The sequence below is a fragment of the Labrus mixtus genome, chromosome 20, assembly GCF_963584025.1.
Source record: "Labrus mixtus chromosome 20, fLabMix1.1, whole genome shotgun sequence".
In the NCBI taxonomy this organism is placed as follows: domain Eukaryota; kingdom Metazoa; phylum Chordata; class Actinopteri; order Labriformes; family Labridae; genus Labrus; species Labrus mixtus.
In genome coordinates this window covers 3,724,831-3,869,009 of record NC_083631.1, presented here as the reverse complement: position 1 = coordinate 3,869,009, position 144,179 = coordinate 3,724,831, and the positions used below count along the sequence as shown (strand labels likewise).

The window sequence follows — 144,179 nt, the reverse complement described above, 5'->3', positions numbered from 1 at the left end:
GATGTGTTCTTTTATCAGCTCACACTGACTTGAAAAATTGTCCAGGGGGCTGGCTGGGAAAATTCCAGGTAAAGTCAACTATTTGCGGTCACACATGAAGTTTACCCAAAAATGTATAAGGCAGTTTTCAGGAGTTTTGTGCATGTGTGACAGCACCTGAAGTTTAGCTTCACAAGAAGCTAAATGTTTCTCATTTAAGCACAGGGGACTGGACTGGTCCTGATATCAACACCATATTAATAATGGTTATTTGTACTTTAATCTCTATTATTGTCATGTTAAAATGACGAGGAACAGGACCCAAGTGCTGAACTAAACAGAAATGATTTATAGAAACAAAAATGTAAACATTAGGCTTACTTTCCAAAATCCAAGAGCCCCGAGGAAACTTCATCAAAGGAACATCTAACGATGAACTGACAACAAGAGGGAATGAACACTAGTCTCAATCAAAATGGAGGGAAACCAGACAAAGGGAGGAAGTCAGACAAGACAAGAAACACTGGGGACAAAAACTACAAAATAAAATAGGAAACACTAAAGACACAGAGAACTCAAGAAAAAAACAGTAACAATACACACAGGGACATAGAGAAACAGAAGGATAAGAAATGACAAAATAAAACAGGACAAGACTAAACTAGGAAACATTAAAAAACACACAAGGGAAACAAGCGACACCAGGGAAGAATGAGACAAACTGAAACAAGAAAGGAAATCCAAAACTAATATTTATGTCTTCATATCATAATATTAATACTTTATATTCTTTTAATATATTTTTATTTGTCAAAATGTTTTTTTCTCTGATGTTGTCCTAATATTCGTTGTATTAAGGAACTCTAACTGTGTGTGGATTTTGGCCCCTGTAGACAAATAATGTAAAGTATGTTTTATGTATGGTGGTCTTCTTAAGAGCTCTGGTCATCTGGGTTTGGTAACCCTTATAAGGTTGTATCTTAATCATCTTGATCCAAACCAGTTTTACTTGGAAAAATCTTGAAAATTTGAAATGAATGAGCTGTCCTAGAAAGCTATAATATGAGTTTTACAAAATCTGCATCACTCTGATCCAGATTTGAACATTTCAAACAGTTGAGTCCTGCAGATTCCTGCCGACTGAATCACAGAGTACACAGTGACCGTAAACTGGGATTGATCACTATTCCCAACATCTGCACAGTCATACACAGACAAATAGAAACCCATCCTTCCTGGTAACATGTTATCACAAATAAAGTGTTTTTTTTAGTTTCCTAATGATTCTGAAATGTGGATACTTCTGTCTTTGACAGACATCAAACTATGTTTTTGATCGAATATAGTGCTTTCACACTTACACAAAACTCCTGAAAAAGGTTTTTTGGATGAGATGCATGTGTGGATGCAAAAAGCAAATTGTTTTTACTCTGACTTCATCCGGAGTTTCTCCTGCCAGCCTTTTAGGATTTTTCCAAAGAAAGTCCTACTGAGCTGTTATGAGAACGCAGCAGGGTCTAATCAAGAGAAAACGCCGGGAGTGAGTGAGACATTTATTACCTACAACCGTAGACTGTATGAAAGCAACCATCTCTGTGCCTATACTTAAACTGCTTTATTACACTTTCAGCTCGCCAGTCACTTCTTCTCCACTCTTTTGATGATATTGTGACTCTGTCGAACTACAAATAGCAATGAGTCCTCCTGAAATAATCTACAAGTTTTCTGTGAAAATGACTTTTCTAAATCGGTTTCATTATCTGTGCAGGGAGTGCAACTAGAGAAAAACTGGAACTTATGTAATAAATACAACATTGGGTAAAAAAACCCATTGTAACATAGTCTATTTGCAGTATATCCCGTCACAGAGTCTACACTCTTGCAAAATACCTCTGACTAGAAACACACTTGCTTCATTTACATACAAGAGGAAGTGTAGGAATGGCTCTGTGCATGAAGTACCAGATAGTGAGCGTGGCTGATTGCACAGGTGGGAAAGGATAGGATAGCTAACCAGCAGTGAATGGATCATTTAGAAACGCAGCAGCAGCAGCAGGGGGGCCAGGCAGCTGTCAACTCTTTTAGTATACCTGAACAATCATCATCAATGATGCCCACATGTGTTGTGTATGTGTGAGTTTTTGTTTTAACGTCTTCTGTATTTTGAACATTTTGACATCACAGACAGAGAGGGGAAGTTATTCAGTTTTCAGTTAATGTGATGAAAGCCCCCAAAGATATTCTGCAATGGCCACTCAGTATTTGTGTGGTTATTTAGCTGGAAATGAAAAACCTGCTGTGCATCACTATCATTCTTATGAAATTAAGTAATTATGGAAAAAAAAAAAAAGTTTGTGTTACGCTGTGAAGGTTTCCAAATCGTATGTTAGGCCATTCTATTCCGAGGAACTGGGTGTCTCTACATGATAGTATCTGTTACGCTGTAATTGTCATGAGTTACAGGTTTAGTTTTCTATTTTAATTCTTTATCTGTCAGTACTTCCTGTTATATTTGACCTCTTCCCTTCCTTGTCTCTCTGCCTCTTTGTGTGAATTGTTTCTGTCATATTCCTGAGTTCTCAGTCGACCTGAAATGTTTCCTGTTTTTATTTTGTAGTTCTTGTTGCCAGCTTTTCATTGTTGTCACCTCTGTCTTGTTTGTCACACCTGTGTCCAATCACCCCAAGGTTATAAGGCATAGTCCACAGGGTTTTTTTTCCCGTGCATTTTGGCATTTCATACACACACAAACTGTGTTTAAAGTAACTGAAAAAGCACCTTTTGGAAAATTCCTTTGAGGTAAAAGATTTTCAGAAACTCTATTTAAAGAGTCCATATTATGCCCTTTTTGGGGTTCGTATATTTAATCTATGTATCTACTTTTGTACGTTCACAATAGCTAAAGTCTGAAAAAAGTGTCTGTTTTCATGTACTGCTCCTCGTTGCTCCCTCTACACTCTGAGTCCATCAGCTACGCTCTGCTGAGCCCCCACTGTTAGACCCCACGTGGACCAAGTCTGCTCTGATTGGTCTGCCGATCCGCTCTGTCATTATTGGTCAGTTGCTCAGCACGCTTCTCGGAAATTTCAACATGAATTGCCACAACGAGCCAATGGACTTAGATCAGTGATCTCACACTGACAAGACATCACACTGACACATTTTTATTGAGGGGGGCTAGAACCGAGCGTTACATGCAGCTAATGCTACAGCTAACAGGAGGAGGTAGGAGAAGCCGCGTTTCCGCTGACTTTGAATTTTTGCACATAGATGTGCCTAAACATGCACAGGACACTTGGAAAACACACAAAAGAGCCTATAAAACCAGAAAAAGCAGAATATGGGACCTTTAAGGTGTTTATGTGTAGATGGGAAAACTGAGTTTGGGCTTGTACTGTAACACTGATCAGGTTTCTCCTCCGTTTGACGTCATTGATTGATGCTGTGACTTTTGTTTCAGGAGATTAGTGCAATGGCAGATGTAACCAAAGTAGTTGCTAACTCACTTTTTACATGCTTACACAAACAGTACATACACAGTAAGCTCTTCTACTATGTTGACAGACGGAGGCACCTAAATGGACAACTTTTGTAAATAAAATGGTCAAATGGACGATGATGTTTTTGAGAGTGTGTGTGGACTGAATTATTTTTTTAAACGGAGGAGGAAAACCTCTATTTAAAAAAAATACCAGCCAACATGATGTCCACAGCTTCTCCTTGTGTTAAAATATTCAGAACTGTGAATGTAAGACACAGAAGACACCATCACAGTATTATTCATGATGGACATATTGTTTATTTTTATGAAAACATCTTACAAGACAACACAGAAATACACCTTAAAGATATGCAAAATGTAATTAAGTAAATGTACATAAGTATTTGCATTAACATTTCATTGTTGTTATTAAAAAGAAAAAAAACCCATATAATTCAACTGTTATTATTTCTGCATTTATGTATGCATTCCATTTTAACTAATATGTGCCGTAAATCAAAAACTTGAAGTTTGGGCTAAAATGACAACATATACTTCCTCAAAATGGAGAAGTGCAAGGGTTTTTAAATTTTTATTTTTTATTTTAATTAGGCTAATAATTCATTTTTGTATTGTAAATCAATGTGAAAAAAACATGATACAAGTCTTTAAAAAGTATGCAAAGTAACCAGTAACAGGAGACGGATGGCAGGATGACTGAGTGGCTGTGTGATTGAGAAATAGTAGCAGAGAGAGTTGTGACACACTTGGCATGAATGAGAAAATGACTACCATAGAGAGAAGGCCGGGGAGGGGAGGGGAGGGGAGGGAAGTCGCTCTCTTAGTAACAATTCAAGGAATTGATTGTGGCATCTGAGAAGTGTGACTCATCCAGCTGCATATCAGGAAACCCTTCAGATGTTGCTCACTACCTGTTCGCCTTAGGCAAACATGAAGACAACTTATGCAAATCACCCCTCCCAACTTCTCTTTCTCTCACCAAACAAAAAGAAAAAAAAACCTCACTCAGACTCTCAAAACCTTACTCCATCTCTGCGTGGGCATGGTGGGTAAGGCACCACCTTCCACTGCCTAACAATCTGATACCTAACTGCAGGATGTTGACACAGAAACACAACTCTAAACCACTCGTCAGACAGTCGAATTACATTATTAATTAACAAAAAGACATTCCCACTTCCAATAACTGAGCATCATCAGCCTGAATAGTTTGATATGCCGTTTTTAAAACCAATAAATTAACTGTGAGGCTTAAAGATAATGGCAATTTAGGATGAATTAACGAGAAGTTGTTTAACTAAAGTATTAGGGGGAAAAAGATGAATGAGGAAACAGAACATGAAGCTCCAACTAAAGTATGAATCACTTATGTGGAATTTCTGTGACTCCATCCAGGATTGAATCAAATTTCAACACTCTGAAAAAGGAAGAAAACTTCCTGAAACGTGTGTGTACTCCTAATAAAACATCAGCCTTCAAAAATAGAGAGAACCACCCCTTCAGTTTCGTTCTCTTTACAGCAGTGTGTGACATCACGACCTGAGAGCTGAACCCCCGACCACCACTACTACCACCCCCTCCTCCTCCACAGCAGTGATAGGAAGTGACACCGCTGGGACCCCAGTGTGTTTCAGTTGCGGTGGTGATAACACCAGATGATTGGTTTCCTCTAAACTGCGTGTCTTTACCACAAATGTACGAGTGTCGCGTTTAGTCACATGGAGGTGAAGGCATGAATCCAGTCAGATTGAATGATTCCACTGCTTTGTTGTCGGGTGGGCAAAGGGGATATGAGTACTCACAGTTCCAGTAAGATTTACAGATTGTAAGTGTGGTGGTCTTACGTACATAAGACCTTTGATTTATTGAGAAAATACAGAACAATACTTTCTACTAATGACTACATTTCTAAATAAAGAGCAACACACACTTACTGGTATTTTTTTCATACCAAAGTACTTTTTTAGTGTTTCCTGACCATGTGGCAAATAAGGCAAGTTTCTTGATAGAGCACAATTCATACAACAAGTAATTCAAAGTGATTTACTGAGTTAAAAACAAAGAATTTAAAACATTATGAGCGTTAAAAGACATGACATGGGAAACAAATATTCAAATATAAAACATGTAAAAAATACAAGATCAAAAATAAATAAAAGAAATGTGACATTAAATTAAAGATATAACAGGAAACACAAAATATCACATTATATATCCTCAAATTGGGTAATAAATGATAAGTCATCTCTGCGCGCCTGTAACAGTGTTAGTCTGCTCTGAAGTGTCTGACTACAGAGTCTTATTTCCCGACAGACACAGATTCACCTACTGGTATTGCTTAATCATAATGGATTCTGTTTAACCGTCCACCCCAGAACGTCTTCCCAAGTTTGCTCTGTCTGTGTCGGGCACAGCTAATAATCTTTCTCTACATAAGCAATGAAGCAAAAATGAAGTTACTGCTCGCATCAAATTTAAAGCTCTGCTGCTCGGTTACAAAACCACGACATAAACGGCTCTTACTTACGTAAACTCTCTCCTCATCCAGGTCTACACTCCCTCCCGCCGACCGTGTCTGCCGATGGAAGGCGTCTGATCAAACCTTCACAACAAGGCCGTAAGTGTCTAACTACACTTTTCTCCTTTGTTGCCCCCTGGTGGTGAAACAAAGTACCAAACTCCATTCAATCTGCAGAGTCCCTTAGCACCTTTAAGAAAAAGCCAAAGACCCACCTTCGCACTTGATGACGTGGATTTTGATGATAATGATGCCTTTTGTTTGATAATGATGATGACGATGACGTTATTTAGGATGCTTGATGCTGATTAAAACTCTCAAGAACAGCTGACGATGTTGTGCTTGCCTCTGTGCACTGACTGTCAGCACCTGTGTGTCTGATCGGACTTAAAGCTGATTATTTGCACCTGACTTGACGTTGTATCCTGATCTTTAGAATATTGTTGTACTCTTTGATGTACGTCTCTTTGGATAAAAGCTTCTGCTAAGTGAATTGTATAATTGTAGAAATAATTGATATGATGCTTACAAAGATACACACCTTGAAGCACATACTGTACGTTTAAAGATGAAAAAAACATGTAGTCTTCAAAGGTGGTAAGAAATAAAGTCCTTTTTTACATTTACCTCCTATAGTATAAACAGAAATATCCATACTTTCTTCTTCTGGGATGTTTTAAAACAGGCTTGTTGTATTAACTGTGTTTTCTTCATTTTTCTTTTTGTCTTTTCCAAACATCAAGGATAATTACTTCATAAAGACAAGATGGCGTACAAATCAGTGCATATCGAACCGCATCATGCACAACAAATTCAATATGATAGAAATTATGTCAACAACATAATGAAGGCTGATTTGCATATACAAGAAAAGTCGATATGTATAATTTTCAGTATTATAGACGTACATTTTGTAGTCCTATTTTGACATGAGATGCAGTTATTCAGCACGGAAACAAACAGTACACACATGTCCTACAGAGGGCTAGTTTTTACTTTGAGTCAAAGCCTGTATTGTTTTCACTTTTCTTTCTGGTAAGTCTCTGTAATTTAACGTTAAGCAGAGTGTGTTTAAAGATTAGTAGCTTTACTCTTATTAAGTACAGAACGTGTGTAGCTGTGTGTGCTGCATCTGGTTATCCCAGAATAAGCAGATGCACTCTCTTCAGCGTGTGTGTGTGCGTGTGGTAAGGCAGGGTAGGCAGAGAACAGAAACATCAGAGACCTGAGAGATAAAGATGCAGAGAGATAAAGTCACACAGTGAGAGTGAAACACTTGAGGTTTAGCACTTCAAAGTTGCAGCCCTCATTTCTCATGCTAATCTGATGCAGGTGAGCTGCAACTCAGAGACCATCTCTCCCTGCTTCCTGGAAAAGTCTGTTGAGAAACTTACTTTTTTTTTTCTCAACACAACAGGTAACCAGAATTATAAGCTTCCCAGAAACTAAAGGCTTACAAAATCACAAAAGCACTTAACTCTGATGAAACGAAACAAGGGAGGTTTAAAGTGTTGCGTAAAAAAAAACTAAGAACCTTCTGACTAGTGCAGGATGAGAGTAATTAAAGATTTAGATTTGAATAGTTTCAAATTACCTCATCTGGTCTTCCTGGAAATAAAATGGATAGCCTCATTTGTAAGCCAAATAACACAGACCTCATTCAAATGAACATGTATTCCTGTAATTCAGATATGAAAGAAGGAAATGCCTGATACACCTGACTGAACATCACATCTAGATTCCTGTAGTCTGTTTTTCTTGTCATTCGTTTGTTTTATTATTTGAAACTTTCCCATCACAGACATGGTTTTACCTTAATTTTTATTCACATGAATACACAGGAGTATACATATTCCACAGTTACTTGTGCTGGAGCATGGTTCTTTGAAGAAAGAAGAAAAAACTTAAGAAAAATAACTTCTACCTTATTTTCCCATACGACTTCTTGTGCCTCCACATAAAGTCACATACTGGTAAGATACCACATGCCTCAATGACAGACAGAGCATCTGTTTGATACATGGACTGCAAGAAGGGGACAACTAAATGTTTTTGAATTGATGTAAGTTGAGGGTCATGCAAACTCTGATTATAGTATCTGCATGAACACATTCCATCTAAAATCACCACATCTGGGAATCTGTTTTTCACACACATTCAAAAGCACATTAGCAGACTTTCTGAAGGTCTTAACAGACTGACACTTTTGCATGTTTTTATGTCTTATATTCTAAATGGTTGTTCTGCATGTTTGCTCTACAGAGTAACTAGTTTGGAGTGTCATACATAGAACAGAGTGAAACTTCTCTAATGACGCAACCATTCCCAAAAATGATGAGAGTCGCCAAACATCTTGCAAAATCAAGGAAACTATGGAACGCAGGATGAAACATATGATAACCAAATGCGCAAAAGTTACAAATAACTCAAGCAGAGTGCTTCCACATAATATTAACAAACTGCCTGATCATTGATTTGAGGTACATGTGGGGAAGGGTCACAACTAAATCATACTGTAAGATTTTCCATTGACTCTAAAGTCACACAGCTGTGTGGGGGTCTCAGGAGGCAGCACATGACCTATAAAGAATGAATGGAAGACCAAACAACAGAGTCCGACGCAGTGGTGCCATTTTTGCCAATATGTCCAAGTACTGTATATCAGTGCAACGTGTAGTTCAACATTATTCAAGGTATCAACAGAGGAGTGGAGGAGGAACAGAATGGAGAACAGAAACAGCATCATTTTATCAAATACAATGGATCAAGCAACTCAAAGGTTACAGTGAGTATCAGTGGGAGGAAACATCTGTACAGGCATGCATGTGTGCACAGGGTGCAACAATAATTCTCCTTTTCCGTGGAACAGAACATTGGTCAGTTAGTCTTACTTCACTTTTCTCTGTTATCAAGAGGGTGCTTGTTATTACAAAGAAGTCTCTGCTGTTAACAGTTCCTTTGAAGTGCATTTGTGGGAGTTCATGCAACACGATTTCATGGTACCTGTAATAAAGTTCCAAAATAGGATAACTATGTATTTTGTGATAAGGGAACTCTCATCAACAGCTTTCTCAGTAGTAGTCCAAAAGTCCTAAAAAGAAAAATAGCTATTTGAATGTCAGTTTAAAGCTTTACAGTATGTTTCATATTTTTCAATATGAGAGAACTCGGTTGCCCTCTTGTAGCTTTTTCAGTTAAGCCAGGTCAGGTTGTGGATTTTTTTGGCATGAATTTTGATTAAACGTCTGAATCGTGAAATGTTGCCAAACTAGGTTCTGTCAAGACAGCAAGAGGAGGGCCTTTAATGGAAATCAGCTTTGCTGAAAATAAATAAAAACAAAGGGGGAATGGAAAAAGAAGAGAAAGAGACAAAAACAGAAATATCGTGTGACCTCAAGAAAAAAAATTAAAAAAAAGTCAAACTGGCTAAACACAAGCATGTGTAGAGAGCAACGTCTCGGCCTGAAAAGGGAAACAGTCTTTTCTGCCAAACCCTTTGGGGGTGTTTTGGATGCAGAATATGGATCTGTTATTCCACTCTTTACAGGAAAAGGCTGGCCGCACTGTTACTATGGCAACCAGGTAACATGGCATGCAGAACCCTCTTATTGGCTGAGTAAATAGGCTCGGGCAGCCTGACTGCAGTGTCTGACCCTGACCAGGGTAAACTGACTTGACGCCAGCCAAACCCCATGTTCACCCAACTGCCTATTGAGTCATTCAGGATTTTCAAGTCAAATAAAAAGAGATAATTTAAAGCAATACACATGTATATGTATAGAAATACAAATGAATGCATGCACACAGGCAGACAGACCTATACAACTGGCAGGCAAGAGAAGTTTGGCCCAGAGAAGAGAAAACCTCCAGCTGGAATAAATGGTTTGGATCAGTTGGCAGTAAATGAATGGTAAAATCATCAAATCATTCAGGGTTCATTTTCGAGGGCTCAAGTTTACAAGCATGTCTGCCAAAACTAAGCAAAATTAGATGAACTATTTTTGTGTTAGTCTTACGGTCAAAGGCATGAGATGTACTTTTTTAATATTGGTTCTTTCACCTCTGCACAAAACTCCAGAAAAAGTAAAATCGTCAGGGTCAGCTGCCCTTGTGGAACAAACAGCCAAAATGTTTCTACTTTACCTGGAATTTGTCCTGCTAGCCACCTAGGAATTTTTTCTGTGAAGTCAGGGTGAATGAGTACGCAACAGGGAATTTTAAGTTGGGGGGGGGGGGGGGGGGGGGGGGGGGGCATTTATACCCTTTGATTGACACACAACCATATAGGCTTTCAGTAAAGCATTGGGCACTGTAGCTTTGTCCGCCACTTCCGCATTGTTCTTATAATGATATCTGGGGCAATATGCCTGAAATTTCTAGAAATGTTCAGGGGTGCATTGTGCAAAAATGTCAAAATTGGTGGTTTCAGCACATATTTGTATATATAACATAAAGTCTGGAATCGGGGCTGGTTGCTAAAAAAGCAAGTTTGTTCATTTATTTATTCATTCATTAATATTACATTCAGAAGGAGACAAAACAAAGCATGTCTTCTCTGGGGTTGCTGCAGGCGGTGGAGAAAGTGCTGCTGTAGCACGATGAATGAGCCAGACTCCCATTTATCCCGCCTGGTGTCCACTGTGAGAAACCCAAGCTCCTCCGGTCTGAGGTAATGTCAGAGTTTGTGCAGACCGCTGCAAGAGTGGATCAGATGTCAGCAGGGAGAGACGCTTCCATTTTTAATCACCTCACCAACACACTCATTCTCACTGCCTCTCTGTGTCTCTCTTTCATGTTGATTCACAGTTTTCATTCCCTCCGCTGGAGTGGCAAATAAGTCCAGTCAGACGGTGTCCGGGGTCCATAGATCAAAATACTTTGTTTTGTGAAGATGTCAGCTTAATCGCAATGGATTGTGGTTAAAAAAAATTTGACAGCCATAAAGAAGTCTCAATATGTTATTTATCTATGCAGAATAGATTACAAATACATAATCAGAGAGAAACTTCAGAAAAGAAACCAATTATAAATCTTTCTGGTGCTAAGAATTACAGACAGTTCTTGTGTCTTTACTGACCGGAAAAACCTTCTTGACCCTCAACGGTCAGGATTAATTGAAGACAACTCATCCAAGACTGAACTGCAGCTCAGACTCGAGAAGAATAGGAACTCTTCTTTAGGGGAAGATCTGATGAAAGGCGAGGGCCCGGAAGGTTACATGTGGTGATCATTCCCATTAAATGATTAATTGGAGCAGGTTCTGGTGTGTGGCCTTTTTCTTAGTCTTTCTCTGTCTTTGGATGTTTTGTTGACCAGCAACCCAGTACTCAACTTTTGGGATGTGTGTGCTGTTTGATATTTTTGTAAGCATGACCTCACAAATTGATTTGAAAACTCTGGTGTCCTGCAAAGATCTTGGGAGAGATTGTGTATGATCAGCTTTATATGAAAACACACACCTGAAGATGAACTGTCCTCGCCATGAAGGGATACATCCATTCAGTACACAAGAGACTACACTGGTTCTATTCCATATGTTTATTAAAAATGGACGTGGTCTCAGTGATGCCAACCATTTGTATCGGAAAGGTCCAGGTCATCTCTTGCCTGGATCACCACATCTTGCTTGCAGCCTGTAGGCCTGCACTTGCTCGACTTATGCAACTAAAGACTAGTTACCTTAAGGCTGCATTTGATTACACAACACATTCAACCATTTCATTAGAATTTGGCCACTGGTTTACTTGGAATTCATCATCGGTACAATAGAAAAATGATAGGTCATGCTGCGTCTATAGCTAATCTAGAATGCAGCATTCTGCCTGGTTTACATCTTATCCAAGCTCTTCCTCACTACACTACTTCACTGCAGCCTGCTAGTGGGTTTAAGAAACTGGAATCAAACTCAAGAAACTTGTACTTGCAAACCATGCCACAAAACGGCTCAAGCACATCCTACAGGCAGAAAGAGAGCCAAACTAATTTATACCATTGCCTCTCAAATAGAATCCAAAAGAAATTCCAATCAAGTTGAATATATTTTTGCATGCTTGTGTCTTTTATTTGTTTGTTTTTATACCCTTTTGATTTCACTCCCCTTATTCATGCTCACTCACATCTCTCCAAATTGCACTATTTTCTTCCCTTGGTCATTCATGCCATCATTACGGGCGAACCTTTGCCTCCTCCTTCCCATCACCGTCTGGTCTTCAGAGTTTCATAAACTTTGTGTCTGGTCTTCATGTGGGGGAAATATTTTGCTGAGGGCAGACACCCTTGCATCACCATATCTCCCTGTAGATTTCAAGTGCAAAAGACTTTCTGCGACACATTGGTCAACACATCATCTGTTGTTAATAATATGTGTTTTACTTCACTTCATTTACTTGTTTCTGCTTTGAACTATGCTGGATATTCGTTCACTGTGAGGAGTTTGTTCACGTCTCTTTCAGACTGGTTAAAACAGATGTTAGACTCAAATGCAGGCTATGGACATAGAGCAGTAGAATGAAATAGTGTGCTTGATACATTGAGGATACCAGTCCAATAAACAGCTAAAAGTATCTAAAACATAGACTGAGGATAAGTCAGAGGGTGCAGAAATAGGTTCACAGTGAGAGAACACAGTGAGAAGTTATGCTGTAACCCCTGCTATAGAGAACAATGTCAAACTGGAAACAAACAATAAGAAACAAGAGGGCGTAATAGACAGGAAAGGAACTATAACAAGGGACAGGTGAAACAAGCAAAACAGGTGAAACTGATCAGGGCCATGCAGGCCTGAACAACAACAAAGACGGGAAACACGTGAGGTCAGGAAGTAGAGGTGTCTGAAACGAGAGGAGAGGTGAGTGTATTGAATTTAAACAGGAAACAGCTGAAACATGGAATAAAAAAAGAAAACACGACCTTATCTGCAGGCCAAGATGGAGTTATCAATCGAGTCTGCACCCTGGCTAATAAATATTAAACCCAAAACAACATTCTCTGTCTCTGGTTTAAATCACTTAAAGCGTCAATAATATTATGATGAAGTTGATTTACTTGCATGATTCTTGCAGTTTTTGAGTTTTTCTCCAAATTGTTGAATGCATAAGTCAGTCAAAATGTCTACTAAATAAATATAATGTCTTGTAATTTAGAGCAAAATACAACTGGATGGTTTTTCCCCCACAACTCGGAAAGAGAACAAAGTGTACATACCAAGAGTTGTTTTTCAGGGTGTAAAGTTACATGTTACACAAAACCTCCTCAAGGCACAGACATGAGAAGATGCTCTTTAAGGATGGGGGTCACACTCACCTGGTAGTTCATATGACAGACACAAATTCTCTTCAGGCATTGTTGATGAAACATTACGGTAAAAGTGCAGCACAGGGAACAAAGTCTGACTGCTTCACTTTGAATGGTGATCAAAGGGCGAACCTTTTCCACATTATGTGGGAGGAGAGTGCAGTGGAAATGTGTGTGTTTGAGTGTGTGTCTGTCTATGAGTGTGTGAGTGTTTGTCAGGTTATATGCGTCTTCTAGAGAACTGGCTTTTGACAGCTTACAGTGAAGTCTCAGTTACAGGGTTATAAGGTTTATGGTCATGGTTGCTTCTTGTGTAGTCCACTTCCCTCTTTATACAGCAGATTCAATAAAGTCTCAGTGGAAGGGCAATCAAATAGTTGAATGAGTTCGAGCATGGGAACTTTCCTTCACTTTCATGCTTGGGCTTCCAGTGAATCATATTTGGAGGTCATGTACGTGGTATTACTACAGAAATTAAAAATCCTCTGGAACAACCTGTATTCTCTAGTGTGCTCCTGTGAGGACTTTTTATCTGGTTAAGAAAGAGACTGTATTTAATATGGATTTCTCGATATGAGCTTTAAAAGCAAACAAGACTATAATTGAAAAGATTGATTATTCTTTTCTAATGATTTTTAATTCCTCAGACCACTGCCAGGGGGGTAGGTGTCAGACTGCAGCACTCATGAGCTGCACTCATGTCTTACTGTCCAAAGGAAGCATGATGAGATTTTGTTTGTTGCTAAAACACTACTGACATATGTCCATCCATCCATTAACCTTTACTTGAGATAACATTAGTGATGAATTGGCCCTATACAAATAATGATTGATTGATTGGTTGCTGCATGAAAGCTCCTGTTAGGAACCTTTGGTTTGTGTCATTTTGGCAACCCCCTGTGGACAAACCGGTACCTCTTATCGCTTGACTGATTCTATCCTTTACACATGTAAGTAGTGTTTTGGGGAAATTGTTGAGCTTTTTATTGTTTGCTTTTTCATTTTTTTTCATCCTCATGTAAAGCATTTTGTGACTCTGCTCTTGAAAGGTGCTATATAAATAAATGTATAATTATTATCCTGTTTGACTATCAAACATTATCACTCACTACCTAATTACTAGTTGTTAAAACAAAACCTAACCTGCTGCTTCTTCAGCGTGCAGCTAATTATGCAGTCTGACACCTACTCCCAGGCACTGGTTTACAGTATAAAAAAAAACATATAAATAAATAATAAGTCTAGTCAATTATGGTCTTGTTTGCTCCTGTGGCTCAGAAAAAGAAATCAGTATCAAATTCAGTCTATTTTTATAGTGGGCCTAAAAAAGCACCAGGTTGGGACATTAGGTTAAAGTTAAAGAAACATACCATTTATATAACTGTTTAAAAAAGCTCTGAAATATGCCTAATATGTGCTGATCTCTTCTCAATAAATTACCTTTTAGTCCAAATGACTGCATGAGAACTAAGCTCATTTTTGAGAAAATGACCTTAAAGGGAGTTTTTGGCAACCGCACCTCTGTTTATTTTAAGGTCAGATACCCTTTGCCTGCTGTTCATTACATAGCTTGTTTAATAATTAGACTGTTTCCTCTTTTCTAGTAATATGACAGGAACAGGTCTGCTGTTTGATCATTGATATCAGCAGAAAAGGATGAAATAATCAGATGATAAGACGGTCAATCATTAACTACTAGCACAAAATGGGATCTGAGGGAGTTTGAAATTGTAGCAGAAGTCATTGGCGGGATGGAAGTGAGACTCGATGAATGATTGGTAGCAATGTGTGGACAGCCTGCGGTCACCTTTTCCCATTACACTTAACTCTCAGAGGTTCATCAGAAAGGCTACAATCTGTCTTCTTCTTCCTTGACTCCCCCTTTTTGTTGTCGTGCTATTTCCCTGCAGTGCCAAGAAACATTGCAAAACAGAGGAAGAAATGGTAAAAAATTCCAGTCCAGGCTTGATGTGTTTCCTAGAAGAGAAGAGAGCAATAAGAGCAGAAAGAAAATTTAGACAGCTTGTCCTGGGGGGAAAAAAACATTGGCATCCATATTTCTTTACTCAAACACCTGGCTGAAGCGTGAAGTAAATTTATATTAAACCGGTGACCACATCACATCATCAAACCTTAATCCCAGCTCCTGTGTTGTCATTGGAAGAAAGAGGGGATGGGGAGGAAAGAAGTGGGAAGGGTACGTGGTATGTGTGTGTTTAGAGGTAAGAAGAGTTGGCAGGAACAGAAACAATGAGCTAATGCTGGCCCTTCCAATCTTGATTAGCATCTACCCCCAGGAGTATGTTTTGAGCTTCACGGTGTGGAGTTTAGGGCCCCTTTTGTTGATTTGCAGTGGGATGGACCTTGCATGGCTGGTGGAGGGCACAGGCAGAGAGGATTTAGATATTAAAGGGCACATAGCGACCATCCCACAGCTCTGTTTGCTATGGCAGCAGCCACATGTCTACAGGAATGAACACACACACACACACACACACACACACACAAACACACATCTCATCCAGAAATGGGACTCAGCAGTCTCAGATGTTACGATGTAAATGGAAACTAGTTCTATCCTTGGAAACAGTGCATGATTGTTTGTTTGTTTACGATATAAGTGTATGACTCAGAGCAGCTTTGAGAGAGACATCAGCCCACCGAGTACGGCAAAAAGACCATAATGTGGGCCTTTGTTCTGCATCCACATGAAAAGATCAAAAACGGGTCAAAAAGGCATTCCAAACACTAAACAAAGGAATTTTCCTCTGATGAGACACGGACTTGGGTGGCATCCACATGAAAGTCTCCAGTCAAACTTTTTTTGTGCTAATAGCCTCTGCAGAAGGTGTTAGGCACAAACCTAACCTTGTAGACAATAGGTGATTTTTCAAAAGCATCTGGCTTGCTATCAAAAGCAAGAGAAAATGGCTGAAAATAAAAGAAAAAATGTGGGGAGGTTTGCAATTGAGAAGAGTATTGAGCTCAGAAAAGTTCAAAAATTCAAAATTCAAAATTCTCTCCATCCATCCATCCAGCTTTCTTGCTGCACAGGCACATGCAAAACTTCTGGAAGTTGTCATTATCGAGCAGACCTCACTTGAAGATAATAAGTGTTTGCATAGATTCTACAGGAGGAAACTGCCATTTAATTGAAGCCAACAGGACATGCTGCAGGGTTTACAGTAATAGAATAGAATCTGAGGACAACATTGCCAAGACAAACACACCCTTACTGGAACAATGCCCTTTGGATTTCCTTATGACACCTGTTTGTAACCTCATTCAGATAGATGAAAACAGACAATAGCTCATTATAGATACCTTGACACTTAACAGGTTTTACGAGCAGGAAACAACTTCTTCTGTGAAATTATAACAACCCTATCAATGCTATTTTTGTTCAATCATGCTGAGTATGAGGCCTTTTACAGGGGATATTTGCAAGCACATCCAGTGTTTGACAGCATTATGACGTGTCTGATTGGATGAACTAAGAGCGTGAGCCAATGCTGACACCTAGTGGATTACGCAAAACCATCCAATAGTAATTCCATGAGAGGGACTGACCAATGTGACCGATGTTTACTTTGTGTTGTCCATCTGGATGATTAATTACTCGCACACAGTGGCATGCCGCATGCATAATGAGTGTGTAATGAAGCTTGAATTAGCTCCTTATCAAAAAGACATTATAGGGCAAATTTAACACTTTTTTAATTGGTATGTTTGTTCATAGCCTGTATTATTTCCAGACATTATTATCAACATATAGGTAAGATTATAATAAGAAAAGTGTCTACTGTGTGCAAGTAGGTGGAAAGACCTTTGGACATTAATGCAGAGGATATTCACTGTAATGTTGTAACTTTTCATTCTCTGTAAATTCCTTCAAAACTGTACAGCCTTCTTACTATAAAACAGATTTTTTTTTTTTAACATACTTTTCCTCTATTATTCACAAAGTGTGCACATTTATGTTTCCCTACCTTGTTCCGCTCTGTGTTTCTGAATGCACCATCAGACCAGGGTACATTCCTTGTACTGTACTACTTATCTTTCTTGTTTTGGTCTTCTGGTCTAACATTTTATGTTGAAAAAAATCAATTTGAATGATTGATTTTTAAATTAAAATTAAATTAATTGTCCTCAGAGGATAAACTCTGGTGACCTTTTTTTATTTTTTTAAATCCTTATTTTATCAGCAAGTCACATTCAAAGATTCATTGATTTAAATGGAATCACATTAAAGGCTTTTTAAAAAAAAATCAATTTTGTCAATTGTTTCATGAAGGGAAACATTGTTAGAAATGCAAAGCTTTCGATTTACCATCCAATCTAAGTTCCATCCATCACCAATGGTCATGAGCTTTAGGTAGTGACCAGAACAATGTGATCGTGGATACAAGCGGTCGAAATGAGTTTTTCCTAAAGGTGGCTGGGCTCAGCCTTAGCGATAAGGAGAGGAGCTCGGACATCCGGAGGGAGCTTGGAGTAGAGCTGCTGCTTCTTCGCATCGAAATGAAGCAGGTGGTTCGGGCATCTGATTAGGATGCCTCCTGGTCGCCTGCCTTTGGAGGTCTTCCTGGCACGTCCATTTGGCAGGAGAACCCAGTGTAGACCCAGAACGCGCAGAAGGGATTATATTTCCCTCCTGGCCTGGGAGTGCCTTGGAATCCCCCAGGAGGAATATACAATGTTGCTGGGGAGAATGCTTAGCCTGCTGCTACCACGACAAGACCCCATATATGAGGAAGATAATTGATGGATGAATGGATGGATTGCTTGGTGGAAAGGTACAATTTCAGAGATAATGATCACCATGACTCTGCAGCTCCAGCCCTTTTTAGCTTCTTCCAGCTGTGTTGGTTAAATGACCCACACTATCATTGCCTTTATTCAGACCCAGTGTTGTTTGAACTTTCTACAAAGCAAGCAACTGTTTTTGTTGATAAGCTCTGAACTCAGAGTTTGGTGAAATTGTATCTGAACATTTCCTTGCTAAAAATATTCCTTTAGGACCTTTTGGAGAGCAAAACAACAACAACAACAACAACAACAACAACAACAACAACAACAACAACAACAACAACAACAACAACAACAACAGGGGAGTGAATATTGGACTTATTTTGGTGGGTTGCCAGAAACTCCAAATGAATGCTAATGTTGTCCTGGGTCTGCTGTATGCATTGAGGAGGCAGATGTTTGGCTCCATGTGTTTCCTTACTTTGAAATGTCAGTGATTTTACTCTAATTTAACTTTAATTAGCAATAATCCCATGGTGATTATAGTTATTCATGTATTTATTCCCATTATAGAATGTGTGCTTTGCTTGTAACAGCTGATGGGATAAAATAAAAAATGTTTTGGGAGTACTTAGATGCAAAATTAACAAAAGACGCATTCTGTCATGCACAGAGCTACTAGATTCCCATTGGTCTTAAAATCACTACACCTGAACAATCTAGTTCTGCTGGCATTGTAAGCTTCTAAGTGTCTTCACTGCCTTGCTCACAACTCACCTTAAGTTTGCTCACAGCACCTGCTTTAATTATTCCAACTTTCATTCATAAGCCCTGAGATTTTTCCCACGTAAAAACCCTCTCTCCGAGTGTGTGTGTACATGTAAGTGTGTGTAAGCACTGTGGATCTGGTCTACATGTGATATCTTTAGAATGAGTGGGTTGCAAGCTGAGTGTAGAGCAGCACTGCTGTGCATTGTATTATAATGTTGTTGGGAACAAGATACAAGCTACCGTGGCTCACAGTTTCTGAATCTCTCACACACACACTGAATGCAATATTTCCATTAAAATTAAATGACACTTTTGGCTCTTGATTAAACAGAGGGGACTTATCAGTAGAATCAGATGTTGTCATGGCAGGTCTAAAAGAAACATCTTCTAAATGTCCTTCTAAAAGGACTCAAAGCAGCTCCTGGTCCATTTAGAAAGAAAACACTCTATATTGGCCTTGTAGGTTTAAAAAAAAAAAAAACTATAATGGCATACAGCACCAGGATCCAGGGGATGTGAAATGCTTTATTGCCTTTTGTCTCTGGAAGGCATGACGCTGATGCAGCTGCAGCCACCCTGCATGACATTTTTAGGCAGCAGGAGACATGAAGCCTCTCACTTTCTCACTATCAATTTACTCCCTGTCCTCGTTGCATTCTTTGCTGGCTTCATTTAACCTCATTAAGTCCACTTTCTCTGTGGTTGTGGGCGATTTGGCAGTGTTAGGAAGGAAGCTGCACTGTGGCGATAAGAATACATTTGGTGTGGACAGAAACAGTTTGTCATTGTTCACTGAAATAAGCCCAGCAACACAGAAGGAGACTGGAATAGAAATGGTTAATGGTGGAGGAAAATAAGACCATTTTGTGAGGTGCACTTCCTGCCCTTCTCTCAATTTTCCTTTCTCCAGGGTCCTGGTGTATTGTCCACTTAATCACCCGGAAGTGGGTTATTCTATTTGGAGAGGGAACTGTGTGATCCATCCTACTATTCATTATTTCTTCTCTCTCCTTTTTGTTCTTTATCTGCTTGTCTACGATTTTTGTTTACAGAAAACCCGAGCTAGAGCCATTCAGGTATTTGAATTATGACCACTTAAACCAAATTTCAAAGCTGTGGTAGCATATTCAAGCACCATTCAAGCACCATTCAAATAAAACTTTAAATTGCATCATCAGATATGGTAGGCTACATATTTCTAGGTTTTGTCTGAAAATGTGAGCAACATCTTATAACATCATTACACTGGGTACATATATTCAAATTATTTTTTGTTGAAGCAAACTGTCTGCTGTGAAGAAAGTACTCAAAATGTCTTGCACATAAAAGAATAAAACAATGATGAATTTCTTCATTTAAGTCCATTCAGTGATTTAATTCAGCCATTGAATTGTAAGCCTGATATTTAAATATTTATAAATGGAATCTGTGCTGCACATCTACAAAATATACAGCCTGCCTGAAGTTATGTTAATTTGTATTCATTTGGGATCTTACAGGAAAAAAACATTTTTTTGTCTTTTCATATAGTCCAAGTCTTGCCTGAGTGCTTTTCTCCACATTTCCACTCTGTATGTTGGTTACTGTGCATCCTTGCAGAAGTGTGTCGCATGATTTATGCGTTTATCCTTTTTTGAGCTATTCCTCCCATTTCATCACTCACTTACAGCCTATAATTTCAACAGAGGACACGAAAATGAGAGCTGTGGCATCTTCACTTCTCAGAATGAGCCCCATTAGTACTGGTGTTCACAGAGCAAGGTACTTGTCTAATTAATGTTTCAAGTCGTCCCCCAGCTAAGAGAAAAACACGTCTTATCCACACCTCCAGGGATTGAGTACCTGCTTGGTTTATGAGACCACTCAATCTTCAGAGAGCAGCTCCACACTCTGCTCACATGCCAGGGCCAGGATGAAGTAACGTGAGGAGGTGAAGTGATCAAGATGGATAAAGATTGAAGTAGCTGCCACTACTGAAAAAAATACTTAATGACTAGAATTTGTTGTGGAAATGAAAGCCTCAAAAGCAGTTTTCATACATGCAGTCATGACAATTTCTACAAAATTTCAGTCCGTCTTTGGAACCTTCCTGAGTTTCTTGTCCCTTCCGGCTTGATGTTTTCCATGTAGACAGAGGCGCTGCTTGTCAACAGACAAGTCAGGCAACTGCTTGGGGCCCCCGTACAAGTAGGGCAGTGGACCAAAATGTGAAAATTTTGCAATGACAGAAGGAAAGGAAGGAAGTTCTGGTTAATTTTTCAGGAGTTTTGTGCATGAGTGTATTAAGCTAAGATTTTTTTCTTAATTTTTGTTATTTTCCTTTGCATGTAAAAAAACACATGAAACATTTTTTTCCACACAATCCAAATGACAGATGATATAATATTGTATGTGGAGTTAAACAAATGTCACATTAGGATAACAGACAGATGTTGTAGCTGAATCCGCCTCTGTTTCTAAATTATATTTGTATTCTTGGGTTTTGAGCTCCTGCACTCAAAGTGTTGACAGGATGTGTTAATATGACTTCAACACCTCTAACAATATCTGGTAAACACCCAGTCAGATTCCCCGGAGGAAGACCTGTTAGAAGCTTAAGATGCAAACTCATTTGAAATAAATAAATGATTGAATTTTTTTCATTGTGCTCTTCTTGAATGTGACTGTCCATCATGGCTTTCCGCCTGCGGGTAGAACTTTCTAAGCAATGTGGGGTTCAGTAAGAAAGATAATTGCCCTTGAGGTAGTGATAAACACTCTTTTCTGCAACATTTCATTACTATGATAGACCTGCTGAGTGAAAGCATGGACATGAAAGCAATGACTGCAGGTACCAAACCCTTGTTTCATGCAGTAAATCAATACGTGAGGCTGCTTGTTTTATGTTCTACGGCTCACCCCAGAATTTTCATCAATGAGATAACTGCTTTAGAAAATAGTATCGCTTTACCTTTTCCCACAGGCTATGTTTTTTTTTTTTGTAAAATATTTGTTGTTCTGTATATGCTGAATTGTGCTTGGCCACATTATAGAAATATGAGCACATCATGGTCCAGCGTCCTCTATGAGCTCCCACACTAGGATCTGATAAATGATTTTTTACCCCCATGATGGCAACTAAATGTCTACAGCGAGTGTTGTGGAGCCGAGCACAAGCTGCACCACCTTAAAAAATGACTCACAATGTTTTTGAGTCATTGCGCAAAAAGGCTAAAAGCATAATTGGGCCCCATATCTAGGACTGATCAAAAGCTTCCTTTGCTTGGCAAAATAGGACATGGCTCATAAAACTAAAGATTGATTGATTTCATGGCTGCATGTTTTGGGATTTTCAGAAAACAGCTGCCCAGAGAGATAGTGTGCAAGAAAGTAGTTCTGATGAAAAACAGGTTGTGTCCCATTAATAAATTCCCAAACCTGAGAGCCTAGAGGTTGTCCAAGTCAAAGTAACTGCACTCAGTCAAGAACACAGGGCACCAACTAAAGAGGAATGGCACAGCACCAACCCCCCTGAATTATTATGTTCCATAAAAGTTGAATGGGATTTCAGCAGTCCTCCATATATAAAAGTAGGGGTGCAGGACTGAGTCACTGTGCGTTGGTCATTCTTTTATAGCTCTCTGTTACATCTGAGACAGGATTACTGGGCAGGAAGCTGCCTGGTAAATAGCTGAGTGGACACAATGTTTCATGGTTTGGATTTTGATTCACAGGCACGGGCATTAATCACTAAGCAATTCAGACCGGAGCACTCATTTAATGGAGGAGCATTTATCTCCAACATGAGCACTCTTTGAACAAATTTTTGCTCTACCTTTCCCCATTACATTGCTTAGCAGTGTAGTTTAAAAGCATGTTTAATGAAGGCCTAAGTCGCAGGGTCTAAAATTCCACTTATAACCCCATTAGTCAAAAGTGCATCTCTGTAACTTGGCAACATTCAGCCACGGTTTAACATTTCTTTGGTAGTTCTTTGCTTTGGTGGTTTTGTTTTCTTTGACATTTAATGCACTGCTTTAATGCCTTTGAGTGATACACGCGACAGCTGAATGGGTGCTTCAGTTCCTCGGAAGTAAAGGTTATATTTCTGTAAAATTGTCAGCAACACTGATTTCATAATGCTGCAGATCATTCAGCTGTGACTGGGAGGTCAACTCAGCCATGCTTGCCGCTCACAGTTTGATATATCTGCAGTGATATCTTTTTCAGTACTACATTCAGCCTGATAACAAACAATACAACTAAAAAGAAACAAATCTTTTGTCCTATACTCTGTGCCCAAATTAATATTCATGTGGAAAACCCTTAATGTCTGCTGGTACCAGAGGATGGTTGCTGCTTAATGAGTGCCCTGTGGAGTTTTACATCGTAAATGAACCCAGCATTGCAACTAAGCTTTAGACCAAAAAAAAAATGCTGTAGTGTGTGACATTATTTGACATGCTTTTAAATATAAAAAAAAAAAGTTTGAAGGGAGTGCTGCACTGGATCAAAAAATGTAGAGGAATCAGGTGCTCTTCAAAAACAGGGGACAGAAGTCAAATAGCTCATGAATAGTCGACTGTCCTGGTAACAAACACAGTCTGTTTTCTGGAGAGGCAGCCTAAACTGAAAGTCTGATGTAGTATAAAAATCCTTTATTCACATCCCTGTTAAATAAAGGATTTTTATATTACATCAGAGTGCCTCGGACTTTCAGTTCAGCCTTTCCAGACAGCGAGCTCTGTTTGTTACCAGGACAGTCAATTATTTATTAGCTTAACATCAAAATATGATTCTGTGATTCCATTCTATATCTCCAGCAATTTAAACACCTTTCACATCTATATGCATCCTTTTTTACATCTTTTTCTTTTTTGAAGATTTATATCAGGGCGTTTTATGCCTTTATTGTAGAGATAGGACAGTGGATAGAGACGAAAATCATGGACAGAGAGAGTGAGGAAGGACATGCAAGAAAGGAGCCACAGGTTGGATTCAAAACCTGAGCCGCCTGCTTGGAGGACAGCAGCCTCCTTACATGGGGCGCATGCACTAACCTGTAGCCTACCCTGCCCCTAATCCTTTTGTATTTCTAACATCAACATTTGCAACATATATTTCACTCCTGCTTGTTTGAGTTCCGTTGTATTCTCTTCTCCAACGTGTTTATTGTTACATTTATAGATTTCACAACACATCACAACATAAAAGGTACAAAACGATCATGAATCAACTTCCTCTTTTGTCACATATACAGTGATATATAATGAATTTTGATTTGATGCATCTTGTATAGACATCTGTGCTACAACATATTGGTCAGAGATTTCTGACGTCTTCTGAGGCTTTTTCTTTAAGTTATTCTTTACACCACTGCTTTGACTCCTGGTGTGCTTCATTTACATTCAGAGGCACAGAGGTGTCTGTTTTCACCTGAGGCAGTAGCTCTCTGTTGTGTTTTGCATACAATCCATTAAAACTGTACAAGACTGAAATACATAATCATGATGTTTTTAGACGAGCGTACTGTCTCACAACTCAGACGTTTTCAGGGCAATCTAATTACAGAGTGTTTAATTATTATTCCAAAGCGTTTCATCAATGCCTTCTTGTTACAGTGTTTATTCAGATGTTCCATTGCTGTCATCTTTTAGAATAAAAAGTTCAGTTGCTCAGTTATGAAAGCATTGTGCAGGCTCTATAAGAGGGGTACTCTGCTTGGTTGGACTCAAGAGCCACATTGCAAACAACGTCCTCTTTCTTTCCTAAATACAATTAGCATTTGAAAAGAGGTATAGTTACAGTGTATTAAGAAATGAAAGGCATCACGTACAGGCAGTGTGATAGCCATAGCTTATTATTATACAGACAGCAAATATTTGAGAGAGGGGGGAAGGAGGTCATGTACCCTATTTATATTGTGTATTTGTGTTTTGTATTGTTTATATGTATATATTAACATTTGTTTGTCTCTTGCTCGCACGTGACAGCAATAATAGACAGATTTAAAAAAGGTCAGCTATTACAATTTGTGGGGGGGGGGGGGCGTGAATACATGGGCAACGTGACCGAGTCTATGTGTGGGTAACACATTGACATGACTTGCAAAGAATAACTTCTGCTGACATTGTTTCCCTTTTAAAATAATTGTTTTTTCCAAGTAGGCCTCAACTAGTCCCATAGGAGCCCCATGTGGCTCGAGAGCCGCGGGTTGAGTATCGCTGCTCTATAAGGTGAAAAAGGGAACAACACAGACATTTTACAGCATTACAAAATGTACAATTTCCAGTGTTTCTGTTTTACTTTCAATTTGTCGGGCAATGCCTAGCTCCTAGAAATGGAAAAGCACAGACGAAATATCACACTTCTATATAGCCTTTTACTTCAGCAATTTAGGCAGAAACTCATGCACATATTCTATACTGCTGGTAAAGCCTGCAGGAACCCCCAGAGGTCACTTTTCCTATGCCTTGTTTCCAAGATTTAAGCATCTACCAATAGGACAGGGACAGGAATGAACAAACATATAAGTATTTCACGGTACACAGCAGCCAAGAGTGTTTTAACTTCTACATCGACCGAAATACCTTTAAAAGCTGTGGAATGCTATTTTCTTCTTGCAGATAATATTAACAATGCTATTAACCACAAACTATAACAGCTCTGACTGTGTGCTAGAGTCTAGTTGGTCATTTTGGTTCTCTGCTGCAGAATCAGCAATGTTTCCACTTGAATGAAATACTAGGACTTCCTGATTCAGACCATATTGAAATAAAGCTTAAGATATGGGTGTAGAAGAGGTGCAATAGTCATCCTCAAGACAAAGAGCCTCATTAACCCATCCGTCAAAAAGTAAATGATCCCATAAAACTTCACTAGACCCCTTTTCATTGCATTTGGTTCGTAGAAGAAATTGCACACATCTCTCAAAACTCAGCTCAGAGAAAATCCACTGCTTAATGAAAAATGAGAACACCAGACCAACAGGGTTGTATCTGTATGCATACATGTGCTATACATGGACAGCAAGAGTGCAGACATTGCTGAGAGGCTCTTGAAAAACACAAAAAGAAAAACAAAAAATCCAGTTTATATCTGCAGTAAACACAATGTGGATCGGTTGCCCCTTTTACCTATTTGTGCAGCCTCATTTATCATTGTGGACAAGCACAATAGAGAAAGAAGAATACCTGCTGGAAAAAAGGTAGCAACAGTCATCACGAACCAGCCGAAGAAAAAAAAACAATTCTTAAGCAGCTTTACTTTTTCAACACGTATGGTTGCAGTTATGCTGATGCAAATTGCATCTTCTTTTTTTTCATCTTAGCATGAGATCCACCTGATTTAAAATAAATAAATAAATAAAATACAATCGACATGTGGGTTTTGAGAGTCACTTGGGCATCAACGCTCAACTAATCTATAACATGGCGATGGCTACGCCTGAGTCATAGCGTCCTTTCATCTGAATTATTCTGGCAGCTAGCATGAGCAGCAGGCCGGTGGCTACTTCAAGGCTGTAGGAGAGCCAGGCAGAGGCGAAGGACCAGCCAAAGGAGACATCCACGTTAGCGAGGTTTTCTGGGGAAACGATCCGCTGGAACTCATCCATGGCCTGGTTGGAGTATTTGATGTAGATGCTGACCCCAGTAAGAGTAAAAAGACCTGATAAAGCACAAAAACAAATCAGATGTCACTATTAGCATGAAAATGGTTCCAATGGAAAGCCGTCTAAAACTTTTGAGCAACTACATCACATAACATAATCAAAAAGATGAATAATTTTAAACGGCTTTACAATACGGTCATCAAAGTAATGTTGCATGCAGAAAATCATCCCTTTTTCAAAGAGATTATCTTCCCCGTATTCATATGTGAAATGTTAATAAAGACTTAAGCCTGATAATGAGACACAATTAGAATAATCTGTAATCATTAAAGATTTAACGCACTTTATAAGAAGAAAAAAAAACATTTATGTCTAAATTATTCCATCATTTGCTTCTAGATTTAATATGATAATTTCCTCCACAGGAGAAACCAAGGAAGTTGCTTTTTTTCATCCATTTAGTTTTTTTTTTGCTCCCAAAAAGACAGATGACACATCTTGCACGGCAATTACCTCGGAGGTAGAAAAACACATCAATGTATCTCTACCTTAAATACTGTGTCGTTGCCACTACATGCACAACTCAGACTGACCTTTAGTGTGGCAGCGTGGGTGGCAGTACCATTACAAACTGGCAATTCGCCTGCAGCAATTAACCTCTGTAAATTACTGACCATTCAAAGTGATGACTGTGGACTAGTCAGGCATGTCTATCAAGCAGTGTGACTAATTTGCATGGAGGAGAGCCAGCGTAGGTAGAAAGTTAGTGAGAAGAGGTGTTACAGAAGACACAGCGGGTCCTGCAGACGGACTTGGCTCGCAAGTCTGGCTATTAATTTCACATAGAGTTTTACTACAGTAATAACTGGAGCCTGCTGGGGGAAAAATTGAAAATACCTACTCTGAATTGGACAAGGATTCATAAACACAGTTGTTGACTGGAAGGAAAGCAATACCAATTTGGCCATTTTAATGGAATGCAAGTTGCTTTTTATATCAACCTTGAGCTGCACAGTCAAAGCCAAGGAAGAAGTAAAACTGTCCACAATGGAACTGTCCATTTTCTTTACAGCTCTCATATTCACAGAGGCCTGTCCAAAGAGACACATTCATCAGAACTACATCTGCATGTTTAGAAGTGGATGTCAAGCACATACCTTAACATAAAAGTTATATTTGGAGAAACAATCTTTAAAACAAATCTTAGAAATGGATTATAAGTTAAGAAAACCATTTAGTAAGGTGGTTTTATAAGTGGTGAAGATCTGTGAATGGAGGCCATAGCGTAGAGATGGGAAAAGGACATTTAGTACCAAGCATGAAATAAGCTCTCTCTTCTGTGTGACAGGGGAGGCAGGCCCTGTCAGCAAGGATGGCAAGGTATATAATAAGACCCTCTACTGCGATGACAGATTCATGCCTTCAGCTTCAATCTAAGCCTTAATCGAGATTCAACCCCATTGCCTTTGAGTTCATGTCAATTCAAAACCATCTCTGAAGAATATGTTATTTTATATTTATATATAATAATTGTATATATTATTAAGATTGGCCGAGAGCTGAACTCACCAATGTGATGGGAAAAAAAGAACAATCTCTCTGGTACAGTTTTTCTGTTAAAAGCATGTGCCTGCATTTTCATTTTAGGAATAATATAAGGACTCCTCACTTTAAAGTCCAAACAGGCATTTCTGCTGAAAAAACACCTTCTGCCGTTCTGCCATTTTATCTTCAGTCATTATTCTGTTCAAAACAGTTATCATGTAGTTGTTATAGTTTTTAAAAATCTGACTAACACTTCTATGGAAACAATTAAAGAGTGTGAAAAATATCTCAGAGGTTATGATTTCTTTTTATGCCATCATTCAGCTTTGAGACTTTGGGCAATGTTTCTTTCAACTAAACGCTGATGCTAGCATGGCATCATGCTCACCAAAGTTAATGGAATTCATCATGAGAGAAACAAGAACGTGTGCACAAAATGTGCAAATATATCATTGTCATATATGACAATGATATATTTGTTTGTATTTTTTACTTTACTCAAAACCACATAGTGCACCATCATGATGGAGCTATATGGGAAAAGCTAAAGGGGACAACCACAAACAGTAAGAGCCATCCTGTCCTCATTATGGTACATAAATGGTAAATGGACCTGGGCTTATATCGCAAATTTTTGACTTCTGACTACTCAAAGCGCCTTTACACCACAGGTCACACCTAGTCATTCACACACTAATGGCGGAGGCTGCTATGTAAAGTGTCCATCAGTATTAACCAACCCCATTCATACACATTCACAAGCTACTGATGAAGCAGGGGCAGCAGCTTGGTGCTAAGTGTCTTGCCCAAGGACACATGGACAAGTGGCTGCAGGAGCTCGGGATCAAACCATCAATCTTCTAGTTGAGAGACGACCAACTTTACCACTGAGCCACAAAATTCAAGGAAATCCATCCTAAATCGGTTAAGTTATTAAAGGGACTGTGTCCATTCATACCTTTTATTTGTCCTTGCACCGCCCATTCTTCAAAACCAATGCAATACATTGTTTTCAGTGCTCAGGGTCCTATGAGCGAAAACCATCCAGTGTCATCTGTTTCTTTTCTCATTGCTCACAGTGCTCTCACTTGAAAACAGTTCAACTTTTAGAATACCACCCCCGCTCGTCATTGTCATTTCTAAATCACCAACTAATCAAAATCAAGAAGAGGTGAGACTTATGATATCAGCTTTGTCAACAACAATGGCAGAGGACAGATTCATCTGAGAACAGCAATGACAATAAATAGTTATTTAAAACAGACTTAACAGACATAACTAAAGGAAGCGGAGGTCAACTTGCAGCAAGTGCAAGTGAAAAGCGTTCTGAAACTGAGGTTGTGGGCACTGCTAGCAGAAGAAATCTGTGAATGGACACAGGCTCTAAAGCTACTGTGAGGATTGTAGGTTAATAAACCCTATGGACAAAAGTATGTATGGACAAAATTATATTGTGATTACTAATCAGTTTTATTTTGGCATCCTCTTGCTGCAGCAAAATAAATCCTCATAGGAAATTTAATTCTGGACCAATATAGTGGACTGACCAATCAAAAAACTGTAAATGGAGCCACACCAAAAATGTACTCCAGAGCTTAATAGTCCTGCAAATTTAAGGTATTTTCACTTATCAGATCTAACTTACAGTTTTGGAAGAAGGTGTAAGTTCATAGATCATAGATGCAAAAGATCTTTTCCATTTCATTTCTCTGAAGGTTTTTTTTTTCCCCCCATGTAAAATTCAACAGTCCAAGGACAGAGTGTGTCGCAGCTTGTTCAGGATTTAAGACTGTACAAATAAATAAAGAAATTGACTTGCTTTGATGAAAGTCAACTTTCAATAATGAGTTGGTATTTTATACAAAAGATCCTTTGAAAGATTCTGTTTGCATTTTTCAATCGATAAATCGATTCTGCAATTGTCTGCCACTCAATCATAATCAGCAATCAGTCCACATTAAGAGATCAATACTGTTAGTCAATATCCCCCTGAGTAAAAATGTTTGTTGTAGTGTTATATTCAAGACCAGGCTAACTGATACCAAGACATACCTGAGACCAGAGTGCTTTGAGACCAAGACAAGACCAAGACATTTAGGGATGGGGACCGAATCAAGACCAAGACCAAGGCAGGGCGAGACCAAGACAAGACCAAGACCATAAATATCACTGAAAAATCATTAACTTGTGTGCAAGGGGTGTGTCACTCAGTTAAACGGTAACACTGGGAAGGTTGTGGCCATAACCAGGGGATACAAATCAAACTATGAATGAATTGAAGTCATTCATTCTTTTAAAAAGAGGCGTGTTCCTTCTAATCCCAGTGATGAAGTGTAAAAATAGCCAATCAGTGGTGGTCTTGACTGGTGTTGATCTAAAATCCAGAGTCCTCCTGGTCTGAGACCGAGACAAGACTGAGTAAAAATGCTTTTGATTCCAAGACGAGACCAAGACCTTCAAAAAGTGAGACCGGTCTCGAGACCAAGTCTGATTTGGAGGGCTACACCACTAGTTTGTTGGTTGATTGTTGAAAATTATGTTCAGACTCATCAGGACGGGTCTTGAGATTATGATTTACTTTTTGCATTAACGACTGGTGAGTAGAGTAGGAAAATACAATATAATGCAAGAGACTCATTCTTATCATATTCACACCATTTTACAGCTTTGTATTGTTTGGGAAATGTATAAAAGACATGAATTTGCACATTTGTGTCCCTGTCAGAGCATCTCTCACGCTATTGCATCTGAGTGTCTTGAGTGCATTAACCAATGACATGAACAAAAACTAAAAACACGATGAATAACGATGTGAAGGTCTTGCAAAGAACATTCAAGTGTTTTTCTAATTTTACATGATTTTATATCTAATCTAATTACACGGAGCATAAAGATTATTACCTCATTCAACTCAACTTGTATGAATGGGATTTTGAACATCCACGCGAAATATGAAACATATCTGTGTTCTATACCTTCCCAAATCAACTGCAAGATATTACATTTAAACAACCAAATTGCAATGTTTTATTGACTATCAGTCTGTTCAGGAAATGTTTCAGAAAAAGGGCTACAATTTGAAGATGCTTCCTTAAGTTTGATGTGAACCAGGTGTTCAGGGGAGCAGTTGTAAGTTGAACATACAAGGTTTCTATGTAAAGTTATCAGGCACTAGAAGGCAACCATATGCATACAATGCGCCACCCACACACTTTTTTATTAAAACTGATAAGAAAACAACACGCTTCAATCAAGCCTACACCAAAGCCCACATACTGCTATTGCTATAGGCTAAAAGGAATACATACAGTACATAATTGAAGAATAAGAAAACGCAGTGTGGACTTACTACAGAAGAGAAAGTATGATGCCGCTCCAGCCAGCAAGCTTGGGCTGCAGGCCAGTGAACTGACAAGTCCAAAGATCCACCCAAACACCAGCAGGACCAGGCTGAGGGGCAACACAATGACCACCACCTTATGCAAGCCTGCGAATGAAAACACACAATGGTTATTGTGCTTAAAGATTTGAATGGATTATCCTGAGGTTTGGTTATTGTTTCTATACTACACATCAATTGGGTTTTAGATTGCTGCTGAGAAAAAACTATTTAAAAACCAGCTGAGAATTTATTTTAAATTGATTTCTGTCATCCAGGGAGCCATTGTTCTTAATTTTCACTGTCAGTAAATTCATGTGTTCAATGTTAAGACTTGCTTCTAAAACAGTCAGTGGACTATGTTTTATTGTATTTTTCACATCATCAACTCCCATGTGAGTAAATAAATAAAACCACTCACCAAGAAGGTGCCTTTCTGTCTCTGACAGGCTGGACATATTTGCTGTGAAAGTAGGAATGAATGAGCTCCTGTTCGCTCCTGAAAATGTCAAGCGAAAAGGTTACACATGACAGAAAATAAGGACAGAAATGTGGGAATGCAACTAGACAACAAATGATTTCACTTTTTTTTTTCTAGAGCTTTTTTCACCCTTAATCACACATAGTTAGTGAAACCAATTAAACACTCTGATATTGCATGTTTCCTCTTTCCTGCATGCACGACTGTTTGACACCAAGAATGTCACTTCATGTAGCACATGGTCGATATGTCATAGGTGTGAGCACTTAATAAAGAGCTTTGAACATCGTGCGGGCTCATTATTTGTCATTTAGTGCATGAGCTGTGCACCACCAGCCCCGAAAAGGCGATTTCTGGTGTCAAGCTATGCTTTCAACAGGAACATTATGTTGCAGGCACAGCTGTGTGAAATAATATCCTTTAGAATCTTTATGAAGCCTCCTTGCTCATCCGCAGCTGCAGGCATCCTTGTAGAGGAACGTTGCTATAGTTATTGATTGGAAAGGGGAATAGATCATTTTGATGGTGGATTGTTGGATGGACCCATTATCATATGTTATATATTTATGTGGTTCATTACATTCAGTGATGGAAAAGTGAAATATCTCATTGAGGACTTAATGGCTCAGAGACGCTTTTTCGTTTTTCCCCAAGTTGAATGTACTGGTTTACAGTGTCCGTGTCACACAGCTGAGATCACTGCAAACACTTTTGTAACATCTGAGTTCTTCACCACCTTCTGAGTGAAGTGACGCCAAATAAATCATTGCTATAGCCGTGAGCCACTGACAACAATCCCCGTAACGCAGCAACATCCGAGACCCACGATCGATGGACATACGGACATGTTAGGGCTCATCCCATCAACACCTAGTTTGCTACATTTATTTCCCTCTTTTGTCAACATTAGAAATGATCGATTGGCTCATATTCTTTTATCTGTCCAAGAACATTTCTGAATACAGACGCAGTCATTCTTTTAAAAACAGTCATCAGTTTGAATGCATCCACATGCGTTTTACGCACACAAGTGACAGTGATGCCAAATTAAATATCTATCCTTAAAAATGACCATAATATGAGACGTAGTGTAAAAGTTCATAAAAAAAATGAGTGATGTGTCTGGACTTCTTGCAGCTCATATATCATGTTCTCTCAGTGAAATAGTCTACAAACTCGATCTGTAAAGAATGGGCTTAGGTAGAATTCACATACCTTCAATTATTCTCCACAGTCCAGAATGTGAACTCAGGTCGTCAGGACCTGTGTGGTTGGCTGTGTTAACATCGATGATGTACCAGTAATCAGTCCCAATAGCCAAAGCGAGGAGGCTGAAGCTGAGCAAAGCTGTGAAACCAGCAGCAAGGACCACCAATCCGTACCTCATTGTATACACGCGCACACGCAGCTCCTCTTGTACCTTGTGAAGTTTTTATTGTTTTACTACTCCGCGATCTTTGCAAAATAACCAAGAGATGCGATGCGTAAAAACTCTTCAGCTGGATGCATCCCCGTAAAGAACAGGTTCCCCATGGCTAACCAGTGAAGAAATTCACGAAAACAACAACAATAACAACAGCAAAAAACAACAACAACAAAAATCCAGGAATGTTTTGCAGTTTCCTTTAAAGAGAATAGAGGAGGAGTGATGCGCCTTTCTCAGCGCTAGTTTATCCCACACTGACTGTATGGTTGGCAGCAGCAGCAGCAGCAGCGCTCCTACAGTGATCCAGATAGACAAATAGATGAGTAGCCTACCGCACCCCGCATCCGGTATAGACTCCAAAATAAAACCTATAATAGGAAACTTGTTGCAAAATGTGCTTAAAATTCAACCGATTTTGATGCAAAATAGACTACACCCGGCCACAGTTTAATCAACTGTTTCTGATTACACTCCTACTGTAACCACATTGTAGCCTAATTTAAGCAGCAGTAATGTTATTATTGGGACCGGATGTAGTTTTTAAAGTCACCGATCTTCACCAGATGTCACAGTAGCCTGACAAAAGAAAGTGGCAGCAAGGCAAACAGAAATTCCAGATTTTAAAGTTAGCCTAATGTGTGAATATCATATTCACTAAGAAATAGTAAGCCCCCCTTAACTGATTTATGAATGAATCTGTTTTTCTTATCACTTAAAAAAATCAACTCTTGCAGGATTGCAATTTTCTAATTATTTTTGCTTGTTTTTGATCTCGATGTCCTTGCTCCAGTTTATATGCCATGGTGTTTGATTTATAAGCTTACTTCAAAGATAAAGGCTATTTATTGATTTTTTTTTTAAATCCCTCTGGTCTGGTTAAACATTCTCCATTAGATATTTTGTTAAGGCTTTTTGTGTTCCCATACGTTTTGATTGTTTCAGTAGGCTTAGTAGCCTACGGATGTATAAAAAAACAATGTAATCAAAGTTTATGTTCTGGATTAAAGGAAACGGCGGAAATGGCGTCATAGTAACGTCAACATTTTAATGGGGAAAAATAAAACACCTGTAAATGATGACAGTCCCTTGGTCGGCTGTCATAAGCTTCCTGCAGGCAAATCATACTGTTCTGAACCGACGTCGACGTTAACAAACTTTAATATATTTTAGAGATTGAACCGTGGAGACATGTTTTGTGTTGAACTAGCTAACTTTAGCATCCGTCTCAATTGAAGCCGTCATTGACCAACTCAAACACCTCAACATTTGTACAAGAAAGCAGAACTACATAAATGCAACCAAACCCTTTACATTCTTTTTTTTATGCCACTCTGTAACATAACTGAAGGCACCATTTGGAAACAGCCGTACCTGGAGTTTCTGAGACTCTGCCATGTGATGGGGATATGTCCATTAGCCATGCACATTTAGACACTACATTTCCCCTCAAATTATACTGCCACATATACTCAGTTGGACTCACAGACCAAGATCATTTGAAGGCATTACTGGGAAGCATTTTGGCTGTGCAGTTTTTATGTTTGTTGTCTAGCCGGACCATTACATCTGTTGGAGGCTGTGGCATTTTCATCTTTCTGTAGCAATAAGTGTAACAGTTGTTAAACATTTTACTTTGCCGAAATAGTCTTTAAATTAAAACATGATATTAAAGTAAATAACCACAAATCGTACAGCCCTCTTTGAACAGCAGTGCCAATGAAGCAGAAAGTAAATAAACAAATTCATAATTATTTCCGAGCTTCGTCCTTAAGCTCTTTCATGAAGTTGTTCTCCAGATCTTAGTTGGAATATTCAAGTTAAATGAACATTTTCTTTCTAGTCAAAATGATACTCCCACGTACACTCGTTTTGATCTCATACAGTTTGAAGGTGCAGATTGGAATTGGTTGCTTTAGGATTTAGCCTCACATGTTAGTCAGTGAAGCCCTGTGCTGCAGTCTGAATATTTATAGGAGTTTTTTTTAACACTCAGTTTACTCTAAAGCTAAAAGCACATACCCCACTGGTTCCCTGAAGTAAACAATATTTTGATTCTTTGAGCTCAAATTCCTCTATTCCATCTATTCTTATACTCGTTTATTTAAGATTTATGTGATATTCTATCCTCTTTTCCAAACCCTGTTCTAGCTGCAGACAGATCACTAACCGAGGAGCTCTCAGTCAGCAGGAAGCAGGAGATATTAAAACCAAACAACAGTAGAAAATACTTCATGGTATGTTCCTCTTTTGTGGCTGTTTTGTAAAAAACCTTGTTTGCCAGGGTAGTAGGGCTACTCTGCAAAGTAGCTGGCAAAGTAGCCGCCAGCCCCGGCAGCATGCCAAAACGCGAGACCGGCCTGTTGGCAGCAGCCTTCTCGCCGCTATATGTATATTTTCCATAGATTCTCCATAGAGCCTGTTAGCATAGCTTCCAAGCAATATGGCGGACGTTAAATTTTGATTATGGGAGTGAGTTCCCACCCACTGATCTGTGATTGGTCTGTAGCTTCAGTGGTCTAAAATATGAAGAACTAGCGTTGTAGTTTCACCCCGCTAACCGCAACAGCTTCCAATGACGCAATATGATGATGTATTAAGCCATGCAAGCACTTCAACGTTTTTAGGGTCTCCACAGTGAACAATTCAGAATGGATGTAGCAGCAAAAAGCACTTGTTGTTGTGAGGATAATGTTCCTCTCGTTCATTATACTTTGAATTCACATGGCATGTATGTATCTTGTTTTTTTTTTGCACTCTAAACATTTTACGTCAGACGTCACAGAGAGAGAAAGGTGTCTTTGTGAAGCGTGGGATTGGAAATAAGGTTCATTTGATCAATGCAATTTTCAAAACTTGCGCAGCCTCTATGTAGTTGAATTGCCTTTCAGTTCATGGAATCACAAAGGAACATAACAACAATATACTGGGCTAGAAAAAGACTTAAAGGGATACTTCACCTGTTGAAACATGAATCTGTGTTGACATTGGGTCATATATGTAGTAGAAATGTGAAATACATTTTGAAGTTGGTGCCTTCTTGACCAAGAAAAGACAGAAAGTGTCTTTTTGGCTCATGTGGATGAAAGACACCAAATCCCAGAATGCACAGCACCGCAGGCCACTCCCACTAAGGTCCTCTATTTCAGAATCAGAATCAGAAATACTTTATTAATCCCAGAGGGAAATTTGAACGTTACAGTTTCTCCAAAATATACAGTATAGCAGTAGAAATATAGTAATAAAAACATTTACAGACATGTTTACTTCAACACATAAGACCATTTCCTCAACTGATTCAGAGATTTCTTCCAGAATTGATCTTGGAAATTCCTGGCAGAAAACAGACTCTATGTCTGTGTCCATAGGCAAACAGTGAGAGCACCGACACTACCAGTCCGCCCCAGCTCGAGCCGGCCCAGAGCCCAGCGGCGGCTAGCGGCGGCCCCGGTGGCCAGAGCTAGCGGCCCCGGTGGCTAGCGGTGGCCAGCGATGGCCCCGGCAGCATGCCAAAACGCGAGACCGGCCTGTTGGCAGCAGCCTTCTCGCCGCTATATGTATATTTTCCATAGATCCTCCATAGAGCCTGTTAGCATAGCTTCCAAGCAATATGGCGGACGTTAAGTTTTGATTCTGGGAGTGAGTTCCCACCCACTGATCTGTGATTGGTCTGTAGCTTCAGTGGTCTAAAATATGAGGAACTAGCGTTGTAGTTTCACCCCGCTACCCGCAATAGCTTCCAGTGACGCAATATGATGATATTTGCATCACTGGAAGCTCCTTTTCAGACTTAGAAATACAGAACGTTCCAGTCTCAGGGGGAAATGAGGGCTGGATGCACGACCATTCAAAAATACTACCAGTTTACTACTCATACAATGCTTAATGCAAATGGGTGAAGTATCCCTTTAATTGAACTTGTATACGACATGTAGACTTGTCAGAGAGGAACATCCCAACAGATCAACTGTGCTTTGAAATAACCTTAATTGACTACGTAGAAGACAATCAGTGTCACTACTTATTTTTAAATGTATAGTGATCCCTCTCTGACATGCAGATTCTATATTATTTTAAATACATACACACATATATGTTATCTACCCCAGTGCAATAGTGCATACATTAACACGCCTTGTATGCTAACCCTGTGCAATAGTCTATGCATTCACACGTCTGTGTATGCCAACTCAATGCAGTAGGGCCATGTGCAATCACAGCAGAAAACTTTAAAGTTACAGGCTCTAGGGAAAATGTGCAATTTACAGCAGTATTTTTATTATGTGCAATACTCCAGCACTGTGAGACTTTAATACTCCTGACACTTTACCTCCCTTAAGCACTTATGCACTTTTAACTCTGATGGTCACTTTTTACTGGTTCGTTCTGGACAAAATCAAACAGCCACTCTTTATACTGGTATATATATTTGTGTCTCTGTTAACTAATGTACAGTATATGTTGTTGTTGTCATGATTTGGTATTATTTAGTTTTGTATTTCAGTGTTTAGTGTTTCTTTATGTTCTAGTGTGTTTTGTTTCATTCTTGAGTTCTGTGTGTCTTCAGTGTTTCATGATTTGGTTTTGTAGATGTCCTCAGTGTTTCTTGTTTTGTATTCCTGCCTCTGTGTGTTTCCCTCCATTGTGATTGCCCTCATTGTCTTCACCTGTGTTATTAGTCTCACCTGTGTCTGATTACCCCGTGTCTATGTTTCTTCCCTCCTGTGTCAGTTCATTATCGTATGGCAGTTTACTCGTGGCACCTTATTTTCTCCTGATTGGATTTCTGGAGTGAGTTTTTATTTGCCTTTTTGTTTAATTAAGTATTTTTATTAATTCTGCATCTGGGTCCACCTCTTAGTTTTCTCGATCCGTAACAGAATGAACTGACCATACCATGGACCCAGCAGGATTATTTTCTTTGGAATATAAGCGGCCCTGCTGACTCCTGCTCCCTCGTCAGAGGTCCTGCACACTCCTGTGTCCTTGTTGAACGTCCTGCAGACTCTTGCGCCCTCGTTGGAGGACCTGCTGAGTCTGCCTATTTCTGTGACTCCGCAGACTCCTGAGCTCTTGTCGGAGGTTCTATCGACTCCGCCCACTACTGTGTCTTTGCGGGAGGCCCGGCCTATCACTGGTCCCGAGTCGTCTGATCTGCCTCCCGGCCGCCCACCCGAACTGATCTCAATGTTTGGTCGGCCTCCAGGCCGTCTGCCTGAAAGTCCGGATAAATATTTTTTTTAATTCTGCATCTGGGTCCACCTCTTAGTTTTCTCGATCCGTAACAGTTGTTTTTTCATTACTTGTTGTATTGGTTTTGCTTGTCATTGTTGTTTTATATAATTTTGTTTACCTGTTCACCACAAACCTGCCAAGGGACTACAGATGGAAATTAGCCTATGGCTATAATCTGTCATATTTACATCTTTATGTTCATTAATGTGCACTGTCCCTATTTTAAATAGATAAATATATCTTGAAGCATCCATCCTGATTGGTCAGTGGACCATCTCAAGTCATCAAAACGTTTAACATGTTTTCTTATCGTGCACATTATCGTCCAATCTTTTGAACAGTTTTGAGAGAGACACTTTTTTCTTGAAAAGAGTGTGCTTTTGATTTTTCTTTCTATTAACAGCAGTCGATTCATGATCAAAGAGAGTATGTCAGCTCCTCAGCATCAGAGACTTTCTAAGCTTAGAAGCAACCCATGGCACTAGTTTAAAGTATATTATGAATGTAGCCATTACATTTCCATGAAAATAATGTAGGCTTGTTGCTTCCCTTCACCAGAGATCATTTTCTCTCCTTAGAAATAATCGGATCCTGTCTTAAGTGGAAGGTTGAAATGGAATTCTTTGATGTGTCCGAGTTGTTGAAGCTCAGGTAGGTCTTATTATTAACCTTTGAAATGCTATGAGTATTTTTACCCATTACATTAGGCAGCAATCAAACGCTCACAGTTTTTCATCTTACTGGAGGCTTTAGAAATATGTTCAAGTCTACTGTGACATTTTTTTAGATGCTTCACTTAAAGGTTGCATATTAAACTAATTTTAAACAAGTTTAAATACGTCTCAGAAATCCCCAAAACATTTCAGAAGTTTCTTGTTCTAAATCCACTCTGATCCTGTATCTGATCATGCCTATATACCCCTCTATTTCAGCCCTGCTCAGAACAGGCTGTTTCTGCCTCTATATCTTTACATGCAAATGAGCTGTCTGACCACGCCCCTTTGGTCACGTTGGGCTTTCTTACACCTTGCCCTATTGTTTACGTGAGGAGGCAGAATCTCCAAACGGCCTGTTTGAGCACATTTTCTAATAGGTGGCGCAGTCAGAAGACGGAGAGGATGGACTTTTCTCATAATGGGGTGGGGGGGGGGGGTGACATTAGTGTTTGAAAAAAGTGTTCGTGAAATGTTTTTTTTGTAATATATGACCTTTAGGTGTTTAAATACTTTGCCTTTCTTTAGATAAAAAAAGAAATAGACAACCATATGTATTTAGTGTCGCAAGACACAAAATACAAGATGAATTTCAACATCTGTCCAAGAAAGACAGAAGGGCATTACGCATAAGGGCTCCCATAGTTTCCTGTATGATAATCTGGATAAGACAAAAGACATTTAAACTTCAGTGAGTGACACAAGAGATAGGCAGGACTGTGTGCTGTCTTCAGAGATGTTAATAAATGTTGGGATTATATAAGTAAATATTTTTTTCAATATCTCATGCAAAATTTCAAAGCTATAACATATGCTTTTAACAACTATAAACAATCTCATAAGTTTCCAGCTCCTCAAACCAGCACGGCACCGGTTAGTGATTATATTATCACTAAATAAAGGCAGGGTCATGAAGTTTTACGGTAGGTGGGTAATCAGAGTACCTTAATGTAATGTCAGACAATTCAAAAAAGATTTAAAGACATGCAGAAAGATTCAGACTATTCTGCCCCTAGAATGAAGTAACATACGTGGGTTTGCAGTTTACCTGTGGTCTATCAAAACAAGTCCAAATAGTTTAGAGCTTTTGACATTTTTGTGCCACAACTCTTTTATCCACATCATCTATCATCACAAAGAAGATGCCACATATGACCTTTATAATTATACGGTTGAACTTTTGGACACATTGTTTTAAAATCGTCTTGATAGTCTTAACAGTTCATTTTGTACTGTTTTTCCAGTCATTGTACAATATTGGCTTTATGCACTAAGCAAAACTCAGGACACATCATGCTCCGATGCACTTTGTAGACAGCCAAATCAATTCTGTTTTTGCAGATGAATTAGAAGAATGCAGGAGAAACGGTTCCAGCCATGTTGTTTTCAAACTGTTGGAAAAAGTGTGAACCAACTGTGCCTGAGAAGGAAAGAAAATGAGCTGTTGTAAAAATTAAACACCTCCTTGTAGATGAAACAGAGTTTGCTATTTATGCTGTTTCAGTTTCCTATCTTTACACATGAAAACAATGGTTCAAGTTTTGACCTTTTGCTATACTGTCTCTAGGTGTTAAAAGTCTCTGTTTGTGGAACATCTGTGCAGAGCCTTATGACCAGCTGACTGAAAGGGCATCCCTTCTTTTTCTTCATTCTGTAGCTAATTAAGGATGGGAGAGATAAGTTCATTGGCGTTGGGGTTTTTGTACCGATCATTGCTTTTTTGGTGGTAATTACAGGTGGGAATTGGTTGTTATCAGCATTGATTGTCTTTTGTGTTGCTGTGGTCTCTAAGTATTGTATACTCTAACCACATTCAGTGTTTAAACCATTTTCAATATTGTGTCCCAACTCAGAAAAAGGCTAGTAAGGGTGTTGAGATTGTAGGAATGCATAGAAAGTCTTCTTCACTCTGTCTCTGAGATGTTTCTGAATGATTTAATTAATTTGATGATGTACACTCAAGCCAATAATCAATGCCATTACAGGTGAAATTAATAATCCTGAATATATCTTTACTACGGCACCTGTAAATTGGCGGGCTATGTTCGGCAGCAAGTGAACATTTTCTTGTTGATGTTGATGCTTTGGAAGCAGGGACAATGGGCTAGGGTAAGGATGTGAATGACTTCTGTAAGGGGGAAATTGTGATGGCAAGTGGACTGGTTTCCGAGCATCTTCAACTCTGCAGCTTTTCTGGGGTGTACCCAATCTATAGTAGTCAGTACCTACCAAAAGTGGTCCAAGGAAGGAAAACTGGTGAACCTGGGGCAGTGTCATGGGAGACCAAGGCTCATGATGCGTAAAGGAGTGAAGGCTGGTCCGTGTTGTCTGAACAAACAGAAGAGCTTGGAGATCCAACTGATGAAAAATAATGCCGGTTGTAATAGAAATGTGTTGGAACACAGTTCATCACAGTTTGTTACGCATAGGGCTGTGTGGCCACAGACTGGTCAGGGTTCCCGTGCTGACTCCTGTTTATCGTCTCTACAGTGGGCATGGGGGCATCAAAACTGGACAATGATGCAACAGATGAAAGGTGGCCTTTGAGACCATGACTACTAGTTAAAGTCTGACTTGACCTCCAAATTTCCCCTTTTGGGATGTACTAGACAACCAAGTCTGATCCATGGAGGCCCCACCTCACACCTCACAGCATTAGGCAGGTTGTCATAATGTTATAGCTGATCTGGGTTTATAGTTGTCAAATTTATTCGAATCTCTGTCAGACAGGGCCTTTCTTTTTGGAGTGTGCCTGTTCTCTCCGTGCCTGTGTGGGCTTCCTCCAGGTATTCCGACTTCCTCCCACAGTCCAAAAACATGCTCGTTAGGTTCATTGGTAACTAGTTCTAGTTTCTATTTGTCCACCTTGTGTCCTTGTGAGTGATTGGCGACCAGTCCAGGGTGTATGTACCTCGCCTCTTGCCCAGTGACAGCTGGGATTGTGCTGGGATAATGTTAATGGCTTCACCTGTCACCCTAGGGCAGCAGTGACAATTGTATAATATATATATATATATATATATATATATATCAATACTATCTCTGATGGTCTCGTTTGCTTTTGTAGGTCACATAGAAACAACAGAATTAGTTTTGGTCTGTTTTATAACCAGTTAAAATCTTCTCACATGAGCTTTAATAGGAGGATACTAAAGTTAAATACAACTACCTTCAAATTGTATTAAGGTGTTGAGTAAATATACTAAGTGGATTACAACCACTGGTAATCTCTTTGTTCTAGATATCAAGGACATGCCCAACATCTAAGACTACAGACTTTTGTTGCCATGAAGGTAGCTGCATCAAATCCAAAACTGTGTAAAGTGATGTCATTTGTGCGATATGAAACTGGAATAAAAAGTCTGGGGGTGATGGATTAGGAAAGAAGTGAGTTTATCTCACCTTTGTTGCTGGCCGTACGTCAATCAAACTTTATTTGTATAGCACTTTACATACAATAAATGTATCACAAAGTGCTTTACATCAACATAAATCAAACAGCAACAAAATGACTCCCTCCCCCACCCCTATCCCACAATCCAAAAACTAAGGTAAAATAACTAGATAAGAACAGGTACTGAGGAAACGCTATCATTCAATCTAAATGAGGAAACACAGGAGGTTAAACATTTTATAAAAACTAGATGAAATGAGATTCAGTTAAAAGCTCTACTAAAAAGGTAGGTCTTGAATTTGCCTTTAAAAATGTTTACATTGTGTTCTGCCCTCAGGTACATCTCTGCATGAGGCTATAGCTGCTGTTAATAGGCTGGCTGTTATAGCATAATAAAGCAGAAACTCACCAACAACTGAGGTGGTGAGCTGAAATGTGGGTAATGACGGTGCAAGGTGTAGACAAGGAAGACAAATGCATGGAATTAAAAATACAGTAATGCTGGTTCTATTGAATCAAACTTGGATGATTTAATGCCAGTTTGAGTCCCGCAAAGCTGCTGTGTAGGAGAGCAATGCTAAGTCAGCCTTTCTATATTGTATGTTTTTGTTGTGTGTGTTTTACTGGAAAGGTTGTGGCTGATTCAAGGAGTTGGCTGAACTAAATTTAAATTGGAGTGTCCAGGCAATAAAAACAAGCACTTTTCTATAATCCAAACGAAATCAGAATTGGATTTATCTCTAATGTTGTACTTTTCCAGTGCATTTTTGACATTTGTCTGAAAACCTAGAAAAAACAACTTAGTATGTCTTGTTTTGTCCAGAACAGCTCTGGCTACCAGCAGCCTTGCAGTACAGCTCACTGAGAACCAGAACAATGCCAGTAATTCGTATTGATCCGTAGCTGTCCATTCTTAGCAGAACTCCCCAGCTACACAGCTAGAAGAAGAGGGTGAGGTCAGAGAGGTTGGTTTCATTTAAAATAAAACATTTTTTTTAAGCTTCATAGTCCAACTTCTTTTCTACTGAAATTTTGCACACCCTGTGCCCTATGATAGACATCGCCATGGTTAATATGCCTCGCCAACAACACAGTCAATGTCAGGCTAGGCAAATTAATCTGTTAACATCTCCACTTCGGTGAGTAGTGTGTAATTATCTGGGCTAGTGAGCAAGGGATTTGTGGGCTGTGATTCTCAAAGAAAACCTTTGCCAGAGTGATTGCAAAATTCAACATGAAAAAAATTGGTTCAGAAGAGGCTCGTGAGGAGTTGAGTGTCTGCATGTGTGTGCCTGTGGGTTATCAAGAGAAATGGGTGAAATTCTGTAAAAGAAAAGACTCCGTACATTGTTGTTGCACAGTTAGAGGCACTATAAAAACATGTTTGAGAAGGGGGTGGAACTTAAAGACCTCCTGTACTGTGAAAATGTCTTGTTTACTTACTTACTTACATTTTGTGACATCTGTCACTTCTGGTTATTATAACTCAGTGTTGTTGTTCTTGAAGGCCTGAACAGGTGTCAGGAGGTTAGCTGCTGTGTGCCAGATTACTTCCAGGTGTTTGTATTTGTCATCCTTGCAGGAGGATATGCTTCTTTCACAGCCGTTGTCACTAAGAATTAGTGTAACAAACACTGAATTTAAAAAGGTACACAGTGCCACCCAGTGTTGCAAAGGGGGACATATTTGAAGTTACACCAACACTGTTTAGAGTCAGCTGCTTTTTATTTGTAGATGAACGCTGATAAGGTGAGACTTTGTTCTGGTCGGTAAAATAAAATTCACCAGCCAAATAGCATTTGGGAAAAAATCTTAAAATCAATTAAATTAATACATATCTAACCTTGACTATTGGCCATATAATCAGGACTATTTTTTTTCTTAGAAATTGTGTTTCACTCAAGCATCTATCTGCTACATATAAGTTAAATTTGTAAGTAATGATTGATGTTACATCAGATGTTATTATGCCCCCCTTTAAGCCAACATGATCAATAATGGGCACCTGCTACTCCTAGATTGAATGCAGCTATACCAGTTATTAACAGAACTGCCTTTCCTACTCTGTTGAAAATTGTACAGTGTGACATCTTATTACATTAGGGCTGTTTTTTCACTCAGGAGGAAAATAACATGTAATAATAATGATGATAATAATAACGTCCTAGTAATAATGGCGTCAGCTGCTTATGTCTCAAGGTCCTTATTGAGTGAATTACTGTCACCCTTTAGACCAGTACAAGCCATTTCCAGGAAACAGGATAAAGGTTTAACAAAACAATGCGTTTATCCACTACCATTGTGCAAATACAGCACATTGAGACAAACACCTCGTGTCTCTAATTCTCCAGTCAGGTGCCATTAAACCAGGAGGGTGCAGCAAGATGACGTACGAGTGCCAGTCAAAGCTCAAGCAGTTAAGAATGTGATGGGAATATGCCAGTTATATTTGTTTCAGGGGACCAAGGTTCCTCTGCTGTATGGCAAAGTGTGGCATTTGTTTAGCAATATCCAAGACATTATATGTATGAGATAAAATATAGGGTAAGGGAAACGTATAGGAGTGTTGACTTAACTTCTGCAATGGATAATTGCGATTTTTCCAAGGACTGATGACAATCTGAAATATACTTGGCAACACAGTAACTAACATGTTAACAGATGGATTTAAAGCAATTTATTCACAACAATGCCTTGTAACTATTTGACCTCTGCGTTCAGAAATTGCCCATTCAAATTAACAAATACATCCATAATTTGATTCTGTAATTAATTTTTAAATGGAAAATGTGCTTCATGTACATCATATGTTCTTTAGTTAGTCTTTCTTCATTGCTCTTTGTTGCATCGTAGTTTAACATGGTTCCTGTAGTTTCTTAAAAAGTCTCTTTTTTTTAAATTAAGGTCTGAAAAATATCTGTATTTTTCCGATATAGATTATTCTTAAATCAGAGATGGAATGTCTTCACTGTCTAGTCATCCTTTTTTTTAAATTTCAGCAAGTCTGGTTTTTGCATTTCAGGCATGTGAATAATCCTTTGTCAAATTTCTAAGGTTATCTCCGGTGCATTATGAAATTGGCCTTAATGACAGGTTCATGGAAATGTACCTACTGTGTGGTTGGTTAAACAATAGTAGCCTGGGCTGTAGAAAAAAACACAGGACATACGTTTTTTGCAAACCATTTAAAGGAGCATTGGTATGCAAATAACTTTGCATCTCTACAGATCTTTTAATCCCAAATTTGTTTTATATTTTCATAGCTTTGCACAAAGTGTTAGTGCCAGAAAAAAAAGTTATTGTCAAGTCTTTATTGTCATCAACATGTTCAAAAATTTTACAAGAAAACATAGATAGTATAACAACTTACATCCTATATATATATATATTAATATATAACAAATCCTAAATTATGACTGGAGGCTGTCTACAGTGCCGGTACGGGATGCATGAGTGACCAAGGAGTTCAGGCCTTTCTAAAATGTTTCTCCACTATTGCAATTAGCATATATCACAAAATCATTGGATTTGACATTACATGAACTATTGCGGACTTAAATTCTTCACAGGAAAAAACTGACAAAAATCTAGAGGATAAACTGTATACAGGTTCAGCTTGTGCCCTCATTGATTTTAATAAGAGATTGAATCAAAATACAAAAAAATGTCCCACCTCAACAGAGCTGAGCTGGCTAGAGGTATACTAGAGGCTACTGAGCACACAAGCAGTGTTCCTATTTCTTCATAGGATACAACAGGTGTTAAGTCCTAACAACTTTTCTTATTCCACTTTTACGTATAAGTAATCTTAGCAATAAAAAAAGGAAATGTGTTTTTTTTAATTACCGTATTTATATTTTCTAATCTTACCACCCAACTCTGAACATGAGAACAGGGCATTAAGGGATACAGAGTGCAGTATGGTTTAAGGCCCCTAGGCAGAACACCAGAGAAGCACTTTAAGAACACGTTTATACCTGGTACATTAAAGAATGATGTGTACTTCATCAACACTTTAATGTCCTCCCCCCTCTGGTTTCATTGCTTGTCCCTGTAATGGGTATATTACATTTCTACTGGTATTCTTTTTTTCCTTTACATGTCTTATCTCTGTAATGATAAATGCAGTACATTTTTTTTAAGTATCTCAGTGTTTGGAGTGATGCTAAATTAAGTCCTCTGTGGATATACCGTACATTGATCAGCAGTGCAGAGTTACGGGTTTGTTCCAGTCTACTTCATTTGCTTCATTAAGTGCATTCATGGACGCTGTAAATGGTTCATAAAGAGAAATGAAAACACCATTGGCACTAGCCATTAGCTGTCTTTGAAGACATCGGTGCATTACCTTTGTAATTTGGGTCCCATTAATGACTGTTCTTAAAGAACCTGATATGTATTAAATGGTTAAAAACGGTAAACAAAAATAGTTGGATTCTTGACTGTGGTTACAGAAGCAAGATTAAGATGATCAATCAGCTTAACTAAAAGCAAATTAAAGTATCTCACGCCACACTGACCTTTTATTGTCTATGTTCTGTTTTCATTGATTTTATAGTAGGAGCGTGTGAATGTTGTTTTGACAGAAACATTTGCAAAGGCTGTTTCAGCTTTGGGATATTTTGTCTGTTTACCCAGTGGGATTTAGTAGCAAAAGAAGGACTTAACATTCCTTTTCTTACCATTCATTGCCAAGCTTTTTGAACAGACCACACGGAGAATGTGTCCAAGGCAGCAACTCTCATTTAAAATTTCTCTATGATCAGGGACTTATCAGTATGGTAGCTCTCAAAGATATTTGGTTGTCATTAACTTATTTTGATCACAATAAAAATCCACTGTCTCATTCTGTATTTGTGAAATTACAGGATTTCACACAATATGGTTGATGTTGGCAATGTAATTGGAAAGACAAACATTCAACACTTAAAAAATCAACACATCTTCCTAATGCGTTCAGCACTTTCCAATTTGAAATAAAACTAAATGTGTTATTGGGCACTGGGTAGCTAGTATAAAAGCAGGCAGGAAAAATGTAACTTGGTTAGTTCACTTCATTTGAGTTGATAGCAGCAGGTCCTGCACCCCATCTTCTGGCTTGCTCTTTGAGGACCCTGGCTGAAAGTGATCAGTACTCCCAAAGACAAGATCTATCAACAGTTGTTGCATCCCCCATGAGTGTACCTCCCTTATCTCCTCGAAGGTACTTGCCATTAGAGCCCTTAATAGCGACGCATCCATGTTCCAGGAACTCAAGGAAAAAGTCCTCAGGCTTCTCTCCATCTGAGCACACGAGGCCACTGCTAGAGACGTACCAGAACATGCCATTCACACCTGCAAATGGATAACAGTGGATCATATTTTAGATATTTGTTTAAAGAAATCACCTTTGCTTCAGTAGATGCCAAATAAATAAACTCAAACAGGATATATAAATTGTTTGGCAGAAGTTGGACGCAACACTGACTTTTTACATAGTAGGCGCCGTCACTGAAGATCAATGAGAAAATGTCATAGACTGATCGATTTGCATCCAGAGTGTTGGAGCTCTTGTGGTGACACACAAAGCCATTCTCTCCGTGAAGGATCAGCATAGGACGATTGATGAGTTTCATCAGGAATAATTCCCCATCACCTGCAATTAAGGACAAATACTGATTATGATATGTGCATTGGACGTGTACCTGTGGGGGTATCTTCCAACCTTTCAATGTTGCCTGAATGCACTTACCAACTGCATCGCTGACCGCTGAGAGCTGCCCATTCTTCTTTGTGCAAACATACTTTCCATTACTTGCTGTGAGGGCCACTCTCTTTCCTCGCCACTCAATGTCAAACATTGTGTTGACCTCTCTGGGAAAAGACGTGCCAATTCAGGTAAGAATTATGTGCCAACATGGAAGAAAGTTTGTCTTTTAGAACCGGGAAAGCTACTCACACTTCTGTTGCAGTGGACTGGATCTCTCCGTGAGACACAAGAGTCCAGTAGGATCCACCATTTGTCCTGAACATAGGCTTTTTTGTGTCCTTGTGAATCTCCATCTGAAAGGTCTCCATGTCTGTCTCGACATCCTGATTGGCTGAAATACTCACTCCTGAATACAAGAGAAGAAAAGATTTGATTATTGTGCTGCTGTTGGGTAGAAATTGTGGCTTATGATGTTGCATCCTCTTGAAAGCCATTTGCCTCCTCTTGAATGTCATTTCCTCTCTCAGGAACTGCCAAAATGACTTGTGAGAGTAATACTAATCCCAAATTTTAATTGCATCATGCCCTTTCTGTAGTTGCAACACATAATGCAGTATGCTACCTACAATGACTTATCCAGGATGTATTTTCCTAATACAAGAGGAAGTTGTTGTGAGGTTTCATAGTATCTTATGTGTATATTCACAAAAAGGTCAAGGTGCTATGAACATAATAATCACAATTATTACACCTAAAACATTACGATGTCCATCAATAATTAAATGTATTTGCTGAGTTATTTGGGTGATTGATCGGTTTGAATCAAGCTTTACTGGGTTTTATAATTTCATTCTATAGCAACTTGAAATCAAACGCATTTTAAGATTGCCACATTTTCTAACTCTTTTATTTAACTCTTCATCTCTCAAAATGAATTGATTGTTGTTTGGTGGTTTCTACTATGAAAACATGAAGTCTGTTATACATTTAGAGCGAACTTGGGTTGAGTGTTTGGTTCCCAAAAAATGATTTGGAGTCACGTAAATACTGAATACGCTTTTTTGTTGTCTACCAGCTTTAGATTTTCACATGCCTTGCATTTTGAAGCTTTTTTTTTTTTTTAACAATGTTCATGCACTCAAGTCATGATCTTTTTTACATATAATTGTAGAAGTAAAGGTAAATTTAATTCAGAATAGTTCTGAAATGTTGCCTTCATTTTGTCTGAGTATCTTTCCAGTTATTAAGTTGGTGCCCTCTTCTCTAAACCTGATTGCCTTAGTTTCAGCCAATCCAAAGTCACACTTAATCCACATGCATTTTGTCTTGAGAGTTTGTGTAAGGTGGTGGAGAATACACAGACACAGCTGAACTGTGTCTGCTGTTGTTCAAATTAGATGCCACAAAAATATCCTCCAACCTTTCTCTTAAGCCTGTTACAACCCTAATCCCCAACAGCCACCACTCCACCCTTCCTGTTCATTCGCTTGCTGTAATTCCCTGAGTGGTGAAATGCAAATCTGCACTGCAGGGCCCACTAAGCAGCTTTCAATACCTTGTTCCTTGAAAAACGTGTAACTGCCACAAGGAAGAGTAAAACAATTGAAAATGGAATCCTTTCCATACGTTTTTAGGATATAATGTAAAGTTGTTAAAATATTGCCCTGATAGTGACCTTTATTTATTTAAAATTGTATTAATGCATAAACTTGAGTGCAATCGTAAGTGATTTTGAGAACCTGATTTCTCAGCTTTCTTAAGCTTTAAAAAATGTGTTAAAATCATCCTAATCTTATCCCTCTGTTTTACAACTGTGTTTGAAAAATGATATAGAGAAAATAAGATCCCATGCAGACTAAAAAGAATCCTTGTAACTGATCCATCTAGTAGGGCATTGCTCTATTTTCTTGCTGTCAACCTAATGCGACATTGGTAGAAATCATGTGAAAAGCTAGATTACATTCAACAACAAGTAGCTGTCAGGCCTAAAGTACTCTGATGGGTATGGACACCAAATGGGCACAGGTCTGCAAAGGAGTCATTTGCACTCCACTTAATCTTCAATGGACACACAGTGGAAATGACAAAGCCCATTACCATAATTACCCACAGTGTGTCTGTCAACCATTATGGATCCTACAGCCAGAAAAGGCAGTATCCTCTGCCAGCTGATAAATGTTATCATCTTTAATGATAAGATAAATATAATAATGTAATGAATGTAGGCTATGTCTTGAAGGTATAAGACATAAGCTAAACTAGCTGCCCTGACAAATACATTTTACCAATCAGCAAGGCCATCCTGGTTCTAATATTGTTTATATTTGCAAATATATAGTGAAATCAGCCTCGAAAAGGTCTGAGAATAGTAAAACTCCCACCTGCTTACACTTTGCTTTTGCAAAACATAGAGGGAGACATTTTCTTGTCAGCATGGAACCCCTGGATGTTATCCTAGCTGCACTTAGTTTACATGTTCATTATATAATTTTCATGCCCATTTGTTACCATGACTACTCTTGTACCTTGAGTACCTTTTGATTGGACGTTAAACCATGCATTTAAAAAACAATCAAATATCTTCATTCAGAGAGGCTACAGTATGATTTTCAGATATTCTGTAAATTCTGTTTCAATGTTCCTCAAAACTAAATACTACATTGTGATCATCATAACAAAACATAATTTTAAAAAAGGTAGTTTGCATCAAACTATTGCTTGATATAATTTAATTAATGAGTGATGTAATTAAACGTAGATTTTTTTTCTCTTAGGACTGCATTCAAGTCTTAATTACCTTGCTTGACCGAGACAAATCTTTTATTGGCAGCTTGAAAAACAACTTGGGGATGACTCTCCTCCAGATCAAAAAGCTCGTCTTTTCCAGGCTTGGAGCATCGGCCAGATCGCAGAGTTCCAGTAGGACCCAAAGGGCTCAGATATTTCCCATCACAGTCCTTAAAGGCCAGCTTTCCAGACTTCAGCTCCAGTGTGAAGCTAGTTGTATTGGTGTTCTCTTTCACCAGTTTGCCATCATTTCTGAGGAAACGACTATCACAGGTCTTCAGGCTGTACTTGCCATCCAGGTATACCAAGGTTACCAGGGAGTCCACTCCCCAGGGAATGTTGCTGTCCACTGAGATCTCTCCATCTGAAGCAGATAAATGGGCATAGCGCTTACGTGCCACACTGAGCAGGCTGGCCTGAGGATGCAAGGCCAAATGGACAGCCCATAACTCTTGTTCCCCAATAGCTTGGGCAAAGCAGGACAGATAGTCAGCAGAGCCTCCAAAGTAACGCAGGTAAGGCTCTGATTGCAAAGCCCAGCGACCATCAGACTGGGGCACAATAAGGAAACGGCAGTCAGGGTCAGGCTTCTCTGCCCCACAGGTCATCTTCCCATCTTTGTCAGAGGCCAGATATCGTCCCAGGTGGCTTCGGAGGAACACTACCTGTCCATCTTGCTCGTCCTGCTCTAAGGTCCAGATCTGTTTCTTCTTCATGCTGATGCCTGAGGCGTTCACCTTGAAGCCAAAGGCCTCAGCTGTGAGGTATCGGTTCTCATAGTTGATGAGACCAAACTGTAGCTTGAGGGCCTTGTTAATTCCGTTTGTGGGCATGCTTGAACAGGCCACTCTTAAGGATTACAAACAAGGGAAAGGGTAATGAGGGAATGCACGCTTAAAGCTGAAAAGCAAAAATGAAATGCTTGATTTTTTTCCCCTGTTCCGTTTCCCACCTTGTAAAGTAGCTCCACTTATCTCCTTTGGTAGATTGCTCTGTGTTCCTTCCTTCACCTGTCACTTTCTCTCCTTCCCCAGAGGGCTTGCACAGGCACTTGCTCTCTCTGTTCCTTAATGAGTAAGGATTAAAATCAGCAGGACACAGCACCTCATCCAACAAGCCGCTGACGTCACATACCAGTGCACCAACTGCAAACCTCCCCTCCTCCCTTTCCCTCTCCAGTACACGCTCAGTTCATTCTGTATCTCTTCCATATCTTCCCCTTTCCTTCATCTCTTTCTTTCCCTATACACTCTTGTCTTTCCTCCGTATAACACGCAGTGACACACTCATTTGTCAACCTGATACCCTATTGGTTGTCACTCCTTTATTTGTATGAAAACTCTTGTGGACACGCCATCCAGCCCAAGGATTATCCTAGCTTTGATCTGCTGGCGAGCCACAGCCTAATTGGAAAATGTCCAGACGTTAAAGGTGCTTTTGGTTGCACCCTGCTGCTTCTCCTTCTTTTGTGACACTTTTCAAACTGACATTGTCTAACATTGAGTTTTCATGGGTAAACACAAGCACATTTTGAGCAACATTTCATATTCCTGAATAAGTATTCTACTTGTTAAACAGCTGATATAAAGATTAAAATAGTTTTCACAAAGAACCTTTCCTAAATGGATTTGTCCAGAAGAATAGACTTAACACCCTAAAGCAGTACAAAGGTTTCTTTCTCAAAGTTTTTACCTCAGTTTGTCACATGCAGTTTCAGAGGAGCTATATAGCAATGTTGTGAGAGCTTCAAGTCTACAAACAAATTCAGTTTGTGATAGCTGTGATCTTAGCCAAGAAAACATTTGAATAGCATACATTTGCATGCAATAGCATCGCCCATTTGCCTTTGCTCAATTTTCACCTGTGTTGCTTCTTTACCTTACTTACTTCAATCTGCATCTTTGTTATTCTGTCAGTAAACTAAGAATAGAGGACGCGACTCCATGCCCCATGACCTTTGTTACAGTGCACACCAAGATCAACCCTTTTTAAGAGCATTATCTTCAACTAAGGTTCCTTGGGAAGTTTAGGGTAGTACCAAGGAAGATACATCATATATTACAAAACCTCAAAATTGTGAATTGAAACTGTAGGACAAGGCAAAACCGTAGGGTATTGTGTCTGCTTGATAGTCTTTAAAGACAAGTGCTTTAATTAATTAGCTTTGACAGTTAAGAGCGATTAACATAGTGATTCCAGACCACCACAGGGGGTTAACGCTGTAATGTTAATCTAAGGACAAAGGTTGGTTGATGTCCCAGAGCTAAAAACGAAGCCACTTGTGGAGCACAAACATTAGTAGAAAGTTGATGTTTTTACTATAACTATAGTAGGACAGTTTATTTTTATATGTGTTGTGTTCTAAATGTGTTTAATCATTGGTTTACATTGTGTGGGACTCAGATATCTGAAAGAAAGCAGCAGAACATCTTCTCTGTTTTTTTAAGGCTATTCTAAGTGGTTGTCTGGTCAAATAACATAATAGTGTGTTTAATAATTACCTGAAGTTAACATTGGAGGGGGGGTGGGGCATATAATACCAAGGTTCTTAGGATTATCCTTATGATATCTTAAGCATGAAAAACAATCTCCTGTATTCTTGTAAATTAGTATGCACCAGTTATTAAGGCTACAGTTTGAAATGGACTAAAAAGCAGACTCGGAGACAGAAAATAGAAGATTATGGTGGTTTTTATCAGCTTTTTAGGAGAAGTAGTGTTGGGGATGGTTGCCAAATGGCGGACCATGCTGGCTGGAGAGGGGAAATGCTGGCTTGCAGTTTGTGGCTGATGTAGGCTAAAGGAGTGTGTGGGAAGTACTGGACATGGTCATTTTACGGTGCTATTTTGTACTGGGGACAATAGTAAATGAGGTAGCATAAGGAAAGAACAAGAATAATTAGACTACACTGAGTGGCTAAGTGAATGACTGCCACTGAAACAGGCCCAACAATCCGGCAATGATCGGATGAAGAACTGCATTGTGATGAGATTAGCGGACACTGGTTTGGAGATGAATCAGGAGCCAGTTTAGGGAAAACCACGCCCAAATAACACAAACACACACGCACATACAAGGAAGGAACAAAGGAAATCTGTAGTCACAGCTGTGGTGACACCAATTCATGACGAAAATATCTATAATACCACAAAATGTATTAATTTTACTAAAAACCAAAAAGTGTTTCCAATTTAAATACAGATCATAGCAATCGTACTATTAGCACATAGTAGTTCAATGTAACAGAAGAACACGAAACACAAATCAGATGACAGAGAAATGTTAACTGCATGACTCACTTCGACTATGCTGCCTTCTATAGTAGTTCAGGAGAAACCCTAAAGAAAATAATTGTGAATTACCTGACAAATAAATACAGTTAGGTAACTACTGTTTCATCACTGTTTGTTGTCAGACTGAACACGATAAACACATTTCGCTGTTGTAGACAGAACTCGCAAGTCTCAAAAAGAGCCTAAACCATTTGGACTAAACACCTTTTCTAATCCAGGATTTCACCACCATCATTCATTTCTTCCAACTATTCATTTCTCCCCAAGCCTGGAAAACACTTTTTTTAGTTTGCTAAGCTGTTTCTATGACCATTGGAATCCTGTCTGTAATACATTAACCCTTTTCTGTCTCGCTTCTTTTTCTGAATTTTGAGCTGTAATTTATCAATACATATTGCCTACTTCTTGCAATGTGATGCTACATGTGGCCAGTCCTCTATCGCGCTTACCCATGAAGGCTGTTCAGTTTATCATAGGTTGTCTCTCAACCGTAGTGTTGAATATTGCTCTGTTATTTTTGTCCTTAACTCAGAGAGAGAGAGAAAATTAAAAAATACAGCCAGACGCTTATCTATACAACTCATGTATCACTGAAGTGTATTAACTACACTGCAGTCTGCAGTGCTTGTTAAAAGTGACACAATGGCAGCTAATGGGAAATAATCATCCAAAGGTTGAAAGTGTAAAGGGAAAAGTGCACACCATTTTTTTTTTAATGTTCACAAATGATTTTTAGTGATAAGTCTGTTGTATACTCGATATTGGCAGGGACGTGTCTCTTCTGCCCCTGCCAAATTCTACACCCTTGTGTCATTCTCGCTTTCTATGACTGATGGCTTTTCACTTCATCTTCAGTGTGGTTTTAGGGAAAAGCTATAAATACTTTGGATTTGCCGATAACAGGGAATTTACTAGCACAGGCTGAGTGGTACTCAAAAAATGTGTTGTGCATATGAAATGTTGTCACAATTCCACTTTATATTTGTTCTCCCCATTCATTGAATTCACACAGCTGGCACACCTCTGACCTCGCGCTCTAGCTATAGTGCTGTTTTGAAAGGATAATTTCACACGGTAGTTCATTTTGGCTGGTCTTTTATGGCTATAAATGCCCTTTCTGTATAGCACACAGTGCAGAAGAGTCTGTTGCTATGAAGAACAGACCGTTGTTAGGGAAACACATCTGATCAGAGACTGAGAAGGATTACTCTCATATCAGACCCAGAAGAGTAAAAAAGCTACAAGACGGAGATCAAGTGCCTTTTTGATTAGTTTAGTCTTCTTCAAGCTGTCACATTTCACCACCAATAGGAATGCTAAGTTTAGATGTTACGACGACTAAGAGGACTATGTTTAAGAATCCTCCAGAGTTTACGTTGGCATTGTAGCAATTCCAGTTGTAGAGTATTCAGGACTTTATTTTTAGAGGAAGAAAGGAATTTCTTCCAAAATGAACCACTCTTTTGGCTCTAAACCGTCTCCTTGAAGAGCAACTTCTGCATGTTATAATATAGTTCAAATTTAGCACTATTTTACCTATTGGTATTTGTGCACATGTAGAATTAAAGTTTAATAATCGTTTTTTTTTTGTTTTTCGTTGCAGGATTTCAAGTCATGTTTGGTACCTTAAATTAAAATATTCAAATCTAAGCTACAAGTGACTACATTCTAACAATAATTACTGCAGTATTATTCTACAAGCAAAATTATACAATCAAAGAAGCTTGGTATCTACACATTAACCCAAACATGTTATTCTCATAGTCAATGAACATTCTTCATGTGTGTTCACCTTGTGATCACTGGATGGCAGCATTGCCATGAAGCAGTGCACAATAATTGGTAACTGACAAAAGGAAGCATTATACTTAATAGTGGTCTAAATAAATGTCCTATAATGTGATTTTTTTTGGGATGTTTAATTGAATTGCACCTTAAGAAAATACATGTCATGGTAGTTGGGAAGAACATAAAACAAGCCTTTAATCTATACAACTATGACATAGTGTGATTAAGTTTATTATGTAATAAGAGGACATTTTAGCATACCTTTTTAGGGGAGCATGCACCACATTTAATTGTCAATGTTGATTTATTAGTTATACAAAATAGATATTTTCCATTTTATTACAACAGTTGAGTTGAATAATCAACAGTTGGGCAACTTGTCAGGGCTTAGGAACCCAATAAAGTCACACCATTTGACTAATCTTTGTTGAGGCATGGAGCCTGCAAACAAATTTTGCCTGAACTTTGGAAGATATGACCGTTTGCCAGACCTGCAGAGGTCAACAAAGGACACCAATGAGTTTCACAATGGAAGTCTATGGTTCAAAGGATTTGAGCCTGATGTGGAAAGGAATGTAAGGAGATCTTGGCATCTACTGCAGAATCTGTTATTCTATCTAAAATCGGTCTGTTGTGTTCCCAACCTTTGTGGCCCACCAATTCTTATTTTCATTTGAGAAGCCCTTTTTTCCCATTATGATCATTTTGGAAACAGTTAACCAGTTAGATCACAATCCACACTGTTGTCCATTGGTACAGATACATTAAGGCCACTTTTGTGAATAACATTAGTATTTGGGTGCCAAATATAACGTCCATTCATCTATTTTGGGACATGGCCCAGCTCTCTATGACGGTTTCAGACGTGCATGTGCACCAGTAGCTCTGTGGTTGGTATAATTGGTTCATGTCCAGTAGATGGCAGAGTTGACTATAAAATACAACTCTATGCTCTCTTACAAATTTGGATTTGTGTGTTCACTGGGTTATGCTGTAACTATTTTTTCTCAACCTTCCTAATAGAAATAGGTTGCTTGGCTGGTTGAACACAAAGCAAAGCTGAATTATTTTGTGATACAGTGCAGCAAATTGATTTCCAAGGTTGAAGAGAAGAGGATTTTTTTATTTTCTCTCCCTGGATAGTATAAAGGCTGCATGCTGGTGCAGCGGTTAGTGCTGTGGCCTCACAGCAAGATGGTTGTTGGTTTGAATCCCTGTCATCCATGTACTTCAGCTTCCTCCCAGAATCCAAATAGATGCTTGTTGGGTTAATTGGAGACTGTATAATTGCCCATAGGTGTGCATGTGAGTGGGCCTGGTTGTTTTTCACAGTATATGTTGACCCTGTGATTGTCTGGTGACCAGTCCAGAGTGTACCCTGCCTTGCTAAATGACAGCTGGAACAGACTCCAGCCCTCTTCCACCATCGCATTTCAGTGCATGCTATGGTTTAAAAACCATGGACAATAGGAATGTTGACCAAGAAACAAAAAGATGTGGCATAGTAAAACACATTTGTTCCAGATGTCAGGGTTCCAAGTATGATAATACAGATGCAAATTGCAAGGTGCATCATAGCAATAAACCATATGGCTCTGTATCAATTCCTGCTAGTTCTCTCAAACAAAACAGAAAAGAACCAAGAGGTTCTTGTTAAGAATGAAGTACTGTCAAAGCAGCCAAAGCAGCAGTCTCTCTCTCTCTCTCTCTCTCTCTCTCAAGAGCGCTCAAGGTGCCAGGTCCCCCAGCAGTCTAAGCCTATAGCAGCATGACTAGTAGCTGGTCCATACCTGAGTCAGCCCTAACTATAAGCTTTTTCCCAAAAAGGAAAGTTTTAGGCCTATACTGTTAAAAATATAGAGGGTGTCTGCCTGCCCGACCCAGACAGGTAGGTTATCAACAAATAGGACAGTTTTTTTTAACCTGTCCTTTAGACGCCCCCCTTCTCGAGCAAGTCTGTGTTGCCCAACTTTCCAGGAGCCATATGAGCAAAAACTGTATGTCATTTAAACTCTCATGATCCAGTGGCTATGCCAAATTGCAATTGAGACTAAAATGTATTTCTCAAAAAAGTCCTCTCCCTTCCTATCTTTATTGGCCTCCCTGTTTGTCTCTCTTTTTCTTTTCTGTTCCTGCTGGAGTTTCACATTAAACATTGATTGCTATTAACTCTAAAAGAATGTGATTGAAGGACAGGAAAGGGAAAACAGTTAAGGGTTAGTGACTTGCATATACAGGGCCAAAGGCATGTGCATGTCCACGTACACATATTGTGGACCTGCACTCACACAGTTCAAATGTTGAGCTGAGGTCTCCCCCTCGGGCATGAACATGGATTAATGTGCTAGGGCGATTATTTCATTTATAACTGTCCTGGACCTTTTCAGATAAGACCGTTTTTCAGGTTGCCATCCAGCAGCACCTTTAGACTGCATCTATTAGCCTGCCATGCACTCAGAGCTCCATTTAAAGGGCCAGCTACCTCCCTGTTTGGCTTAAATTGTAAAGCACTTTCAGAGATGAGTCAAGGTTGTCTTGTGGCAAATTGAGCTCAAATTCCCAAAAGACTTAGGTGCAAAAGTTAAAAGAAATGTGAAAATTGGCATGAGGCTACTTGAGAATTGTCCAGTATGGGGGAAAAAACATATCTAAGAGGTGCATTCACAAATTTAGGTGAGCTTAGTTTTGAAAAAATGACATTTATTGTTGCATAAACCTTATTTAGTGTCCCTCATGGTTTTTCTCCTTGAAATGGCTATAGGATCATATAATTGTGACTATATTACTAGCACTCCACCGCCATTAACCCATATACAGTACACAAATTCTAAAATGTCCTTTCTTTGCACTCTTGGGCCCCCGTGGGACCCTTCTGCTGCCCCCCTCTAAAACCAGCAGAGGAAAACGGACCATGAGACATGCAGTAAAAGTTAAAATGTAAAATGGCTGCCTTGGCTGGGATTCTCCTTTCTCAGCAGCTCGCTGCTCACTGACCCCATTAATCCAGGTGTTCATTCATCTACAGGACGATCCTCCCACAGGCCGTTAACGGCTCACCCCACTGTGTTTGCCCAACCCCAACCAAGCCTTTCCCCGGCCCTGTCTTCTCCGCTCTACCCGGTGTAATGGGGGTTGCCAATGAGTTAAGTATGGACAGCCATATAAATGAGCCTTGGTAAATGTCAAGCCTTTTAATTCTCAGCTGTAATGCTACATTTGTTTTGTTGCCTGTCATTTGTTTTTAGAGCGAGCCAAACTTGTTAAACCCCCCCCCCACCCCCCCTCCCCACCCCATCCCCCTCCTCATTCTCAAAGGAGTGAAGACAGAACTGGTGATGCAGAGAGAGAAGGTGGCATGACTTAATTGGAGGTTACCGCGCTGTCAGTGTAATACATTATTGACAAAGATGCCTCACTCTCAGGGAGGGAAATCAGCCTGTAAATAGGTAGGCAATAAAAGCAGTTTCCCATTGATTAAACTGCAGGCTGGTGGACACTGCATACAGCCGTGCACAGACTGGGCTCTTGTTTGGATGCAGACAGGGTGAGCTTTAAGGGACAGGAGTGCTCATGTTAATGTCATCCTTTCCTCACTGGCTCTGACAGCAGGGCCAAAACGAGGCCTCAGCTACTGCCATTCTGACAATTTCCTGTCTCTTTCATAGAAAGAGAATGATCATGTGAATTAAAATGACAGCCATGTGTGTATGTATGTGAAAATGGGCTTGTGTGTGTGTGTGTGTGTGTGTGTGTGTGTGTGTGTGTGTGTGTGTGTGTGTGTGAGCTAATGTCTAATTAGATGTGAGCTTGCATGCAGAGCTAATACTCACTAGCCTTGTGTGCCTTGGTTTTTTTTGTTTGTGCCTGAGCGTGCATGTGCATTCATACATGGTAATTTATGTGCAAACACATGGCGTTTCAGCGTCTCCACATGTTGGGTTTGTTCACTCCGACATTTATGTACAAGTGCTGCCATTCTGGAGGAGCCAGACATACAGTACGTCGCAAGGCATTTCACCCTCCCTCACTTTTTTTTATTTTACTGCATTCCCACACGCAGAGACTGTAAAGGAGAGTGATTTATACACAAGTGCGTAAATAGTGTGAGCTGGTGTTACAGTCTATGCACTATACCCCTCCCATGCTGGTTCAAAAGCTTTAGTTATCCCCAGGTTCCTTTAGAGGGTGAGATGATTGTGTTTGTGTAGCCTTCCTGCAAAATCTGCTAGTGGAACTGTTGGCACAAGAGTGGGTAACAAAATAGGAATAATCCAAACAGTGGAAGCGTAAAACTATAGGAATAATCAGCGATATGTATATAAAAACCAACGTTGTGTCAGGTAAGTCTAAGAGGGATGGAAATCATGCCTGTGACACAATTAATGGAAACATGTGAGGTCAATATTGGTGCCCATAGCTAATGAAACTGGCTAGAGGGCAGCAGCATAGGCCAACAGTTGGAATAGAGGGGACAATGTGTGGGAGGAGAGACAGTGATGAAGAATAGAGAGGGAGCCCTTATTATGTAGTGTGAACTCAGCCAAGCTGTATATCCAACGTCTGTCTCCATAAGCCCTGAGCACTTGCTATGTGTTCATCCACACAGAGAGATGCTATTTGTGCTTGCAAACACACAAACACACACACACACACAAACACACACATTCCCTTCAAACAGTCTACGGTAGCTTGTCTGACAAATTGGGCACATTTGTTCACTGGAGAAATTTTCATTGAGCAACCGGGTCTCCCCTCCGTCTCCTGTTGTTTCTCATTCAGGGGTTTCCTCCCCTCTTCCTCTGTCTGTGGGTCGATTGTTTACAGCAGGAAGTGCCTGGCATCCTCTCACTTGGCATTGGGAGACAGTGACTTGGCTGGTGCGGGTAGCCCAACATCATTCACAGTCCCAGTGCCTGCTTCGATGTAATTCATGTGCTTTTGGGAGGCATCCTTACCGGAATAGAAAGCATTTTTGTTGATTATTCCGTCTGTTTTTGATTACATCCTGGCTGGCCTCAGAGTGCTAGTGGACAATTTAGCCATCATTGCTAGATGGGTTAATGGAGCCTCTGCGGGAAGTTTATGTTGGGGTTCAAATCAGTAGATTGGCTGAGATTTTTGGTTGTTACAACAATGATGACTGCGGCATGCAAATGTTTGTATGGTATTGCTCTTTTTAAGTGTCCAAAGTGAGAGGTTCCCATTCGAGTTTTGAGGGAAATGTCTTAACTACTGCATGGACTGGCATGAAATTTGGTAAGCACGGTCTTGACCCCACAGGATAAATTGTACCAATTTTGAGACCCTGTGTCCTTAACCTGTTGTGCAATTATCAGGTCAGCATTTCATTTGTCCTTTGATATATTTTATAAATGCTTGCAAAAGTCACCACAATTCAATCTGAATTGTTGTACTTTGATTAGTGCTAATAAGCTAACGATAGCACTCTGTCTTGTAGGAAATGTTTTCCATATCACTAAATGTGTTCCTTAATTATTTGACTGGACAAAGTAATCCGTTTTTAAGTAATCTTTTTTTTTTTTTTTTTTTGCCAAAAACCTTTTTAGGAAGAATGAAACACAACACTTACGTAATGCCCAGAGGTTGTCAGAGTCCCCTGTTTGTGTCCAAACCAAGCAGCAACCTCCAGCGTTGAAAAAAACAAACCGCACTTCCTTGACTGTCCACTTGAGGGTGGCTGCAAAAGCAAAGAAGTCCCCATTAGGTCCCAATTTTTTTTTTAAAGAAGTCAAACATGTTTACAGCCTGGTACAAAAACACTACAAGTTATAAACAGCTAATTTCTTACATTTTTATCACAGTATGGGGGGGGGGGGGGGGTCATTTTAGTTGAACTCATCTGTTTTGAGTCTATTTTATTAAGTCTAGGAGTAAAACATAATTTTGCATAATTAGGGACGAGGCTGAGTTGACTGACACGTGGACGTGTTGTAGACGTTTGCCAGAAGGCTTAAGGCCCGCCTCAGCTCCACCTTTTTACCTTTTTCAGAATTGTCTAATAGTGAAGTTGAGATTGCATTTCTAGTATGGCAAATGATATTGCTGCTGTCACTGCCGGTATAGTGTATTGCAAAAATGTCAATTTTTCCAGAAAACAAATGGATACTTCAACAGTAAACATTAAACTGACGTGTTCCAATTCCTAATTTTTCCATCTTGCCAGCAATATTTATTCGTTATGTAAATATAAAATGGATGTAGCCTTCAATACAGTTTCCACACAAAAAAATGTAGCCTAATGTTGATTATCTAGGAGACAGGGCTGCACAACAACAAGTAAAATGGTGAGCATGGCAAACAAAATACTGTACCTGCATTGCATCAGCATGTTTACTTTGTCACTGCATGTTAGCATGCTGACATTTGCATTTAGCCTCACAGCCGCTAGCAAGCTTGTCTTACTTTGACAAAGCTATAAGTCATCAGATGTTTAATCCATCTCCCGACTCTTTGTCCGGCTCATTTCCTGTTGTTTGCCCAGCTGTGATGTGGGGCAAACTGTAACAGAGAGGATACTGGGCGTTTTCAAGGTGCAAACAGAATTTGTGCTCTTTGACCCTTGAGATGGATGTTGCATGGTTCTGAATAGTGCTAACTTCTGCATAAGTACACCAATTTAGTTCTGTTGAAGTGCTAAGCCTTCTGGGGCTGTTTGTGCTGGGTAAGCTTGTATTTCCTTGAGCACGCACCACCTGTCAGCGAGCAACACGACTGTGTGTGGTTGTGTGTTTGTGTTTATATGTTCATGCGTGGACCTTACAGGCGTGTCACAAACCATGACTAGCGGCACCAGTTGAAACCCATATGTTGTTTTTCTATAACAGTAAACGGTAAGTACTCTTATTGAGGAGCTTTCAGACGGTGTGACTGTATTCTAAAAGCGTTTGTGCTTATGTGAGTGCACATATACATGTAACTTTCCCATGGGGCCACCTGATCCTATTACATTATCCACCACACATCAAAGGGTTAAAAGCTGTCTGCCTCTATAGTCATTAAGCCCTCTCTTAGCCACAGTAAATCAACGCTGTTCCGGCAACAGCTGCTCTGATCACCTATTAAAACTTCCATAATGTGCCGTGTGTACAGAGTGGGGCCTGTAACCCGACACTGGCCAATAGACCCCAGATAAAGGCTGTCTTGAGCCTCTGATCTGGTTCCTATGGTCAGGATAGCGCGGGAAGTGGAGCTGAGTGGGGAGAGATGACAGAAAAGCCTTGCCTCAGGGCCTGAATCCATGCAGGATACAAAACAGATATGCCCTGTACTGTAGATGTATTTATATCTCAAGGCACCAGACTGTAAGATGTTATCATGCCTTTAGCCCAGTTGGTTGAAGTCTTTAAAACTTAATATATTCAAAGCTGGGGATTTCCTCTGCAAATGCCTGGTAACAGCTGAGAAAACGCTTTATCTGATGTGATTGGAGCTATACATTAGAACTGAGTAAAGGAATGCACCATGCCTCTTTAAATTCTAAAATACTAGTTTTAAACGCTGACATTGATGAGAATACACAGCAGCTTCTTGCCGTTATCCTCAACATGACTGGACCACAGGTTTTCCCCTGATCTGGTCTAACACATTGTGTGAAAATCAATAGCAAGATGAGCTAGCTGGACTACTGTCAGAAGCACACACTCAGGAGGCCCGTCTCCATGGAGACACAAACAGGGCATGAGACTGCCCTCAGGTGAATGCTCTGTGTGGCTCCGTCGGCTGAATTGGTCCATTTAGGTTTCATTTTCTACCTTGTCTACATCTTTTTTTCTTTCTCTTCTTTTTTCACTTTCTCCCCCACTGTTCAGCAGCAGGCCCCGGGCCGGACTTTTTCATCTTTTTCTTTCATTCACTCACTTTTGGTTTCTCCCCCACTGACAGGTAGCAGGGCTTAAATTCAAAAGAGGACATAAAGTGATATTGGGTCTCTGTACATAACAACTGTCACAGGACATTCAGGGGATGGATGCTGATTTGCTTCTGCTATGTTTGTCAGTTGATCTCATAGCTCGGCCCATGCATGCTGGGCTCTTCCCTCTCCTCTCTCTGGCAGAATATCTCTTCACTTTCTTTGTCCTCTCTTCTCTTTGACATTTTCTCTAATATCTCGTCCTCACTCAACCATGCAGATTGTTATTCAGCCTCTCACCTCTTCATTAAAAAAGACTGTATATGGCGGTGCCTCTGTTTTCAGCATCACAGGGTACATTAAGTGCTTTGAGTTTGATTCAAATTTAGCACAGCAACCCCAATGGATTTGTTTGAAGAAAATGAGAGATGTCTCCAAAATGTCTGATCAAAGCCTGGCTTAGTTGCCCAGGGGCTTCAACTCATGTTGATAAGATGCCCAAGTGCCAGTCATGGAGCTTATGACTGCATCGTATCTAAGCAGATTGTATATTTTTAAAGTGCTAGATATATTCAAGAAGAGCGGAGAGTAGAGCAATCCAGTGAAGGACATGGACGTGTTTAAGGGCTCTAGCAACTGGCGCTGGGGGCCTGGCAGCTGGGTAGAATTCTTTTATATCCTTCTATGACTGGCACTTTTATACACACACACAGGCATGCATGCATGAGTGCATGCTCTGTCTCTCTCACTGGATGTCTCTCTCTTTAATACGCTCACTCACCACTCGTGCCATTACACACGCTGATATCCCGTTTCATCGTGGGCGAGGCTACTACAGAGCTAGGCTACAGGAAAAATAGGTTCTGTGTGTGTGTGTGTGTGTGTGTGTGTATGTATGTGTGTGTGTGTGTGCGCGCGCAGCAACTTAAGAGTATGTCTCTTCATCACCCTGAGAGGCCTGTGGTGCATTAGCAACAGTGCATCAGTTGTTTTGATCACCTGCATCACAGAATAGGGGTGTGGTGTCATAATAATGCAGGATGGGGCCCTAATATGTCTGGGGGGGGGGGGGGGGGGGTTGTTATGTCCATGAAAACTTTGAACCACAGGAATTCATTAATCAAGACAAAAAAAATAATGTGGATATTACATTTTTAGTAAAACAGTTAATTTACGAGAAGAAACTGTCAAGTTTTAGAAAATAAAATGAATTATTCTCTTAGACAATTTGCATTAAAATCCTCAAAGCCCCCCTCGGTTTTCCCCTCTTCTTTTCATTTATTTGAAGAAAAGCCTCACTTGTCCATTTTTTTTTTTTTTTGCACAAATATCCCCATAAGTGTTGTTCACTATTTGTTTTCCTGTGTAAAAACACTTATTAGAAAACAACAGATGCTGTAAAACAAGGGACTGCTGTAAAAGGAGTTTAAGTGTTTTGGCAGCATATTTCAGACACCATCTGATTTAAACATAGAATTTGGTCCATGAAGGGAGCCGGAGTGGGATATACAGCCAATATCCAGTCATGATGGTTGTGGATTTTGATGTTTATTGTTACCATGCCAACATAAAGTGACTCTGTCATTCATATCGATCAGATCAGAATTACTGGTAAAGGATGAGATTGCATTGTACCTTTACTTAAAATGTATGTCATGCTAAAATGTAACACCTCTTAAGCTTATTTCACAAATATACTCCTGAAAAGTTCAAGAAACATTTCAGAAAGCCTGCCCTATGAAAGCTGCTTATTCACATACGTCCCTCACAGCGTAATGTCAGTATTTTGCCTTTCTACCAATGCTACGTGTAATTACAGTTATTCATAGCATCAACAAACGAGTGGAAAAGAACATACTGCACTGGAAAATCAAACTGATTGCTCCGTGGTAACGTGATAGAAATTCATTGAAATTTCCTCAATACTTCCTGCTGTATTCAAACATCGGCTCCCTCTGACTTCATTCAGACATTATACGAGGGGGCTGGTAGGAAAAAGTCAGAGTAAAGTCAGTGTGAAAAATCTTCCTTTCCTGTTCACACATACAGCTCACCCCAGAAATGTTGGTAATCTTTCAGGAGTTTTTTTGCATGTGTGAAAACAGCTGAAGCCTACATACACACACAGAATTGCGGCCAGAGACAAACTGATGGCAGTCCACATATGAGCACTTGTATACGGATGAAGGAACATATAGACCCAGGCACGCCCATATTCCACTGGCCCCTAGCAGAAGCTATTGTATTGTGATAAATGGAGTGTCTCCTGTCTATGTAGCTACACGGTCCTGCAGCGGTCCACTGGGAGCCTGAGGATGCTTGGTGGCCTTCCTCCAGGTTTCCTGTCTCCTGACTCAGCACCAGCTGTGCACACCAGTAGGAAGAAGAAAATTCAAAGGGTAAAAATAATTCACTGGAGATTCATGGTATGCTGTGACCCTCAGGCAGTCAGTTAGACAATAGTCTTTCTTTTACCTGACAGCTACCGAGGCAAAGCGTTTCTAAGGAAGGATCATCATGCTCTGTGGCATAATGGCCACTATGGATGATGTCATGTAGTAGCAGGATATATAGGGTACTTCCAGAAATGTGCCAGAATGATGAAAATGCAATATGCTTCATAATGACATACTTTTAAAGCCCTGTTTCACTGTAAGGATGTTTGTGCCAGTTTATTCTAGATCATCTGGATATGATTGTTGCTTGTTTAAATCACCGCAGAACTGCATCCCATACGGAGACACTTAATCAAAAGCTAAACTTGGCAAATTTGTCTTGCGGTTTAAAGACAATCTCTGACAGTTGCCCTGGCTGACTCTATGCCCAGAAGCCACTCTGGCATTGGAGGAGACTGAGCTTTATGGCAACAATGGCAGGCGTGCCAGCGGAGCCAGGCAGTCATCATGCTAGCGACCACGGTGGGCTGTCAGAGAGAGAGAGAGAGAGAGAGAGAGAGAGGGCTGTGTGGCAGCGCTGTGCGGTTGAAGCGCCTGCTCTCTCCATAATGGAACAGCTGTTTGGAGCGCGGTGCACCAGGGCGCTGGAGCACAGAGTAAATAGAGGAGAAGAGCAATGTAAACAGAGATGGGATGGCGGGAGCTGCTTCCCTGCTACCGTGAAAGGGGGTAAACACCCCAGAGAACTAGACGGAGGGGTTGTCGACACAAGAATGCACAAACACCACTACACAGCAAGGTGTGGAAAGAGAGAGAGAGGGGGGGGGGGGTGTATTATGGAGAATGAGCTGCAATGTTCCACCCACCCTCAGGTTTCCATACATAACTAAACCTTTTTTTTAATGGTTGCATAATTAAAAGTGTTTAAGAACTGTACCTGCAACCTTACTTCATTATAAACCAATTACCTTTATTGATTAGATTTTGGATGCAACCTATCAGTTGAGCTCATTAATCTCTCTTTCTACTTGGACAAACATCTCAGTGTTTTTATTACTCTTGTTTTAAAGTGTTTCCAGCTGTCCCGCTCTGACAAATCGGACAGTATGAGCAGGCCGCTGACCCCTTTTCTAACAGACTGTAACTTTATTGTTGGGTCAGGAGTGTTCTGTGGACACTGCAAATTCGTATTGTTAGGTGACAAGAGGAAGACGTGAAGGCATCTTTACATGTTCAGATCAAATCCAGACTCATGAAGGGGTTGAGGCCGCATTTTGGCAGCAACTGGTTAAACCCAGCCTGCCCCCTGTGTGTGCTTCAAAGATTGCTGAACTGCCCAGGTTCACATTTCCTAGATCTTTTGGATATATTCATTTACAAACTGCCTACATCACTTCAATTGGCAGAATTCTGAGACAGGAGTCAAGTTGTGCCATTAGATGATGAGTGTGTATTTCAGGGCAGATACATATCTGAGATGGTTTGAGGCCATGTCACTATTAAAATCCCTTTCTCTCTCATTCTAAGCACTCTTGGAATTAGAAATATTTTATAGTTACAGATGAAATAACCCCAGAGTGGACCATCCCCCTTCAAATATCTACCCAAATGGAAATGCTTGATCCTCACTTCTTTTAAGTTTTCTGATTCATTCATTTATGGACGATCCACTGCTGATATGTCAAATCTGGATCAGTCAATCATCATTTTTATTCGTATAGCTCCAAATCATAATACATGTAAACCCAAGACTTTTAAAATAAAGATCAGGTCCTGACTGTACTCTTAGTAATATTATGTGGATAAGAAGATTTATCAGAATGTATGAACCACAGTAGTAGAAGGGAAACACCCTTGTACAGTAATGAGTCATGCAGTTGTTATTTTGTCAGCATCATGTAAGCAGGGTTGCGTTATCCTATCAGAGTTTGTGAGCAACATATGTAGCGATGAGCAACAGTAATCCAATGTAATGCTGAGGAAAGCTCTTCTAGCATAGCTGATACCGAATCTTTACAAGCCACTTATAATGAGCAACTGAGAAATGGATTAGGGGTGGCATGGCTGGATGGGGGGCAACAGCATGCAAGACACAGCATGGTGAGAGAGATTCATGTGTCTGCGCAGCACAGGAGCATGCAATAGTGCTGCAAATCCCTGTGAGGAAGTGAAGATATTGTAAACATTTAATTCTCATGCTGTAAAAATACACACTTTTAAATGGTGTGGAGGTTACAAGCACAATGTTTAACAGTGAGCCCTGTATCTGTCTTTAAACACATTGTTACAGGTCTTGTTTATTACACTGAAAGTTTATCAAATTTGACAGAAACATCCTTTTTGAAATTTTTACTTTTCACAAAAGTTGCACTTCAGTATTTCTCTCTTTTGCAAGTCTGGCTCTTTAATATTTGTATCCAAATGTAGACATCAAAGATACGAGATGTTTTTTCACGCTGTTGCTGCACTATTGCTTCACTCCATAGAGGAATGACTTGGAAGCTTCTGTGTTACTCCTGCATACAGTTTGGTTTGTATTACTCTACTGTGGTGACATCTGCTCCATAATTGATATCTTCAAAAACTAACGATCACGGTTGTAGGGCCCTTTAAGAAGACACAGTCAGCATCTGAGTGATCTGTTTGTCCTTCTCTTTTCTCCCAGCACCATGTTAAGACCCAAGACCTCACCTCAACCCCACTGCTACACACACACACACACACACACTGGGCTGTCTGTCCCCCCCGTTCAACCCCCTCACAGTCAGAGGCCAGACAGGGTCAAGCAGAGGGCGAGACATTTATGAGGTGTAGATATTTGTGCAGGAAAGCATTCCTCCTGTTGACACTGAGCAACACAGTCTGGATGCTGAGCGAGCTGAACCAGACAGGCACTGAAAAGTCAGGCAGGCGGACCAGCCTGTCGAGTGAGACGTAATAGAATCCAGGTTCTTATTTTTTCAGTGCAGTGACCTATTTTTGTGACCTTATCTTTCCCACAGATATTGCATGTTTGCGCAGCTTCATGCAAAAGTGGATAGTTTGTGAAAAATATACAACATTTTAAAATCTTGTTCTATTATTATATTAGATCATTTATGACTCATATATTTGCTCTGCTCCTCTAAGCACAGAAGAGCAATGAAGCAAATCCCTCTCAAAACATGGTAATAACCTTAACCCCCCCTTACACACCCACTCTTAACCCCATCACCGGCTCCAGTGGTGGGGAGAGTCCCTCCTACCCCCATGCTGCTGATGCAGGAAGGGCCATGGCTCTGACACGGGGCGGTGACCATAGTCAACACTAAAGGTTGTGGTGGTAAACAGAGCTGTTTGTGTTCACTGGCCCGCTGTTGGAGATGACTGATGTGCCCATTAGCCCCTGTCTGGGCATTAGGGGGAGGGGTGATGGCGCTTGGTCTCCATGCAGGACAAAAAGACCCCGTGGGCCTGCCGAGAAAGGTCACTGACCCATATTGTGTCTCCTCCAGGCCTAGCTAGTGGTCATATCACTGACACAGGTTACAGAGATTGGCTTTGTCAGAGCAAAATGAGCATGTATGCAAATGTACAGCAGCTGCAGGTTATGTCTTGTGTGGCGGTATAGAGGAATATACCTGGCAATGAATGGAGAAGGGATCATATCACTCATTCCATTTTGTGCACTATTGTCGAGAAAAACAACCCAAACAACGCTGTCTTGGAGTCCATAACAGAACAATTGATGGGTCTCACATTATGCTACGTGCTGTAGCATATTTTTTCTACCACTAGAGGGCATCCTCCTTTAGATATATTCTCCGTTGAGCTGATAAAAATGTATCATACGTGCCTTTTTAAAAATCTAAATAACCATTTAATTTGAATAAAATCTAAGATTTTCAAAATTTAATTTTTCCATTCAAAGAACTCCTGGTTCAGTATCACAAACTCAGTTTAAAAGTTGCAGCTAAATTAAAAAAAAAAAATTCACATTTACAAATCTAGAAAACATTTAACTCTTTGAATGCTGAATTGGGTGTTTGACAAAATGATAGCTCAGCGCCTATTTCCTTTGTTTTGTCTCCTTTTTTTCCCACCGCCCAACAGATACAACAACCAATTAGTTTTGAGGGAAAACAGGCAAACGTACTTTATCATAAATCACAAAAAAACTCTGATCTATCCCTGAATCAGTCAACATCATATTTACAGAGCTTGGCAGCTAAACCCAGTAGGCTTTATCTGATGCTGTGACAGATTTGTCTCTATTTACTAAGGAACCCAAAGCTCACATCAACTTAGTTCAGCCAGAGACACTAACATCAAAGGATTTACCGCAACAAATAAAAGAATTGGCAGAATAAGACTTGTGTGCTTTACAAATGAATAAAAAAAAAATCTAAAGGGAGCACATTAAAACTCCCTAAGGCATATAAAGAAGAGAGGCATGCGCACATATAAACAAAATATGTGGTATACATAATGCAAAACAAGGCAAAAAGGCTGCCATCACCATGTGTAGTAATAAGAAACCAGAACAGGTGGAGGCTGTGGGATGGTTAAGGGAGAAATCAGCCATGTGATATGGGAATAAACAGTATAACCAGTTGCAGCAAAGGCAGCATGAATGGGAGTAAGTTAGTCAGTTAAAATCAGCTGATGACATGCATGACATACAGTGAGTGATCTGGCTGAAGCAATTACTTCCTTTTGTTGGTTGGTTAAAGTGTAATCTTCCAGGTTTTTTGGGTGGCGGGGGGGGGGGGGGGGGGAAAGCAAAAAAAAAAAATCTATAAATTTGTCCAAAAAAGAACTGATGTAAAATGAGTAATTCAGCCTGCTCTAAAACTTTCTCTTTGGCTTCAGTTTTGTGTCTGTCTATCTCATTTCGATGACAGAATTTTCTTTTTTTTCCTGTCTTTAAAAAGCAATATCTCAGTCACATTAAAAACTCCTCTCGAGCTGTCTATTGTACATCCAAGGGGACATTCCTGAAATGTGTCACCCCGATTTTCGTTTTAACCTACAATAAGGAGCGGCTTCTTAGTGTTTTATATTGAAGCGGCACATTCACATCACTCACCTGAGGATGGTAACGTTTCCAGTGTTCCGTTGATTGAGCTTTTTCTGGGTTTAAAGTAGAGAAAAAATATCATTTGAACAATAATAACAACTTAACGCTATGAAATAAGTACCAGTGAGTGTACAAATAGCTGGGTTACACATACATACGTGTTGATGGGAATACGCAGATACAGTAAGATGATGGAAATGCAGCAAGAATACTGCAATCAATGCACAGAGGTTTGTGGATGAGAAGAATCCAGTGTTGCTTTATTTCTTTTTACTAGATGGCCTCTACAAGACCAGTTTTATTTAAGAAATGCAAATGCGACATCACACCAAGAAAAACAATGTCACATTCTCATAAAGCGCTCTTGGCATGAAAAAAAAACAGCAACAATGACAATAAATAAAAGGTTGGCGAACAAAATAAAACTTTGTGAACAAAGAATACTCAGGATTGCATATCAAACGAGACAAAAAAATAAGGACAAAATGTACTTGGCACAAATTAAATTAACTTAAGTCATTTTCAGATTGAGTGAACCTTTTATATGTCCATTGCTTTGTGAATCTGATTGTCCTTCACAGTTAGCATTTAGAATGTGCGTGTACTGTACAAAATAGACACAGCTGGCTGATGAAACTATAATCGACTAATTCCAACAAATTGTCAGCACTCCACGTCTTACTTTGTCAGTACCTCGACCTTCACAGTCACACTTCCAGGTGGCCTTTTGCTGCATGTGTTTGCACTTAACAAAAACTGCAGGTACATGTGCAAGAAACCATTGTCACAATGCAAAGCCAATATATAGATAAATCTTTATGCACATAGTGGAGGACAAGTATTCTATAAGTTACCAGTGATTTCTGATTTGAGTTCAGTACAGGTGCTTGACACATGTTAAATTTAAATAAGGTAATAAAGACATTAAAGACACTTTGGTATTTTGTCGGTCATAATGTGCTGAACTAAGCATTCATGAGTGCAACGCACATTTAACGCAATTCCATGAAAAGTCCCAGTCTTGTACTTAACTGATTTGTGTGGACATGATTTTTGTGATGCCAGGACACTCATCACACACAAATATCGTATCGTAATGGTATGCTCATGTCATTAATCTTGAATCATTTTTGACCCGTGATTGCAGTCCAGTGGGATCTGCCATGTGATAATGACCAACTTAGAGGTACATAAATAAAAATGTGTTTTTAAAATAGGATAACAAATATGCAAAGTAACAGGACACTCTTACAAAAAGCCACTTGACCTATTTCTTTTTTTTTTTAAACAGGCCGACCCCTTTCTCTCAGAAAGTGAGCCTTTTCCTGTTATAGACTAAATCCTTCTGTCTTTGTTTGTGCTCTGTCTGTCTCCGTCGGTCTCAGCAGGGCATATGCAGTGCAACACTAACACCTCCAATCTTGACTTCCCAAAGCAAAGTTAAAACAACGTCATGTATTCGACACCCATATAAAAATAAATCAATCGCAAACATGGAAAGATACATCTCATATATACAATAAACTCCTATATAAAATAGTTTTTATGTACATATAGACAACAGACAACATTACAATATTGAACTGTACAATGTACACCTGATCTGTTAAGACAGGTGAGAGGTACTGAAGTGTATGGCTTGATTGGAAAAGAAAATTCAAATTATTTACAGACATCAACTTTACATCCTTTACATGTTTTTTTTTTTTTTTTTACTTCCCTGGAATGAAGCGGTCCGGGGGAGAGCCCCATGCCTTACTTTTGTTTCCATTCCCTTAGGTAAGGCTACCTGTTAAAAAATTGGTCTGCAAAGACTATTCCATGTGGTAATTTGCACAGTCAAATGCACTCCCAGCTCTCCTTTGGTGACGTATAAAGAGAGCTGAAAACACGAGTCTTCTTAAAATTGTCCAAAATGGATCCATTAAAAAGAGATTAGTAAGACGAGCGAAATGCCACTTATTAAATTTGCCCAGAAAGACCCAGACTTTGAACTTTTCTTCTTGAAAGGATCCACCAGTTTTGGACATCAAATCATCTCTATGAAGATTAGATACCAGTAGACTCCAGTGTGTAACCTCAGACAGTCCTTCTTTGGTGCTGACATTTAGTCCATGGATCCATGGGGCAACCCAAGGAAACTTGTTGTCTTCCAGTGTCTGAGGATCTTCTAGTTAACGTCATGGACCTTAACTTCCTCCAAGAGAGTCCTTCAGTAGTGTCCTCATTGAGGTTCAGCACAAAATGGAAACCCCGTCAGCAGAAACCAACTGACCAGTAGTTGGGTCATATGTCCCAGCCAGGTAGTAGAGATCTGGGGAAGTACTGTTCGGCTTCTGATTGTGAGTCAGACACTCATACTCCTCCCTGCTCACCACCTGACACTTATGAGAGATTGTCTGGACGTCATTCTCATCCTCATGACATGACTGGTACAGGGCATGCTGGAAAAGATAAAAAAAAGGGGTTAGTTGAAACATTATATGGCCAACAAAGAAAGCCATGTTCTGAAATGTCCATGTTCCACACGTGGCTCACAATCTCAATGGTATTGTAACTTCCATCACAGCTCACCTTGCCATCTCGATGCCTCTTTCCAAGCTTTGTCTCTTCAGGGTGGTAAAACCACTTGACTTTAACTACCATGTTGGAGGTCCAGGATTCCCATAAGTTCTCAATTCGACCAATGTATGGAAGGTTAGGGCGTCCAGCTGAGAGGAACACAGCACAATCTCCCACTTTCACCGTGTCTCTTCCTCGCACAATGGCCTTATAGAAAAGCTTCCTGGCCTTGCCCTTAAGACCTCGCCGCTGTGGAAAAGCAGACATTTTGACCAATCTCCTTTGATGTTGAGGAATGTTATTATCTCTCTAAACCTTGAATGATTTAGTATTATGAGGAAACTTGGTTTGAAAAAAGATAGGGCAAGTTTCGCAACACTGATGGTATACAGCAGAAAGCACAACTCTTACCTGTGTAGGGTTTCCTGACCACTTCCACATTTGTCGTCCTGCAAGGAATGCAGACATCTTGGGCCTTGGAATGAATGAATTGTCATCAGGATGCATCCTAGGTTTCTTTACAAAATCCTTGGATGGTTTAGAGGTGGAGCTGACGCATTCTTTTCTCTTCAGGGACTTACTATTGGACACTTGTTCTGGGACTCCTCCTTTGGCATTAGAAACAGCCACAGCTTTGGCCACAAACGAGTGCTGGTGTGGCCTCGATGAAGTGGAGGGTTCAGAGGGTTGCAGGAGCCCTCGGTGGGTAGACAAACAACTCTGAAGCATCAGTGTGGAGGTGTCTTCATCCTCTGAGCTGTAGGAGGAATCATTGTCAGAAGAACACAGGCTGGAACTGGAGAGAGAGCCTGAAGAGGAGGAGCTTGAAGAACCAGAAGAGGAGGAGGAGACAGAGAGGCGAGAAAGGAAACGGCCAGCGGTCCTTAGCCCTCCTGAGGCTGCAGCCAGTGCAGCCCTGCTCCTCTCGTCCTCTTCATCATCCAGATCAGAGTATGAGCTGTGACACTCTCTACGGTAGCTGAAGCCCAAGTCGCCATATTCACCCAGACGCAGAGAATTCGAAGGCTTTCTTTGAGGTGTTGTTCCTTTCACCAGAAGTTCTACTCGGGAGGCACCGCCCTTTTTGTTGTCTTTAACCAGCAGCACTGGGTGAGAGTATGCCTCTGCCCTTGGTATACAACTCACTCCGGAAGACCCACCTCGCAACAGCAGAGCTTTGCTGTTTTTTGTCTTTGGGGATGTCACTCCTTCATGATCTAACTTGACCAGGAACTCGTGTCCAGACTTCCTGCTCTTTGGCATTGTACACTCATCCTGCCTGCGCCTCTGATCATACAGGCCACTTTTGTGGCCCAGAGATAAACCTGGACTTGGCCCTGTAGACTGAGTACAAAAAGAAGAGTAACCATTTGCAATGCTGCTGAAGGAGTCCACCTCAAAGGAGCTACTGCTGAAAATTCCTTTGGCTGGTGTGGAGGCCAGTGGCTGGGTCTTAGGCAAGGAAAACAGATCACCCTCCTTCCCTCTCATGGCCTTCCTGGGTATCCCATTGAGCTGAAATAAGTTGTCAGATGTTCTTTTCCTAGTGCTGGCCAATGAAGACCACCCCAGGAAAGGAGAAGGATTTCTATTGGCTATTTCTGCCTGTTGCTGCTGCTGCTGTTTTTGTTTTTTCCCAGAACCCTTTGGTCTCCCTGAAATGAAGAAAATAACAGTTATATTGTTGCTACAAATTGATACTTTACAAGCATATTGTCTTGGATTGGATAGCTGGATGTATTTTTGTCCCAGTTAGAAACACATTGTAGCTTAAAGACAGCTAAAAGGATATATTAAGAATTGATGTACCTGCTATACAGTATGTGCTACACATTTGTTTCCAATTAGGTGAAAAAAATAGATCCAGGTGTTCATTCTTACCCGGTCTTCGTTTGTGAACAGTTTGGCTGTTGATGCTGTTGATGACGGCATTGATGGTGCTCAGTCTGTCAGAGGGTCTGTCGCTAAAGGGAACCTGCTCCAGACTAGAACTTCTGTTGGCTGTTGTCCCACTGGGTACCAACAGGGCAGGAGAAGTCTCTGCACCTAAAGCACAAGGTGTTTAAGATTATTAGCATTTACATACAGGCAGACAATACACTGCAACATGAGAGGAGAACATTTCCATTTAAACAGAGAGGAGACACCCACAGTGAATCTGGTATCCTGGAGGCAGGAGGCGGATGTTTGGGAGAGAAATCTTTCCTCTGTCTCCATCATCAAACTCTACCATCACTCCTCCTTGTTTCCCCTCATCAGATGAACCACCTGCAAAAGATGTAATTGTATTTGCCTCAGGAATGAAAGGAGATAAGCAAATTCAAAAATGGGATTGAAGATACAATTAAATAAATAAAGACACGAAGAATACACAAGGAATAAAAAAAAGAAGTTGATGACTCACCTCTGCGAACGTAGCCTGGGTATAAGCAGCGTGAGCGTTCACTCCAGTAAGCACACACCCTGGTCCCTTCACTGAGCATACTCTCTGACTCTGGACGTATATCCAGGACCTGAAGGCCACACCAAAACATAATAAAGATTCATTACAGGCTGCACACAGAGGCATGCATGCATCCACACACGCGTATATACAAACAGTGCGAGGGCCATGGAGCATTGTGCATGGGCAGCGACTGTGCCACGTTTCCAAGCGGCACTTATCTCATGCCAATGTGCCAGTCAGGGCTGAAAAGAACGGAAGCCATGATGCAGTAAATCCTGACTTGCTGAGTAATACTAAAGAGGGCCTGAATAGAGGGCTTGTGATTGCAGGTTGCCAGATCCTCCCTCCAACAATGCAGGCAGCCCCAGCATCCGCCACTCACTGGGGGCTCTTTCAGGTTGCTTTCATTTACTGTTGCCATGGCGAGGGACCCTTTGACTGATGAGGTGTGGATGTGGGTGTTTGTGTGCATTGGGAAGGGAGAAGAAGCACACTGAAATCGGGGATATTGGTATCTGAGTCAAATAAAAGGCTCTTGGACTAATTTAAGACAAGGAGGTATGGCATAATATGGAACCAGCTGCTGTACTAAAAAATGTTTAGATAAGAGTTAAGTTGCCAGAGGGGCTTGGTATAGAGCTGCCAGGAGAATAAGAAAACTGTAATGGGAGAAGGCTGTGTGTGGAAACTCATTCTACCTCTAAGCCTTCTGGCTCATACTCATCAGACATTGATCAGTATGAACAAGCTTGCAAGGATAGAAGAGGGGACCAACCATAAATGCTAAACTAATGGGATAGTTAAAATCTTCTAATCCAAGTTATTCTATAATTTATAATCAAAGAAAAAAGGAAAAACTTAAAAAGAAAGATACTTAAATAAATCTGAAGAATTGCAACTGAATTTTTTTTTCTTTTATACATTAATTGCACTAAACCTAACATAAACTGTAAAAAAAAATGTAAGGTTTCAATTTAATGAGGGGTTGCCTGCGAGCTAGTTCAGGCAGACAACTTGAGCTGCTCTGATTTCCTAATCGACGTGTCATCAACAATAACGAGACAAAAATATCTTCCCAGTTAGCCGTTCATTTTAGCTGTTAAGTTTCTGGTCTCTCTGTCTTCTCTGTCATTGCCAGCTCTGCCCTGCATCAGTATGGTGCAGCCCCACCACCACCCCAGCATCCACCTGTACTGGTGGTTTAAGATAATATCTGGTCACTCCAGGATGTGGACCATCTGGACCACACTTATGGATGTGCCGTCCTCGAGAAGCTGGACGACATGTGCAACCTGATTGGGCTGCAGGTAACGCCTCATTTCAACGAGTAGTGGTAAGGACACTAGCAGAACATAAAACTAGAGAAGAATCGGTCAGGAAGGATAAGGAAAGAGAAATTGGCTGTGGCCACCACAGAACCATTCCCCTTTTTGGGGGTTGTCTTGCTAATGGCTCTCCATTGCATCTGTTGTCACTTTCATTTGCACCAAAGCGGTAGAAATTGATTCACAATCACTTATACTTGCTAAATAGACAGATTGGTATCGCTGAAATTGAAATGACTTTGTTTAATAGGGTGGTGTGTGTCCCTTTTAATTTTTTTGAGCAATGTATTTAAATAAATTTGGCCATGGTCCTAGCCCAGCTTTCCACTTCATTGTCAGCTTCTGTTTTCCTCTAATTAGAGCAACAGCACATTCCTAGAATCCATATTTCAATTTTGCCACTGTTTGGCAATGGTAAATAATTTTTTCAGGAGTTGCAGAAGATGAGGGTTTATATTGCTTTTCTGTTTCAGGTTTATTGGTCAACAGAGTACAGTATCCTCTTAGTAAAAACAAATGATACAGACGTCACCTGCTGCAGTAATCAGTAAAACTAACATTTGGGTACAAAACACAAGAATCATATGAAAACTAAATACTGATGAATACCAAGAAGTCAAGAATTTGCTGTGGTTTCTATAACATATAATTATGTCTCATCTCATGGGTGACCAAAGTAGACTGTCATTTTATGTAAACATCAATTTCAGAGATATTTAAAATCCATCCAAACAACTGGAAATCGAGTTTAAAAACATCATCACAACCCTATGGTCAGCTGAAAAAATCTAAAGTGAACATTTTTATTATGACTTATAAAGCTGAATAGCCCAACAATTTTTGGATCACTACTGGATTAATTACCCAGCCTCTTTTTGTCCCTCATGCCCGTAAACAGCTCTGTTACTATGGCAACGGTGGAGATTTAAATTCAAAGTCATTCCCTATTTAAACTTGAAAAAAGTGAATGGACGCAGGTGTTAGTCGGATTATCCCACCCACACACAGAGCCGGGTTTAACAGACATTCTGCGACATTCATACACATGAACCCAAAGGTCCTGCCTCCCATATGTTCATATTCACATAAGAGGTTTAGATGGCCTCAGTGACCCTGAGTGACAGTCTGGGGAGGTTGAAAGAGAGAAATGAAAGGGTCTGCCAGAGCTACAGGAAACCACTCAAAGGCAATGTGTAAATGCAAGAAGGTGGAAAGGATGCTTCAGGAAAATGTATGTGTTGAGTGACCTATAATCAAGCCATGGATTTTCTTGTAGTAAAGATTATTTTCATGCATTAGTGTAAACTTACAGCTTCTTGTAGCAGTTGATCCAACGAATAGATTCTTGGGCGGTTTCCTCTTTCCCCGTCAATAACAATGCTAAAGCTAAAGGAAAAAGCACAGCAGAGGCAGAGGAAGATGAGGCTATTTTCAGAAGCTTGTATTATGTTTGCCTGACTCCCATGTCATGTGTTACTCCCACTCTGCCGCTGATATAGAGTCTTTATGATGCCTGAGCCAAAGAGGCTGTATCGATACTCAGAGCCTGGTATGGGACAATGTGGATTGGTAATGTAAGAAAAAAGAGACCTGAAGACATGAATGGAGATCAAAGAAGAGGCTCAATTTAGAAACTAATGATAACCTTGTTTTCCAATGGGTTGATATCTAGAAGGATATGTTAGCCAACAGGATCATTAATTGATTCAATTTCCCATTACTTTTTAGCATTTAAAGGCTTTTACATGGAAATACAACACTGCACAGAGTTAACCCCATATTAGAGCTATTGCTGTACAAACACAAAACAGGTGTAAACATCCAACTGTAATTTCAAAGAACAAGGTAATCACATTTTTAAATTGATGACTTTTGAATCATTATTCAATATAAGCGTATATACATAGAGTATATCCAACATGTTTATCATTGGTTTATGAATAACACCACTGTGCTTACATGTCAGGTATCTCCAGAGTGTGGACCCTGGCGGCGTACAGAAGCTCATCCTCCTTGGAGATCAGCACCTTCAGGCCGTCAGTTAGTCGATCTTTGGTCAGGAAACAGTTTGGAACTGCATAAAGACCAAAATAAATATTTCATTATCACTGAACCTATTGTGGCTTGGGGCGGCTCTGGCTCTGATTGATTTGACTCACTTTGAACTGTTATTAAGCGGAACATTGTGAAATGACATTGTGTCACCTGTGTTTGGCCTTCAGTGGACCGGAGCAGGAACTTTACAGAGTAATGCACTTAATGAACTTTAGCTGTGTATTTATCAATTACCTATAAGAAAATATTGTATGCCCTTTGACCACAAGCAGAATGTAATATAAATCATGGCACAGATGAGCCATAGCAATCTAAAAGTACCAAAGATCTCCCATAAATATGATATTTTTACATTTTTCACATTGAAAAATATAGATTTTTGATCATTGACTTGATGAGGTAGATTCAGATTGATGTATCATCACTCCCTGGACTGCGTCGTTTTCATGTCACCAATTAGTATCAGAACAGCAAGCTGCCAATGGGATGCTAAAAATAGAACCAGGCTCTATCCACAAGTTTTGGTAATAGAAAACCAAAAGCAGTGCAGTGGAGAGGAGTTTTATCTTCTGCTTCAAACACTTCTGAACGATATCCAGTGTAATCTTTACCTTCAGGGCTCTTGCTGTTGTACGAATGCTTGCTGTCCTCCTCCTCCTCCTCTGAGAAGCTGCTTCCATCCATCTGAAAGCCCTCATCAGCAGCAAAGCTCTCGAGCAGCCGGCTCACTGCTCGTCCCTTTGGCTGTACAATAGAGCAGTAGGGGCAGTCAGAAGAATAAATGGATGCAAGAAATGGTTTGGTAAGCTATTCAAGGATGCAATTAACAGTGGGGGGGGGGGGGGACATCACAGTGACTGTTACATTTCCAATCATCAGTAGTGATTTTACTCTTAACTGTCACTGTCACAGCAGAAGGTGTGAGCTTCTCCCCCATTCCTACATCTCCTCCTCCATCCTTGCCTCCCCTGAGATTACTCAGCAGGAGGCTGGGCTATGTGCTATGTGCTAAGTACTTTGAATAGTTCTACAGTAACATTCCTTAGGGTGAGAAATCTGGGACGGAACGACATCACCAGAATTGTTAATAGAATGTGTGAAGGGATGGCTTTTGTAGGATTGGATTGTTTAATGGTTGCATGTGCCTAGTTAGTGAAGTTTTTTTTTTTTTTTTGGGGGGGGGGGGGGGGGGGGGTGGAGGGGCTGGCTTCTCTTTGACTGGTACCTGCTGTTCGTTGCTCCTACGTCCCCTGCTACCCTCCTCGCTCTGTGAGGATGGGCCTCCAACAGTCCAGCAACTTCTCCTCTGTTAGGGTTGAAATGAAGATGAATAAGATTCTGGATTGGACTCTGACTTATCTTAAAAACTACATCAACAACAAAGAAAAAACAATCACACAGTCCTATAAGGCTGTAACTTTTTTTTAATTTAAAAATTAGAATTTCTTTATCCCACAAAATGTATGTGATATAAGATTATTCATTGTTTGAGGACGTTTTTTGAGGACACTTTTTTTGCTGACCTTATTGATTACTCCTCTCAACATAGTGCTCTTGCGTGTTGCCCTCTTTAGCCTCTCACTGGTAGTTGGGAAGGTGGCCAATCCCATGCTTCTCCGGTAGCGGTTGCCTCTGGTCCCGAGGCTACCCCATCGAGGTTCCTTAGACCTGGGCACACATGGCCTTCTCACCCCTTCGGGCCGGTACTCGTCATGATGGTTCTTGACGGACGTGGCCAGGCCCAGCCTACAGGGTGGCTTCTTTCTTACTTTGACCTCCCCTTCTGCTCCAGACAGACACTGGGAGCCTGTGCCGTTCAATCAGAGAAACAGATTTAGACACAGCTAACAAGCCAGGAAGAGAAACACAAAACAGATGCTTCCCATGAAACTTGTGGGGCAGCTTTGTTGACTTACGGATCAGTTTCAGGGGACTGTCTTACCATAAAGCTCCTGTCTCTGTTTCTTGTTTCTGGCTTTCTGATTTGCTTCAAGTTTTACAACAGATGAGGGACTCGGACCGGTCATGGAGGAACTAGAAGTAATATCTCTGGGAGGTTGGGCTCTGTAGTCTTGACCTTCATCTGTATCATAACTGCCGTCCTCTTCTTCATCGTCTAACGAAGATAGCAAAGGAAAAAAAAATATTGAAGTGCTCTCATTGGAAGGTTTGTGAACTTGCATGCAACTTATCTAATCCATCTTAAAAGTAAGTCAATATCAAGCTGTCAAGTTGTATCACTTACTCGCCATCATTTTACAGGCACTTCATTAGCATGTAAGCAAATAGTTTCTGTTCACAGAAATCATATATGAAGTGCCTTGCCTCTATGGTATTTCCTGGTGTTAACCCACATGCTACAGAGTCAATGTGGAATGGAGTGTAGGAGTGAGTTTATGTGCTTGGGTTGTCACTGCACTTTCTCAAGCAGCTCTTTGACCCAGTCTGCGAGTCTCCAGTGCTGTCAAAGCCGCTCACAGGCAAGTGTCCACAGCTGTGGCTGCACATCCAGCCTAGACCGGCCAACAAGGCCAGGTCACTGAGGTGTCGAATGTCCATGCACACCCAGCCCCTGACATTCATCAACACATATTAACTTACCTCTGATTACTTTTAACCTGATTGACAAGTTAACAAAAGACACACTGGACTTAAACTGCTATCTGAGGAGGATACCTGATTCAATGTGTTGGTGATACTCTGGTCAGAACATAAATACTGTATGCTGTTTATGTTGAACTTGAAACAAGTAAAATGTGCTTCATGTACTGTAGCCCTTGTTCATTGTTTGCTGTTTTATTTCTTTGGGTGTTGAAGATTTAGTCTTATTTTTACTAAAATCATCTCTTACATAGTACTTAGCTCAATGCCCCCATAGTGGGGCCCAGGATCCCTGTGGGTGGGGGGATGGAAGTGGGGACAAGGTTCAAGCCCATTCAGTCTTAGTACAGAATGTAATGACACAGCATCCTGGTTTGTACTGGAATACTCCAGGTATTTCATGCTATCAGAGGACAATAATAACTACAAGACAGGGTGGGTGTACTTGGCAAATATTGATATTTTAATTAGAAACATATGGCACATTCAGCAGATTTCCCTGCCAACTCATCTGTCATGTATCTCTTATCATACCGTATGGTATCCTATGATATACTGTCGTATTGTATTATGACGTGTCTTGAGTTACCCTGCAATTCCCCTAATCACCACTTTACTGTATTGGGTTGCGATGGCCAGTTTGCCTCTTTTCGTTTCACTTTATCTGACTCATAATAACCAGTTGAATAACCTCTCAGTTTCCACAGTCTCACCTTGATCAGAGGAGACGCTCTCTGCAGGGGAGCTCTCTCCCTCCTCCATAGTGTCCCGTCTCTGGCCGTGGAGAACTCTTGATCTGGACTGACTCAGACGAGAGGAACCCTGTGAAAGGGAGTTGGATCCCTTTGTACGTCCTCGGCGCACCAGTCCCGCCCAGCTCTCTTGGGTACCACTGTCGCCACTGGCTGCTGGGTATAATCAAAAATCAAAATCTATGTTAGGAATTATTGGGAAGAATTTAAGGTTGTGAAATTATAAACGGAAAACAGTGATATTCTTATTCAAACAAAACTGCATGAAGGCACTATTATTAGTATCATGATTGCCAGTGTCTACCTGTGTCACTTTGTCCCCCAGACTCCAGCCTAGACTCGGCTTTGCTTGTGCCCTGGCTTCGGTGTCTGTGCTTGGGGTTGGAGTTACAGGGCGAAAGCTCCTTGTCCCTGGAGCCTGTCCCTGAGAGATTCTTTTTACCATGGGCTTTCTGTTTGAGCTGAGTCACATCACTGGCCAGCTTGGAGCTGAGCATGCTGTGAAGACTGCTTTTTCTGCAGCCCTGTGCTTTTATCTGCTGCAACAGAGAAAGATGAGAGAGCCAGAGAGAGCCAGTTACACTCCCGGTCACAGCAGCGGCAAAAGCATCAAAACGTCAGAGAGAGAGAGGGCTCTCTTCTGCTCACACACAGAGAAAAAAGAGGAATGGTAGAAGCCCCAATAAAAGAGATATTAATATGGAGAGCAGAGGATTTGACTCCTGAGGGTTGCACCTAATTAGAAATGGTGTACAACAAAGGAATAAATCAAACGCACAGAAACAAAGAGTGGCCCTTTTTTTCATGTCTAGTTGCATAGAGGACAAAAGGGAGGAGGACAAGGGGACCCTGACCTGTGTGCTGCCGAGTCGCTCAAAGCCTCGACTGGACAGCCTCTTCTTCCTTCTCTGGCTGTCTCCGCCCCCTCCAAGGTCCTCAGGCGACAGAGCAAGCCCCGCCCCCATCGACCTGCCAGTCAAAACAAGGGAGAGGCATTCATTAGAGAAGAATAGCAGTAGTTTAAAAGAAAAGAGGGGGTAGGACATCACAGGGGGAAACAGAGTTGAGTCACCTCTCAGTGGGATCTTATAACTCTCCTTTCTCTGTCTGATGAACAGAATGACAAAAAAAGGACATGAGAGCCCACTGTCTGAACCAACATACTTGGAAAAAAATGGGATCTAACAAGGAACCTGGGATTGTTTGAGGGCAGTGTGGCATAAGAAACCTTAACGCTCTATCTAGGGAGTGTCTCTGCAGCCCTTGAAGCACTGCATAGCTTTGAACGATAGAGTAGATGGTTGGGAGACATTGAATTTGTATGCAGCTCTCTTGTTCCCAGTGAATTTCATAGCTCTGCAGTTGCATTTTCATATAACGGTGGCACACTTTTTCCCCCCCGAACACTGAACAGCGTCACACGCAAACCCCTCAAAATGCCCTTGAATTTCGCTCTGGAAGCCTGTCCACAGACCACACCAACATGAGCCTGGCCAACAAAAGATTAACTTACTCTCTCTCTAGTGTGCTTACTGTCTAGGAAATCAGTCATATTTACACAGTAAGCAGGGTTTAAATGGGAAGTACGGAAAGTTTTATTACACAATTCATGTTAGGTCTTTTGCATATTGTACCGTGAACTTGGTGACATCGTTTTGAATCAGTTGTGCTTTGGCTTCTTTGTTTAGTCAGTATTGGAACAAAAACACCAAAAACACACTTTTTGTATGGAGGCCTCAGTTGCGTGCTCTCTCTTTAATCAGTGTGTGTCAGCCTGCATCTCTAACAGACAAAGAAGAGAATGAAGGTGATTGCCGGGCAGTGGGACTGTCTGCCCACTGACTGACAGGAGAGTGACAGAGGTGGCAGCGGAGTGTGAGTTGTCCCTGCGAGGCACATCCCGCCACAGCTTGCCTCCCGCTGCTGACAAACACAATATGACAGAGTCCCTCCCCTTTGCGGGGGGCTGTTGGGGCTGAGCATACAGTGACTAATTAAACAGAATTGATTAGCAGGGTTTTCTGGCGAGCGGCAGTTCTCTCCAGCCTTCCCCCCAATCAAAGCAGCACCACAAAGGACTCCAGCGCTCTACCCACAGGAATATCAGGCATGCACAAAAACAAACAATGTCTGCACACTGTAAATGCTCATGAGCACACAGCTGCATCTATGCCTAATTGCAGAGATGCATAAAACGCTCGGGCAAGGAGTCTTGGATTTATCGCACACTTGCCACACACACCCCCTGTGGTTCAAGCAATTTAAGGTAAGGAAGAAAAAACCAAAAGGCTGGGCTGTTACTCCACTGACCCACTGCCCTCTATCATAGTCCCCGAGCGTCGGCTTCTTGTAGTGGCATGAGTGACAGGTGCAAGCACATGCTTTTACATAACCCTGCCATGTAACTCAACATGGGGCTAATCAGTCCCGAGTCTTTCTGCTTCTTGTACTTGTCATTCTGTTGCTGCTTTACACGCACACATCTGCAGAAACTAAAGGATGTTTACCCAGGTTGCCTTGAATAAAAATAAAAGTGTACAAAAGCTGTGGCTAAAATTTCAATCCAATAGAGAGAGAGACTACAGTTTACTGTACCGGGGCCTGCGGAACAACCTACCGCCCCCATATTGCCCTTCTTATTTCCGCCCCTGCGTTTTGCTGTAGGGCCCTGGCCGCTATACCCTTTCATTTGGGGTGTCATTGTCACCCAGCATTAGCATCCCTTTTCCGATGGGGCTTGGCCAGGCAAGGGGTCAGGGGTACATGGGTGGAAAGAGAGTGGAGGTGACATCAGAGAGGGGCAGCTGGGAACAATGTGGACCGCTGCCCAGGCACCACAGCAATGTGTGGAGATGGAGGGTGAGAGAAATGGTTCTGTTCTGTGTTTGCATTTTGTGCTCTAAGCCTTTTCCTTACCTTGATGTCAAGGCTAATTGAAGCCTGACAGAAACTCTCTATCTGATAAACCTTTTGGTCTTGTTTTTTTTTGTTTTTTTTCACCAGTTACGTCACAGCCACAAAACATCAATTGTAATCCTAGAACTAAAGAACATGAATGCAATTGAAACATTTTGAAAAGACATGCAAGGCCTTATTTATTGTATATCTTTTAATGTCTACTTCTTCCCCTTTATTTCAATTGTACTGCATCGCTCTGTATTCCTTTAAAAAAAAAATCCCCCTCACACACATGGACATTGCGTTCTACATGTCAGCTTAGATCTGAGTGCTTGGACTGTCTGACCACTGTGTTATCCTTTGGACCCCTGGTGACCTTGTTGGGCTGTGGTGTGTCGCATTCCTGCTGCTGGGACAGATTACAGGAGAATTCACAGTACTCTAATTACATCCTCTGCCTGTCATCCCCCCCCCCCCCCCCCCCCAAGCCAGCAGCCAGCTCCCTCTGCAGCACGGCACGGCACAGCTAAGCCAAACATGCACAACCGTAATGCCACTGAGGTTAAAGATTAGCTGGGTTATAGCCTAATGAGGGGTATGAGTGGTTTTAAGGTATGAGTGGTCCATATATCAAGCATATACATAAACATTCTGTACCAGCAGACATACACAAACTGACACTGATTGTGCTTCACAATTAACGCCAGTGTTGATAAGATTAGAAGAGGGCTCAAGTGGAATTTCTTGAATGGTTCAGCTGTGTTCTCCCATTTCCTGTTTATGCCAATGAGAGGCAGTCCCTGTATGCCAGTGATACAAAGGGGCTTATCAGGCACGACTGGACTTTAGCCAGCCAGCGGAGATTAGCTGAGTGATACTCACTTGACTTTTCTTAGGCCCTCAGATGAGGACAGTGGACCTGTGGTGAGGGTGGGTTTCCGCTTCCTTGGCCGCCCTGGTCCTCGTCGTGCTGGGCTGCGAGGTGTTTCCTCCTTCCTGCATACACAAGCAGATGTAAACACACAGGCAAGACAAAGACACCACACATGTCTTTCAAATGCCTTCACCAGCAGAGAATACAAAACAAAACCCTCTGAAAACTGAGGGTAAAAAAAAAAAAAAAAAAAGGGTTCAAATTTGTATTGCTTTTGAAATGTGTAACAAAAAGTAGCCGAGAGCTTAAAGGGGGGATGATAGGGTCACACTCACTGATGATCGTGCTTCCTCTGAAGTTTGGCAAGCTCCTTTTGCTTCTCTTTGTATCGACGTTGTAGCTCAGCCAACTTGACACGCATTGCAAGCTCAGGACCGTCCATTGTTTCCATGGTACCTTTGGCCGGGCACACCTAAGATATTCATAATTGATGGTTATTATTTTTTTTTTAATCATTGTTGCAAACACATGCATCCATGTTCTTATCTGAATGATCATAACTCTACAGTATTTGTCTTCAAGGAGAACACAAGCACACATAGTTGTAGTCTTACTCGTTCGTTGCGAGGAGTCCAGCTGCATTTCCTGCGTAAATTGAGGATCCTGCGGGCCGGGTAATGTCGCCCTGAACTCATACTGCTGCTGTCTTGGGTACCCATCTCCATGGCACGGGCTGTGGCGAGGGTAGCAAGGCTCTGGAGGTCAAACATCAGCAACTCGTCTTCTGTTACAGAACAACAGAAATATATTGTTAATGCATAGTTGATTTCAAAAGTGTCAGAGTCAAGGAGAAAGATATGGACCTGTTATGTGCAAACTGATGGTCAATACTTGCAACTGCACTCATTTATTTGTGTAGTTCATGGGGAAAAAGACAGAAATGTAAGGAACTTTATCATGCAAACCAATGCATTAGGAAGACGAGAATATTGCTTTAGAGGTCATATCATTGTGAACTCAACAGATGCTGATTTGTCAGTGACCATCTGGACCAAGACCTTCCTAAATATCCCAGTTTGTCTGTTTCATTGACGGAAGCTACGTGCCTCAAGGCTGAATACAGGGGTCGTCACAGAGACGAATATGAATAAAAATATGAGTTTTGTTTACCGTGTAACACTGCCTTCTTTCTATGTATGACTAAAAGACGGATCCTTTCCCTTGTTTAGCACTTGTTTTGGTAAAGACAACTGTTTGTGACTTGACATGTGCCACTTCCCTGGGCTGTCAACAGGATCACATCTCAAAGACAACATCACTGACTCTGAAATCAGTTGATGATACCCTTTTTATAGAAACCTCTGTTGGGAGCAGTTAAATGCATTAGGATGCTGTGGTAAACACAAAACATCCTTTTGCATAAATAAAAAAAAAAAACATGCCGCTTTGAAAAACAAGGAAGCTTTTAAAGGCACTTTAAAACAATGGGGTCTAATTAGCCAGGCAATGCTCCAGGGTGCTGAAAACATCGACTGCTTTTGCGATTACGCACTAACTTTCAGTAACGTGTTGTGTGTGGGAAAGAGGGAAGTCAATTTGGTGTGTGCCATTTTTCCTTAACGTTGGTGTATTTTCAATTGCGTGTGCCTTTCTTATGTGTGTGTGTGTGTGTGTGTGTGCATGCATCTATGCACACGTGTGGATCAAACAGTGGCAGGATGGAGAGACGGAGAAAGCTCCCTAAGGAAAGGAGAGGGAGGGAGAAAGGGAGGTGTACACCCCTCTCTAGTAGTTCAGCCCGGTCCTCCTGCTTCTTCTCCCTCTCCCGAGGCCTCTGCATCGTTAGAACAGCCTTTTAGAAAATAAAAGTGCCTTTAACACACCAAAGACGAGAAACGGCAAGCGGGCTTGCAGACAGCTTCTCTGGGGACATGTTAGAATCCACCAGAGGCCTTCGAGACCAGCAGGGAGAGAGGAGCATGTTAGAGGGAACGCAGACCGACGAGGCTACGCCTGAGGGGGTAGTGGGAGTTTTTCCTCGGTGGACGCACTGGAAGAGGAAGGTAGGCTACGAGAAAGAAGTGCATTCTGCTCATTTTAATGTTTCTAGACGCTTGTTAATGTCTATGAGTAATGGAACAACTCACCCTGGCTTTTCCCACATGTGCGCTTTTGCTGTTGTAGCTCAAGATCCGCCAGCTCACTTAGAAGCTCCATACCGTGGTGGGGGTTAGGTAGTGACGGGGCAACTAATGGGGCACTGTAAGGGAACAAGGGAAACGGGGGTACATCTGTGCAGAACGCAGCAGCAATCAGCAGCTCCAGACTCCAGTAGCAGGGCACGTTAGGTTTGTTGGGCACGGCAACTGTTGCCTGACTTGGGCTGGAGACAGAAGCAGGAGACAGACAAACAAAATCCACTGAGGCATCTTCAGGGCTCGTCTCACTCTCCTGCTGCTGCTGCTCGCTGTCCTTTGCTTCCTCCTGGGCTGGAGTCTGCAACTCCGGGCCTGCAGGAGAAGCAGGGTCAAGCTCAATGATGGTGGGCAGCTCTGGCTCCTTCTCTCCAGGCATGTTGACCTTTTGAGCAGGCTCCACCTGGCTCTCCTCTCCCACTGCCACATCATCCTCTTCCTCTTCCAGGGTGATGACAGCCTGTGGCCTTTCCAGCTCCTCCGTTGAAAGGGAGACTGGACAAGAAGCAGCCTCACACACTGGGCTCTCGGCAGGGGGGCAAACCAGGACCTCTTCCTCGGCGGGCCCCTGATCCTCCACCTCCTTCTCTCCAGGCACATAGTTGGCTGTTGTCACTGCCGCTACCTCGACCTCCTCCTTCTGTTCCAGAACTCTCTCAGGAATAGTTTTCCCTTCTTCCTGCTCCACTTCCTTAGGTGGGTGTGACTCTGGGAGGGGCCTGACCACCGCTTGGCATTCTAGCCCCTCCCCCAGGCTGGAGAGAGACTGGGGAACATGCTCAGGAGGCTCCGCTTGGACAGCTTCCAGGTCGGCCGGCTCAGCCAGTCGAACATCCTGGGGGGAGGGTCCACCCCTGTAGCCCATGGTCATAGCAGGGTAGGTATATCCAGGAGGCAGATCTACAGAAAGAAAGAAATATTGGCTTAACAATTTTGATGGATCGTCCTATGAAATATCTAAATCTTATCTCATGCCGTTTCTTGGTCACTCATCAGGCTCACTCTGCATAAAACTACATAAAACCTTACTAGTATAGTACCTATGAGGTCAAAAGGGCACAAATAAGGAAAAGGAAAAGCACCTTTCCAGATATAACAGTAGTCAGAGCAATAGGAGACCACATGCAACCTTTTAGAAGAGTGTTATTTGAAGTGGGCCAAGCCTTTGGTTTTTCAGAGCAGCTGACACAATTTCTTTGGCGCTCAGTGGCCGTTAGCCAGACATTAACGATGATGAAGAGAGTGTGAGACCCGTGGGGGCGGGGGAGAGGCAAGGGATGCTATTGAGGTGTTTCTCAGTCATTACCAAGGTAACAGTGCTAGAAAAAACCCAGCACAGCGAACAGCCTTTTTAATCTGCAGCTTTGAGTTCTTCAGTAAATCAGGGGCTTGCCAAAAAAGCCGCCCACACATATTACCACAACACCAGCAGAAAAAATGATCATTACTAAGAGTGGCCATTGTAATTAACATTGATTACAATATTTAATGTTGTGCAATAGCCAAGAATTCTCTTTCTTTTGCTGTGTATTGCATGGAATGCAATAGCAGCTGTAAAATATTCTTTGGTTATGGATGTTTTTGGTAATGCTTACCTGGCTCCAGAGACTCTGGGTAATCCTGTGGTGGCTGTCCCTCTACTCTCTTATCCTGGGCTTCATTCCCCTTGGGCATTTGAGGTGGGGCCGGGCTGATGACAGGCGAGTGGGGGGCTGCTGCAGCAGGGCTGGGAGCAGGGCACGGTGTGGAGGGAGTGCTTTTAGGATGCGGCCGTAGAGAGGGAGACTGACAACAAGGGGACAGGTGAGCAGTGCAGGCCCCCGGGGGAGAAGTGTTCCTCTGATGTTGGTTGTAAGAGTAGGGCTTGGCAGGTTTCGGCGTTCTTGGTTCTGAAATGAGTTCTTCTAGTTCAACTGAGGGCTCATCCGGCCTCTTCTGCATCTATGGCGTTAAAAAAAAAAAGAGATATTAATTACATTTCTCAAGAAAGTAGATTTCTATGTTAGCAATGAAATAACAAAATCATTTAATTTCATTTCATTTTCATTTTTTATTATTTTATTTATTTTGAACATGTTTTAAAAATAAAATAAAGATATACATTACAAACAAAGCAAACAGCAATCAAAGCATATTTTCTGTAGTGGCTCGATTATTTTTCCTTGAAGTGATGAAGTTAAATAACTTATCCAGTCCTACCCCTTTTATCTTTTTATCTTTTTATCTTAATAAATTAATTAATCCAAGACTAAGCTTTCAAAAATAAAGTCGAATAATACAGATAACGAAGTAACAAAAGCAAACTTTCAAACTAGTCATTGACACTTAAAGCTATTTGCTTCTCAGCCTGTATTCAGAGATTTACTTCATCACTGTGAGAAAATCAGCATATCCCAGAAAAAATTGGGAGAGTTAAAAATAGACCTAATGGTAATGTGAGGATTAAAGCTGACTCATGCCTCACAAACTCTACTTTACTCTTTTTCTCTTCATACAAAGATCTGTGGATATCTACTTTGATCAAACCCTCTTCACACTATGATCAAAATCATTTTCTCGCATATATGTTTCCTGAACAATTACCTGGGCATTGTGAGATGCATGATGCTGCATTTCCATGTCATGTGCAGCTCTGTGCTGCTGCTGCTGCTGCTGCTGCTGGGTTTGAGACTGTGGTTGTGGTTTTTGCGACTGGTGGCTCTGGTGCTGCTGATGTTGATGCTGATGCTGATGCTGAAGTTGTTGGTGCTGCTGGAGAGCATACAGCTCCTGTTGCCGTAGAAACTGGGAGCGGGAGTACACAGCAGGATGCTGCATGTGGGAGGGTGGGCCCCGGGCGCCATACACAGGGGGCCACAGCCCTGGCTGCTCCATCACATCTAATGAGAAAAAGGAGGAGGAATGTGACGGAGGGGGCTACCTTAGAAAACATAGACATGCATACATGTGCACACGTTGGATTCATGTACACAAACACTACGCACAACCCACTAAAACACAGCATTTTGTTATCCATATTTCTCATTATCTACCTCCCACACACCAATTTCAAACAGTAAAACCATTATGGATCATTTAAAAACCTTTCCATTTACGTTCCACAGCAACTACAGAGACAAATCTCTTAAAAAAATATTTTTGACTTCACTGAACAACATCTCCCCAGGCACAAGAATCCCACACTCTCCCCCTTTCTAAAAAGAAAGCTGTGTCTTAAGAACTGCCTTGAGAGTTTGCTGGAATGCTGGAAAAAAAAAATCATGACAGTGATGAAATGTGAACAGATGATGATGGTTAAAGTTGATCAGAGGTCAAAATACTGGGCTGGAAATGCACTCAATGTGGACTTTTGCTGCAAAAGTCCCACCTGCTTAGCCAAACCACAGAAAAAAAAGGCTCTGCAACTGGACCAAGGAGGTTAAGTTCCCAAGCCTATGGGTGAAAAACCTTTCTCAATCTGTGCCTTTTAGGAGTATTACAACTCCATGTGGGTGCTATGACAGGTTTCACTTGGGAAGTAGTTGGCCTACACAAAAAGTAACCTATTCTCTCACCCCTGACTCGCCCTTCCACCCCCTTTCTCAGAGACACATTCAAAATCCTTGTTCAGAGACGGAGGCTTGGATACGCAAATGTTTCCTGTGGGAAAGATTTTTGCGGATGCATTTCCTTTCTCAGCTGAAACTCCTGTGGAGCACAGAAGGAAATGTACCGAAGATTGTGAGCTAATTAAATGTCACAGCCTCTTCGCTGAATGTGTCTACGCAGAGTTTGAAAAGTGATCTTTCCCGTAACCCCCTGACTCACATACCTTTTACTCTGTGTAGGGGGAGTCGTACATACAGTGTAGTTTTGGATTCTGATACTTCTGACCACTTGAAGTTTCTATTCCTGCTGGGGCTGGCAGGTGGTGTGAGTTTGAATAGTGGTGTGTGAGGAGGGGGGTCTGTGAATGAGCCTATTAAAGGTAGATTTATGAGATTCTCTATACATTTTTTACCTAATTTAATTATAATGTTTTAACAAACACTGATATAACTAGTCAGTAGTATGCAAACATGTATTACAGGCTACATTCAGTGCATTTCTAAGGTTTTGGGATTGAACATGTGGAAGAATATGAAGGCAGATTGGAATGGTCTCGTGTGTATATTACATTATTTACACACCTCGGGTTAGTTTTTGTCTTCATTGCAGAGAATTTGTCAATAGTGCTTTCCGAATACACTTGGCTTTACAGAAGAAAAAGAATGATTATGGGCATACCAAGGTGATGAGTTGCAGGATGGGAGGGAGGCTCGGTGGGCAGCACCACCAGCTGAGTAGAGGGGTCCTGGGGCAGAGGCAGAACTGGCTGCAGAGGGCCTTGCATGGCTGCAGAAAAACCTGGGGGTAGATTCTGGTGCAAAGCTGTGTGACCTATACCTGCTATAGAGAAAGGAGGTCAGTTTAAAGATAAAGATACCATGCACAATCTATTGGAAAACTGCTGAAAACAACAAATCCTGACTCAGTTAGAACTTTCCTGAGAACTAGTTAAACATTCTGAAAGCATCATTATACGTGCTATTTAGCATTATAGAAACTCTTCTGTATGTATTAAAGGCAGTGCAATATTTTCTGTTGAAATATCATGAAGAAGACATGTCAGGAAATTTTCTAGATCACAGTGCGTGTGTGAACAATGTTTTATAGGATGGAAATTGATGAAGGCAGTCACCAAGGGTAAGCAAATTCCCCCTCTTAATTTCCAAAGCTATAAGCGTTTTCTCACCGTAGGAGTGTCCTGTCATCCAGAGGGATGGGCTACCAGTTCTTGGCATCCAATGATGGTGAGCTGAATGTGCAGCTGGATCTCCTAATTGGCCAGACTGGAGGGTAGTCCCGCCTGGGACCATAAGATGAGAGGTGAGGTCCCCATGACAACTGTTGGAGGGATGGATTCTTGCAAACTCGACCCTTTCTTTATTATCCCTGGAATGAAGATGAGACAAACATGAGGCAAAAAACCGTTTATTAGAGAAAGAGAATGAAACTGAGTATGACAGAATGGCTTTTAAGTCACTTACCTGATATACACCTCCCTCTCTCTGTCTAAACAATTCAGACCCATCTGTTCCCCACTCATCCTCTTCCTCTCCTCTTCAGTGGTGGGGTCTGAGGGATAGATGGAGCGGGGGAGTCCTGTGAGACAAAGATTAGCTTAATAATTATCATTCATTCTGGTGTCCAATGGCAATGGATTCCCTAGGCCCCTCACCATTTTGCTAAACATTACAATGATTCACAAGGGACTGACTAGTTTATTAGTTTACTGAAATTTAACTTCCAGTGATTCAAGAATAAATGTGTGTTAAATATACTAATTTATGCTAAACTGTTATGTTAATGCTGTCAAGTACGGTCCTTATTGGTACGGTTTGATTGGAGATGATTCTGTCTGTTGTAGATCATATCAAATCAGATTTAAATGTACTAGAAGTGACGGCCAGTGAGAATTACACACGATAATGGACAGTTTATCAAATCGTTAAAAAAGTTGGGTATGGCTTGTGACTTCAAAAACATTTTCAGGTTTAGACTTTTTCTCTTTCTGTATTTCTTTCTTTGTTTTTAAAAGTAGGCAATTACAAGGTAAGAGATAAAGACTAAACGGGTCTCTGTTCCGTCTGTTCCCTTCAGCTCTGTGTAGGTTGCAGTGACCTAGCCCCCTACCTTTCACTGAGGGATGAACCCTTCCCTGTCGGCTGTTGGAATGACCGTCTGCTGAACGACAAGGTGGCTCCCTTTGTCTGGCCACCGCCACTGCGATTCCCACCGGTGGCTGCCGCACCTCTATTTCTCCATGTCCGGCTTCTCCGATATCCCTGCTTCTTCCACTGTAATCAGGGCGCTCGTTTTCATTGGTGGGGCCCTTCCTGGAAGGTAGGGTCTGTTTGTTGCCCTGCAAAGCACAGCTCCCACCAGCGGGACCTGATTTGAGGTTCCCAAGCCCCCCAAAGGGGCTTTTCTGGGAGAGGAGCAGTGGCTGTTGCTGGTTGCTATACTTAAGTAAGCTTTTCATGGCACTGCTTTCCCCTTGAGTTGGGCCCTGGGGCTCAGGTTGCTGCTGTTGATGCTGCTGTTGCTGATTGAGTGGAGGAACAGGGGAAGGTTGGGGAGGTGGCAAGCTCATTCTCTGTTGCTGCTGTTGCTGCTGCTGTTGCTGTTGTTGTTGTTGTTGCTGCTGCTGTTGTTGCTGCTGTTGGGAGTGTTGCCCTCCAGTGCTCCCCAACTCCATGTACGACTTCCTCTGCTCCTCTTCCGGTTGTGACATGTGGTGTGGAGGCCTCATGGCCCAGGATGGCACTGGAGGCTGCTGGTGGTGGTGCTGCCCGCTGTTGTTGTTGAAACTATACGGAGACATGTCTATCTTTCTTTTCAACTCCTGTCCCGTCACCTGATTCAACTCAGCAGGAGAAGGAGCATCCGGGCCAGGTCGTCCATGCTGCTGGTGGCGTATCCTGGCTACCTTTTGGCCGTCTCTCTGTAAGGAGCAGCTGCCCCCAGGACCGGGTCCATGGGGTGCTCCAGCCCCACCATGTTGCCCCATGCTTTTACTTCCGAGTGGGGAGGCGTTTGGTGGGGGGCCTGGATGGGAACAGTCTCTGTAAGGTGAAGTGTTGACAGAATGAGGAACAGAGTGTCCAGCTTTTGGCCCCTGGGGCAGTGTGGACCGAAACACATCCATGTCTACACCGCTGTTGATGCACTCAGCGCTTCGCGACCGTGCAACTTGGTGCTGCTGCTGTGGATGCGGCGACTGTTGTAGTTGAGGAGGTGGAGGAAGCTGTGAAGGCTGAAGATGTTGATGATGGGACTGCATCCAATCTGGTGCCTTCTCAGTCTTTCTGTATGGGTGCTGCTGTTGCTGCTGCTGCTGTTGTTGCTGCTGCTGTTTTCTGTGCCAACTACTATGGTGCCCACCGCCTCCATTCTTTTCTATTGCCTTATCCTTTGCATTTCCACCTCCCCCTCCACTACCCACACCCTGGCAGTCAGGGTTACCAAGCTGGAATGGCCCACTTGATTTGTCCCCAAGGTCTGCCACAGATGGCACAAATGTCGCTCCAGTGACTTTACCCTCTTGCACCACATTGGCCGGCCCCCTGTCATGTGAGGCAGGGTTGGCAAGAGGAGCCGGAGGAGGTGGGCAGAAGAAGTCTGGGTGGTGGTGTGTATGGTGGGAATGGTGTGGGTGATGTGGGTGACTGGGGTGGAGCTGAAGGCAAGGGAAGCTCCCTGGATGAGGATGCGTATGGGGGTGAGAATGAGAATGGGGATGTGCCCCTCCTGCAGCAGAACCCATATGCAAGGGTGGTGGTACAGAGTAGGACAGAGAATGGTGGAGTGGGGCCTGACCCCTTTCTAAACAGTCTGACGGTTGTTCACTGATCCTCATCTCCCCAATAACCCCCTCCTTGGTGCATCTACCATTGCCACTGGACCCCATATGTCTGCCCTGGCTGCTCCCCCCACCTCCCATAGCCCCAAGGGCTGTGCCCTCCCCACCAAAACTGGACATGGAGGCTTTGCCCCCTGCTCCAGTTCCTGCATCTCCATTTTGCATTTTGCCATTGTGTAAGCAGGCACTGAGGGGCTTGCCCATAGTCTGAGGGTGTTCCTTGCTGTACTCCATTGGGAGTGATGCCTTGTGCCTCTCCATTGCCCGACTGTTCACCTCCTCCAAGGGTAGCGTGTGCTGCGGATAGTGTTGATGCTGTTGATGTGAGTGGGAATGGTGGTGGTGATGGTGGTGGTGTGTGGGCTGTGGTGGCTGGTGGCTGTGGTGCTGTTGGTGCTGCTGTCTCTCCTTTGCATCTTGTTTGCTGCTGGACCTCTCCTTGTCCTTGGCAGCTCCCACTCCTCTCTCTACGGATCCCTCTTTCAGACCTTTATGTAGTCCTGTCCCTGCACCTGGATCTCTCTCTCTGCTACAGGACCCCTGAGAGTGTCCTGAACCTGCCCTGGACATTGGCGGCAGACTGTGATTAGCTGAGATGAGAGGTGGTTGGGACGGCAGACTTCGAAGATAGAAGTTTTCTAATGTACAAAAAGGACAGGCAAAAAAGACAAACACATTAGTCTAGATAGATAAATGCTACGACAACATGTGATTAGTCAGCTCACTTGATAGTGTTGGTAGGTATAATTATATTCGTATAGCAAATTAAATTATACTAAGTTACAAAAACTTATTTAAATGGATTTAAATGTCTTATTTCTATGACATTTTAATCATCATGACTCACCTTTTTGGGTGTCATAGAAACGGTGCTGCCCATAAAGAACTCCACTGTTGGCATGGTGATCCAAGTGGCTCATGGGAAGGAAAGTGTGGGCCAAACTCCCTGAGAATCTGGGATACCCTGGAGCTGCTGAGATGGAAAGCAGAGAGAGGGAGATAACTGATAAGACAGGACAATAATCACCAAGATTCAGTTATCCAGACTAACCCAGCATAATCCTTCAGGTCCAGTGCAGCTGGTTGTGTTCATACGCAAATAAGTACTGGCTGTGCCTGTCATGTTTGCCTTTCCTGCCTGAGTTAAGACACACACAATACAAGACTATCCTGGGGATTGCTGTAATGTATGAAATTTGTCTTTGAAACATATGGCTCTTTCTTTCTCTCTCACACACAATTGGCAGAGAAACCTCTGCCCTTTTGAATGGGGTGATAAGGATAGATTTGAAGCTTGTTTACCACGAAGAAAGAGCTGACCTTGAATGACCTACATCAGGGGTAAAAGGTCATATTGAAGTTGTGCCTGTAAGCCAGTACACCTGGGCCTATTAAATCCCTTCCATCTGGAGATCATTTACACCACAACAAACACAAAACTCATTTTGTGAGGGGATATTAAAAAAAACAAAGGACTTTGAAGGTGGAGGGCGGAGAGGGAACATGGATGGAGATGAAAACCAAACGCAATATCAGGACAAGAAATAGCATCACTATGACAACCCACTTATTGTACGTGGGTTGTAACATCCAACAAATTAACATCCAAACTAATTTATTAAATTTAGCCTATGTCCCTTATACTGTGCAATAAATCATTTTGCGTGGTTGCATGAAAGACATTTCATAACAAAGTTAAAGCACTGTAAATTGCAAAAAACAGGGCAGTATTATGAAAGTCTAGTAGGATATTCATTACTGACTACTATAAACAATATTCTCAAAAGTAAGATAAACTGCCAACTTTGAGCCCTTCCAAACTACACAAAATGACATACAAGTTGAATAAATCAGCAATAGAAAATGAACATATAGGTACTTTGATCATGAATGAACCAAAGTCAGGGACGTAAGGAAATACAAGATGGAAAAGAAAGTCATAAAGAGAAGAGATAAACGTATAGTTAACTATTTGTCTTAGTGTTTCTTTGTAAATTATGTGTAATCAAGACAGATTTCTACTGTCCCAACAGCACAACATACACACATTTCAGTGACCTCTAAGTCATCGACAGAGTCCAGGTGGTTCACGTCTCCTTTTCTCTGCTTTTGCACCTGTCTCACCCTCCAGCCTCACTTTCAAACGCAGCTCACAGACGGAGTGAAGGAAGGAGGAGGGGGGGGATAAAGAGAGGAAAACATGGCCCTACAAGCTAAATGAAAGACAGACGTATTTGTGTTGGCAAGCGTGCGACCTTATCCAGGAAAGGCGCAGATGCAATTCATTTGGCCGTGCGTGTGTGTTTGTGTGGAGGGAGGGGGGGGGGGGGTTGTTTTTGCTCGTACAGCGCTGTGGTTTTAACAGGAGCTCAGAGTGTAGAATATCTCACTTTCTGCCGTTGGAACAATGGGGCCAGTGCTGCGAGCCGGTTCTGGGGAGGGAGGAGTGTTGTGGTGGGCTTAATGACCCCGTCTCAAAGAGGCCTCCGCATGCTCCCATCTTAATTAATGAAATGCACAGAAAGGGCAAACAGCCCTGCAATAACACAGGAGGTGCTGCTTTCTGAGGGCAATGGGGTGATAATTACACACCCTTACGTTTCTCTTTCTCTCAACTATTTTTTACCTATCTTATTCTATCCGCTCTCCCACTTTTGTCTCTGCCTCTTTCTTTGCTGTCATGATTAATAAGCACACCTATTTATGCCCATTCATCTACAGTGGGAAGAGGGGGTTTTCTTTGTTAAAGCAAGACGCTTTTTCTCTGATTTTTGTGAGTGAGAAAAAGCACTGAGCTGTTTGGCAGTCTTTATCCAAGCTGGTAGAGGGGCTTTTTTTTTTTTTTTTCTGCGGCAGCATGTTGTTTGTGAGCGTGACGATTGACGGCGTAATCCCTTTTCACAGCGTGGTCTGGCTGTGCCCGATAATGCCAGCCCGCTCAGTTTCAGCATGCCCTCCATTGGTGCGGCAAGAGGGGGACTGCTGGGCACGGCAGAGCCCATTCAGCCATTAATCTGGCCAGGACAAGGAAGCTGCTGCCGCTGCTCCTGCTGCAGGCGACGTGAGCAGGGTCTTAGTGCAGTCTGCTGACTGCAGCCTCGCTCTCTTCTGCTCTTTCTACACACACACACACACACACACACACACACACACACACACACACACACACACACACACACACACACACACACACACACACACACACACACACACACACACACACACACACACACACACACACACACACACACACACACACACACACACACACACACACACACACACACACACACACACACACAAGCAAGACTGCTTTGGCAGTGAATGGCAGAAGGGAGATCGCAGCGCATGCCCTCCTTTCCACAGGCGGAGCAGGGGCGAGAGGCAGAACAAACAGAGCTGCATCCCAGGGAGGGATTTCTAGAAGTTCTGGAGGTATTTCTCACAGCATGGTAGGTTAAAAGAAGCAAGCCGACAGGGAGGACAAAGAAGGGGGGCTGGATATAGAAAATCACCTAGAGGCAGAGGAGAATTAAGCCTGCTGAATTAAAGGCAGATGACAGTGTTTCGTTATGCACTAGAAGAGAGCCATTCAGTGCTATCGACTCCAAAACCTGCCATGAAGATACCAGCTTGACGAACAGTTGTCGATGGGGGTTTCTTTAAGTTTTCTAAGATGCAGAATAATGTAAATCTCTGAAAAAAATATCTCTAACACTTATGAGATGGATGGAAATAGAGAGAGCGTGGCGGAGGAAGACCAAGAGGAGAGGAGGAGCAGGCTTAGCTGCCTGTCAGGTCCGCTAATTGAGAAAAAGTGACAGAACCATCAAGACGCAGAAGAGGAGGAGGTGGGGTTTGGCGGAGGAGGGGCAGTACAGTGCTGGATCTCTTTAGGTTTGACTAATTGAAAGGAAGGGATGCAGGCTGGCACAAGAGGCAGAGAGAGAATGAAAGAGGCATGAGTATGGAAGAGAGGAGAGGTGGGGGGGGGTGCAGCTTAAATCCCACCAAAGGAAAAGCAAGCAACTGCTAACAGAAGGAAAGATGGACAACTGAAGATAGGCTTGGAAAGGCGTATCAAACAGAAGTGGATTAGACAGGTGTGTGCAGGCAGTTCTGTGTGTGCATCGAGTGTGTCTATATAGTGTTGACAGAAAAATGAGACTCCGATTGTTTTTGGCATAACATAAGAAGTCATTTGGACTGAAGCCAGCTGGCCTCAGTGAAGGTAGGGTTTTTTTTTTCTTTTTATGGTCCATTTTTCTTTTTTAATTTTCCCACTCAGTTGATTCAGAAAGGTTTATTCAAACGGTTCCAAACATGAAAATGAATCACTCCAAAGCTCAAAGGGCCTAATCCATTTCAGCAAGTATTATGAAAACATTTTATATTACATTTATTAAAACGGTCACAACACTGCATCAGTTCCTGTCATAAACTGACCCCCCACCCACCTCCTCTCTCTCTCTCTCGCTCTCTTTCTCTCTCTCTCTCACTCTGTGTCAGGAAGTCCTGGGCTTCCCTCAAAGAATAAACTGACAATCCCATGTGTATCTGTATCTGGTTAACAACCTGAGGAGAGAATCTGAAGCTTTAAAAAAAGTTTGCTTTTCTCTGACCTCATGAAAGCCACCAATGGTTTGGTTCTTGGCACTGTCTCTTTACATAAATATAAAAACCCTTGTAGGACAAAATACTGTACGACATATTTCCCAAAAACAATCCAACTTCAAGGAAACTCAAGATTCAATCAACCAAATGTACTCTCCCAAAGTATTCTTGATCCAAAGGACCAATGTCCCTACTGTTATGTGGAGATGTTATTTATAGGTTTGCTTAACGTGTCACTCGGCTAAAGGTTTGTCACACAGGCTCCCAGTAGATATGTGGTCTGTCTGCACGACTGGCTCTCTTTGAACGGACCGTTTCAAAAGGAGTCTGTGTTACTGCAGATTAAGTTGAAAATACATCTTTTTTTTTTCTCGTTGATTTGGCATTCAAACCCAAGCAATGAAGCCTGGAAAGCTCTTTCCTAGTTTGATTGATGAGTTTGTGAATTGTGGTTGATTTTTTGTCCAACTGTAAATGTAATTTATTATGCTGAAATGGATATTATTTCTTTGTTCACATACAATGTTGCTGTTAACCCAAATAAAAAGCCACATGCAGCTACACTATATAATGATGTAATGTTGATTTTTCATTGATCAAGAGCCAAGTGTGGATTAAACATTCTTCTGTCCTTCATATTATTAAAAAAAAAAACATTCAGAGAGGTTTGTGCAAACTCAGAAGCGTAACCCACCGAGTGCTTTCTAGTTTATATTACATTTTATTCTTTAATCACCAGTGAAACCACCAACGGTTTCAATTCCCAAAATCCTGTGACTGCACTTTTATGTATAAATAATGAATATTTGTATTTTTGAACTTGCATAATAAAGGTAAATGTCTTGAATTGATGGGGGAGATATGGTTTTATTTACAAAAGATGCAATTTGGATATCTGACTTCACTTGTTAAAGGTTTGATATCTGTTGAGACTCAGATTTCAAACTGCCTCCAAATGTGGCTTAGATTTACAAACAATGTTATGTTACAGTCCAGGCGATTCTCAAATCTGCATTCATACAGTTTGGATCGGCCAAATTGGATATGAGCTCACACTTGTAACACAGTCTTAGTTGCTGGTAAGCTCTGGACTGATGAGATAATATAAATAAATGGAAGATGCTAAACTTTTGTGGAAAATGTGCCAGAGAAATAGCAGAGACAAAGACTTTCTGCACCATGACAGGTATATGCCAGAGACATGAGGATCAAACAATGATCTTTGAATGCACAATTTGTATGTAGCCTCTTTGAAAATGCTGTTGGAAAAGAAATGAGGGGGGTGAAAAAAAATCCAGAGAATATATTTTCGGTTACAAGTTACACACTAATGCGCTGACACATACACGCACGATTCAGCGCCGGCTCTGCTGCTGCTGCTGGTGGGGTTCTGCTGACACCCGGAGAGAGCAGGCGAGAGTCTGGGTAATTGTGCCGCTCATTTTGATGACTTGCTTTTTATGCAAAACAGGAAAAAGACAATATGCAATTATCTTGAGGAGGGAACAGCTGAATGTGGTTGATGAACAGTCTGGATTCAATCATGCTCTTAGTGCGTTATATGCAATTAAACTGCAATAGAGATAATGGCCTCCATTGCCAACTGAGTAATAATCCCAGTCATAATCACCTCCATTACTTTTATTAGGCTTGGCATTATCATCATCACTCTTATTAATATTATTCTACTTTTCTACAAGAAGACAATCTTTGACAATGAAACCCTAATAGTATAAGGTAAAAGGAAAAACCTGATGCCTAAAATAGATTTTTTTTCCGGGGGGGAAATCTTTCAGATTGGGTTAATGTTGGAGTTTCTAAGTCTGGAGGTTTACCTTTTGTCACCGCTGTTACAGCTGTCCCTGACTCAACCCCTGGTGGCCGGGACATTAGAGTGAGGTTGGGAGAGGAGAGGGGAGAAAGGAGCTCGGGGGCATCCAATGCTTTTAGACATTTAAAAAAAAAAAAACAGACAGCATGTCAGCTGCTCTGCACGTAATCAGCTGCAAATCATGAAACTGGGGCGCCGCTGATCAGTGACCACAAATAACAAATACTCCCCACTGGCGTCTACTACACCCCCCCCCCCCCCCCCCCCCCCCCGCCCCATCCCACACGACACCCCCCGGACCAACAGCTGGGCTTTTCTTAGACAATAAATACATAATTACAAGAAGAGTGACTGACAGGAGTCTGTCAATTTCAAATACTCTGGCATTAGATGGCCATCACATGGTGTAATTAGCCAAAGATTAGAAACATTTAAATGTAAAATGTGAGGGAAGTGAAGTCACAGGAAAGCAGACCTTGCATTAATATATCAGCGGGTGGGAGGTTTCACATTTATCTGACATCCTAAGCATTTGAATTCCCGAAATACCCAAGCAGACTAATCTGTCTTCTTGATCCTTGTCTGACTTCCTGGCTGCATCAGAGCTGAAATGTAAGGTGTTGAATTGTATGTGTGTGTGTGTGTGTGTGTGTGTGTGTGTGTGTGTCGTTGCATTTTCCTGACTGTGCAATCGGTGTCTGTGTGTATAGCGATGGTTTTATGCTAAGGCGCTGGGTGGGAACCCACCCTATTAAACTGTGATGGAGACACCAGCTGAAAGCTCTGCAATCACTGCAACTTTTTACTGGCTTGCGTTTTGCGCGTGTTGCTTCACAGAATCCTGAGCGACATTCCTGCTGACATGAATCCAATACCGCAAGATTCCTCGGCTGAACTTTTGACCCCGTGTCCCCATACAGAAACCATGGCACCATGCTCAGTCCTAGACATGTGGGTCCTGGGCCTATTTCGGAGCATAAATAAAAGGGTGGGAGCCTGCCTTTTTTTTCTTGATGATTACAAGTTGTGCTTTGTTGGAAACCTAACACGGCCTTAAAATACACAGTATCAGAGTAACAACACACCCTGCAAAGCTCTGTTCCCCATACTGCCAAGACATGAACACATCCCCACATAGTCAATGATGTGAGATGAGGGGGTGAGGCTGTGGGAGGTGTGTGTGTGTGTGTGTGTGTGTGTGTGTGTGAGTAAATGTGTGACTTGAGGTACCTTCATGCGAATGGGGGAACCAGATTTGCGAGGCGCTGGAGTGGGGTCCACCCCGGAAGGAGGGTGAGGAGGGCGAGGAAGGCGGCCGGGAAGGGTGAGACGGGTGGGAAGGGGGGGTACCCAGACTACTGGCCAGAAAGGTCCCCATGAAGGAGGCGGAGGAATTGCCCATCAATCCACTGCCTGCATGCCCACAGGGACAAAGTAAGGGAGAAAAGAACACGGTTAGAATAAGAGTAATACATGTACAGTGAATATGTGTGTGACCAAAACCAAGACAAAGATGTTTAAGGGAGGAGTCAACTGGCCGTATAGGTGGAGTTAAGATAGGCAGGGTTGATCACTGCTGAGGGGAGAGGGTGAATGACTGTATCTGTGTGAGAGAGAAAGAGTGTGAGACTCTCCTCCCCCTCACTGACAGCAGAGTCCTCTCCCCTCGTCTCCTCTCCCCTCACACCGCCTCTCCCCATGGGCAGACAGAGGTCTCATCTCACAGCTGAGTACACACTTTCTCAAGCTCTCTCCCTCTCGCTCTCACACACTTTTTGCTCCCGCTCCCCAGTGTCCCTTTCTCAATTTCTCTCCCTCCCTCCATTATCTTACGCTCTCCATCTCTCACTTTCATGCCCTCAATCGCTCTCATCGCTCTGCTCCATTTCGGCTCCTCTCTGTCTTTCTTTCATTCTTCCTCCTTCGCGGGTATGACTCTGACACTGTGCACTCACACACTCTTCCTTGGTTCCGTTTTTGATGTTCAGCTTCTTTTCCCCGTTTGTCACAGTGGCCCTTCTGTCCCTCCATCCCGTCTCGGTGGGCAAAAATACACTGCATGCCACCCTCTTCCCTCTGTCGCTCCTCTCGCTTCTATTTCTCTGACACATAGCCTTGCTTTGCTTTGTTCTTTAACATAATGATGGCACCAGCCGAGCAATCTGTCCCTGGCTGGCTGAACTGTGTGTTTAACAAGACTATGATGAGTAATTGACCATTCGTAGCAACGCCCGTGTGACTGGGGGCTGATTGTCTATTATGCATTGCTGGGCAAGTCGGAGAAAACACACTGATTAACCACTGCTTAAATTACATTCCCATTACGCGCCCGCCAGTGCACTTGAGTGAGGGGCCCGGGTCCCCGGCTCTTTGCACATTCATTTCCCCAAAGTCACACCGCTGTGAAGCCTCATGCATATGTATGAGGACGCCTGGATGAGAGCACACTTGCACATACATGCACACACACACACACACACACACACACACACACACACACACACACACACATTGGTGTAGCATACATTGTGCGATAGTTGTGAGAACGAAAGGGGGGGGGGGGCTTCGATATAGTAAAAATTCATTAACAGCCCCTCATGACGAGCTGATATAACAGGGAACACTGTGTGATTTGATTTTCTTTAAACGTGAATCAGTGCAAACATGAATCGATCTTTTTTTCTGGGAGTGTGAGAACAATTGTGTGGAAGTCTTAATCAGCCAGGCAGTGAGTGAGCACATCCTCTGGGCAGACAGCAGGAATAAACCCATCAGTCTGCCGCTTGCCCCTGCACCGTGAAAGCCTATGGCTCATGGGCTAGAGCACAGGAGCATGCGCACACACACACACACACACACACACACACACACACACACACACACACACACACACACACACACACACACACACACACACACACACACACACACACACACACACACACACACACACACACACACACACACACACACACACACACACACACACACACACACACACACTGAAATAGGCATTGGACACGCATTCTCGCACACATACAGGCACCGCTCTGTCACTCTTCACACCAGAGAACCAGACAGGTGGAAATCCCCCACAATCCTCAACCTTACAGAGCTCTTCCTCGAAAACAACCTTAAAACCCAGCCCTGAGTGTGTGTGTGTGTGTGTGTGTGTGTGTGTGTGTGTGTGTGTGTGTGTGTGTGTGTGTTTACTGTTGGTCAATCAAAAACTACTGAAAAAGCCCTCTCCTTAGTGTTTAACTAACACTTATTATTTTAACACACACTTTTAAACGCCTTACCAGATGTTAAAAAAATGCTTTAATTGTGAGTGAATATTTCAAGTCAAAGTCAGAATACTCATTTAAATGGAATTTTAACTTTTTTAAATATTGTAAAGGAAGGAAGCAACGGGCAACATTAGCAGTAAAAGCAAGTCCCTCAACATCATAGGAGGAAGCCATGTATGAATGACTGCTATGGAAACCATACTACATGTTGGCTGGAGGTAGCCTGATGGCTCCTACAGTATCTTTGCCTTTCTCTTTTGTCAGGCCCTCCTTTTTGCTAGGCTGCCACCTCAAATCACCCCTGACCCTTTGCGTGCTCCTGGCAGAGCTCTGTGGAGCGCAGGGTGGGTGTGTTGGGGGCAGTTAGTGGGTGGATTGTGGGTGGATTGTGGCCAACGCACTTGGTAGGCACTCATCCAGCCACCGTCGTCAAGACACCCCAAGGCCGCCTGTATAGCACCGCCCTCCACATTGCACAATCCTTGGCCCTCTCTTTCTGCCTGTCGCCCCCAGGAACCCCAGCTTTCCTCGGTGCCTCTGGCTCACATAAATCAGCTAATCCTCCTGCATTATTAACAGCCTCGCCCCAGAGAGAGAGAGAGAGAGAAAGAGAGAGAGTGAGAAAGGGTGAGAGAGACACAGAGTGACAGAGAGAGGCTGCGGAGCCCCTCTTCACACACCAAGTGAGGAGAGCGCCTCTGCCAGCAAGACAAGGAGGGGAGAGGGACAATACATAAAAAGGGTGAGTCTAGATGTCAGGCAAAGGGACCTTTGAAGTTAAAGCTGATGTTAAGGGTGAATGGGATTGAAGAAAACCCTTAGGAGGGTCTCAAAACAACTTAAACATGAAAACCTGTCCCGCTACACAACCAGATCAGACCTCTCAGTTATCCAGTTTGGGCATGGGGTCGTACTGGAAGAAGGGCCGGCCACCGGTCTAATCTGAACCATACCACAGAGTAATCATGCAATTGCCTTCACCTCTGTCACATTGGGTCTTGCTGACTCCACGGCCTGTCACTCAGAAAATAACCCCTCCCTCTGTTACGTCCGGTCTTTCCCTCTTGCTAGAGAATTATACTGTGCATGCATGGTACAGCAGAAATTCCACAGCTGCATATAAGGACACAAGTAACACCCTCACTTTATATGAATCTCTCCTTAAAATGAATGTAAACTCTAATGAATCAGAGGTGTCTGTGAGAAAGCACTGAGGTAATAAAAGTGGGCTGGTATACCATAGTGTTGGGGTAGCTGTATTTTTGGGTGTCAACTAAAGCAGAGCAGGACAAGTTGAGCAAAAGTTTGAGGCATGACAGCCCTGATGCTGGACTCACAATAACTGTTTATTTAGCAGCTTATTAAATAGTGTCAAAAGATCCAGGGAGCCTGCCTCTGCCAGGCCAGATCCTTATGAAAGTTGTGTGTTTTTCTGCCTACGTTCTGGGAAAAAAATAAACCTTGTTTATTTATTTCTCAAGTTCTTAAGTGGTGCCAGCAGTGCGCTCGTGTTGGCTGCTCAAGAAAATAGTGTCCTGTTCATCCTAATCGGTGCCGATCCCGAAAAGAGATGGAGATTAATCCTATTAGAGAATTAAGGGAAAGAGAGGGGGAGCATTAGGATGGAGTAACCCCGCCTTCCCCAGACATCTTCCAAAACCCACCCGGACACCCCTGTACACAAAAAGAAATTCACTACAACCAGATTCCTCAGAAGGTGGAGGGTGTTAACTAGTGCTGCTCCACCCACACTCCGGCGTAGGTGTGTGGAGAGTCCAGTTTGTGCACAACAACCAAAGCACAAATGTATGCACACACTGTAATGTGTGGGCCCAGGCAGAGGCCCCTGTGGACGGCGCTGAGTGAGCAGCAGGCGGGGAGGCGGAGCAGGGAGAATGAAGGCCCAGTTGTCATGGGAACGATAGAGAAACAGTGCTCGAGGCGAGAGGCTGAATGCTGCCCATTACTACAGCAGTTGGCCAGATGCAGTTGGTCATTGTGCCGCTCAGGAACAGCAGCCCTCCTAAACTACCCTGAAACCCCACCCGAGAGCCGGTTCAGCTTGTTTACACACATATGCACACCTTTCTCCATCCTCTAATCTGGTTTCAGTTGTTAGGCTGCAGGGAGGAAGGTGTCATAATCTTCGCCCTGTTTGGGCCGCTAATCTGATCCGCTGAGCATCCCTGCCCATTAATACAAATCAACGTTGAGTGGTATTTCGGTGTCTTAACGGGGACTTATACATAATAGGATGCACAGGGATTCGTCTGAGTGTGGGCAAAGCAGTGATGGAGAGCAACAACAAAAAAAAAAAAGCTGAGAAGACAACAAGCACCCACCCACAACACGTTGTTCTTTTAAATGCTGGGAATCAGATCAAAATATCCTGCTTGAGAAATGCACACCTCTTCGCACACACTTATATGCTTTTGGGCGTGCAAGCGGAGACATACACCCCGTGCGGAGATCTACGACTATGTCCATTGTCTAAGAGAAGATAAAATGAAATTATTTCTCCGTGTATCATATTTCTCTGTCTGCTCCTTGGAAAAATGAGCCAAGGTAGTCTGCTCCCCTCCGTCTTCTTCTGCAGACGGCAGCCTGGAGGGACGGACGGACACGTCGTCTAGACAAGGACACCAGACAGACCGCCATCGATGAGAGTGATGGTGACAAGCAAAAGAAGCGAGACAGATAGAAAATTGCAGGTGTGACTGCATCAACCTGTTTCCACAGATCAGTGATGGGGTGGGGGCGCCGGAGAAGATGAGGAGGACAGAAGAAGAAATACCAGGGAAAACACATCCACAAGACTAGTATATAAGGTGTTCTATCACAGAAAGTGTGAGTGATTGTGAGAGCATAGTCAGCAGTCAGTGCCATGTGGCAGCCAGCTTTGTATCTGTTCAACACACCCTGAAGGATTACAGTTGACATGCACTTTTTCTGCCTTGACCTGTGACAAAACACACACAGTCTCTTCCTCCTTTTTTTCTCTCAGATGAATTAAATCAATATCAGCATTAGTTATGCAATCAATGAGGAAGGGAGCCACTTTTCTTTTTTTTTTCCAGAGAGGCCTGTTTAAGTTGCTGTTGCTGGCAATGCTTTAACTCTCTGACACAGCAGGACAAATCTTTGAAGAATTTATTTACAACGTCAAATTCGGACAACGCCTATTCTTCTCGTTACAATTAAAGACATTCTGTATTTGTACGACATCAGCTGTGAATGTTAATCATTTGGCTCAGGCTCTTATATGGAACAAACCAAACGAACAGCAAGCGAAGAGTGAAGACAGAAGCCATGCCGACAGTTCAACGGTAACTTACCAAGTGAAAACATATTAAGCAGGGTGTCTGTTGGTAGAAGTTTCACTCCTAAGTCAGTGTCCTCTCATCAGACTTTCCTACCGATGAAGTTCCATGTTCTGCCCGGGGAATTCAGACGCCCGAAAAAGAAGCCAGCCAGACTTTTCCACACACGTATTCACTCATTTACACACGGCAACGTTTCTGACCCTTCTTGTAATGTGGGGAAACTGGATTGGATTGGCCAACTGTACACACCAGCAGCCGGAGACAGACTGCACACGCAACCCTGGAGGGCTGCTGACTAACCCAGCACCTACTTCCTCACAATAAAACACAGAAAGAATTTCAAATGGCTACTAAAGAAGGGGGGATTTCCTTCAAACAGTCAGTCATCTTGAAAACGTTAGTGCAACTGGTAGCCAAATTCCTCCTTATTTCCGAAACTGTAGCAGTTTGTTGTTGTTGTTGTTGTATACTTCGTATACTCCTTCCCTGACGTTGTCTTTTTGGGTTGGTGGGTGGTTGAAAGGTGTGGCTGAGGGAGTGGGGCTGACTCTAGTGGGAGGCTTGTGTGATCAGAAGCGAGAGGGAGAGGAAGAGAGGGGGAAGAGCACGCAGGCGGTCCGGGTCCTGGAGCTGGGCCCATGTGCAGGGGTGGGGGGGGAGTGGCAGCAGCGCACGCCTCCGACACTCTCCACACTGCGTGCCTGTGGAGTGAGTTTAGTGGATGTGGTCAGTGCGGGGGTGGGAGAGGGAGAAGCAGTCGGAGGAATGGACGGAGGAAGAAAAGTGAGAAAGATTGTCCAATACTACAGAGCGACATCCAGAGGAGGGGGTACGGGGCGAGAGTTTGGACTCGAAGTGTAGCTAAGGGTGTGGAGAAACTGTGAGAAAACTTTTGAGGGTGAAAGAGTAGCAGAGAGTGTGTGGGAGTGTGTGCCCCCGCAGCATATGTGAGCCTCTGCGTGCGTGTGATTGTGTGTGAATATGGTGGTCGTCCCCGCTGAAGTTGACAGTCTGTGTTTGCAAAGTGGCTTCGTGGTCAGCCGCTTGCTTTGCGATTCAAGTAATGGAAGGGTGGGAATTTTTTTATTTTTTTTGCAGAACTGCTATGCAAATACATTCTGGCTGAAGCACCCTGCTCATTTCACCCTGCTGTTTATACAATGTAAAATATTACATGACAAGGATAAGAGATTACAATCTGAAACAAATTAGTCCAACTGGCATGTCAGGGACCTTGAAATCAACAATGGATCCACACATCCTCACACAGAAAATACAGATGGATGAACTTGTCTCCAGGGTGCATGTCAAAGAACATGCAAAGACTCCACCAATATACATCTTCATCTATCCTCTTTCTCACCTCCTTTTTTTTTTAGGAGTCACTTAAAAAGCAGGTATCAAAGATGTACCAGTACCTGGCCTTTCTTCTCGAGGCATTAATCATTCAGAAGGCCTTCTTTTATTATCAAAGCTATTATTTTCAAAAGGAGGTCCACCTCTTATCCCATTACTCCTGTACCAACAGTGGTGGCAATGAGGGGGGGCAGGGGGTTGGCAGACAGGAAGAGATAGCAATGTCTGGAAAGGTTCCTGTTGAAGAGGCGTTTTATGGGCACTGTAAATAAGAGCTGGACACACAGCACCAGTGCGGCTATTTACCAAGGAGCAGCACAGGAAGTGCAGGAAGTGTGTCGTTTAAGAGACAATGAGACCTCTCACTGGCAAAGTAAGATCAGGCTGAGGGGGGTTTTAGTAGTGTGGGTGAAGGCCATGGGGGAATGAGGAAGGTGAAGATGTTAAAGAGCACGGAACAGGGCATGTGGCTTAGGTTTGATGTTACTGTGTTCACACATTCACTTGTAATAAAAAGGACATCCTGAAATCTTCCTGAGTGGCTTATTCACACACGTCCCTCACAAAATGAAGTTTTCCCTGTCGGACAGGGGGTATCAGGAGGCAAAACACAAGGTAAAAAATATGCGGCATCAATCCAAGTTGAGCGACAAAGCAACAGAGTCCAACAGGTAGCCATTATATCAATGCTACAAGTTATTGTACATATGCACAGTATCAACGGAGTGCAAAAGAACAAACTGGCGAGCAGAAAAAGAGTATGAAGCCGCTTTAATAGGTGGCCGACGATTGCATCGGTCGCGCACAGCTCATGTGACTTAAAGGTCTCATATTCTTCTTTTTCTGGTTTTATATGCTCTTTAGTGTGTTTTCCAAGTGTCCTGTGCATGTTTAGGCACATCTATGTGCAAAAATTCAAAATCCGCGGAAACGCGGCTTCTCCTACGTCCTCCTGTTAGCTGTAGCATTAGCTGCATGTAACGCTCGGTTCTAGCCCCCCTCGAAAAATATGTTTGCCAGTGTGACGTCTTGTCAGTGTGAGATCACTGATCTAAGCCCATTGGCTCATTGTGGCAAGCCCAGCAGCTCATGTTGCACGCCCATTAACTTCTGTAGCACGCCCACGATATGTCGTAGCCTGCGGTAGCACAGTAGTCCTAAGGTACTAATGTTTTTGCTCCCCGGCCCTCGGAGCCAGAGTGGCTGAGCGACTGACCAATTACGGCAGAGCCAACAGGCCGACCAATCAGATCAGACTTGGCACACGTGGGGACTCTGAACGTGGGCACTTCAGAGCCTTAGAGAGAGAGTCAGAAGTGAGCCGGTGCATGGAGCGGCAGTACATAAAAACAGACACTTTTTAAAAACTTTAGCTATTGTGAACAAACTTTAGTAGGTACATAGATTAAATATACGAACCCCAAAAAGGGCATAATAAAACATAAAATAAACCTCTGCAGCTCTACATGAATGTTCCTGCTGCAATCCCACACCAGCTCACCCGTCTTCCCGTGGAACTTTTACGAAGGGGCTGTCAGAAAATAGTCCGGGTAAAGTTGGGGTGAAACTTTCAAGAGCTTGGTGCTTGTGTGTAAAACACCTACTACAGATAGACTACAGAGGAAACTGGACACAGGCAAGCTGAGGAATGGATGTCTGGGGAGAAGAAAAAATCACAAGATAAAGGTAGTCTATTAGGTCTGGGCTAGCAACCGGGAGCTTTGTTTGGGTTAGCTTCCTGCGATCCATGTGAAAGTGATATACAGTGCAGAGTCACTGGCCTCGTCTGTGGAGAAAAAAAAGAAGACATTCCAGACCAGGACGCTGGAGGTGGGAGGACAGATGTGAAACAGCAGCAGGACCAAGCCAGGACAAATGAGCTCAAGGCCCATTACCTTCCTTTTACACCCCACCCACACATGAACACTCACATTCCCAACTCCCACAACGCGGATTAAATCGCGCACACAAGGAAAGCAATGTCACAACACAAAATCACTTAACTAGGCTTTCTTTCCCTGAAAACTTAAATATTCACGATGCAGGAAGCGCATATTACACCGCACCAATGTCGTTTTCCTTGGACTTGACTCTACAGCGTTTTCCTCTCCAAGCACCACCTTGTTATTTCCATCAGCATTTTACTTTATTAAATCCCCCCTTTATGCTAGCTACTAAAGCGACTGGCGTTTTTTGTCTCTTGGTTCAGATAAAATGCAAGTGTTTCTTATGGAATGGCCAATAAAGGCCTGACATTTTGCTGAGTGCTTACAGAGCCAGAAGCACTTTGTTCTTAGTATACAGGGCATCTCCATGCTCTTCAAGGAGAACCATTTATTATCTGTCCAAACTTTGGTGAGTGTGCTTGTTAACTGACCCATTGTTACAGGAGAGCATATTAGTGCTGTTTGTGCATTCTAGCTCTTCATTCCTGAGGCGTAAAGTTGTGACTATCATAGCGGGGCTCATCAATCTCATTCTCTCCTCCGCACATGCACACTAAACATCCGGATTTTCTTTTTCATTTTTCTTTTTCCCTCTCTAGTCGTTTCTGTCTTCCTCTCTCGTGACACACAGACAAGTGTACACACACACACACACACACACACACACACACACACACAGCAACACACCCAAACACAAAAAGAGCCGCCCACAGCTGCGTCAGGCCATCTCTCTAACAATCCAATCTGTTTTCTTTCCCATGATGTTTCCCATTGGCACAGGGAGGAGAAAATCAGATTTACTCCCCCACAGGGCCCATGCAGTTGCACTGATATGGAAAATGATTTCAGTGCTGCTTGAGCCCATAAACATTATTTTGGTCTCCCCTGTTAATGACACATTTCTTCCCAGCATTGTAGATCTCACAGAGGAAAGAGATGACTGTAAGGGGGGGGGGGGGGGGGGGGGGGGGGGTTAAAGAAGGGAGGGGGAGGAAGGGAGGAAAGGGGGAGGAATCCTCCTGGGCCTCACATACGACAGGGAGTCCTTCACCCCTCAAATTGCATACCGACTTCCTTTACGCTAGTCCTCATTCACACACGCACACACATTAAATAAAGCGTGCAGGAACTTAAATTGTCACAGCCTTCGAATAAGACCAACAAAATCAGCGCACAAAGATATCCTCGCTTAAAATGAGCAGAGTCAAAGAGGGATTTCTCACCTCTCTCTCTCTCTATCTAGCTGTCAGACTGATTCCAAACACACTGCATTTGGCTCCAGGGCTCAAAGCAGCCCCACTACAATTGTGTCACAGAACCCGCGTATCTTTTATTGGCGGCAGCAGCCAATGTTGCAGCCCCCCCCACCCACCCCCCTCCTCTTGAACACAGGGATAAAATTTGTACTTTTAGTGGTAAGTCACAAACACTCTCCGCCTGAGGCACATTGTAAACGAGTGGAGCACGCCATAGCCTCGAGTCCTAAACACAAGTCATTTAATACGATGGCGTTAAAAAGACACTCCAACAGGCCAATAGCAAGGCACTAAACCTCCCATTTGGCATCCATTAAAACCCATCTGCAGGACCGAAGAAAATACGAGGGCGTGAAAAAGGAAAGAGCCACGTTACAAACGACAACAAAGTGTCTTCCACTTTTGAACGTCTTCAATCAGGTGCCTCAATCAACAGATTCGAATACAGGATTTTCACGGTTCTCCTGTTCCACTGGAATCAGCGACATGGAATGCTCTGGATCTGGTTTGTTTTACAGCTGATGACTGATCTGTCTGAATCCGCTGGTTTAATGTTTTCTGGCCTAGGGATGGATGGGTGACTAAGGGGCGGCTTGCGTGCCATGTTTCGGTTGACGCAGCACCGGCTTAGCCAGCCAGGTCACAGCCTCAAACATGCCTGGTAAAGGGGAAAAAAGGCAGTTAAAAACCAGTACTCAGCACTTCTCTCTTTCATCAGTCACCCTGTTAACTCTTGAATGTAATTGGTTAATTGAGAGGTGGTTAGACTGGGAAGGTTTCCCCTCCCTCAGGGTGACCATACGGCTCCAGTGTTTTAGCCTGGCACTGCCTGGCACAGGAGGTGGCTGCCTCTCGTTCACTCTCTCTCCTTCTGAGCATCCCAGCACACCAGTGACGAGGAGTAATGATGCCGCACAGGAGGCAGTAAAACTGTGTTTTGCGAGTGTGTTTTAGCAGAGATGGTACCCATGCACTGCACATATGCTTGTGCCACATCAAAGCACCTCTTTGACTACCCGGTCCTGGGTGGTCTAAAACCTCTCTTCTCTCAACCAGCAGTGCTAGATAGATAGGCTTTGGAAAAGTGGAGTGTGGATGTGGGTGGATGTTACCTCACCACAGGCAAGTGTGTTCTGTCGAACTTCAGCAGTCAGTTTGCTTTGGAGGAGACATGAGCAGCGTGAGGATGGAGAATAAAAGTGTGGTACACAGATAAACACACACACACACAAACCCATAGGCATCACATTGCTCGAGTCTCTCCATCTCCTCTGGTTGATGTATAATGATACCCAAAAACACCACATAAATCTGCAAGCAGCTCGATTCACGCAGCGGATTTTGCCTGCTGTCTTCCCTTTTTTTTCCTTCACTTTCATCCCTTGTTCTCCCTTTGCTCCTTCGAGCCCCATCACTCATTTCCCTTCTCAGTTTTCCCTTTCCGTCCTCACACCCTCTCCATCATTCCTCCATCACTCTGCCGCCTTCCCCCTGCTGCTCAGCTCCATATTTCTGTCCTCCCTCATCGCCCCGCTCTCTTCCCTCAGTTGTAGTCATCCGCGCGCCTCAAAATGGAAACACTTTTTCTTCATTTTGGGGGTTTTTAAAAACTGCTTTCACTCCTACTCTCTTGTCCCACTTACACTCTGTTACTCTGCTCTTGTTTGTGTCCATCATTTTCCCCTGACGTCTGGCACGGTAATTAATGTCTTGTTTTATCCCTCTGACAAAATCGCAAATAAATCAGCATCCTAACATCCAAGGCTAATCGGAATGTCCTGTCCTCTACGTCCTCCTCCCTTCCTATTTCCCTCCCTCTCCCACCTGTGGCCAGCGCCTCCTATAGGTCATTGGGAGCGGTGCCGGTTGAAACAAACTGCTACTGCTGTCCGCTGAATTCTCTCGGATTGGCCTGTAATATGATAAAGTCTGGGAGTGATGTGTGCGAGAGAAACAGAAGGCAGCTCCCTACTCTGGCTTCTCTCCGTCTGATGTAGCCTGTCAGGGGCTCAGAGACAGAACAGTGCAGATAACGGAGAGCCGAGGGCCGACGCGCCAACCAGCCCAAGGTCTTTCTGCAGCCCTGAATATAATTTGCCGCTGGTTCACAAGGGGAACAAAGGAGAAATGTTTCATTCTTGTAGCGTTGTGCAAGACAAATGTAAGCATTTTTTGTTCTGATAACCTACAGGCAAGAGGACGGGAGGCACCTGTGGCCAAGGCCAAATGATACACAGTACTACCTTGAAAAGAACACACCGTGTTAGGCGCGTGCAGCTTCTTGACTTTTGTTGTTGCAAAGCTTCCTAGCCATAAGGACAATACTTTACTTGGCACATGCAGATAAACACTCTCTTCCCCGCTGTAGCTGCCTGCACTTTCAAATACATACAAGGTCAGCCAAATCTCACAGTAAATTCTTTCATGAAATGCATCTGACAAACTGGGCTTTAAAGTTGAGCTATGTCTCTTGACTGCTGACACTGGTCATCCGTGGAATGCTGCTGTGGGGGCCTGCTCAACATCTGCAGGAACACACTTGAGCAGAGATGAGTAAAATTAGGAGCATTTCCTGCAATCTGTACAGAGGAGAGAAGGTCATCCTCACCCGAACATGAGCAGATGAAGTGTAACATAGAGCAGGGCAGCCATAAAAAAAAAAAAGCCTTTCCTCTCCAGCTGGTTAGCTTGATGTAAGCTTTAACAGCAAGGAGTAGAGAAGGCACAAACCAAGGTCAAAGCAGGGGAGACAGAGGGGAGGGGATATCATCTTCATCAGCCGCTCATGGCTTGTCTGTCTTGCTGGTTGGCTGCACAGCGGCCATTGGTGTCGTCTATCTTGAGTCCGCTGCTCAGGTGGACAGGAAGGACAGTCACGTTGCATTCCCCTCTAAATCTGTCTCTATCTGCGGGGTTGTATTCAGATCCAACACAGGAGGAGGGGACGCCCTTAAGGGGTTACTATAGGCCTTCAGTATCTGATCGAAGTCAACAGATGTGCTGCAGCTGCTCGCTTTTGTTTCTCCATTGCACATCCTCAAACACATCCCACACACGCAGATACACACTTGCTGAGAATGCCTCACCAAACCACCCCTTCATACACATGTTAGCAGGCTGGAAATGAAAATCATATATTTTCCAACTGGCCATGCTCAATAGAACTGCTGGCAGTGTTGTGGGTCTCGAATAAAAACTCAACATCCCAGAGTAACCATTAAACCTGCTTTGAACAGTGTGCCTACGAGGGCACATATTGGTTTTTCTTATTTTTCTGTACGCTTAGCTCTTCTGGCCATAAAACATGTCAGCATCTTTGCGTTGGGCCAGAAAGCCCCAAGACTGGCCTGACCAGGGAATCATTTGGGAAATATGTGAATGGGAGACAGCTATTTATGGATTTAAGGAGAGAGCCCGAGAAGTAGCACAGGGAAAAAAACCTCAGCTGGGTGTCCCCGTATCCACAGGAGGGCAACGGCTTTCAGCAGGTTATCACAATGCCAGTGTGAGCCAAGCTCAGTCTAGAGTAGACCTGGCAGAGGTCGTAATGGATAGAAGGGAGGAGGCAGAGGGGGACGGAGAGGAGACAGGGAAGAAGAATAAAGAAGAGTTATTAGGGTGATGTGAGGCAGTGAGGGGAAGAGGAGCTTATTGAAATGTTTTGACACAGAAAAAACAGCGAATGTGACACAGGTACTTAAACAAGGGGTTTGAAAAGCAAACAGCCGCCATCTTTATTTCCTTCTGCGACCCCGCTCCCTTTTTCCTTGGACACACACCATGGGGGGGAGGGGGGGGCTAATGGTTGCAGCTGCATCTTCTAAGAAAAAAACGATCGTTCACTTAAATCCGATGGCAGAGCTCGTCTTATGATTGTCATGCTGACCTTCAGTCTTTGCTGTGTGGAGCTCAGCAGGCAGAGTCTACTGAGATCCTGTACACCCAGTTTTTCTCACGAGCTCTTAAACACCAGGTTTTGGAGGAACAGCACACACTATGAGCAAAACTTCAGTTATGCATTGTTTAGTGCCATATTGATGCCCCGCCGCAGTAGCAGCTTTGCACTTGTAGTGCCATGCAACACATTTCCTCACAGTATGTGTGTGTTAGTGTGTGTGTGTATGAATGTGTGTGTTGGAGAGGAGGGGTTTCTATCTCCGTACTGTATTTGTTCTGGCACAGCGTTCTATTGTGGGGCTGGGCTTTGCACTTCTCAGATAAGAGAGCAGTTATGTCAACAGTGGGTGCTGTGAAGGAGCCGCCTGGTCATGTTGACATTCTACTACACCGCTTATTTACTCTGACCACAGAGTTCAGCCGTCATCGAGCCTCCAATGCACTAATGACCAGAGGCCTCCTGGGGTGGAGCCCCCTCCTGGATCTTGCCAGGTATTGGCCCAGCCTGACATGCAAGGAAGAAAGATGAGGGGGGCTGCAGATAACTAATGGTTTTGGAAAAACCCCTGAGTTTAAAACAAACTGCAAACAGATTCTAAAAAATAAAATAAAAATTGACAAATGCGTCTGAAAGTACACGCAGACCTGTGTAGACTCAGGCAGCATGAGTCTGCATATTCAGCTGAACTGTGCAACCCTATCAGTTAAGAGCCAGTGGAGCAATCCATGCATAATTAGAGAAGGGGGGAAGGGGGTTAATTGACTTCTTTGAAAAAGATCCTGATTTCTATCAGCCAGGCCCATAATCATGTGAGCCAGGGCTCTCATTAAGCCCCCTCCCTCGTTTATCTCCCTTCCCCTCTAACCCCTTTACCTTCTCCCTCCCTTTCCTCTCTCCTCCCACGTTTTCGCAAAAAAAAAAGGGTGAAGCCCCTGCTGCTCCTTTCTTTGTCGTCAGAGGGCCAGGAAGGGGTGAGGTGGATTTATAGGTAACACCTGAGTGAGTAAGGTGCACACAGGCACATAAAGCCGTGATGAGTGCACATTGACGTTTACACACACACACACGTGAAGACTCCGGTCTGCAGATGACCTGACACTGACCCCGGTGTGGTATTGCGCTGGCCGACATATATTAGCGACAAACTTGTGTGTATTTGTCCCCCGTGGCTAGAAATGTTCTCCACACTCACTCTAAAGAAACACGCACAGATTTTTTTTTTTTTACAGGATATTCACACCAAATGTTGTTTTTTAACAATAATGTTCAAACCACTGAGCAGCAGAAACAGCACCATAACAAGTGCTTTGAATTATTTACAGGCAGACTGTATACACTGCCTAATGTCACGCACCGTAACCACAGACAAAAGACATTACACTAGCATGTCAACACCTATGAATATTTACTAAAGCATACCCACTATGACAAGCCTTTTTGTTTGACAAAGTTTTAACCAGATGCAGAAATATAGCAGCTCCCTGCTTGCTGTGTCTTTGTTTTCCTCCTTTCCTCTCGTATTACCCCTACATTTCTTTTCTCTGGGAGTAATGGAAGATTTAGGGAAAGGCTGAATTCCATGAGAGAGAGAAAAAAAAGGATGATGTGGCGAAAAGAGATGAAAAGTGACAAATGAGAGATTTCCTTCACAAGCTCATAAATCAGTAGACGCAGGCAGGGGCAGTACGAGGCCTCCCTCAAGAAGCCAAACTTTTTCTCCCCCCCGCTCACAGCCAGTGCTAACCAACTCTCTTCCTTTACATGTACGCAAAAAAACATCTACACAAACACATGTGTGAGAGTCGCATACACAAGAGCGCAAACTTTCTCCCTTCCTCCGCTCCCAGATGGTTTGTGCTCAAATTGCATCCCCATTGCTCTCCACGAATCTGGTTGTGGGGCGCATTGGCCGGGCCGACTGGCACAGAAACGCGTCTCATAAAAATCACTTACAGTTAGGAGTGGTGCGGGCTTCAAAGTGAGGCGCCTTCAAACCAGCCCCGTTAAAGGATCCAGACACGCGTGCTGAAATAAATCCTACTCATTCTGTCACATAAAATCACACAGGCTGAAAGGGCTAGGGGAGGAGGACTTCGGGGGTACAGCAGCCACTGCAGGTACGCAGGACCGACGAGGGACGCTAAGGGAAAAGAGCTCTATGCTATATGCAAACCAGACTCTGATGAGGGGGAGCAGAGGCACCCTGCTGGGTCTGGAGGTATCAGCTGAGATGCCAGGGAGTGAGCAATAGGAGCAACTGTCAGCAGCCCCTTTGCAGCTGCAGCGTGTGTGTGAGTGTGTGTGTAAATGCAGACTGTGTTGTTGAATGAGAGATTAAAAAGCACTGGACAGGAAGGTGGCAACTACACCCTGGTTGAAGAGCCGGGAAGGCTCAGTCAGTGCTGAGAAACTTGAGCCCCTCACAGGACGGTCCCAGAGACTGTCGGATTGATGGAGATCCAAAAGGACTTAGGATCTGCTTTCATTCTGAATGTGCACCATCTGCTTGGCTGGAAAGAGAGCCCGCAGAGCTGGAGAAAACTCTGTCAACTGACAGATGAGACAGTGAGCGTAAAAAGGGTGTGTATGTTGTGTGTATGCGTGTGTACTCGTGCAGACGGTGTGTCGGTATCGATCCTCAAAGCAGCCTCCCTTGCTGTAAGGAGATCTGTCAAACGGGGATACACACATTTACATACATTGCCTCATAGCTTACATACAATTCCTCCACTGAAATAACAGACATCTGCAACGCCGTCACATGTTCCAGTACACAAACCATCATCTCCTTCCCACACAGCTGCATAGTTTAGTCCACCCCCGCCATGCCAGTGGTATTGATCCATCCAGTTTCCACAGAAGACTCTGGTCTGGAGTGCAGTTAAGGAGGATGACCAGTTCTCTCCACATACTTCACCAGCCAGTCACCCAGTCAAGCAAGGGAAGTACAGATTTTTCACATGAACTAAAGAAATCGAGCACATTTCCTGCATATACCGCCCACATGTGCACACCCAAAGTCCATTATGATCCCTCAGCAACCTAGGTCTACAACTGACCTCTAAAAACCCCTCATATAGGTGTGTTGTAATTTTTTTAACAGTCCTAGAAATATTCCAGCTTACATATGATCCATTACTTAACTAATCAGCAGAGATGCACAAAGACAAATTCCTGTCAACGCACTGAAATGACACCCTGACCCCCTCCCAAAGAACCACAATGACAATGTTATCTGCAGTCTTTCTATCTAGTTAAAAAAAAAACGAGATAACACCGGCCTGAGGTCCTGATGGAGAAACAGCAGATGCACTCGCATAACTGTCATCCGATTCGCTGAGAATGTGATGTGATGTGATTTACAGCACTTTCACAAAAAAAACAGTAAGCTATAGCTTCTTGAAAACGTAGCCGCCTGCAAACCTGAGAACAAGCTGTTGTGCAAAAAAAAAAAGTGATTAAAATGATGAGGTGAAAAATGAACACAGCTCCTTAAAATTCTCTAGCAATTAATTACGTAACAGACTGACAGTATAATGCTGTATAAATCCATCTGTGTGTGTTACAGTTGTGATAACTATCACATATATTGGCTGATCAGCATTTAATTGAAGCAGGTGGATTTACTACATACCACGACAGCCCCCTTGCAGAAGTGGAGTAGAGAGAGAGAGAGGGAGCGAGAGACAGAGAGAGAGAGAGAGAGAGAGAGGTGGATGGAATATAAAACGCCCAGGGCTGAGGTAGAATTAGGCACCTGCATCAGCCCCCCGTCCGCCCCCACATGCTGCCCTCTCAGCTGCCTGCCACTCTGTTTCCTCTCCCGCTCCTTTTATACAATCTCTCCACCACACACAGCCCCTTTGATTGCTCTTCTGTGTGGGCACACACACAAATACTACACATGTGTACAAACACAAACACACATACAACTCGTGTATACCAACACAAAAACTAAAAAAAAACAAAAAAAAAACACACTACTCGTCAGAATGAGTTACACCAGCTGAGTTTTGATTTGGAAAGAAAAGTTGCCTCCACTACAAAACAACGACAGGCACTCAAGAAACAAGCAGATCAAAAGTATGCAAGCGAAATGCATAACTCACCAAAAAAAAAAAGAACATGCCAAACACTGAGGGGAAAAAAAAAAAAGTCTGAAAAGCAGGATTAATCACAGATACACACACGCAGCCACCCACACATATAACACACACACACAGTCGCACGTGCGTCCACACACCCTCCCATTATGCTGTATAACCAAAAGGCATTCAGCCATTTCAGCAGCGTTCTGAGAGCCAGCCAAGTGAGAGGTCTGTCAGTGTATTAGCCAGCATGTAATCATAGCCCAACCTCACTGCAATTAGAAGTGGTTCTAATTCTTCGCTGGAAACACTGCCTTCTCCCTCCGCTAATAGTTTACTTTACTCCAACAGCTGACAGACCCAACCCTGCCTCTCTGCCTCTGCTTCATAAACACACACACACACACACACACACATACACAAACACTCACACAGCCATACATACACACTCACAGCTGTGGCTCGTCTGTCAGTATGGGAGATCAAAATGGATCCTGGGAATAGTCCCGAGCCATGTCCCACTTGTGCAGCATCAATCCCACGAGTCTTTAGGCTGTGCCACAGTTCACCTATGCGACTGAGCTCTGGGAGTAAAAGGCCTCTACTCTGTGCCTTCTCTCTCTCTCTCTCTCTCTCTCCGCTGCCTTCAAGAAGAAAAAATAAATCTGCTCTTTTACAGACCAAGACAGAAAGAAATGACAGTGAAATCATGAAACAATTGCAAAAAAAAAAAAAAAACACAAGCTCCTAAAAGCTCTCTGTAGATGAGGCAGGCGTGTTAGGGGGGTGATGGCAAGATAGTGCCGGGGAAACGTTAGCTAATGAAGACTGAGGGAGAGGGAGCGCTCTCTATACTGATGGTACTGCTATTAGCCTATGAGTCGGTGCACTTGGGTGTCACTTCAAAGCATTCCCTACTATTAATCAGAGACTATCCAGCCCTCCAGCAAAGGGCCCCGCTGACTGTGCCGCTAACCACAGTCCCCCCCCCCCCCCCCCCCAACATCAACACAATGGAGCCATCATTACGGCCGTTACGCTACGCCTTGGCCAGACAGCGCACCTTTATCTCGGCATATAAGTTACATACTCACCGCCAATTAATTTACCTGCCACGTCTCCGAATAAAAGAGGTGGCGTGGGTGGTGGCGGCGGGGTGAATTCAAGCGCACATTTCCATTGTGTAGTGGTTTATGTATTTGGTTGGGGGATGGGGGGAACACCTGGCTCAGGTTGCATCCAGCGGGCTACGCAGATCGCCTGGGGGGCTCTTTATGAAAGCACCTGCAAGAGGCTGCAACCTGTCTGGCCGAGACCCACAGGCCCAACCCCCCGCGCCCTGATCCGGCTCTCACCTGGCAACCCCGGGTGGAGCCGACAGGCAGCGCAGCGTCTCCCTGACAGCTTCTCCCCTCCAGGCCCCCCTGGCTAACAACAGCCACTCAGCTGGACATCAGCCACCAAGCTTGAGGATTAACTACCGCACTAGCCATGCCTCTTCGCTACTAGATACATTTTAAACAAGGCTAATCCTCAATATGAACTCTTTCCTCCTTTTGTTTTGACTGCTGTGATGGACGGCCTTTTCTGCCGGGTCCAAGTGAGAGTCCACAGGGCAGGGGTGAAGAAATGATTCTCTTTTTGTCGGGTTGATTGTCAACTGAATGTACCAGCGAGGCTAAAGAGAAAGTACAGGGTTGTGTTTGCCATTGCTTGCTTCCCATAAATTTGCACATTCATGTTAGATGAGGATGAGAGGGCTTACGATACAAGACACTTCCCCCCCTCCCCCTCTGTCTCCTGTTGTACTGTGCTGAGTGCCTGCAGACTGTAGCAGCACTGAGGGGATGAGATAACCGTTCACCATTGTGAGAAAAGGCTGTCAAAGCTTTGTTTTTCCTGCTTGCTCTCACTTCCCTCCCTCTCCCCCCTCTTGTACGAATATAAAAAAAAAAAAAAAAAAAAGCTGGAGCAGTGGTTGCAGAAATAGTCCTGTTTCTATAATTAGATGTAAACAGACGAACCAGACTCTCAAGCCTGCTCTGTCCCACTGGCCTCATGGCCTCCTGGGAAGCGAGATGTGTGAGTGTGTAAGACTTGAGAGCGTGCACGCTGGTGTGCACGTGCCTGTGTGTGTGTGTGTGTGCCTTTGTGTGCACATGCTTGCGATGCACCAGTAAGTGTATGACAGCATGTGACAGTGTGCATCTACTCTCGCTGTCGCTCTCCTCTCTCTTTCTCTCCGTCTCTGTCCCTTTCTGGTGCTACACACAAACCCACTCCCTCCCCTAACCCCCCCCCCCCCCCTCACCAGAGGGTAGGTCAGTGGCCGTGCATGGCAAGCAGAGGAAGCTAATGCATGCAGCACCAGCAGACAAACACACATCTGTTGCTGAGGAGCCAGTCATTTGCCCCAGATCCTCAGGACACATACAGTATGAGAGAGAGAGAGAGAGGATGCAGTGTAGCCTAGTGGCCACAGCAGGCAGAGGGGACACAAAGACGGCACAAAATAGGTGAAGGGCAGAATATAAGACACATCTGGGACAGCAAATGTAAAGTAGCGGGGAGGAATGAGGGGCCTGTAGGGAGGAACTATCAGAGTATGGACATGGATCATCAAAGAGAGAACATGTAGACATGAAAGAATTTATGCTGTAAAACAAGTGATTTGACAAAAAAAAAAAGGAGGGGAGAGCATAAGCAGAAATTTTTGTTTTAATCAATGTCAGAAGGAGCACGAGTGATCCATGCAAGAGAGCAAGAGAGAGAGGGAAAGAAAAGTGAACGGGAGAGAGAGAGCAACAAGTCCCCTTTGGATTGAGGACTAGGCAGCTGTTTGGTTGGTCCCAAGAGACTTATTAAAATGGAATTCCTGATGCTAATCTTTGTTTTCTTACAAAAAGGCTGACACATCTTTGAGAGCCATGCTGCGTGCATATTTAATGGTAAATCTCTGCATATAATAAGCACCTTATTGTTTGGTACACTGTCATACATTCCGACTGTTCAACCGACGGTCACTCAATCTCGGCTTGTTATTTTTTTACATTTCTGCTTTCAGTCCTTTCTCTTTGCTACCAAATATCTACATTAAAGGATTATAGTCGGCTATTTGTAACGGGGAAGCTCGCAATACACAATATATAGCACAAAAAAAACTCAATTCATTGACAATATGTTGGTGCTACAACTAACCCTTTAACGTCTTCTGTGTAGAATTCTGAATAAACCGACAGGCATCCTGCATGCAAAGCTCGGGTCTGACAGATGAAAATGTGTGTTTTATGTGTAGTTAAGCACAGCATTAGAATAAGCAAAGCATTAGAATGCAGCAGGAAAAAAATGGCACTGCTAGGCAAGCTGCATCAGCAGCATGAGACTCAGACGTTAGAGGGTTAACAATGCACCTGTCTACGCCTCACAGCCAACCACAGGGTGCCTGGGCTCTGGAGGGGGGGTGTCTGGAGAGAAAAAAAGCCCAGTATCAACAGACACACACACACACACACACACACACACACACACACACACACACACACACACACACACACACACACACACACACACACACACACACACACACATGCACGCAAACCCTAACGCCCACCCAAACATAACCCCACACTCTCATATGCACCCATGTGCACTGCAGTATTGTCACTGACCACAAATCTGCTGACAACAAAAGGGCAACGGCCCTTTTTTTTGTTCTTTTTCACTGACCGATTACAATAATAAAATTTAAATTAAAAAACACGTAATCTGGATTTTCTGCTTGAGCCGTTAATAATGTCTAACAGCTGTCACATGCAATACTGCCATGCGCTTAGGTGGGCCTGGGGCTGCCTGATGAGAGGCAGCCTGATACTGGGAGAGGGAGGGAGACTGAGTGGGGAGAGGGAGACAAAAAGAAAGAGAGAAAGAAGAGGAAGATACAAATCACAAACAAAACAGCCGTGGTTGACTTTGGACGAATGTATCAGTCCATTCCATCTAAAAGCAATATATTTTCAGTCCAACTATTTCTGTTTGGCCTCAGTGTGTGTGTGTGTGTGTGTGTGTGTGTGTGTGTGTGTGTGTGTGTGTCAGTCACAGGAAGTGAACTAAAGACTTTCATAGCATCGTTGGACTCTTAATGCAACTCCTCACTTCCTTGTGTTAGGTGTAAAAATAGATGGATAGAGGTTTTGAAATCCAGCGCCCTGAAATCCGATACAGGAAGGCATTACCCTGGCCGTCACTCTCACCCGTGGGTCTCTTTTGTGTTTGTCCTGAGTACACGCCCCATGCTCGAGGCAAGCGCTTCTGTGGCACCATGCCACACAGTACTGTAGTGTGGGTGGCGGTCTGTTTGAAGAGCCGGCCTCTGAGGCAGCGTGGCCACTAAACTATAGTCGAATTCCTCTTGCGTAGCCAGACCCTGTTCTCTTTTGTCTTTTTTTTTTTTTTCACTCTCAGCCTTCACTTTCTGTGGACAGTTTTGCTGGTGAGTAAAAAGAAATGCGAAGAAAAGGAACTGTCACTTAAGTTACCTGAAGAGTACTGAATTCCAGATGCTGTTACTTATGTTTTTTTGATGACTTGATATTGGACACCTTGTACGATGATCCAACAGTGACAAGAAACCTTCTGGGAAAGTCTGGGGTTTGCCAGAGTTTTAATGATACTGGTGCCTGAATCAGCTGGAAACATCCTGAGAGCATCTTTACCCGAGTTATCGAAGGTGTTTGAAAATATGCAGGGGACTGATCCTTTCCGAGACAGTTTACTGCCCTTGCAAGTCTTTTTGGTGTCCAGTGGGAGCGTTGGGGGGGATGTGTGTGTGTGTGTATGTGACAGATGGCGGCAGCATTCGGGAAGGTGCTATTTCAGCCAGGTGTACTATGCCAAGCGACACCTCCACTCTTCAGGGTAACTCCTGTGACATCAGGTCTGAACCGTGTCATCTCACAACAGTCCACAAAACGAGCTCGACAGCAGACCAAGGTTCTTGCTCTGTTTTGCAGAGCCGGAGCAAAAAAGAGAGCGAGAGAGAGAGAGAGAGAGAGAGAGAGTGTGTGTGTACAAGACTCGAGCCAAATGCAACTTGGCCTCAGACCCACGTTCTGTCACTGTACTTCCACAGCAGTGGCTCCTGGATACAAACAGCCCTTTAATGTAATATTTAAGATGTGTTATTTGAGATATCAGCTTTCTTTTCACTCAGGCAAGGCTCCTGTCTTGAATTTCTCTCACCAAATCCCTTAACTTTGTTCAAATTTAAAAAGACAGGACGGGCTGTTCTGCTAAATAATTACACTGAGCACGCAACACACTCCAACCTCCGCTCTTGTCTGGGGTCAACAAGGATTGTGTGTGTGTGTGTGTGTGTGTGTGTGTGTGTGTGTGTGTGGGGGGGGGGGGGGGGGGGGGGGGGGGTAAGGTTAAGCCAAAGGGAAGCTGGGTACAAACAAAGTGGGTGCTCACATGACAAGAGTTACAAGGCCGAGAAGAAGAAGCCTCCCTTCACACAAACAAGCCCGTCCACTCACTGGGGTTTATTCTTTTAAAGACCCTGGTTGTAACCAGCCCATTGCTAAATCCACGGAACACCTGTGTTTGTCTTTGAAGGGTCTTCCTAACGACCACAGACCCATGGGATATTCCAGCAATGAGACGTTCAATAAAAGTCTCAGTAAAGTTATTTATTCCCCTTTGGAGAAGAAAATGGGAGAAGGCAGACAGCAGGGCTAACCTTTGAAGGGGGAAGCTGCTCGGATATCCAGCAAGGACATAAAAACCAAGGGAATGACAGGGACATCCTACCAGAAAACAATAAAGGGGGTGGAAGGGACTGTTTTTTTTTATCTTTAACAGCAGCCGTAAAAAACACACAAAGCTGGGGTCTGCAACAATGGCCCGGAGCAGGGGAGGGTTAGCCAAAACAGAGGTGGCAGGAAGACCACCACTTCCCAGACACAAGGGTCTTCCTGCTGGAAAGAAAGGAGGCCGAGAAATGGAGGGGAGGAGAGAGAGGACAGCTAATGGAAAGGGAGACAGGGGAGATGTAAAGGAAGGGGAGGCAGAGCGAGCGAGCGAGATGACACAAATATGACCTTTGATTACATGGGGTGTTTAGAGCAGAGCTCAGCCATGGACAGCCTCTGAAGCCCCCTGCTGCTTTCACACAGCCACACCTCAGCCAAAGCACACTGATCAGAACAATATGGCTGAAAGATGAGCCCCCAGCCATAAATGCCAGCAGTAAAGACAGCTCCACTGTGTCTCCTCCTTTGACACTATCCAACATCTGAATCCCAGCCTCGCAGCCAAAGTCGAGTCTGTCTCCCAACTGTGCCGGAGCCAGCGGAAGATAAAATTACTATTTCAAAGACCTTGTAAATGAATTGGCTGAATTAGGCTGCATTAGATGAGTTAACAGGTCTGCTTCTCACTGTATCAGCAAGCACACAGAGAGAGAGAGAGAGAGAGAGAGAAGTTGCTCCAATGTCGCATTCCCTGAACACAGCGCAAACTATAAATCGACCACCTGACATGCATTACAAATGACTGCTTGTAGGAGGTGAAGATGGACAGCAGCAAATGCACCCTGACAGAATGTCTACCGGTTCTACGTTAACGTGGTTCACTGGGCAAGAAGGCAGGAGTGTGTTCTTGCCTTATTGAAACAAACCAGTATGTGAAAGAAAAATAAAGGAAATGTTCAACGAAATTCTGTAACCCCCAACGAGGAGCAATGCCAAGGGAGGGTGTCACAAACGCCATTAGCCTTTTTTTTTAAGCAGAAGAGGGTGAAGAGAGCACTCCCAATAAATACCTCTGCAAAGTCAGAGGAGCCACATCAGGAAACCTGCCTCCGAATGCATTTTTACATCAACCCTGAAATATTCATGCTCTTTGTAAAGTATTCATGTGAACCAGTGTGCAAGTTAGTCCCCAGGGGGAAAGAGCAGAGAAACTGAAGGGGGATCCAACACACTCAGCAAACAACATTCTCAGTTGTGCTAATGTTGCTAGCATACGGGGACACTTGAGGGGACACTAATGACCCGGCCTGTCAGGGAGAACAACAGTCTGGGACCGGTTTGGTCACACAAGACGCAAGCGTTTGCCTGTTCTTACACGGTGTGACTGGACCTGTATTCATTTGGGTGAACTGACTGAGAAAAAAAAAGAACAAAGATTTACCTGTCATCAAAAATTACTGAACAAAAATGAATAAATTAAAAAGATATTTTCGCTCCAGAAAATTCAGACATTATAAAAAAAAGTCATGTATTTTAAATGAAGAAAATGTTTTTTGTTTTTTTTTCTTGGATAATACATTTTCAAATCGTGATGTTTTGATGAATGACCTTCTTTACAGTGTATACCATGAATAATTGTTGGCTTTTTCTTGATGTCTTGGCCATCTATTTTGATTATATCATGCTTGACATTTTCAAATATTATTAACATAATAAATCAAGGGTTGTACATCAGCAGAGCACAATAACAAAATAATTCTAACTGTGCCTGGAGGGGATTTAGATAAAACCGTAAACTCATGTGAAATGATTCTGTTGTGTTGATTTAATAAAATGCCTGAAATGCATTAAAATTAAGTCATTTTCCAAATCTTGAGGATATCAGAGAGACTTCTCTCCAGCCACACACACACACACACACACACACACATATGTGTTACTGACGAGCCCGCGGAGAACAATACACCACCTGTACTGCTCATTGAACGGTGATGACATTTGGAGGGTAGGTCTTCTTGTTGGTGCAGCACAATACTACAAAAGAAAGACCAAATCTGTTTGAGAAGAGGGGGGGGGGGGCACCTGTACCCTGTAGCCAGCATTAGCCTTCATGCTCTCTACAAAACATCTATAAGAAAAAAAAAACATGTGGACGCAGGCATTGTGTGTGTGTATGTGTGTGTGTGTGTGTGTGTGTGTGTGTGTGTGTGTGTGCATGCGTGTGTGTGTGTGTGTGTGTGTGTGTGTGTGAGTACTGCCAAAAGCAAACATGAATGGTGAGAGATGAATGGTGAACGGCGCCCATGAATTCTTCTGAATGGCTAATTATACCTCATGTTTAGCATGATTTTGCAAATGAATTCAGAATTGTGATAAACAAAAGAAATTAAGAAATATTTGATTAAACAGCCAAAATACAGCTTGAAGTAAAAAGGCTTAATTAGATAGGAAAAAAATATATAAACATATTGATGGGAAAAAAAAACATTTTTACAGTTTGATACTGTATTTAACAACCTACATCAACTACCTACACTGCGCCCACAGAACATTCAGTTTGAGCTCTTTTCTTAGGCGTCACATTAAATAACTTTAAAGGGATAAATATTCCTTGCTTTGCAGTGACCCTAGATTCCTCCGCTGCCGCATCATAACATGTTTTTTTAGAAGCAACATTACCATATTTTCAAAGCCAACTGCCTCAGAAGTGTTACTGTTTGATGCAATCAATACGCCTCTGTTGTGACTTATTTACATTTCTTTTGTTTAACAGGGGTGGACAAAAATAAGAAGCAACAACCGTGAGTTGTGATCCAGTTTGTTATAATGCTCTGGATATTTTTGTATGCCTTTTTCTTAAAACCAACTATTAGATACACCTAATAAATGTTATTTTTTTTAAAAAAACATCTATGAATATACATAATTAGACGAAGGGTCTCAAAAACTGAACATTCAAAGCATCGTTTCCTTTTTTGAAGGGTGTCTTGTAATATTTTACTCTGTTGTTAAAGATGATTCAGTACTCTGAGTGGTAACGTTGTGTTCTCATGTTTTCAAATGTGCACATTTTGGTACACAAGAAGACACCCAAGTCACTTGTTAAACCTGATGCATGCACTGAACACATTTGCACCCTGACACTTTAAAACCCAATACAGGAGGAGTATTTTCTACTATTGCTGTTGATAGAGCAACGTCCATATGTAAACCATGCAGACCTGCTCTTCCAGCTCCCTCCTTCCCTCGCTTATGGCTCTGTATAGCCCCAGGATTTTGGTTAAGCAATGGCACCAGTGTGACACTTATCAGTTTTAACGTGGAGTGACAAGATCCTATTTCAGATTCAGCTCCACGAGCCAATAAGAAGCCATGCAGCGCCCAACTCCCTATGTGCAAACTAAAACAGATCTTAAATGCCATATTTAAATACCATGGCATTTACCTAACTTATCAATTGGCTATTTGTTTAACTATAGAAGCCTTTATTACCTTTGAGATATTTCATGTTGATTCAGCTTAATCAAAATTCCTGGATGTTAGAGAAGTGTAAATCAAATTTCACCTGATTTATTAGCTGATATTTGAATAGTGAAACTCTGTCAACAGCCACACCTGAGCTCAGCAACCGTTTATTTTGAGTAGAAATTCCCTTTTGTGCAAAAAAATAATCAGCTTTGTGCTTCACTTCAAATGCAGGCCATAGCCATGAATTCACGCTGATGAATGAACAGGCTTTATGGCGCAACATCATGACAAGAGCGTTTAAAACAACAGACAGCACTGAGATAAATGTATGTAGCTATTGGAACAAACAACATACCGGTGGTTCAACATTATTGTGTGACAAAGCCTTCGTATATGTTTGACTAACCTGAGTGGGGAGCCATTGGTATGTGCGAGGGGTAGTATTTCCCCGGCGGGAAGTGACCGGCGTGCTGCACAGAGCTGTGGCCCGAGGGAGCGATCCGAGAGGCGGCTCGGTGCACCAGGGCGCCCCGCTCTGAGAGGAGGTGCGCCGGAGCAGCGAAATCCCGTCCTTCCATTCCGAGGAATGTTGAGTAATCCGAAATCCGGATAGGGCAGGTCAGGAAAATCAAATGCAACCCATATAATAATCCTTTCCGTCAGATCTAGGTGTTGCATTCAGTCGGTCGCAGGCTTCCCCAGCCAAAAACGTAGCAGCCCCCGATCATCTTTTCTGCCAGAGGAGAAGACCAAAGCAACGATCATTATCAAGACAAATGAAAAAGCTCGGTTAAAAATAACACGATGCAAAATTACTGAGAGTGCAGCTATAGCCTCATATAGGCTATCAAAAAAAAAAATCATTAGTGCAGCTCCAGTAGATTTTGCTGTGACACGTTTGTCACGCCAAAATGTCATTTACACAGAGCTGAAATCTAATTTTACTACCTGTGCCTAAATCTGATGGTGCAAAACAAGTCAGTGCGTATAGATACGGCCAGCGAGGCGTCCAATAGCCCACTGAGCCCAGCTCACATTCAGCTCTATTGATCAGCCTGGGATATAGGCCTGCATGCATCATATAGAGAGGAGCACTTCATATTGCATACACACACACACACACACACACACACACACACACACACACACACACACACACACACACACACACACACACACACACACACACACACACACACTGAGCAGATGGCACATTTTAGCCCTCTATATATCAATTTCTATTTAATACTGGTATCATATTTTAACCAAACATTTAACTCAAGTAGCCTACCACGTCAGCAGTTGCCAGCTGTCACTCTCTCTCTCTCCTCCAAAACCTCGGTAATTACATTAATATGCAATCAATATATATTTATCAAATAGTGATTGCTGCAACCATGCAAAAAATCCTATTATTCCCGTTGAAGAAGGACGTGTGTTGTCCTGTTTGGGTGTGTTACCATGATGGAAGCCTACATCTCAAGGTGAACAACGCTGCCTGCCTTCTCCTGCTCGTCCTATTGTCTCCGATTGATACAGGCGGTTTTTTTCCCCTGCTTCTACAACCTCCATCCAGCTCTCATTAAGCTACACCTCACACGATTTCCCCCATTAGCACTTCAATGATTAAATACAAAACAAAAACATAAATACTTCATATATTTTATTTTTCATCGACTGAAGACACGAAAATAGCATAGATTCCCATAAATCTGGGGAAATAAATAAAAATGCGCCTTGCATCCACCAATGTGAGGAGCCTGAGGCAAAAGGAACCTGGAATTGTAATCTATAAAGTTACGATGTAAACCACAAAGCAAGAGGCTGGATGTTTAAAATAATCACGTAATTAAAACAGGGATGTATAAGCTCCTGAAAGACATGGACTCCTCTACGTCTTTCCGAGTGTGTGTGTGTGTGTGTGTGTGTGTGTGTGTGTGTGTGTGTACTCGCACGTGCGCGCACACTAATCGGTGTGTGTGTGCGTGTGTGTGTGTGTGTGTGTGTGTGTGTGTGCATGTGAATAACTGCACTCTCACTGTCTTCATTTGCCTTGACCTATTTCAGGTCAGGTAATCAAATGTAGTAGTAAAAACATAATATGCTACATCCCCTGTCATTCAACAAAAAAAAAGTTAAATTAATAAAATAAAACCTAATTTCACAGTAAAAAAATATTATGCCTTTGTCTTTACAACAGTCATCTAAACGTGCCAGCCCATTCTTGTGCCTCAATGATGGCTGAGTAATTAAACATACAGCAGGCAAACAGAAGGCAGCTCAATTTTTATAGATCCAAATAAATAAATCCTGCATTGAAATGTCTTATATAGCCTAGGCCATGTGTACGATTTTACATGATGTATTCTCTATTTGGGGTTCCAGGATTTTCTCAGAAGGGGATAAAAGTAAAATTTTCATAGAAATTTAATTAAATTAAAACAATATTTAAAATAAATGTTGATTAATGCACAGGCAATTTATCTTCTTTATCAGCTCTGTTATCTCCACATGTAGCCTGTGACAGCCTATAGCCTCCAATTCAATTCATCCACAACAATAAAATCTTTCCACGGAGCTCTTTGGGACGAAATCAATTCAACCGAGACTTCTTATAAAAATGTGTTTGCATGCATATGGCTCCAATACGTTTCAATGTGTAAGACGCCTTGCTATACACATGATAACTCAGCCTTCAATTTGTGGACTGTGGAGGATCCAAGGTGAATGGCCGCCCGTCAGGAGGTGGACTGCCTTTGTCTCCACACTGAGAAAGTGGTTTGCAGGCAGCCATTAGCCTACCTTCCCCCTCGCCATGCTGTTGCATTCAGCTCACTCTACGTCCACTAACAGCCTCACGATAAAAAAAATATTTCCACATATACCTGACTCCGAAGAGACAATTATCGTGTAAATGTTCCAACGTGCATTCATTTGAATTTAATTGCAGCAGCGCAAACACCCATCGATGTTTTTCTTTACGCCGAGAATGTGCAAATCCCCTCACCAGAAATACACGCTATAATTATTAAAAAACCCTTCAAATAATCGACGCCCATGATGCAATTCATTAAGCAGTCGTCAATTTCATTTGCAGGATCCAATCAAAAGCAGAAACGCAGATGATAAATCCGATCGGGCTCCGAGACAGGCGGCCCTACGTGACTGAGCTGGCCGGCAGAGAGTGCACCTCCGCCGGGGAGAGAATCAACATGTCTCCGCTCCACTAAACGCTCATTCTTCGCTTGTATTTTAGTGCAAACAGATTGTAACCATACTTTTCAACATAAACACAATGTAATACAGATATAAATAAATTCGAACCGTTTATCACATGCATCTTGAGCTGAGCAAATTGTTAAATAAAGGCCTTAATGTGCACTGGCACGTTTCTTAAAAAGTAATGTCTGATTTAAGAAAATAAAAAAAACAGGAGCAATTAAGTCGATGTACAGTTTTATATTTTATCTACTCACAGAAATGCGCCAATCATCATAATCTTACCTTATCTTTCCTCCCTACAAATGAGTGATATGTCTATCAATAATAAAAGCCCTACATACTAATATAAATAGGCAAACCTCTGATTACAATTATGAGAAATAAAAATTGGGGAAATATATTTTTTGTAAGCTCAATGCACGAGGCTAAACTCTGATTTATTTCACGTAGAATATATCTCATATCCTACATGTACTTATTTTTCATTTAGTAGGCTAAATTATAGCAGTGTACTGTGTATAATGAACGACATGTCATAGATAGCTTTTTGTACTAAATCTCAGCAGCTGTCTTTTTATAACTAGTAACAGGCCCTGAAATAGTTTTATTCAAGAGAAAATAAAGTATATAAAATTACTACTTACTGGTGTGTTAAATCCTTGCATAACAATAAATAATAAAATCACAAAACACAGGGAGGGAAGGAGTAAGGCCAAGTGCGACGCCCATTTAAAATCAAAATATGAAATAAACCATGTGGCTAGAGTGAAATCCTACAATATTTCCATGTGAGGCTGAGCAGGAGCCTTCTGCTTCAGTCTATGGAAGCTGTGGGACTACGGCTTCCGGCCTGGCTGGATCGCGGCTCGGATCTCCGAGCAGCGGTTTCTCTCCCGGTGCAACTGCGTACCTCGCGTCTCGGGGCAGGGTAAACACGCCCTCCCATTGGTCGGATACCTGCATGTTAATGAGCTCGTGCCGCCCGCCCGAAGATCCGAAAGGTTCTGATTGGCCGTCAGGAGAGGCCAATGGTGTGGTGACTGGCAATGCTAAACAGAGTGAAAAGCGCCAGATTTAAAGCACAGGATGGTCCAAATCGACCACAATGGAGCTCAGTGCAGCCTGAGCTCAGATTAAAATGCAGAGCAGGTTGTTAAAGTACAGGAGGAGGTCATCGTCATTTAAATAACCAAAAAGGAATAGCTCCATTGCCAGATAGTGATGGAATTTATGCAATGGCCTACTTCAAAGCTACAGTAAACTCCAGCCATGTAAAGGTCTATATAAATAATCATAATACAACAGGATGGAATTGATTCAGGACTAACTCATCTAACTAGCTTATATTATACTAACCAAAAGCTTTATGTCTTAATGCATAAAAAAATAGACAGTGTCACAAAAATGAAATCATATTAGGCCGTAGGAAAAAGAAAATATTTTTGATATTTAATTTAATGACGACTTTGATTTGACCCCTTGTTATATTGATAAAGCTTCATTTTGAAAAGTTTGTTCAAATGAATAGCCAACATCTCCGCCTCTGCCATGACCTGGAGATTCAACCTGTCACAAATAATATATAAAGAACAACCCATGACATTTTTTTGTAGCCTGGAAAAAAAAACTGGAATTAGAACCGATTATAAAACACATAAAGATGGACTGACTTTGGTCTGCAGGGGGAAAAAATCCAGCTGAATACATCTCTTTCAACTTTCAGCACAGATCTCTTTCTAAAAATGTGGCTAACTATTCAGGACACTTTTACTGGCCTGCACATCAAACACTCACTGTGCTTGTGTCTATATTTTTACTGCTTAAGAGACACATGAGGCTTTCTGACAAATGGTTTCAAATCCAATTTTTTGAAACTCTACACTGAACGGTGCAGACAAGACAGTAATTCCTACATTTCCCTCATGTTATTACAATGGACTTTGGTTATTACATTATGTTAAATGTTTACAAATGAATCCCCTCCTGTGTGCGAGGCTTTGATTGGCCAGCACGGCGCCAGAGTATTGTCACTCACAGAATGTAAACAAGACTCTGATTGGCTGTTGGCCAGTCCGCAATGGGCTGTCTGAAAAAAAAGGCAATAACTGGCCCTGCGGTTTCAAGGCTTCCCGGGTTAGATGATGAAAGGGGATAAGAAGAGACGGTTTCAAGGCGCCTCAAAGGCGGACCCCCATTGGCCCTGAAGCCATATGAGTCAAGCGTGAATCAAAGGGAATACTGCAGACAGGGGGAAATTATATGTTGGATATTCAGAATAATCGAGGTTAGTTTTCGGAATAATGCGGACTAAGCGATGCCTAATCATTATGAAAAGTTATGAAAACAAGTGAAACTCGAAACAATTCAGGTTGCATGCTGCACGTGAAGGGCAAAAAAAAAAGAGGTCCGCTCCGGCGGAGGATCGTCCTGCCGAAGTCCGGTTTAATGGAGAAAATCTGCGTGGAGTCTTTCACCATTTTAAAGTGTGGCTGCAGGCTGCAGGAGGTTTGTCGTAGTGGGAGTTAGAGCTGTGAATATATAAATAAAAACAGTGTAATCTGAAGTAAAATGTTGCTATGATAGCGTGGCATGCTGTTTGGTGTAGTTGTGATCTCTTGTTTGTTTTTTTTCATTTATTTGTAAATTCAGATAGGCCTGCTGTTAAATTCTGTGGCTGATGGATATATAATCAAAAATATATTGCAGCCAATTTTTGACTACAACACTACAATAATGTTAAGATAGCCAGTTGGTGACGTAGTTAGGCTATGACATTTATTTCTAAAAATATTTGTATAATACTAAAGGCCTCTTTCATTTGGGGTGAATAAAAATAGCCTCAATTTTCTGTTAGCCTGTATTTTGTGTTTACTTCTTTATTTATTTTCAAATAAAAAAGAGAATTCATTTTATTTTATTTTAATTTGTTTAGCCTATTTCTGAAATGTGAATTAAAATGAAGATCTAATTTACTCTTGGGCTTGATAAATCTTTGAACTACGAGATTTGAAGAGAAGACTAAATACATGAAGGTTATTCATATTGATGACAAATAATTCACGTCAAACTGTTGCCACGTTTTTTTTTGTGTTTATAGTAATCTCTGACCAATGTACATTTTTTAAAGCTACTAAGATGGCCATAATTAAAAGGCTCTACATACTATTTTATGTATCTTTATTTATTTGTTTATTTGTGGTTCTTAGGAAGACAATTCACTAGCTCTGTTTTCTGTTAAAATCACAAACAACAATAACAGCCTGATATCTTAGAGCAACCGAATTAAGCCCAACAGTATTAATAAACACATATAATGCTGTGACATTATCTGTATTTGCATAGCTGAATTTAATGAATTTTATTTTTTCTGCATCCATATAGACTGTGGCCATAATGACGCTATGTTATTTGTGCACCTCCCTGTGTGAGATTTCACTAAAGGTCGGCTGCTTTGCTTGAATACTAACGTGTATTTTAGCAGAGGGTGTTGGAATTTCATCTCATCATGGGCTTCTTGAGTGAGTGCATGCAATGTGAAAGAGCTGCTTGCACACAAGATCACGCACACTAATACGTGCGTAGTGTACACGTATAGGGCCTACACACGCACACGTATACACACACCAAACAGGCGGAGTGATAATTAATGCGGAGTGAGTGATTTCTTAAAGAAGAAAAAGACCAGTTTTACGACGAGGATTGTCCTTGATCAATGAAGCGTCGATGATTGACAGCCCGTGCTTCCCACCCACATCCACACACGGTGAAAGGGCCTTTGGATAGCAAGGATACACAACCTCATTGTGTATATGCTTTTATTTCCACACATAAAATACCCAAGAACACCATAAGCCTGGCTGATCACCTGACACATCCCAGTGTGACGTAGAAATCACAACGTTGTTTTAGGCATAAAACAAAAACGCTTTGTATTCGAGACCAGGCACTATACAAAACAAGTCCTTCATTATTTAGTCACTTGGATGCTTTAAATGTCACTGCAATTAAATTTAGATAATTTAAATAAAGAATATTCACAAATAAGACCATGCAGGCGTGTTGGGTTTTTATGTTTATTTTAGTGCAATCATGAAACTGCAGTCTGGTTCAGTTGAATTGAGTTGACAACTGTTGGCTTTTGACCCTTGTCCTTGTGTGTGTGTGTGTGTGTGTGTGTGTGTGTGTGTGTGTGTGCATTGGTGCATGCTTGCATGATCTGATTGAATATTTGTCAATATACTAATTAAACCCTAATGAATCACTTATTGACAGGTATATTCATAATGCATAAATAAAAAAACATAACATTCAGGAAGCACATAAAACCGCCGTGCATTTTTTCACATATTCCTGAAATATATAAACATGTTTTTTTAATGTGTGTGTGTGTGTGTGTAATGCATGGATTGGCAATTAAGGTGAAAATGTGTGTTTGTGTGTGTGTGTGTGTGTGTGTGTGTGTGTGAGTGTAAGGAGGGGTGGGGGTGCTCTGTAAGAACAGCCTGAATTGTAGTGGCATATGGCATAACCAGAAGCCTACTGAAGGCTGGCTCGGTTTCATGGATCTGTCTTCACTTCAAGGGGAGAACCCTGATCTTACTACTCTAATAAAAACGGTTTCATTTTATTTTTAGATGATTCCCGCCGCGATGTAACTCTGGCTAAAGGGCAGCTCAAACACATTTCAGTTTTAGCAACAGTCTGTTCCAAAGCAGGTCTCGTTAATTTGCATCATACCTTCTCTGACTGAAAACAGATGATTATTGAGGAAATATGAAACGCCAGCAGAAGACGGTGGACACAAGAATGAAGACTACTGGGAGATTAATTAAAAAAAAGAATCCAACAAATAATCAATAAACAAACAAACACTCATTAACCGCTAAAAATCAATCAAATAAATGAAATTCACAACAATTTTCTCACTTCAAATGTGACAGTCAAAGCAATGGCCCTGGATTGTGCAGGAGATTGTTTCTATATAATGTAAATGTAATTACGAACCTTCCTCAGGTACCTTAATATACACACATACACAACCATGGGGGCCTGACATCGCTTTTTAACCCCTTCATTGCCTCACTGGAGAGCACAGAAAGCCAGAACGGTTTCCTCTGCGGGCCAAGAATGGAGATGACAACATTTGCAAAGTTCATCGCCAGTGTTAGGAAAAATGTATCGCTAATAGAAATGAGTGAAAGTTTTCAAAAATGTGTTTTTATGGCCATGTGTTTTTCATTGAACTCATAACTCAGTGTTGTGACCCAGAGTGATACTTACTGAAAGATTCTGAGGGATCAAATTAAAAAAAAGGTCTTATTTAACCCTTTTGGTTCATCCATGAAAGAATGAGACATCAGCATTTATTCTATTAATCATTCAAATACTGTTGTTGTAATGCAGTACATGTTATTAATATTAGATTAATTAATAGTTTAATTGAAATATGCCTTACTGATCATCGCCTCAGACTGCATGTAACACACATGAAGTCATTATCTCCCTTGACCAAGTCTTGTGATGGTGAATGTCGGACACAGCTGTTGAAGGTTTTACAGCACAAGAGTAACACTGTGTCTGTGTTAAACCCATCAGCCATGTTGGTACCCAACATCTGCAGCGTGGAGTCCTCAGGGACCGCTGGGGGGGGGGGGGGGGGGGGGGGGGGTTGGGGGGCATGATGCTCCCATGGTGACCAAGATGGCTGTTGTCACTAAAAAGCTCTTGTTTGAGAGAAGAAAAGGGGGTTTGTGGTGGGGTTGATTTCTCCCCCAGCTGTAGGTTGGTGGAGGACTATTACATAAGCATCACATGGCTGAACTGGGCAGAGATAATGTAGACCAGTTCAGGGTCCCAGTTGAAGGCCGGGCACCTCCGCAGACCCTGGTCTGTCCACCAGTAAGTTAGTCCAGTTCTCTGGGCTGCCTTTCATTAACATACACCTTATATTAATTTTACACAAATCATACATTATCCTCTTTCAACTTCCTAAACACGTGAGGGCCGATTTATCAGGAAACTCTGATTTCACTCGTGGTGACAGGGAAATGGTACATGCAAATGAAGTCTATTTTTTTATTTTATTTGATATAAAAGTGATATATAAAAAAAAGGTTAGTGTGTCATGCAGCAGAGTACGCTTTAAGTTGGCTGGGAACAGGTTGCTAAATTCTTCTGTATGCAGAAGACAGCGGAATTAAGGGAGAACATTTCATGAAATGTCAAAGTCCTTTAAGTTTTAACTTCAGAGATTTAAGTGATCACGTTGTTTTGGCAGATTATTGTATATGAAGAACATTGTTAAAGAAAAGAAAATACATATCAATACAGCTGACTAAATAAGATAGAGGTGCAAAAAAACAATAACTTAAAAACTTTGTGTAAATTAAGGCTGCATCCCAGTCTTAAAACTATCTTGATATGAACACGGCACAATAAACACACCACAGAAGATTTAAAAAAAACGAAAAATGATTTTAATGTATACAAAGCATGCTTCCTCACTCAGTGTGCATGAAAGTGACCTCTAAGATTGAGCTGAGCATTTACTTGCCATGCTTGCAAAGCATTTTGCCAATCAGCCCCAGACAGCCTTCAGACGCAGATGAATTGTTGTTGATTTGTAGGAGAAAAATATCTGCTTTTTGAAATTATTTTGGTTTCAGGAGGGGCGTGTTGCAAGCACAGGTACCGTGTAAAACACAGCAACGCAGACAGACAACGAAAGGGTGTATTATTGTTTCAATGCATGCTTTAATATTGGTTTACTAATTGCACTTCATACCATAATTGTGATAACTGGACAGTGGAGTCACTATGGAAGATTTATCTCACATCATGCAGGGTTATTGTTTAGGGTCTTTACCCAGAAGTCTAAAATGTACCAATGTGCATCTCAGAATGGAAAAAAAACTCTAACAGTGGCAGCACCCTCCCATCACCCACCTCTCTGTAAACTGTTGCTAAATCAAGAAGGTGCTAAGAAGACCAGTTGCTGAAAAATGATCAATAGCAGTTCAGTGGTTCAGGCCTTGCTGCACAGCAGGCTGCAGCTCTAACTAAGGTATTCAAGGCTCAGTCAAAAGGTAGTTAAAGGCCTTATGTGTTGATGCTTATCTATGCTAACAACAACAACAATAACAAGCGTGCACTGAAGTCAGTGCACGTTAAAATGCCATGGCTCCTGATAATAACAGGCAACTTTTGAACAATCAAAGCGAAACGAAAGCATTCCTTCACAGTCGTTCGGTGCATTGATTGTGAAGAAACAACTCAAATGTACAGCTGTCTGCCTCCATTCACTACACTTTTCTCCTAAGCATCTCTCTCTCCCTTATTCTCCTTGCAAGCCAATATAAATCCAGCGCGGCCATCATACCAACAAATAGGTTTATATGACATGTATATGCTTTTCCGCATCAAGCGGCCAATTAAAAGTGTCCTCTGCAACGCCCAAACCAGCATTCCTGGTTCCCATTGCGCACCCCCCTCTATAGCAGATGGCCCCTCCGTCATATTAATTTCACATCCCAATAGCTGATTGTGGTTCAGACATAAAAGTGATGAGCTGTATTTCAGTGTCCCGGCTGACTCCAAAAGATGTGGTGGGCCTTTTTTTATTGATCTTTAAATATGCAGTTATCATGCATCTTGCTGCCTGGCTGACAAGGCCTGCAACACCTGCAGAAGATGAAAGTTTGACAATGCAAGACCACCACTACAATGCTGGAGTGGAAGAAACAGCTGCTTGAACGGTCACTTCGACTACATACATGTGCTCCAAAATACCAAATGCACCTCTTCAGGAAGAAAAGAAATGATTTCTGATTTGCCTAAAAGAAACACAAGAAATAAGAAATTCCTGAGTTATAGCCAAAGATTATCATCTTTTTGATGGCGGACCATAAATACAAAATGTTTTAGCAAGTCAGCAGCAGGTTGTCACATTTGATTCAAGCCCTATGAATGCATTGAAATGTGTTTCTTTAAATGTAATCTAGATATACTGTGGAAAAGTGTGTCTCCCGTGCATGCAAATATCCTTTCCTGTGTCCTTTTTTATTTAGTCAGAAATGTAATATCTCTGCAGTTGTTTAAAATGAAGCTGTGGTCATGTTTCTGCACACACACTGTACACGTGTGCCAACGCGCCACTGCCCCTCTGACACACATATTGCAGAAGATAGAAGTTAATATTATTGTTTTGGCTGAGTATGACCAGGGAGCCATGTTCTCTGCTCTCAGGAGGACGTGACACATGGCCTCGGCCAGAGGATAGAATAATGTGTGGCAGAGTGAATGGCTGCACATGCTCATTAGTATCATTAATCACCGGGGACAGAGATGCCTAATGATAGAGGGAGGAGGGTCTTTGCAGAGGAAGGAGGGAGGGGGGGGGGATGATATGACAGAGACGAAGGATTCCTCAAGAATATTAACATTTGGAAAATAAAAGTTGCTTTCTAGATTCATTTAAATGGATCTATTTTTGTTCTCTCCTGGGACTGGCAACATCGCAGGGACTGCTGGAAACAAAACGGAACAGTGTAATTAATACCAGGCTTAATTGTCACTCTAAATCGTCATATAATTCTAATTTAATGTGGTGTTCTCACTCCGAGTGGAAGGGGAAAATTGGGCTGAGCCAGTTCCCTTGTGGGGGGGAAAGATCTCTGTAGGGGATCAAATGGGGTGTGTGACATTTTCTCACAGACGTTTGATTGTGAACTGAAGAATTCCTCTTATGGGGCTGCTTTGCCGCCATTCGCGCAGCGCAGTGTGTGCAGCTAATGGGAGTAGCAGAGAGCCTTGAACCAGATCTCAGGGTGGAGGGTGGCCGGCATATAGAGCTCTGCCGGCTTGTCCGCAGCCTGCTCGGTGGGAGCTAGAGGCCCTGAGCTTGGCCGTCCCTCAGCAGCAGCACCGGCTCCGGGGATAGTCGTGCATGGCGAGGGCAGGCTGTTTGATCAGCACATATTTTTAATTGGCTCCGGGCACCCTGGAGTGTCAGCATTGCCACGGAGTAGACTCCTATTGCACCTTTCCTAATTAAAATCATTACAAATTCCAGGCGCATCATAAGGGATTAAATGAGAATTGTGCGCGTGCGTTCTTTTGTGAGAGTGTGTGTATGTTTTATCCATTGGTGTGCCTGAGCATGGGTGCGTTGTCTCCTTGATAGCTAGCATGTATAGCTTAATTGTTTTCTCCTCAGTAATAGTAAATGAGGGAGGGGCTGGCTGTAATCCTGGCCCACTAATCAAATCACAGGTTCAGAGAATCTCTTAGAAATACTGTTGAGGAACAAATGTCTATATATTTCTTTAATATATAACCCAAACTTCTTTTGGGAGTTTTGAACCTGTGGTTTAATGCCTTTTATTGAATATTCACATCTGTCCTGCTGTGTACAGCGGCTTTAACGAGAGCAGTTTGTCATATTCAAAATAATTGATGTCAAACAAACTGTGCAAATCCAGGGAGAATTATGTTTTTGGAAGGCCTGGAAAACAAATGATCTCAAGAAAAGT

At 42.2% G+C, this 144,179-nt stretch overlaps 3 protein-coding genes across 7 annotated transcripts; all 3 read right to left on the bottom strand.

The window, feature by feature from the left end:
- Window positions 1-25,486: 25,486 nt before the first annotated feature.
- Window positions 25,487-33,517, bottom strand: LOC132953890 (transmembrane protein 235). Its single transcript, XM_061026242.1, has 4 exons — window positions 33,024-33,517; window positions 31,749-31,826; window positions 31,298-31,435; window positions 25,487-26,459 (listed from the first exon to the last, which is right to left on the bottom strand). The coding sequence occupies exons 1-4, from the start codon at window positions 33,193-33,195 to the stop codon at window positions 26,215-26,217; spliced, it is 633 nt and encodes a 210-aa protein (XP_060882225.1). The 5' UTR covers window positions 33,196-33,517; the 3' UTR covers window positions 25,487-26,214.
- A 12,348-nt stretch (window positions 33,518-45,865) lies between these two features.
- Window positions 45,866-52,171, bottom strand: fscn2a (fascin actin-bundling protein 2a, retinal). 2 transcript variants are annotated; one of them, XM_061026823.1, is made up of 5 exons: window positions 52,002-52,171; window positions 51,060-51,898; window positions 48,512-48,668; window positions 48,041-48,426; window positions 45,866-47,907 (listed from the first exon to the last, which is right to left on the bottom strand). In XM_061026823.1, the coding sequence occupies exons 2-5, from the start codon at window positions 51,880-51,882 to the stop codon at window positions 47,702-47,704; spliced, it is 1,572 nt and encodes a 523-aa protein (XP_060882806.1). In that variant the 5' UTR covers window positions 51,883-51,898; window positions 52,002-52,171; the 3' UTR covers window positions 45,866-47,701. The 2 variants fall into 2 exon arrangements, with proteins under 2 accessions (XP_060882806.1, XP_060882807.1); XM_061026824.1 differs by having other exon boundaries at window positions 48,041-48,208; window positions 48,305-48,426; window positions 51,060-52,154.
- A 19,523-nt stretch (window positions 52,172-71,694) lies between these two features.
- On the bottom strand, window positions 71,695-135,521 carry LOC132995599 (BAH and coiled-coil domain-containing protein 1). 4 transcript variants are annotated; one of them, XM_061065638.1, is made up of 29 exons: window positions 135,294-135,521; window positions 131,834-132,160; window positions 104,283-104,465; window positions 97,455-97,580; window positions 94,879-97,245; window positions 94,233-94,347; window positions 93,938-94,137; window positions 93,430-93,591; window positions 91,747-92,042; window positions 90,759-91,104; window positions 89,116-90,063; window positions 87,583-87,752; window positions 87,304-87,440; window positions 86,977-87,090; window positions 84,051-84,165; window positions 83,501-83,735; window positions 83,158-83,352; window positions 81,786-81,959; window positions 81,367-81,650; window positions 81,069-81,149; window positions 80,455-80,587; window positions 79,748-79,862; window positions 79,099-79,174; window positions 76,422-76,530; window positions 76,169-76,285; window positions 75,899-76,063; window positions 74,429-75,672; window positions 74,030-74,266; window positions 71,695-73,899 (listed from the first exon to the last, which is right to left on the bottom strand). In XM_061065638.1, exons 2-29 carry the CDS (start codon window positions 132,003-132,005, stop codon window positions 73,690-73,692), a joined length of 8,826 nt encoding a protein of 2,941 aa, XP_060921621.1. In that variant the 5' UTR covers window positions 132,006-132,160; window positions 135,294-135,521; the 3' UTR covers window positions 71,695-73,689. The 4 variants fall into 4 exon arrangements, with proteins under 4 accessions (XP_060921621.1, XP_060921622.1, XP_060921623.1 ...); XM_061065639.1 differs by having other exon boundaries at window positions 83,501-83,732; XM_061065640.1 differs by having other exon boundaries at window positions 93,430-93,588.
- Between the last annotated feature and the right edge of the window lie 8,658 nt (window positions 135,522-144,179).

Excerpts from the sequence above, each read along its gene's own strand:
- fscn2a (XM_061026823.1), bottom strand. The coding sequence starts at position 51,882 with ATGCCCACAAACGGAATTAACAAGGCCCTCAAGCTACAGTTTGGTCTC. Across the intron at positions 48,669-51,059 it reads ATTTGTCTCGGTCAAGCAAG|GAGTGAGTATTTCAGCCAAT; the intron begins GTAATTAAGACT and ends TCTTGTATTCAG. Across the intron at positions 48,427-48,511 it reads CAGTCCACTGCAACAGAAGT|AGAGGTCAACACAATGTTTG; the intron begins GTGAGTAGCTTT and ends GTCTTTTCCCAG.
- LOC132953890 (XM_061026242.1), bottom strand. The coding sequence starts at position 33,195 with ATGAGGTACGGATTGGTGGTCCTTGCTGCTGGTTTCACAGCTTTGCTC. Across the intron at positions 31,827-33,023 it reads ACTGTGGAGAATAATTGAAG|GAGCGAACAGGAGCTCATTC; the intron begins GTATGTGAATTC and ends TGACATTTTCAG. Across the intron at positions 31,436-31,748 it reads GACAGAAAGGCACCTTCTTG|GCTTGCATAAGGTGGTGGTC; the intron begins GTGAGTGGTTTT and ends TTTCATTCGCAG.
- LOC132995599 (XM_061065638.1), bottom strand. The coding sequence starts at position 132,005 with ATGGAAGGACGGGATTTCGCTGCTCCGGCGCACCTCCTCTCAGAGCGG. Across the intron at positions 91,105-91,746 it reads ATGCATCTCACAATGCCCAG|ATGCAGAAGAGGCCGGATGA; the intron begins GTAATTGTTCAG and ends TTAACGCCATAG. Across the intron at positions 90,064-90,758 it reads CCCAGAGTCTCTGGAGCCAG|ATCTGCCTCCTGGATATACC; the intron begins GTAAGCATTACC and ends TTCTTTCTGTAG.